This window comes from Paramormyrops kingsleyae, chromosome 6 (assembly GCF_048594095.1).
Source record: "Paramormyrops kingsleyae isolate MSU_618 chromosome 6, PKINGS_0.4, whole genome shotgun sequence".
NCBI lineage: Eukaryota > Metazoa > Chordata > Actinopteri > Osteoglossiformes > Mormyridae > Paramormyrops > Paramormyrops kingsleyae.
This window is the reverse complement of record NC_132802.1, coordinates 24,082,205-24,199,666: the sequence shown is the minus strand read 5'-3', so window position 1 is coordinate 24,199,666 and position 117,462 is coordinate 24,082,205. Positions and strand designations below refer to the sequence as shown.

Here is a 117,462-nt window from a genome sequence, read left to right as displayed (position 1 = left end):
CAGCTTCTTTTCACACTCACCGAAACAAGATGACCATAAAGCTTTTTGCAAAAAAAAATTATCGCTAATGAAATAAATGGAACTTACTGTTTCCTGAGTGCTAGATATTTAACCAAAACTTTGCAGATTAGATTTCTTGTGCAAAATAACAACTCTCTTCCTCCTTCATCAGCCTTCATTTTTCCAGGTCTATGTTGGTTATTAGAGCCGTGATCCTCACACTTACTGCAAATGCTGCAGCAAAGAGGTTACAGACACCTGTAGAACATTCACATGGATTTTTTGCCAATATGTAAGATCGATATATTTTTATGATTCTTCTTTATATTTTATGTCTTTTATGTGTCATCTGTGCATGAAGATATTTTCAGCAACTGTGAATTTTAGTTATTCTATTTATTTAGGTTTTTGTATGACCTAACAAACGTTTCTCATCTCTATGGCCATGAATCAGACACTTTTTCCTGTGTGGTATGTTATGATTTTCCTGTAGCCTCCTGTGGGGGTTCCACCCCGTTTCACATGTTTTCTTTTGTATTAATTTTGTTTTGCTTTTTGTGCTGATCAACTCAAACAGCACTGATGAGAAAGGTCAGAGGGATTTGTGCTCCCCAGCAAATGGAAAATTAGATCTGACTGTGTATTGGAGCCTTTTGCAGCTACATTTGTTGACCTGTGTCTCACAGGCACACTTTACTGGGAGTTACAGACAGGAAGATCCACTAACCATTTAGGTCAAAGGTAACTGAAACAGCCCTTGTTGGCTTCTAACAACTGGGAATAGCATGTTTAAAGAAAGCAGCACGTGTGCCTGACTTAACACAAAAGAGCAACATAGAGTCATTTTTAAAAAATTATTATGGGAAATTATGAATGTCATGTGCTTAACTGTCATTTTGGTTTTGACAGTAAAATATGTTTTGCAATTTTGGTATTTACCGTAAAATTTTCATCTATTTCAAAGGTTCCTTATGTAGAAAGAATATCCACCATTTTTACAAATGTAATGTGGGGTCGCTTGAACAATAATTTTACAACTAATGTTTTCATAATATTACACTATAACAATTATGAGTTTGTTGACTGTCTTTTGAGCTTCAACAGTAAGCACTTTTTAACTAAATGTTAAGAATGAAAATACATTTTTGGATTTAGTTTCTCTTAAAATAATGATTCAACTGTCACCCAAGAAACATTTTTATCATTACATAAAATTTTATTTTAACATAACATTATTGACAAATATACAGGATACAAAAATAGAGTATGTTCTGAAGCAGTGTTTTAATGGAAAAGACATAAATAATTAGCTGTAGTGGTCGGTTAGATGTACCCAATTATGTCATTACATATGATTGGCTGTCGACTACCAGTCTTCATGAGAGCGGTGAATTGGTGAAAGTCCCTTCCTGTCTCATTTAAGCCTGTGTGGGACTGGTGAAAGAAAGGAACTTGCGCCTGGAACCCAACGGGGCAAGAGAGACGTTTCGGTGCTGCAGCAGATCTGCTGAGCCGAGTTGAATTCGCCAATCTCCCCCGACTCTCCAAGTTTTTTGACACTCCAGCTAATTTCCGCCGCATGTTGACCAGAAGGTCTTTGCCAAGCCTTTGTCCAAGCTTGGGCTTGAGATCTGCTGGGTCAGGGCAATCTGGTAGGTCCATCCAGTTCTCTATGAGGTCCGCAAAACTGTTGTCCCCTAGTACTAGAGGCTGCCGGTTACGACCACGGGTCAGAAGAGATGTTGTCCAGTCTGCAGGGTCACTGGCCTCAAAGGATGTCCAGCGCTCCAGACAGGCATCTGAGGTGGATTTGGGCCGCGCACGACTGCTGGCGGCCCTGTTGGTCCGGTGATTTCGGCACCGGCGTAACACCACCCCATCGTCCTGCCAAGATGCCTCAGAATACCCTGAATCCACGTCCAGGCTCCTTTCGCTGCTGCGGGAAATCAGCGCCAGCCGGCTGCCCCTCTCCTCCCTCTCCTCCTGGGGACCAGCCAGACAGCAGGCAGAATCGTAAGCACTGGCATCACTGGCATCTGAGATTCGGTGGCTCGTCGGTCGCTCCCACTGCAATGTCCCCTGCTGGCAGGAATGTGACACTGCAAAGGAGTGGTTGGCTGGCGCACACCCACTGCGCACTTGCTTTAGGTCCTGCAGTGACCTCATCATGTACTGCATCTGCTCCCGAAAGCAGTCACCAGTGTTCCGTAAGCACAGCTGTGGGACCAAAACAAAGAGTGAGCAGGTTACATACAGGCAGACATAGAACGCAGTGCTTTATTTTTTCTTGACTAAAAACCAACATGCCTCCTCAGCCTGCATCACTCTGTAGCTTAGTGAAGAAATGCTTCACAAAGAATTGGACAATGAAACACAGTCAAAGGTTCTCTATTGTAATTTCTGTTTTGCAGCTTTAAAAAAGCAACATAATGCAGATTCCTCTCTGGACTCCTTCCTCCTAGATGATAACTGTTTTAGTTCCTTGCCAAATTCTCTTCCTGGATAAGCCCGTCCAACATGCATGGGCTTGCACGAGAATTGTATAGACCTTTCCTGACAGCACCCTCTGTTCTTCAGAAAGGTGTGTCTTACAGCAGATACCGTAGCCCCTGGGCCCTTCTGCTTCACAGAGGCCTGAAGGGGATGATGTTCCTTTCACCTTTATCTCAAGAACTACACTGTTGCCTTTGGCTGGAATCTTCAGCAATGTCACTCCTCTCATCACACAAAACTGTTTCCCATATTAGGGTGAGTATTGTTAAAATGAGAGACTTTCTGAAAATTTGCTTTCTGGAAAAATCATCTCAGTGTCTTGAATCCCAACTTGATACCATTCTAAATACATCGATGCCTCTTGAACACTACATATAAGAGAAAACAAAGTATTACTAAACACATATATTAATTGCAAAGTTTAATTGTCTCATTTTGCCAGGTGTCCCATTTTCACAATACTCACCCCAACTCTACACTCATCAAATATAACTGTAAGGTTTCACAATCGTCACATGTAGTGAGATGTTTATATATTTAGATACATGAATATGAATTGTGGGAACAGGATGCCTATTAGAAAAAAGGAAACCCTAAGGAACTGGTGCAGTGACACCTGAAAGAGCATGAGAAGGCATTTCCTTTGCTCTAACATACCGGAAAGCCAACTGATTCATGCAGATTTTCAAAAATGAACAATGGGAGTCTGAACTCAAAGAATCTGGTCTAAAACAAAGAACGTAAGAAAAGGTAGATGCCTTAATGCCCAAAAGGCACACAAAGAATCTCAGTTTTAAATAACACCTCATGCTGTTTTCACAGGAAGGTATTCAAAGCTACTGTCAATTTTCTTTCTTTTTTAATCTTCCAGAGTCGATAATAATTTGGGATATGTAATATAGAGTAACACAGTACGAATACTTTGAATTAAATATAGAGGGAATATTATGTCCTACCCAGGAAGTCCCATTTTTAAGCTAAGCGTGATTAAACATGCCCCTTGGGTTTAGGGCTGTGCAACACTTCGAGGAAACATCAACCACAAAACAAAATGTTGTAATATATAAATTAATTTTAATAAATTATAGTTTTGTGATGCTTGTTCGCGCAAAACAAGAATTCTTAACATGCCTTGACCCTTCTCCCTTCTCCCACAACTGTGGATCTGAGTGACACAACTGCAGCTGTGAAAACTCCACCATTTGGCTTCAGAAAGGGTGCCTTTGATAGACAGAAGGATGGGATCACCATTTGGGCCTTTACCAGGAAACATTCATTCTCAGATTAAAACTATGGCTTCTACAATACAACGGTTTCGGTGTAACTTATTCTTGGGACCCCTATTCAAGTTCTTCTCATGAACAAGTGGTTAATTCACAGCCATAGATTCAGGAAGCCCATTGGCTGCCTTGTGATTTCAAAGGCAACTAGTAACATTATGGAGATCAAGAATTCTTTGAACTTTATGTGATTCAATTATTGCTCGGATTCTAGTTTTAACTAGAGAACAATGTTTCAAACCTGGCCAATTTACCTTGATTGTGTAAACGTATATAAAATTATACACTTTTATATAAATCTTCAGATATAACATTCTATTGTTTATTCACAATCATTCCTTGTCTGCAAGGATTATATAAATAAAATGCATGTACATATATACTAAACAAAATGCACTAACGCATATTTACCCTTTTTGCATCAAACTCCGCAATAAGCTGAGGGCCATATGTTTTAAGTAACAAACAATGCGACAATTTGCCTAAACTTTAGGAAACTAAAATTTACAATGCTTTGTAATGTCTAAATAAAGATATCTAACTATAAGAAAATATATTTAAATATATTCAAGATGAGAAATACAGTCACACTGTATGGACATTTATATAATTCCTTGGTAAGACCCCACCTAGAGTATTGTGTGCAGGTTTGGTCACCATACCTTAAGAAGGACATTGCTGCCTTAGAAAAGGTGCAACAGAGGGCTACAAGAATGATTCCTGGTCTTAGAGGAATGTCTTATGAGGAGAGGTTAGCTGAGCTGAATCTGCTTAGCCTTGAGCAAAGGAGACTAAGGGGGGACATGATCCAGGTCTATAAGATTCTAACGGGTCTGAATGCTGTTCAGCCAAATGGCTATTTCAATATTAGTTTAAATACTAGAACTCGTGGCCATAAGTGGAAATTAGCGGGAGAAGATTTTAAAACAAATTTGAGGAAGCAATTCTTTACACAGTGTGTAGTTAGAGTATGGAATAGTCTTCCTGCTAGTGTAGCGGAAGCTAAAACCCTGGGTTCCTTTAAATCAGAGCTAGATAAGATTTTAACAACTCTGAGCTATTAGTTAAGTTCTCCCCAAATGAGCTCGATGGGCCGAATGGCCTCCTCTCGTTTGTAAATTTCTTTTGTTCTTATGACAGTTCAGATACCAAACAGCCCAACTACCTGATTTTGGACTGCATAAAACTCACATAATACACGAAAATCAGACAAACTCCATACATACAGTGTGGAAACAGGACTCAAAATCCCCAGGACACAGTACTAACTACCGCACGCCTTGTGGTACAACTATTCATTGGACACAACAGATCACCTTCACTTCATACCGTCCATTAACCGCATTTACTTCATCACCTGTGTGATGAACTCAGGACTGTAGTGTCAGCCGGGGGCTTAAACGGTACCATTTGATTGCACACTAAGCTGTAAGTTCACTTTTTGTTTCTCTTAAAGAGACATCCAACACTTTGAATTACATGTGTTGATATTTGATATTTATTTACTTAGTAAAAACTAAAAAACTTTCAAAAACATTTTGCAGGCGCATACCATTTGATGATTTTCGTAAGATCTAAAGATCTTTTTAGTCTCATTACTTAAAGGGGTATATTTGATAGAATGTCCAACATAATATAACATTTTAAAGCAACGTTAAACATTTTAAATAACTTACCATTTATTCCCTTTGGTACGTTTCTGCCACAACCCGCTTTGTGAAAGAGACAGATGTGAAGATTTAGCGATGTTAAAAAATATTACTTTTCCATAAAAAATACTGCATTCTTAGTAATATCTATTTCCGACAGACACTTTCTTCGCACAATGTCAACTTTCCAGTGAAAACAATAAATCTTTGGGCGTTGACCTGTTTCTTTTTGCAGCTTCTCTTCCTCCGGTGTTTTACATGCATTTGTAATTGCATGCAGTAGTCCACCGCACTTTTGTACGCGGGCCCTCGTTCCCAGATGCGGGGAGCGGCCTCGCAGCGTCACGCAGCGAGCCTATAGGAGGCCCCTGAAATCTGAGACTACAGAAATCTGTCTACAGTCCACCTCTCATCACAAAAACAGAAGAGTCGTCTGCGGGAAGTACCGCTGCAAATGAGGAAAGTCACCTGTAGTTCCAAGATTGTCCTGCGAGAAGTTGGTGGAAACATTGATAAGTTCCGTATTACTCTCTTTAATAATGTTTAATGTATCACAACACATCCAGGTAAACCGTCTTGGGACAACTCTGTTGTCAAAGGCGCTATATAAAATATTGAATTGAACTGAAAAAGTAAATGTTTAAAAACAAAAAAAGGATTGACTATCAGTATTTATTGGTATAAAATTATGTTTGTGAATGGCACTTGTATAGAGGAATATCCACTGTCTTTTCATGTATCATAAGTAGGTTAATTGTCCAAACCTTATATATGTATGTATGTAAGATATGTTTAATATTAATAAACTAGTTCGATTAGTCAGAAATCTGTGACAGGTCAAAATGTTGCCGGTTCGAATCCCACAGGCTAATATTTTCACTTTTCAAATGTGATTAGTAGATATTTGCAATATTGCTTTTTATGTCATACCATGCGATGGAGTTTAATTTATTACTAAACACATATATTAATTGTCGCTCCTCTCACCACACAAAACTGTTTCCCATATTAGGGTACGAGTATCATTAAAATGGGACACTTTCTGAAAATTTGCTTTCTGGAAAAATCATCTCAATGTCTTAAATCCCAACTTGATACCATTCTAAATACATCAATGCCTCTTGAACACTACATATAAGAGAAAACAAAGAATTACTAAACACGTATATTAATTGCAAAGTTTAATTGACCCATTTTGCCAGGCGTCACATTTTCACAATACTCACCCCAACTGTTCATTTGCATACAGCTTCTTTAGTTGTCTGCATGGATTAGTAATTAGTCAACACAAAAGGATTTAAAAGGTTTATTGTCATTTGTACTGCTACAAGTATTGAGCGCAGCGACATGCTTATTGCGTGTTTGCTGCAGACAGACACAGGATAAGGAGACATAGCATTAGCACTTAGGTAGGATAAATATAATTTTAAAATGAATATATATGTGTGCATGGGCGAGTATTTTAGCCTCGATGAGTCGATGGCAATCTTCCTTAAGGTAAACTTGACCTAGCCCCTGATCTTCTCAACAGCTAGAAACGGTCGTGTGTGTGTGTGTGTATGTGTGTGTGTATATATATATATATATATATATATATATATATATATATATATATATATATATATATATATATAGAGAGAGAGAGAGAGAGAGAGAGAGAGAGAGAGAGAGCTATCTGACAGGATGAAAATGGAATGGATAGGTACAATATAGTGCAAAGCCAGAAATACGGACTATGCCCCTGGAAATGCAGACGACGGAATGGCGAGAAGACTTACAAAATTAAGCGAATTAACATACAACACAGTCGTTGCAATACCGCCCCCTTTTGATGGTTAAGGAATATGAGGGACAGCTGGCCGCACCGGTTCAACTCTTCACTCTATTGTTGCTTTTTCAATGCCATCGTGCGGTGGAAGCCAGTTTATATGTGAACAATGGCAATAAAGTTTTCGAATCTAAGTGTTTGGATTTCTATACATTCACAGGATTCCTGCATTATTTCTTACTTTAAAAAACAAATACGCTAATGACCAGTCGTCGTGCAAAGTTTACCTCTGACAATACAACTGCTTTGTTAAATGTTTATCAGAAGACAAGGTGATAGACGAAATGGCTGATGATTTGTTTGTGATTTGTTTTATTCAAAATAAATTTTATAGCTAAAGTGTGGGCAGATGACAACTGAAACAAAATCAAGCCGTGCATTAAATGTACGCATTCAAGTTAAGGGTGACTATATGACTATCGCTGTTAATTGTATGAGTACAACGATTTTATGCTTCCAGTTCTGTAATGTATGCGAGGTTACATTAACATAACTACTATAACTGACGTAATAAACATATTATTTTTTGGAAGGCATTTATTCCTATCCCTGCAGTAATTTTGCCTGGTACTCATAAATATAGTTTAACAAAGGTGAAAATTTAAATACCCAGCTGTAAAAATAAAGCCTAAAAATCGGCCTTCAGAAAGATTAAATGATCCGCGCAACTGCCCATTCCTAAGTAAATTGTTTTTTTTAATGTGAATTATGCAAGCTGTCAGCGTGTAATAACCAAAATAAAAAGGCTATGCAAAATGTAACATATAACACTATGGGGTATGTTTAAACTTTTACAACCAGTATGGCCTTCCACATTACCATGAACTTAGTAAGCAGCTGGATGGATGGAATTATGACATTTTGCCTTACCCTTGTCTGTAAAATGCCATTGTGCCGATTGCACCACAAATACAAGCATTTGCTAATGAGCTTTCTAGATTTAAACCATCCGTGAGCTAAATACTCTGATAATAATTTTGCTCTCACGCATTGTAAATATATGTTTTATACAGCACCAGTCAAAAGTGTGGACAGAGTGTTAATCATTTTATAGTGAAAGGCCTGGAGGCAACGAAGAAATACATATATCACATGCTGCAACAACCCAGAGAAGTGCTTAAAAATCTCAAAATTTTCTCAAATTTTAGACTCTTCAAAATAATCCCCTTTTGCTTCAATGACAGCATTGCTGACTCTTGCCTTCTTTCAACCAGCTTCCAGATGTAGCCACCAGGAGCTTCTCCAACAGTCCTGAAGGAGTTGTCACAAGTTCTGGGCCCACATTGGCTACTTACTTACTCTTCTATCCAATTCACACCAAACCAGCTCTATAGCATTTAGGTCAAGGGATTGTGGGTCATCTGTCACAGCACTCCAGCTCTCTCCCTGTTCACAAGATATAACAGTACATTCATAACCTCTAGATGGCCTTAGGGACATTATCTTGCTGAAAACAAATGATTTTCAGTAGGTCCGTCTAGATATTTTACTGGTACTGTATAACTGTGATACAGATTTTAAATATTTGTGTTAATATATCCATGTAAAATTTATCAAAGGGTGGAATTTTTCAGTCCAATGGCACAATAGAAAGTTTAAATGTCAGTATCAGTGTTCCTGAGTTTTAATAGCCTTAGGTACGCTTTGCTTACACTTGATATATGCTGAGCATATTGAATCCATCCATCCATCCATACATACATTCATCAGCCACACATTTATCCTGTTTAATGTCATGGGTATGTGTTGTCTAGTGAAATAAAATTTGACTCTGCAAGTTTGTTTTATGCTGTGGTGGTTCCACCAGGTTCACGTTTCACTTTACTGACTGGCTAGTTATGAAAGCCGTAATTACCTAGCTCAGTCAGCAGGTGGTGTAATAGAATACTAATATCGCAGACGTTCATGACTTTAGGTGTTGATAATAAATGATTTTCTTCACTGACGTGTGAAGAAAAACCTCCACAAACTAAAAAAAAATAAAAAATCAAGATCCGTTAACCTTATCAGTCTGATCTTGAAGGTCAACAGCATAGTCACATAGTCATAGTTCATTCATTCATTCGTTTTTCATAACCACTTGTCCTATCCAGAGCTGTGGGAGTGCAAAAATAACAGGTGCAAGGCAGGGAATAACCCAGGACTGGGCACCAACCCATCACAGGACATCACATTATTCACTCACTCATTCACACCTGCAGACAACTCCAAAGGCACAAAGTTAAATAACAAAATAATTTACATAATCAGGCTCAAAAGGTACATTTGCTCAAATGCAGCATCATCATTTAGAAATAAGCTAAACAAGTACTGAAGACTGATGAACGGAATAAAAGACATTTTTCTCAAGTGTTACAGTGAAAATTACACTTAAATAAAATTGAAAGGTCTTTATTTTTCCTGTATCACTTCATACCACTTTAAAATACTACTAATTTTAAAGGGTAATAACTGAATATTATCCCTGCTCAAACTGCACTAAGCTTTTACACAAATGTGGCCACAAAACTGTCAATGATATTTATGATGTTATGGTTGACCATAAGAATTTTAGCTGCTAGCCAGCTTGGCTAGTTCAGTACAAAAAGTGTCACACATACAATTTTTTTTATTAGCCAGTGACTAGTGTTCAGTTTTTTTGTATTTGCCCTCTAAATTACTCTCAACAGGTAAGTAGACAAACTTTGCTTTGGTTGGAAATGAAATGCAGAAGGTATTGGAAAAGACAAAACTTTATGTGGGTCCTCTAACCTCTCTGGGTGGCTTAGGATGTCAAGCAGCAATAATGTTTTTCAACTCCACATCACTTCTTTTAGTAACACTTCACTGTTGGGCAGAAGTACTAAACAAACTACTGCAGGAAAATATCAAATCTTACATGGGTCCCCTGTATGTTTGTTTGCATTTATTGTGTAGCAGCTGCTTTACCCAGAGCATCAGGTGGTCTGGAGCAATTGGAGGCTAAGGGCTTTGGTCAAACATTCAACAGTGAAATCACTTTGCTGACTCTGGGATTTGAACAAACAACCCTCCTATCACTGGCACACTGCCCCATTAATATTTTAGCCCAGTATAAGTGGTTTGTAAGATAGTGGATGGGATGTGGTGACAGTAGAGACCAGCTCTGGAAGTTGTTGGACTGCAAAAGGAAGCCCACGTGAAGACCGGGACAATAACTACAGGCAGAACTGGGTTTCGGGACTCAAACCTACAATGCTGGAGGTTAATGTGTGTGGGGAACAAAGGCTAGCCTGCTTGGTCCAGTCCCACAGGAGAGCTACTGTAGCACAAATTGCTGAAAAAGTTATGATAGAAAGGTGTCAGAACACACAGCGCATTGTAGCCGCAGACTGGTCCGAATGCCCATACAAAAGTGCCTACAGTGGGCACATCAAAGTCAGAACTGGAACACGGAGCAATGGAAGTAAGTGGCCTGGTTTGAAGAGTCATCATGTGGATGGGCAGTGCATGTGCGTCATTTACCTGTGGAAGAGATGGCACCAGGATGCACTATGGGAAGAAGGCAAGCCGACAGAGGCAGTGTGATGCTCTGGGAAACATTCCACCAGGAAGCCTTGGGTCCTGGCATTCATGTTGAGGTTGCTTTGACACGTACCACCTACCTAAACACTGACGCCGACCAAGTACATCCTGTCATGGCAACGGTATTCTCTAGTGGCTGTGATCCCTTTCAGCAGGACAACGCGCCCTGCCGCATTGCAAGAATGGTTCAGGAATAGATTAATGAACATGAAAAAGAGTTCAAGGTGTTGAGTTGGCCTCCAAATTCTCCAGATCTCAGACTGATCAAGCATCTGTGGGATGTGCTGGACAAACAAGTCCGAACCATGGAGGCTCCATCTCACAGCTTACAGGACTGAAAGGATCTGCTGCTAATGTCTTGGTGCCAGATACCACAGGGCATCTTCAGTGGTTTATGGAGTCCATGCCTGGACCGGTCATAGCTGTGTTGGGGGCATGAGGGGGACCTACAAAATATTAGGCAAGAGTCTTCTAATGTTATGGTTGATCGGTCTATATAGCATAAAATACTCAAATCTAGCAAGTTCACATTTTAAGAAGTTCTTCTTTCTCCATCTTTATCAAAGCAACCCCTGCATTTTAACACTTTATTTTATAGCAGCCATGCAAGCCATAAGAATGAGTATTTACTGAGCAAGGAGTGCTGAAGACCAGAATGATTATTATGGTATTTCTCAGATTTATAAGTCCCTATCCAGCTAAAGATGTGAAGTAATGAAGCATGGTCACTTATTGCGGTCTTCACTGTGAGAACAGACTTAGCTGCAAAGTGTTATATACTGCACTATATGAACATCTTTGTCCAAACATTAATCTCTCTTCCACTTCCAGTTCCTTTTTCTGTCCAATACTCTTTTTGACAAATTCCCATTCATAGTGCTGCCTTAAAGAAATTGGTAGCATAAAATTAGGAAAAATATAATTTAAACCAAGAAGGAGGGGTACGTCAACTATAACAAATGTTTATGAAGTTAATGTAGAATAATGATGTCATTCACAGGATTCCTGTATTATTAAAGGTGGATGCTGGCGTCATGCTGTGTAAAGACAGTACAGAAACTCAAATCTGGACCCTATTTTTGTGCCCATAAGCAAGTCGTACAGCCAGAACAAGCATAATGTTTAGTTGTATGAGTGGGTAACTACAATAAGCTAAGTCAAATGTCAAAATACCACTTAAAACGGTAAAGTAGTAAAGTCAAACCCAGGAGAGTTGGTATACTATTACAAAATGTGATGAAAACTGTGATATCCATAATGCACTATGATCGATTACGAGTTAGCCATTCTTGAAATTAAAATAGTACTCAACTAATACTCCCCTTATCAAAATAAAATCAGCTGCAATAAATAGTACTGATCTTATTTTAATTACGCAATAGTGCATGCCAACCCAAGGCAGAGCGTTTTGGGCAGTCCCTAAATATCATTTCTTGTCAAATGACGTTAAAAAAAATAATAATAAAAAGATATATATATATATATATATATATATATATATATATATATATATATATATATATATATATATATATATATATATATATATATATATGTATATATATGTATATATATATATGTATATATATGTATATATATATATATATATATGTATATATATATATATATATATATATATATATATGTATGTATATATATATATATATATATATGTATGTATATATATATATATATATATGTATATATATATATGTGTGTGTGTGTGTGTGTGTATAAATACTGTATATATATATATATATATATATATATATAATTTAAATAACCAAACAAGACCTCGCTAGTGACACAGCTTTATTTAAATTAAAATCATTAACTTTTACCAAAAGACACTTTTGTTAGATTGTGTCTCTTAATTACTATTTTAGCATGTTTTTTTCAGTCATGTGAAGAACACAGAAGATAGAAATGGACCGAATGTGAATTAAGACGACAACTACTGATATAAAGCTAAGATGTAAACAGATCAAAGACGACGGCTGAAGGTGAATTAAGTCAACTCTACTCATAAAACAAACCTATGTAAAATGTAAACAGAAGGCACAAAACATACTGCCAAAGACATTATATTGAACAATAAAAAGGAAAATTAGGTACACATATATTTTAAATATCTGTTAAAATCTCTTTTCCCTGGTGCGAAGATTCTTTTTGTAGTTTTATTATTTTTCTGGAGGAATGTTACATTTTGTGCCATTACAGAGTTAATACAGTCAGCTATCATTAGACATGCAGTACAATATGCAGTTCAGCTAACAATCTGGACTTTGTGTAAACAATATAAAGCACTTTATTTTTATTTATCTAATTTTAATGGATGCCCACAGTTGTCTTAAAAATAAATTTTATGCAATTAGATTTTTCATAAATTTCGATCTTGAAGTAAAGCAAATGCATTTATATATATAAAAAGTACTTTTTGCCTCTGTTAATTAAAAAAAAAAAAAAAAAACCACTGAACTGCTGCAGTATGGACCAAGACGGAAAAAAAAATTGTCAATAATAATATGAATCCCCATTAAAATTAAATATTCAACATATAAAGGAAAAAAAAAAAGACAACACGGGAAGAGAAAAATGCAATATTTGGGGAATCAGTGATTGTTGACATCTGACAATGCTTTCAGGTGCTCAGTCTGTTTTATTAAAATGAAAAAAAGAAAAAAAATTAAAAAGCACGTGAACATAGGAATCGTCGTTGACCAGTGCAGTCATGGTGTGTCGGATCTCCCTTCTGCTCGTATGAAATGTGTCCTAGGAGAGAGAGAGAGAGAGAGAAATTGAATATCCGGTAAGAGCATATTAATCTAACTCCCATGACTCTGCAATGAGCAGTATTCATTATACTCGGTTAACCTCTCCATTAACCTGAAGGCAGGTTAGTGCGTAATTGGTGTGTATAAATTTGCACTCAGCCTTTCAACTTAATGGACAACGGTAACTGACCACTGCACCAGGTAAACAATCATGGTCATACCCAATATACATTTGTGGAAATGTTTCCCTAGTTGAGTGTGGACACCTGTCTTTTTATGGTCAGTCTGATATTGATTTTTGTTGGAGTTATGATATGCATAAAAATCCACAAATATTTCTTTAGTTAAGATTAAGTCTTCAAGTAGATTAAAAACAGTGTAATCACACCAGAGGCGTGTTTTGGTGTATGGAGTAACACATCCTCTGTGACGTGGTTTTGTTACAAAGGAGCATCCTGCTGAAGATGATGCAGAAAGTTAGGCAGCCAGCTGTCCCTAATCAGGAATAAATAAGATGGCTATTGTTGTGGCAAGTAAAGTTGTGCAAGCATTCGGACAGGAAAATCGAATGTATGTATGAATGTAATTTAGCTAAGCTATATTTCATATTACTTTAAGGTACATGTATGTGTATGTGTATGTGTGTGTGTGTGTGTGTATGTGTATGTGTGTGTGTGTGTGTGTGTATGTGTATGTGTGTGTGTGTGTGTGTGTGTGTGTGTGGTGTCCAAGGCTATTTGTGTTCCTCTTAGTTTAGTCCTTCTGTTGTAAATGCTGAAGAGTGTTTCCTGAAATGCAATGGAGCTTGTGGCATAGTGCATTTTAGTTTAGCAATTTGACATTTTTAAACATTTTAATTAATGATATTAGTACATAAACTATACACCAAAGGGATTTACCAAAAGCTCCTTCCGGTTTCTTTCGAAGACATTTTGTGGTTTAGTGCGAGTGTGCCGGCTTGCACAAGCACCTGGTCTATACTCACTTTAGAAGAGGCCACAGTCCTTCAGGTTGTTCTTGATGATCACATCAGTAACGGCATCAAAGACAAACTGCACATTCTTGGTGTCAGTAGCGCAGGTGAAGTGAGTGTAGATCTCCTTGGTGTCCTTCTTCTTGTTTAGGTCCTCAAACTTGGTCTGGATATAGCTGGCAGCTTCGTCGTATTTGTTGGCCCCTAGAAGACAGGAATAAACACGTTGGATGAAAAATGATCCGAACAGCACATAGAAACACAAATCATGGCAAATTTTCATTCAATAAATTTAGGTATGAATTATATTACAAACACGAGACCTGAACCTTTGATTTTCTATCTGAAACAAATTGGTAATATCCAAAAACATTCAAGACAAATGCAAGACAGCTACGTGGGACTTTGTTCAGCCCAAAGTGCCTGAAATTAAACGAGTCTTGTGCAATTAGACGTTTAGGGAGGTGTCGCTGTCCTCTACACATTCAGCATGTGAAGCTAATCTGTCATCTGTTTCTTAATTAAGCAAATTAAGAAACGATTGCTCAGAGTACATATTACACTACATCATTGTATAAGTTTGCAAATACCATGCTGGTAATATTTGTGTTTGATGAGAAAGTACTGGACAGTACAAATTGAATGTGTTTTATAAACAAAGTCTTTTTTGCGTATCTAATAAGATAATGCTTCTACGAATGAAGCTGCAAATGCAAACGAAATGACTTGGATTTCTCCTCCAGTACCTGGGTACTCTGGGAAGCAGATGGTCAGTGGGCTACGGGTGATCTTTTCCTCAAATAGGTCCTTCTTGTTGAGGAAGAGGATGATGGATGTCTCTGTGAACCATTTGTTGTTGCAGATGCTGTCAAAGAGTTTCATGCTCTCGTGCATGCGGTTCTAGATTGAGGGAGTGGGGGGAGGTGAAGATATATTAAAGATAAACAAACATAATGGCCTGAATGAAGGTATTTCCACATTTCACCATTAGTAGGCACTATTCATTTATATAGAACACATACAGTACAAACAAAATTTCCAGTGAAGATGTTTTAGGAGAGTTTTTTTATAAAATGACTGCTTGCTAATATGTATTATCTGACTACAGAGAAAAATAAGCTTACATCTGAGTAAATAAGCATTTAGTCATCTTTGAAATATTCTTGTAATTTTACACTTGGAAATGGCAAGCTGTGCTAACAGTGGATGAGTCATATATTAATATTTCCACTCCAGTTATTAAGTCAAACAAACCCAGTGTGATTAAAGAGAGGTTGCAGTTATTTCACTGCGGAGAATCTGCATATTACATTTAAAGCAGAAGTAGGAGTCATTTATGACAGTCAAAATGGTGGGAAAGTTCTGTACAGGGTGGTAGGAATGTAATTATTTAGTGTAGATAGAAAAAGGTCTGGCAGTTATTACCATCTCCTCATCCTCAGCAAGAACCAGGTCATAAGCACTGAGGGCCACACAGAAAATGATGGCTGTCACTCCCTCGAAGCAGTGGATCCACTTCTTCCTCTCAGAGCGCTGGCCACCCACATCAAACATCCTGTAAGAACGGGGCATCAGGGATGGGAGGAAGCGCTTTTCTCAATACTGAGGTGATTTTATGACTTTTTTTTAGTTGGCACATTTTAGCATCCTGCTTCTTTTTGCTCTCCTGGAAGAACAATTTTGAGTTTTGGTAGAACTTCAGTGTTGCATGTGCAGCCACAAGAGAAAATATTTGTCTGTGCCAAGAGACAGGGTACCAGCAAGTTCTTCTGCAGTACCTTTTGCGCAAGAACCAGAAATCTGTTGTTTTGCTTTGCTTAGAACAGCATCAACAGGAACAATAAAGCAGAAAGATAAAGCATTCATCAAACAGGCTAATAAAAACTCAGTAGAACAGAAGAAAGTTATGTGTTATATCGAGAAGGTAGGTAGGCAGACTTTAACAAGCATATCTTTTTTGCAAGCAATTTGTGGATGTGTGTGTTGCTTTTTCTGCTAGAGTGTAACCCAAACAGAAAACACCGCAAGGGGAAAAAATGCACACATAAAATGAGAGGGGAAGACTGAAAGCAAGGGGTGGAGGAAAGGAAGATTGAGGTTGAGCCACATTCAACAGACACTTGCGTATTAAAATTTCATGAGGACGCTCAGAGATTGAAGCAGAACAAACAGATCCATTATAGATCCTCAGCTGTGACAGAAGCCCATTGCAGGAAAGCCAGTGCAGTTACAGGATGCTGGGATGCTAAAAAGGAGCCGCTCACATATTGTCCAAAAATAGGACTTCTTCCAGAGGATAATACAGGAGACACCTGCCAGCGTGCCTTTCAATGTCTTGGATGAAGCTTATCTCCCTCTGAAGAAAACCTCCTGGTGAAATTGATGTTACCCAGAGCAGTAAATGCTGCCAGCACCCTGGTTCCACTTCAGTGTTACTTAATTCTTTTTTATTCAGATCGCCATTACACTTCAACTGGACATGGCAGACCCAAGACATTAAGACCCAGAAAATCTCAACTCGACAGGCAATTTGAAAATGTCCAAAATAATAATATACCTACAATCCAGTCTCTCACTGCTGGCCACCGACCAGTCATCTCAATGTAAGTGCAGCACTGCCAACACGGACCTTGTCATGGTTTAATGGTTGTGTTACCGTTGTCATGGTTACAGTTGGACAGTAAGAAGCATGAAAATGCGGAAAGACGGTTTTGACGTCGAATGCTTCTGTATTATTTATATATTTAAAGCGACAGACATCTGGTATAAAGGGAATAAACAATCTGTGTCACAGAGGAATATTGTTCAGAGTTGCCCTTGTACCACGGTTTGCATGTGCCAAGCAGATAAAATGCCAGTGTGCATGTCTGGCATTAGTCAGAGTAGGGAATGCTGCCCCAATGCCACGCTCCATACGTCGCCTGATACAGTGGCTTTTACAGCCCTCTGCCATTCACTGGAAACCCAAACTGCAAATCACTGGTAACATACTCGTTTCCAAACATTCCAAAGTAAAGCCTATGATATAATTGGACAAAAAAGAAGCCCCACTGTTCAAATTCCCAAACTATTCATTGCATCTGTCAGGATCCTTCTTAGACACATTACCATTCAGTTTCCTTCAATCCAAAATGAAGAATCGACAAATTCAAGGGGGCAGCGTAAAAGGACGACGACAAGTGGGGCGTGAAATGGAAATGGAGTCGCCAGGCTTGTTGACAGCTACTTCAATTTACCCGCTGCAGCAGGTAAATGAGAAACGACTTGTGTTTCCTTGTCAGATGAAATCAGGACAAAAAGTGACTGTTTATGCAAACAAGTAAGGCAGATGGATAACCACACATAGACAGCCTGTCGGTAAAGTGGCTCCAAGGTTTTTTTGAGCAAATAAAATACCCTCCATACAAACAAGCATGCAACACATCGCTTCTAATGAATGATACAGTAGCTTCAGCCTCTGGAACTAATGTCTGCAGAGAAAGACACATTCCAATAGATTTGGTTTGTTAGAATAAATCCGCATCTTTCCCAATGAATTGTCTCAAGGCTGACGAATTGTTGTTGAAAGTGATTCACACTGACAAAACAAAGGACTTTTTTGGAGTAATTTTCTTCTTTCTGTCTGGATGGATGGATTTGTGTGTGATCCCAGGAAAATGTTCAAACTTGTCTCCATTGACAGTTGCTGCATTCATGGGGTTTGGTGGAGCCAAACATAATAATAACACAATATTAATGTTATATGCCAATGATGACAAATTTCTTGGCTCTCAAACTTATCTATTTTATTGATCGATTGAAAAGAGAACGGCATATTCTGCACTAATCACATCTGGAAATCTTTGAAGGAACAAGGCTTTAATTAGTTTGCCGAGATTCTAATTACAAAATGGTAAGGAAAGCTATAAGATGGTATTATAATAGTTTAAACTTCAAAAAACTCCACAGTGGAGTCTTAAGAAAATCTGACAGGTACTCATGCAGATCACTGCTGCAGATCACCTCATGGTCCACAGTTCAATAACCCTTCCAGATGAAAATAGGAGTTCAGCTGCAGGTGTTTGTCTGCTACCTATGAGCAGCTGTATGACATCTGGACTAGTTGCCCCTTTGAGTCACATTGTGGAAAACTGAAAAACTAAGGCTGGGATTAAGATGGAAGGATCAGTGCTGATAAAACACCCCCCGAGTGAACGATAAATGGTGGATGGCAGAAAAGATTAGGAACACGGCCTTGACTGTGCATCAGACATGCACAAACATGCAGAGCGAGTGAGTGATGTCTAGAGACTGAGGGAGACGGTAAACTGGCCGACTCACTTGAAGTGCAGATCTTTGAAGGTGAAGTGGGTCTCCACAATGCCAGTAGTCTTAACTCTTGTCCGAAGCACATCCTGCTGCGTGGGGATGTAGTCCGGCCTGGCTATCCGCTCCAGGTCATTCAAGTAGCTGGTGAGGAAGAAAGATGTAACAAGAACATTATCACCCGATATACAAGGCTTACACGCAAGTCCAACGACACGTTTTCGGCCAAAAGACGCAGCTACATCTGACTGACTGACAGGTGTGATGGCATAGTCACCTCGACAGGGGTGCCCATCACAGTGCCCCTAGAGAGCACTGGCCCAGGTGCACTGCGGGAGCAATGTTAACTGCACAGATGGCAACCAACGAGGAGGAGCAGCCAGTGCTGGGAGACACACACATGCCACAATAAAGGGAGAGCGAGGAGCAGAGGCAGTACAGAGTCACAAGCTTCTCCCACAGTCTGCAGAGGATGACCACCAACTTCTGACAGACACCCTTGGTGCTTCTTGAAAGCCCCCTATGGACCCGCCATGATGCTCCTGCCTGGAGTAGCTGTCCTTCCCACCCCCCGCTTGTTTTGGGCTGGAACTGCAATCTCCATGTGGATCAGACCCATTCCTCAAGCCCCAAGAAAGCAGCTGCTCAGGGGTTTTCAGTCAGCCCTCCATCTCTCAGCCCGCAACAGAGAGAGTCATTCCTCTTCTGGTGTGAAGATAGAGTAAATAAATGGTCGGTGATCAGTGATTCAATTAAACAATTATATCTGAAGAGTAAGATATAAAACACTGATTGGGGAATTCACTTTAACAAGTAGAGCATTGTGCTAATAATGCAAAGGTTGTGGGTTCAAATCCCAGGGAATGCACATAAACTGTAGCCCTTCCCCGAACTGTAAGTTGCTTTGCAGAAAAGCATCAGGGAAATTAGTAATAATTGCCGATACAACTACAAGTTCAAAATTCAGTAAAACACACACACAAACTTTTTATATATATGTTTATATGTATGTGTGTGTATATATATATATATATATATATATATACATATACATATACATATATATATACATATACATATACATATACATATATATACATATACACATATATATATATATATATATATATATATATACATATATATATATATATACATACACACACACACACACACACATATATATATATATATATATATATATATATGACTAAGGTACATTGTAAAATAATTGCCACGGGTAGAGTCATTAACAAAGGTTAATGCAGTTTTATATTTTTCCATTGGTATATTCTATTCTCCCAAAAAAACATTTCTTTAAATGGATAATCAACAGTTTATTTGTCTCGCCAATGTTCAGAAATAAATACCACAGCAGGCTAGCCAAAGACATAATTATTAGCATGTGAGTGATTGTTAAACAGCTGCTGGCAGCCCATAGTTTTTTCACTGCACCCAGAGTGATAGTGAGCTGGAATCTGGCCTCTGGTTAGACAGTTAGAGCGGTTAGACATCGAAGGGCAAGTCGACATCCTCTTCAGCTCCAGCTGTCAGGGTGCCTAATGGCCCAATTGGAGGGAGGATTAAAAAGTTCTGATTAAACTTTAAAAAAGCATAATCTGCTTTATTTGTGAAACTATATTATCCAGCTGCAGGCCCATCAATTCTGAAGCACCCATTGTAGCTCAGAGGCAGAGTATTTATTAAGCAAAACCCAAGAAAAATGAAGGCAACTGGCACAGTTATTAGCTCCCAGCTTTGAACAGATTTCTGGGTTTCAGTGAAAAATGGCCATAGAGGGAGACATAACTTCAGCCAGGAACTCTGTTTTTTCTGTCCCCATTTACATTACAAGAGGTTGTTGCATCTCTGTAAGCACATTTTCCACTGAGCTGCCTGAAAAGGCCGACTGCCTGCAGCATCCTGCCCCAATCCTCACTGAGCTGCCACATCTATATATGACACAGTCAACCACAAGACACAAAGCATCTCTGCGTTTGCCTCAGAGAAGATCCTCGGTCAACAAAAAGCCCCTGTTTTGTCCAGTTCGTGATCGATCATCTAAAGCTTGTGTAAATTCAACCAACATTCTGTGTTTACTGTTGCAGTTTCAGACACCAATATCTGGAAGAGGCCATGGGACAGAAGCAGATATGTAAACAAAAATTTGATTTATTTCTTATTCATTATCAGACAATACAAGATGTATTCTCATGAAGCTATTAACCAGAGAATCCATATGCTGTCCAAATACACTGATTCCTAGGATGTAAACAGACTGATTAACTTTTCCATTGACTGACTAGCAGTGCCCAACAGGACAGCATATCTCCTGTCAAAAGGAATACATGATTGTGCTCATAGGGATTGGAAAGATAACCCTCTTGATGTCAATTCATTTGATTTACCCATGGAGAGGACTAGTCAGCCATTTGTGCAATGAAATGCCAATATCATTCACCAAGCGCCAACAGCAAAAGACGAATGATTAGCGCTTAACACTTCCACTCACTATGCAGCGGAGTCATTGAGCTGGTACTCTCTGGAGCGCGTGAAGCATTTCTGTACCCCACTGTCTGCCCACAGACGGCGGATCACGTTGGACAGGTCATCCGGAAGCAGCCCCTGCTCTTCAGCTGTAGCGGACAGGGCGAACAGCTGGCGGGCATCATCCTGTAGTGAGAGAGAATCAGGGCGGCCGTAGAGCAGGTCAGAGCTTCAAACTCCACATAAAAACCCCATAAACAAGGCCAGTGAGCAACAGAATCACGGCACAGGCAAAGTCAAACATGAATAACTGCAGGTGAACATATCTTATTGTGGTAGTGCGACAGGCGAACGCAAGTTACACAGAGGAGAGTTTTCCAAAGGTACAATTTTAAATATATATCTGTGCTCATTCATTCACAACAAAACATTCTATGACTAAAGGTATGTGAGGTCCAAGCATGTCAAGCAAGTAAATAGTCAAAAAATTGTGTTTAAATCTACCTGTTTTTCATCTCCTTAAATGAGCCCCTGCTTGCATATATTTTGAAATTAAACTATACAACTTCAAATGGTTGAACACATTCAAATATACGAGATTACATATTGTGTGCTTCCATAACATAGGGGATTAAAATTTATATTACCCCATAAAAAGTCATTGAAATTTCTTATTTAATTTGTACAAAGAAATCTTAAATATATTTAACAGATTTTTAAATATACAGCAGAAGTATCCTAGTGCAGAATAGAGGAAGAAAATCTTGAAAACAATATAAAGAATGAAAACCCAATCTGGTTCTTCTTTCCAAACAGCTTAATATTTTATAATATAACTGCCTCTGCTGTGCAAAGACACAAGTATGTGGCAGTGAAGTGGAGAGGACTCAGCAGAAATTAACTCTCCTCGGGGTAACGATGGCTTATCAGACACAAGAACAATTGACGAGGCTTTAAGGAAATTGCAGGGGGTCTGACAAAGAGCTTATCACTGGGACACTGGTGAATTTCCAGGCTGCCAGTGTCGCAGGACCAGGTGGCCATGCCATCTTGGCGCTCCTATTCCACTTTAATGCACCGTGAAAAAAAAATCAAACGTCATTCTTCGGAAGAAATTATTCAGTGGAGGTCAGATGTCCCAAGCTCAGGACTTTTTGTGCTAAGACTCGATGCCAGGGTACTATGAGACAAACCCTTCTGTTTTCCTGGCTAGCAGAGCCAGTAACCATCGCAGGAGCCAGAACTGCCACAGGCGGGGGGGGGGGGGGGGCAGAGAGGGGTGGCGAGGCCTGGCACGAGCCGCGGCGTGAGGAGCCATGCGGGGCTGACATATGGCAGCCCCAGATAACCCAATTGCTAGTTAGTGTCATGGCGCCTTGACCACCACTGTATGAAACACATCAATCCTCTGCAGAGTGACCAGGCTCCTTCTGGAAACACTGCTGGGATGGGGCTGCTTCCATGTTGCATAACAGCCACACCGTTCAACATCAGGTCCCTTGACCAGGCTGTAAGGTGTTTAAACAGGAGAACATCTACCACAACCCCCTAATCACAGTCACAAGACACATTAACAGCGGTAAAGGACGGTGCTGTTAAAGTCTGTGACCTGCCTTCTCTGCCACAAACATTATGTCAATAACAGCCCAGTAGTGATAATTAAGAACTAACAATGAAATGTAGCATCATCATATACCTTATGCAGGAACCAATAAGAGTATGCCAAACAGAATAAGCAAATCCTCACACTTGGAATATCATGTTACAATGTTACAATTTAATTATCGTGGTGATAATCTGATCTCAAACCACTTGAGTGACAGGCAATGCCGGGATTGTGCAGCCATCTTAAATCACAGACCAGCTTAATAGTGCACAGACAGATTATGTTCCGTTTTGTTTACCTCAGGGGTCGGAAGATGGAGATGGGAATAACCTGAGCTAACCAAGTTCCAGTACATCAAGTTGGAAAGCCCTATAGCAATACCAGTTCTAGTCATGTTCTTTGTTAGCCAATGTTTGCAATAACAGTTATTGATGATGCATTACATGGTAATTTGCACCAACAAACACCGCAGCACCACGTCCACAGATAGCGGTCGGACAGTACTGTGTGTATGACCAATTTAATGACACATCGAAAAAAAAAAGACATATGTACTAATAAACAGCATAAAATTACAGCTTTAACTTCTGTTGACGATGGAATCAGCCATCTTGAATTCTGAGTTTAGGGGTGCAGAGGTGAAAATTGGAATCCCGACTTCAGGAGGTGTTCCAATTGAAATCTCCAACTAGGAGATTCCGACTTTCCAGTTCAAATGGAGTGCACCATTACTACACATCTACAAATGGAAGTCAAAGCTACAGGGTGATGAAACCTGTTTGTATACAAGGTAATAGCTGAGAGACACAAAGGCAGATAACAATAAAAAAGCAGCCCTGAATGTTCTGCCGGCGTGATGGAAAAGCTGCTGCAAGCATCTCAGACCCAATTCTCAAAGCTGCAGGGCATCAGAGGTAGCAGCTGCTTGGAGGTAAATAAGCAGATAACCGCCAGACATCTGAAATGATTAACTAATGTTATACAGCCAGTGCAGCCAGAAGCCAGCCCACCACAAACACAGAAGTGCTTGTTGAAGATCATTTCTTTTAAGGATTTTCACTTCTTGGGAGGTTTTAGCATGCATCTGTGCAACCAACTTTTTTCCCTGTGGCAAACTAAAACAGGAAGTGAAAATAAAACAGTGCAAGCAGCTAGACGAATTCTTGGTTCCATCACTTCTTCATTTAGGGCGATGAGGCAATAACCAAGAGCAGAACAACAAAACCTGCCACCATTGACTGCGTTTAAGTTTATTTAAATAAATAAATAAATAAAAACACACTTTACTTCTATAACACCTGAGAAAAAAAAATTGAGAAAGGTTGCCTAGTTTATCATTTACACTGGGCATGGATTCAAGATTCTGCCAAAGAAATCTCTGTGAAATGTGTTCTGCCAGCTGGAAAAGAATAAAATAATTCTATCAATCATATCAGAGGTGTGTATGGTGCCTTAGTCTATCTGCGTGCATCTTAAATTCTTACAATCTCAAAGGCATTATATAGATACGCACACACACAAACAAATTCTAATCCTCCAAAATTAATAATAGTAAAATACTATCGGCAGCAATGCTCTCAGCTACTTCTATATCTTGTGACAGACATTTATACAAATAAATGAATACAAACTGCTGGGTTGAACAAGGTTAAGTTCAGGAGAATAAATTGATAAACTAAAAAAAAAATGTATAATGACATCTGGATATTCTAAATACTGCATTACGAAGGTAATTAAATGGCGTGGGGGCAGATGAATGAAGCTGGCTTTGGCACTCGTGTTGTCCCCCAGTAGCACGGTGAGTAGTTCCCCAATCTCTAGGGGTAATTACTGCTCTGTACTTCCATTGCATGATGCACACTTAAGAAATACAGGCCCCGCCCCCCAGCTTAAGTCAACATGGCTGCCTCCAGTAATCTTTCATTTGGAACCAGGTTCAGGGTAGGGGGGGGGGGCTGCAACTTTGATTCTATTAAATAAGTTAGGGAACATGTGCAATTTAATGATGAAATTCTTTAAAATATATATATATATATATATATATATATATATATATATATATATATGAGAAACTGAATTAAAATATACTACACTTGCATTTAAGTCATTTATAAATTGAAGCATTAGGTAAATGTAGCAGAGCAGTTCATACTTAATGTGCATTATATTGCATTTGACTTTATTCTTACCGCAGACCAGTTTGCAACAGGGGAATCTATGTCAATAATCTAGTGCACGCTGATCAGTTCATTGATATCACCTCTGGCCATCACAAAAGCACATACCGCCCGGGTAGGCTCCCCATATTCAATCTTCAGGTTGGTCATGGCCTTGATGATGGCCATGATGGACTGGATGGTGTTGCTGTACACCACTGCTCGGTACTGTTTGCACTCATCTTCTGAGTATCCATCTTCATGGATGATCCTTGAAGGGGAGAAGAAACACAAACATTACATGCACCTACCTGACAGTAGAGCACAATTAAAACCCGGACTAAAGTTTCGAGTCTATTGACGACCAGAAATACGGAACTCTAACCAGAGCAGTCGCAGGTCTTTCAGCTAGACTGGTCCTGGCAAGTACGATAGCAAGATTCAGGCTAACACATAAGAGTTGGCAGTACAGATAAGAGTTGGCAGTACCGAGCAGACCACTGATAGAGCCAGCTGGAGTCATTGGAAAATGGTGTGTAAGACGACAATCTCCCAAGAGTGCAGAGAGACGGGCATTCCGGTGAGCAACCGCATCTCTCAATATGGTTCAACAGTGAAATGAGGCGTGGGATGGTCTCATCCGAAGCTGATTAAAACAAATGAGGCAACTGAGTCAGATCGTGTGGACAAGGTACAAAGGACTTTATAAATCTGCTTTGTAATTCTAAAACCTTGCAAGTCATTCTGGAAATTGACTACAATTAATTTCAATGCGGTCACCCTGATATCCTGTAACCACAGGCAAGCTTCTTTGCATACCTACATTTTTTAAAACATAATGTAACAGCAGCTGAGGCCATGAGACAAATCTGAGCCTCATACTATACAGCATAATTTTACAACAATCTGGACATTTTTGGTTCATATTATAGAGATGAGTACAATGCTTCATTATGAACCATTGACATTATACTGCTGTGTCATTGCTGAATTTCTGCTTGACTGTCAGTTTATTGAGCTTTTCCATTAAGGGACATTTTTTGGTTACTTAACAGAAACTGCAGTGTAAAGAAACCTACACAGCATTTTTGCATTAATTACAGCAGCACATTTATACTGAAGCAAATTAGGTTAAATACCTTTATCAAGCGTACAAAAGTAGGTCAATCCCCAGGGACTTTGACCCGTGTTCAAATCATTAATAATTCATTCTGCCTTTAAGGAATGTTGATATTTATATTTTACCATATAACACTCGTGACCGTGTGTGTGTATGCGTGTGTGCGTGCACACAGTGTACGGTGCCAGATCAATGCCACAATATCATATGCTCTGTACTAAAAAGATGCAGCTCAGGAACAAGTGGTTCGTGTGACATCACACAGAAAAGCATGACTGACTGGACAACATAATCAAATGCATTAAAAACCACCGCATTTCGTTCACATGCAGCAGCTGAGAGGTATTTGGCAGCTGCGAAGAGGAGGAGGGCTTTACAGCTGCCTGAGTAGGGCTCTGGATTGTGAATGCTGATGTCTGAGTGAGCCAGGGCATCCCATAGAGAGCCACCAGCCAGGAATGCTACAGTCTTAGCGCAATGGACCCTGCAATTCTGGAGTAAGGGTAAAGACAGTCCATTCCGCTACAATCCGTGATATCACATCGCAGACATGTTCTAACACGATTGATATATTAGTTCCCAAGTCCAATACAAGGCAGAATTACATTTGTATGTGCTTGATATTCAGCTGGAGAGAAAAACACCATGCGAACCTCAACGAAATATGGTCTTGGCGGGAAACCCTAATAGCACACAAAAACAGCTATCCAAGTGAACGATAGCGATGTCCGATTACATAAGAACATAAGATTTGTCAAGTCCTTCTTTTGAACTGGTTCTTTTTGATGAATAGGCCAAACCGATTTCCAAATGTAAAAGAATTCAGATTCTCAGATTCTAAAAATATGGCAAATCATCGTACAAAAACTCACAGCAACCTTTTAAAAATTGCATACCCTAACCCGATGTATTTGTGCTGTGTGGGTACCCGGCTGCATGGTGCCCCTCTGCATACCCTAACCCGCTGTATTTGTGCAGTGTGCGTACCCGGCCGCATGGCGCCCCTCTGCATACCGTAACCCGCTGTATTTGTGCTGTGTGCGTACCCGGCCGCATGGCGCCCCTCTGCATACCCTAACCCGCTGTATTTGTGCTGTGTGCGTACCCGGCCGCATGGCGCCCCACTGCATACCCTAACCCGCTGTATTTGTGCTGTGTGCGTACCCGGCCGCATGGCGCCCCTCTGCATACCGTAACCCGCTGTATTTGTGCTGTGTGCGTACCCGGCCGCATGGCGCCCCTCTGCATACCGTAACCCGCTGTATTTGTGCTGTGTGCGTACCCGGCCGCATGGCGCCCCTCTGCATACCCTAACCCGCTGTATTTGTGCTGTGTGCGTACCCGGCCGCATGGCGCCCCACTGCATACCCTAACCCGCTGTATTTGTGCTGTGTGCGTACCCGGCCGCATGGCGCCCCTCTGCATACCGTAACCCGCTGTATTTGTGCTGTGTGCGTACCCGGCCGCATGGCGCCCCTCTGCATACCGTAACCCGCTGTATTTGTGCTGTGTGCGTACCCGGCCGCATGGCGCCCCTCTGCATACCCTAACCCGCTGTATTTGTGCTGTGTGCGTACCCGGCCGCATGGCGCCCCTCTGCATACCCTAACCCGCTGTATTTGTGCTGTGTGCGTACCCGGCCGCATGGCGCCCCTCTGCATACCCTAACCCGCTGTATTTGTGCTGTGTGCGTACCCGGCCGCATGGCGCCCCTCTGCATACCGTAACCCGCTGTATTTGTGCTGTGTGCGTACCCGGCCGCATGGCGCCCCTCTGCATACCCTAACCCGCTGTATTTGTGCTGTGTGCGTACCCGGCCGCATGGCGCCCCTCTGCATACCCTAACCCGCTGTATTTGTGCTGTGTGCGTACCCGGCCGCATGGCGCCCCTCTGCATACCCTAACCCGCTGTATTTGTGCTGTGTGCGTACCCGGCCGCATGGCGCCCCTCTGCATACCCTAACCCGCTGTATTTGTGCTGTTTGCGTACCCGGCCGCATGGTGCCCCTCTGCATACCCTAACCCGCTGTATTTGTGCTGTGTGCGTACCCGGCCGCATGCTGCCCCTCTGCATACCCTAACCCGATGTATTTGTGCTGTGTGTGTACCCGTGAGACGCACAAGACCCACAGGAGATGTTTATGATATAATTTATTCATATATTGTTATTATTTATTTAAAATGCATATAATTACATTAGTGACCAGTGGTACCATTGTGTATTTAATTCATTTTGTTTGGTGTAAGTTATTTAGCTATTATTTTGGAGTTGCATTCCCATAACCCTATTTTTCCCACTGGATATGTGTATTTTAGTATGCGATTTTACTGAACGTGCGTTTTTTCAGAAATTCATTACTCACATTGTAGCAGGACTGATTGTATTCGAAAGATAAAAGCAAGAGTGTAGCTGTCCTTATGTGACTGCTTGTGTGTCAGGCTGCTTGGAGATAAGCAGTTGATATTTATAGACTGCATAAGCCACAATCCCATGAGCAAACAGAAGAGACTGATAAAATACATGAGGAATATATATGACTCTTTCAGGTGAGCAGCTTGGGAGGGGAGGCGGGGTCAAACTTACTTCATCTGTTTCACAATGGTGCTCTTTCCTGACTCACCAGCACCTGTAAGAAAAACACAACACAAAAATTACTCAACAAAAAACTTGTATGAATGTTTTTGCAAACCTCTAAGAAAGGCTTTGGAGATATTGCAATGCATGATTTAAGGTTCCCCTCAAAATCCCACGGCAGTAAAATGTCACTGTAGGTCACTACTCCAAAATTCACAATTTACACCAGGGTGTGAGCAGTTAAGACTAACAGTGGCAAAACCACACAGCCTCACTGTTTACCATTACTGAGGATTCAAACCATTCATTTTAAGCAAGTGCCATTATTACTTATTCCTTACAAATGTAGTGCTGCTTGGTCAGACGATGTTGTGAACAGTGCAGTATAACTGCAAATGTCTTCTGAAAATACAAACTCAGCATGGAAACAAAAACCCAAGGCATTTTAAATGTCTAGGAAATGGGAGATGTTCCAGGAAAGTCACTACCTGTTCAAGGAGCACAAAGTTCATGCATTGACTGCAGTTGCAGATGATAACCACAACTGCACCCCAACCCACACAACCCCCATTATCATCATTAATCACTAAAACGAACAGTACTCGAGAACAATGTTTCCTAGTCCGATCCTTGGGGACTCCCAGCCGGTCCAGGTTTTTGCTCCCTCCCAGCTCCCAGTAAAACGTGGACTATCTGGAGCTCCCTGAGGACTGGATTCCAAAACACTGCTCCAGAATTCTAGAATAAAAGCCTATTTCTGGTTTAACCTTACTCTAACTTAACTGATTCCATTCCATCTGAACTGACAACCATTTTACTGCAGTAGGGGTAGCAGGGTGAGTAAGTCCAGCAGGCCCCAAGACAAGCAGCAGCAGGGGGCTTTGGTGGCTACCCAAGACATTCAAGTACCACCCCCCCCCCCCCACCTCACCCCCACCTGCTTATTCCAGCCTCATGCCATTGTTCTGCACGGTCATATGCTCCAAGGCCAACCAGACAGTAAGTGTCACCTCTGGTCAGCCAGCCATGGAAGTGACAGCTCAATATGGACCAGCAACACTCCCAAAGTCCTCAATGAAAACACTCAGACGTAATCTTCACCCAGTTAGCCCTCTATCCGTGGGGACCATCCCAGTACGCTTGTACCAGCCAGGCACTGTAGACAAATGACCTTTCAGAATAAAACATCAGTGATATGCTGTAGACCATGTCAGATTCAGATTTATATACAATCCTGTTCATGCTCTGGGAAGAGGGGGGGGGCGCAAATTTATACAAGATTTACATGGTGTGAAGTGAGACATTGGCATTCATGAAAAATCAGTTTGTCTGTTGTTAGTGGCAATTGGCTACTTGTCTGTACAAGCGTACGGGCAAATACATTTGCTGCTGGAAGCATACAGATGAGAAAGCAGAAAGGAAAAAGCCAGCCTGGGGAAATGTAGGTCTCACCGCAACATCAGGGTGCCCCACACCAGAGAGAAATCAGGAGATTTATGCAGGTCTATCCTCCCCCATGCATGATTGGTGAGAACTTTAAAACTGAAAATTCCTAAAAATGTCAAATAAGAAGCATTTTAATCTCCCAGGATCTTTCGGAAATCTGTGTGTCTGCAATGCGATTTGTGATCTGTATGCCTAACAACCAATTTGCAGAAGGATTTCACAGTGATGCTGAAATAAACAGTGCATATCCTATGTTAAAGTGCCTCTTTATAAGCTATTGTAGCGCAGGCTTTGTATCAGGGACCTGAAGGGGCGGCACTCTGACAGGCACAGCATCTGTTTGCTGCAGTGCTGCATTTATTAATACCTCAGCTTCAGCCTTGGGGCACATGGCTCTGACTTTCCTCCCTACACTGTGAATGCAGTCACCACCACCGTAGGGCACGGATTAAAAACAACAGCACATAGCACACAGCACACACACAGCACACACACACACACACACACACACACACACACACACACACACACACACACACACACACAGAGGTTTGTAAATATATCTTTGTGGAGTCTCTCCATTCATTTCTATGGGGAAAACTCTAATCCCAACATGACGACCTTAACCCCTACCCAGCCCTAACCTTACCCATAAGTAACCAAACAAAATACGAGACCATTTTTACTTTTTGATTGCATACACAGATCTTTATGGGGACATGAAATAACAGGTTTTTGTCACATTGCGGGGGACATTTGGTTCCCACAATGTAATATAAACCTAATCCACCACCCCCCCCCACACACACACACACACACAAAACCTAATGAGGGGATTAGGCCAGTTATCCCAGAAAGACTGTTACTGCACCAAAGGCAGCACAGATTGCATTTCACAACAAACTGGGGTACAAATCTATAGGTTGTGAGCTCCTACACGTTCCCATAATTATAATTATTTGCACTCCAGCAGAGTCAACAACAATCTAGGCATTCGCCATGACAGTGTTCCTCTGATACGGGCTGAAAACTGAACAGGATCTTCCATCCAGACTGGCAGTCACATTGGATTCTATGTACTAAGCACTGGCAAATCCACAGAGTAGAATATCCTTTCCTCCCAAGTTTCCATTCGGTCTCCATGGGAGGCTAGTGACACAGCACTACTGTATAACTGCAAATAACACAACTTGGAAGACAGAGTGTACTACAGGACTGCTTGGGGCTCACATCTTGCTCCAGTTTTTAGTAATTCCCCAAAAAATAAATCAATAAACTCATAAATATGCATTTTTGGACTTTGTACAAGCTTGGACAAACTTTGTAGCATGGAAACACTACATTCTATTGAGAAAAAAGTCTGTTGTTTCATTTTGCTTAACAAAAACACTATGCAATGTACAACAAGCAGAATGTGATGGCGGTGGTGGTGGTGGTGGGGGGGCGGGGCTTAATCAGGTAACAATCCTGTGTGACTCGTTGTTGGTTCTGAGCTGACTGAATACATCCTTCATGACCCCACAGCAAAGAACGTCCAGCTTCCGGCTTGACTGTGGACCCATCCATTCTGTCATAGGTTAGGCCTGTATAATGGCATGAGTCAGATCGGTAAGAAAACTCTTATGCGGATGTGTGGCTATTAATTGCATTTTTTAAAATGCAAAAATAATAAAAGATCCGGCAGACATGGGAGGTACAGGAGAAGAGGCTTAGAATTTTACCAGTGCTGTGTGTTTATATGCATCCCAAAGTATGACAGTGACCATGTAAGAATCCAAACAAATATCAATTCACTAAACAACAACAAATGCTGACTGACTGCTGGGTATTTGATGATAAACAGCCATTATACAGATCTCCTCCCCAAAAACAATATTGCATTTTTCAAATAAATGTCTACCAGTGGTCAGTGAGATACAACATTTAACTATATTCTGACTAATACCCTAATGCTACAGAGATCTTGCCTGCGGTAATGTTTGCAATAAGTGACAAAGTTGATACGCATTTAGGGAGCTGGATGCTGCACAATCAGCTGGACATCTTCTGGTCAACCTCAGAAGGTGTCAGAATAAGTCACGCAATATGTAGAAACTGCATAACAAAAGCTACACACTCGTGCAATGGAAAGGAGTGTCATTAAGTGACCCTGAAGATCCTGTGTACAAACTCCGGCACAGGGAATCTGGCACGTAGCATTTCTGCTGGGAATAACATATATGCTCAGCAAAATAAAGCAGAACCCACAAGATATACGGAGGATTGTATCAGCATGACAGGCTGACAGACCCTATCAAACGACACCAGAGCAACATCTAGAAATCTTAATAGGCTTCTTCTTTTCCATTTTTTCCCAACAGTATCTGGAGGAACAGGATGGACTTCACCCTGTTCTCACCATCACTGCTGGACCACAGTGATCCCAAACTACAGCAGTTTTGGCAACACAGCCCACATTCAGTTTAGTTTACCTTTCCCCCCCCCCTTCATCTGAATGTGAAAATTAAAAAGGGTAAAAGCATAAATCTTTGTCTGTTCATCACAGTAACCTCAGTCTAATTAGCGGATGGATACGCCAAGACAAGAAACAAGTTATTTTTGTGACAGCAATGAGCAAGTGGGGATACACACGAGTGCTGATCTTAGAAAACAGAGTGACTGTGAGCAGTGCAGAGCGGCCCTTCTTTCCTGGACGCTCTGCCTTAGCGACTCGCAGAGCTGAATCGCAGCTGCAGTGAGGGTCTGGGCAGGGAAGAACAAAACCCCATAACCATGAAACTTTTTATTGCTCCAACACAAGTCCCAAAGAAAATGTGTGGAAATTGTTCAGAAGTAGATTTTTTTTCCCTCCTTCTGGCAAACAGTGATATACTGTAGCTATAAACTACATTCCTACCCCCATTACTATTACTGGGAAATGCATCAGTTGGTTAGCAGTTTTTACAAATGTAAAATGATTGGCTTAATATTGTGGTTTAATATTTCACATAGAGCAGAGTTGCAGACTCCTGGGGGGAGTGAGGGGACTCTGCTTCCCTTTGAAACTATGGAGCTCATCCTGCTAAGCAGCTAATAAGCCTATTTTGACTATGGAGCATGCATTCTTTTAGCACGATTCTTCACCTTAAGCTGACTGTCCTAGTAATGTTGCTGAAACTGATGCAGCCCAGGTGCTTACTGATAAATGTTCTTCTGATACCAATCCCATGAAATGAATGCAAATGGAAAAACACGCAAGTGTAAAGTTCAACAGCTAAGCCTCTGCGCCTGTGATCGGAAGGTCGCTGGTTTGAGCCCCAGCCCTGGCAGAATAGCCACCCCTTCATTGGATCTTTGAGCAAGGCCCTTAAACCACCCCCCCCCCCCCCCCCCCCCCGAAATGCCCCTAAGGTGACAGGGTAAGTGGCCTGATTCTGACCCTCAGCTATGTGTGTATGTCTCAGCAAAGACGAGCAGGATGGGATATGTGAGAAGAGGCATTCCTATGTACCTGTACCCATGCTTTGTACAAGTGGCAAATGAAGGATCACTTTACTTCATAACTATGAGAGAAGATTCTCATCAATTCATCTACTGATATAGAATATGCTGAGGTCCCAGTTATATAAATGTCAGAAATAGAAGTGTATGTGGATTGATTCTCAGAAAACATTGGCAAATGATTCAAGCTACAAAATGAGTCTGCCCCCCCACTCCACCCATCATTAAGTACTTGCTCTATACACATCAAATAAACAAACAAAAAAGGTAATCTAAAGATTTGTACCTTGTGAATATATACGTGGAAGAGTTCTGAATCATATATCTCTATCCCAGTTATCACTGTTGGCATTTGAATTCTATGGAAACGTTGAAAGCTAACTGCAAAAACTGAATGTGTTTCCTTATCTATAGTGATACACTGCAAGTTTTCTGTGCAGTGCCAGAATTTGGGTCAGTGTCCAAAATACACTCAGTTTTTAAAAAAAATCTAAACTGAAAAGAAAAAAAATCATGTTCACTGTGTATATATGGATCTCAATGGAGTTCTGAACAGACTTCTGGCTAAAAAGCAAACTTGGCTCCATCAGCGCCATCAATTAATGAAATAAGAGTGACAGCAGGGAAAGAGGGACATTAGATAGCTCTCCAACGCAACAGAAAAAGAGTTTATCAAACATTTTTGCCATCATTGCCATTACAGTTTAAAAGGAAAACATGAGACAGATATAGCAATTATGAACTAACACTCAATATGAAAACCACTACACTGATGCATAACGGTCCTTTAACATTAGGCATGTAATGATACAGCACAACATGATTAATGGCAGTGCGAATTAATTACCTTCTGAATCAGAGAAATAAAATACAAAATTCGAAATGACAAATTATTGTTAGGAAAAATTAATTAATTCCAAAAATATCATGGGAAGACTGAATCGTGAACCCAATATTGGGAATCACACCGAATCATGAGGAATTAAACTAGCTGACTACAAGCTGAAGAGTCTTTATTCATCTTCAGTTTCAGTGTGGAAATAAAACCATTGATTAATCACTGTTCTGGGAGAGAATAAAGAATGTGTCTGCATGTTTATGTGTGCTGAGGCTGAGCTCCTCAACAACTTCTCATGACCTTCATCGAAAACAGGAGACCACAGGTGAACAAAACACAGAATTCTCAATAGGGACATATGGTGGGAGAAAAAAAAAAAAATACTACCTGGGGACAAGCAGTTCTCTAAGGTGAAAGGTTCACTATTAACTAATTCCCAGAAAGCTTTCAAATTGATCCCTTCAGGGAAGTGCAAAATAACAATTTGTTTATCTAGAGTTGAAAGAGTTTATTTTCCAGGTGTTTATGAAATACTCTGAAATCACCATGCTTTTCCTAGTTTTAACAGAAAGGATATTTTTAGATTTCAGTGATCTTGTACAAAAGCAGAAGCAAAGAAATAAATAAGAACTAAGCTCATCAATACAGGATAACTAGTAAACTCTGTTAGTAACCTTCCAACTGCTTAGACTTGAGTGCCACAGCTCCCAGAACTACTACAACGCTAGATTAATCAGATGGTGGTGACGCACCCATCTTGGCTCAGTCACATTTTCAGCCCTGCTAGTAAGCAGGACCATGTCAGCATGGTTACGGCTCGAGTACAGCGTGGAAAAGCGGCAGTTCGTAGAACGGGTCAGGTATGATATGGTTCTTGGTGGCAACGGAAAAGCGTCATTATCGTCTCCCCTCTTTAGATTATCTAACAGGTGAAATTATGTCTCGCGGAAGTTATACTAAAATAAAATGAAATAAAATAAAAACAAATAAATAAATTAAAATGATTGGTTCAAGGAGATAAGTCACATTGTAAAGGAAGTGGGTCCAAGCAAGTAGAGGAGGTGGGACCAATCAATCAGATGTTTTGGTCCCGCCTCCTCTAGCTGCTTGGACCCACCTCCTCTGCAACCTGATTCGTTATAGCTCTCAACCAATCATTGGATCATTGGCTCTGAACCAACCATTCCTTCTGCACTCAGAACATTTTTGTGCAAGTAAAACCCCTACGAGTGAAACACATTCCATCTGATTTGCAATCTCGCCTCATCTTTCTTTCAATCATTCTGTTTTTCTATTTTATGTATCTTAGACTCTAGTTAGATATTTAAAGTACTATAAAGATGATCACTACAGAATCTCATAGTGAACCAGGATTGTACCCCTAGACTTTGAGGGAGCAGATACACGTGATCTTTGATTCTGACAAAAAGAATGTGGAGTCCTTGCCCACCCATCTTGCTTGGCAATTTTGGAATCCACCAAGTAGCTTCTGCTACAACCACTGACAATAACTAGGCCTTTTGATGAACTGTCTCCCCTGCTCTAAGTTGTATATGCAAAAGTGACCTGGTACACTTTGTAACATTATTTATGCCAAAAGCATGGGAACACATGGCTCTCTCACCCAATTCATGTTATATATAGAGTGGGCCATTCACACTTAAGGCACAAAAGGAACAAAGACCTTTTCCTTTTCCTTCCTTCATTTATTCTCTCTCACTAGTCAAACTATGGGCTGTAGCCCACCTCTCGTTCCATTCCTGCACACAGCACTTTGGATCACGGTACCGTCTCACTTATCTTCAGTGAAACAGACCCTCATCGCTACCCAAGAAATCCATGTCATCCATTTGCCCCATAAGGCAGTTTGTGGAGGGGAAGACAATGGCGGCCATTGGTCAACTGCCACAAAGAGCGTACTGTGAACTGCACTGGCTGAGGGGACAGACTCTCTCTGTTTACTGTCATTTTGGGCACAACAATAACATCTAAACTAGGTCCAGAATTGCTTTCTGGCAATTAGCAAAACAGTACCTCCCTTATTCACTGTTAATCTCTTAGACCAGGGTGAGAGCAAGAAAGTGCAGAGAGGGAAGAGAAAGTGTAGGGGGACAGGGGTTAGAGAAATTAAATATTTTTCTGTGCCATGGTAACTAGCCAAATTCTCCATACCACCCCACCCTTCAGTTATATCGCATGCTATGATGAAGTCTACACTACACTCGCACACACACACACTTGTGCACACACACATGCACACACACACACACACACACACACTTACACACACGCACTAAAGCGCTTTTGCCTCAAACCGCTAAGCTCCACAGTATTTCACCCTTATGCCTGTTACATCAACAAAGCAGCCTTTTGTAGATCCACTCTAATTAGATGCATTCAGGGGCACTGTTGCAATTTCCTTCAATTTCCCTTAATAATGGGACAAACTCCTTTTACTTGCCTGATGTGTGATGAGTTTGAGAGAATTGATCCAAACAGTGCAGTCATGCTCATAATGTTCCCAAGGAGCTTTAAGAGATTATTACTCATTGCTACTTCACTGGGTTGATTGAGATGTGAGATGCCAACTTTAAGGTCATGGTTGCTGCTTAAACCATGACAGAAACTCAGCTACTGCACCCTTGGGCGAAGCATTTAAACTGGGTTATTCCAGGAAAATATAAAATAAAAAATGTAAAAATACAAAAAAATATGCTGCTTTGCAATACAGAACCATTAGTTCTGCTCAGTAAAATGTGTTCCCTTGTTGTAATTTATGAAAAAGAATTAAAGACTTTGTCAAGCCACGTGACTTACAAGCATGCCTGACATTCATTTAAATACCAACAATGGATCACGCTGGCCCGCTGACACAGTTTCTTCAAACAACAATATCTCTTGCATTCGTGTCATCTGGTGACAATAATGGCTAGCCTGTGACAGTGACGGACGGGGCTCACAGCACGTACGCCCTCGTAAAGCCCAAAGTAATTCCATGCTTCTGTTTTCTCATTTGACAGTAAAGGCAGATGATGTTGCAGCCACTGAAAGTGATACCACACAAAGATGTCGCGTTATACTACATTTTACAGCAGAGAAAGTGCAATGCAGTGGTTAAGTTGGTTAAGACTCTGTACTTTGAATAAAAAAAAATAGGCATTCAAATCCCAGTAGGACCTGCCATCTTGGAATACAGCACAGACTAACCAAGGTAAAATAAGGTAAAAACAATTATAAGGTCATCTCGCTATTCAATGAGACTACACCATTTCCTCACAAAATAGTTGGCTAATATCCCAACGACAGCACTTTGCACAGGATGCAGGTGACATAAAAAAAGACTGTATATGTATCCCACACACAAATATACAAGGCAGTCAAATAAGAATATAGCATTTCCTCACTCCCTTATAACAAAAATACTCAACACCTGACCGTCAGGGCACCAGACAAAGGAGGTGGTGATCAGGAAACAAAGTTCTGAAGTTAATGACCATGTATAGTAATGTCACAAGTATTTATGAGAGCAAAAAAAAAAAGCAGCTTCCAGTCATCCTGTTAAACAAAGATTCCTGCAGCTGCAGGATGATCATTTCTTTCAAACCACAATGACATGGAAGGTTCCCAGACATTTTTCTTTCCTCAAAGCGGATGCCGTACTCCCCACATTCTTATTACACATTCGCAAAAAGCAAACTAACTTAATATGACCCAATTTTGACTTATCACACATACTGCATGTCGGTCGATAAATTCTGATGCAAAGCCGCTACGCTGGCAATGAGTTACCTATAAGATAAGCATGAAATAACCAGCCACTTTAAGGCTGACTGCAGGTAAGCAGGGAGAATTCTGGGAAGATATTTCACAGCATATCCCTGCCAGGACCGGAGGCTGACAGCGGCTTTAAAAAGGCAACGTAATAAAATGTATGACCGCCAGCGGCAAAATTTCCTTCACCTGCTCCCTCCAGAAAAAGGAACATTGTTACGGTGATATTAAAAAATGACAGGTGCCACTGTGTTTCAGAAACCATATATGACACTGAAAATGTTTCATACACTGCCAGTAAGTACTCAACCAGTGTACCCAGCTATATGAATGGGTAGAATTATGCAAGCAGTCATCCATCCACCAGTCACTTATTATGGACAGGATCATAAGCAGCTTGGAGCAGATCCCAAGCAACACAAGGTAGAAGGTAGGGAAATACCTCAAACACCATTTTGTCGCAGGGAACACACAACTCATATGCTGGGACGAATTTAGTCAGCCAACACAGGCTGAATTTGCAATCTTTACACATACATACAGAATATTCTGTAGGATTTAACCCGTATTCCTGCATTTGTGATACGGCAATGCTACCCACCGAGTCACTGTCTCTCCCACCTAAAACTGCGCAATTATAGTATGATAGTTACATTAATACTGTTTGCTTACCAGCTAAACCAAGCTAACAGCTGTTTAACGTAATTGGTTACATTTACATTTTCAACAACAAAATGGATGATCCTGCAATTACGAAAGATTATGGTTTCGAAAAATCATTAATTAGATCTTTAATCACCCTTGAAAAGACTTCATCAATATGGATTTAATTTAGGCCCTGCAAAATGAAGCAATGCCAAGTGCCTCAGCTGACATCTCAGCAGTCTCTGCTCTCAAACATCTACTCAATTTGTCTAAAATCAGAGCACCAAAAGTTGTGTGTCCCTGCTGCCTTCCTCGCGTTATGTTTCTGAAAACCAGCTTTAATCATGCCATTTGTCTCGATGTGGGTGTGGCTCCTTTCAGGAAAAATTTTGATTTGATTAAGTAAGCGCCACTTTGGCAAGTTATTAAAAAGGATGACAGTTCTCTGGCCATTCTTGAATGCTCTCAAGATGACCTGGTTTTGCCACAGGCCTGATCTGGAGTAATTCAGCAGATGCAGTGGGAAAAGGCACAAAGAGTGGATGTGTGCGTGTATATGACACAGCCAAGGAAAAGCTTTTATTTTGCCTCAATTTATCTGCTATTTACCGACTATTTTAACAACTAGAAGTTCAAATGACAATAACAGATGGCCGCTAGGAAGAAAGAAAAAAAAAACAGAACAGAAACTAGACTTGCAGAGTCGAAAAATACGCTCCTGAAAATCACCTTACAGATGATTGCCCTGGGGAGAGGAATCTACCTTGTTAATAGGTTCATTATGCAATGATCTTATCTCAGGAGAGAGTTGGGAGCACAGAGTGTGGTCTCCTGAGCCAGATCGGCAGTCACAGTGTGGGGCTCGGAAAAAGAATCTGCCCTCCCAGAAGATCTTCTGCTCCCTGTGGCCTCCAGGCTCCAGTTCTGGGCCGTCCCCGTCTTGCCGTGCTGGGAGCCAGTTAGCGCAATTAACAGCCACTGTTTCTCTAGGGCATGCAGCGGAAGGAATAGTGCAGTTCAACAAAGCCATCAGGCACCTGCCTCTGCCTACTGGTGCATGTGGCCCGCTGGGGAAGGAATGGCTGCATCGCTGTGCAGATTGCCAACACTTCTTCAACAAAGGAGCCCAGACGAAACAGACAAATTTTATCCTCAGCATTTGTCAGCAAGCAATGCAATCATGCTGCCCATATTCATACTTCACGGGAGTAAAAACTGAGGGCGTATTCACAACAATGGTCTGTTGCTCCGATTCAAATGAGCTTATGTGTTAGTAAATTGGAAGCGTTTTGGTTTGTTTTCACACAGAGAAAAATCCAAGCGAATCAAAATGCACCACTACTAACCATGTGAGAACGTTCACACCGCTTATTGGTCAGATGTGTCTGTGGCATGAGCAACAAAGTAAATATAGGAAGAACACTGTGGTAATTATCTGGGCAATATACCAGGCTACATCACACCAGGAGAATGATGAAATACACTTTGAGGGCATGTCTTGAAGATGGTGTACTGACTCAGATTTTGTGAAGATGTGCTGCCTTCAGATGACCGAGCAAAAGATGGATCCCTAATACCGAGCATGTCCGAAATGCTGGCGGGATCAGGTCGAGGTCAAATCGCGTACCCACCACAAACAGACCGCCCTAGAGCACATTTGGGACAGGACCAGACCACCACTTGTGTCTTGTGCGGTTGTCTTGATCAGCAACAGAGTTTGTTTACGGTGTTCACACCTGCCAAACAAATGGTATCAAGGGGGAAAACCAGAGTCCGATTTATCAGGAGTAAATACGACAAAATGTAACATAAATAATTCTACACTTAAATACAGGCTGATTTTCATAAGAAAAATCAGTACAATTGCAAATGCTCTTAGGGCTTCAGATAAAAGCTGAACCAGAGGTTTTACATAATGAGTCCTTGTTTTATACCCTAGTGCTCAAAAGTTTTCGAACTCGACGGTGTTTATGGAGTCGCCATGTCACAGGATGCTGACAGTGCCCTCAATTATTCAACTTACAATGAATATGCTTTTGGGCTTATATTTATAGCGAAACAATAAAGTACAACACCAACACAAAACACAAACACACACACACACACAAATGCTGATTATTTACTAAAATATTATATATGCAAACTGATGTGTTCAGATGCTTAATCTATTTTTATTAAGTACAAAAAAGCTTGGACATTAATGGAAAATGTTATGCTTAAAAACAAGAATAACATGGAAGTTAGCTAAATACCCTTCATTACCAACAAAGACTTTGACTTTTTAATACTTACCAATGGATCCAAATCTGAAACTTGCAGGTTGTCTTATAAATAGACTTTACAGAAGATTTCACTTTTGTGGCAATTCATCAGTACAAGATGCCACATATTTTTGATCAAGCATTGTAGTCTGAAGACTTTATGCAGGAAACTAAAACTGTCCTGACATTCCATAAAGCAAATGAATAAAACACTTACTAACTCCTAGAACAAAATCACTTGTATGGGCTTCCTATAGTCTGTCTCTATATCAAAAAAGGAAACAGATAATAGGTCCTAGCAAACACATAAAGGAGAAGAATGGAAAACGAAGTGACATCATCACTCTTTTCCCCCCAATGCATAACACTGTCAGCTACATTACATTATATTATATTACATTATATTATGCGCTACATACTCCTATGCCACTCCATCGTTCTTCCATGTTCAGTGTTGTTCTATAGTGCAATATATTTTTTTGTACATAGCAGATATATATTTTGTATATCCCTGTATATAGTATAGTATAGTATAGTATAGTATAGTATAGTACTATATCTAATCTTTTTCTACAGTTTTTTCTAGCAATATTTAATTGGAGAAATTACAATAAGCATTTCACTGCAGGTTGTACTATGTATGATGATGCTCGTGACAAATAAAATTTGAATCAGAATTTGAATAATGTCTGAACCAAAGGATAGAAGTTGAAGGAAACTGAACTCTAAAATCAAACACAGAGTCAGTACAATTTCCAAGGAGGGCTAACTTTCATACAAAATTAATACCTCCCATAGAAGCCTCACTACTAAAACAGTTGAGTAACCAGTAAGTGCCTGAAAGGGAAGGAGACATAGCTACACAGAGAGTAATGACACTAGGCCATCCTTACCATGCCTGAGCATGTTTGGCCCCCAAAGTCCAGTTTGTTTGACTAGTGCGATCGCTTGGCACCGTGCCCATGCACAGTACGTTGAACCGTGCCCAGACCTGCTAGAAGAGGCGGACCAGAGCATGGTTCAGTAGAAGTGTGATTGGCTAACTGAGCCTTAGCACAGAACACGGACATGACATCACTGGTGTGACTGGCACATGCATGCATACATGTAAACTACACGCAAACAGTACCTTAAAGGAATGGACTAGGTAGGCTGTACACATCATATACATATATATACATGTATATACAAATACATATATATACACATATATATATACATATATATATATAGTCACATCAAGATGTTATTTTCTACATTTTAAAAAGAACCGAATTCACTTAGTTTGAACCGGTCCCTTTGACTAATATTTTTCACCATATTTTAGAAAAAGCCCCAATTTCAATAGCATGTGGGACCTGCCACTCTATTCATTTTTTCCAAGACGGAACTTCAGTTCAGACATATGTTACAGGAGCTAGGATGGGATGTGGAAATTTGACTTTTGAAAGCAACGCCATCTTGCACTGAACTCAAAGTATACAACTTTACAATGTTGCTAAATGGAAAAAGCAATTTTGGTTAATAGTAGCAATACATCTTGCACTGGCAAAGTGCCACTGCATCTTAATTGTTGAGGAAATGCTGATTCTACCAGCCTTAAGAGTGATTGTTTCCTGTACCCCAGCCCAGACCACCCAACGCCTATTGACACTGCAGATATTTGAAAAACGTAATTCCATTACCACTATGAAATCAGACAGACAATCCTCATTTGATTTGAACAGAGACGTAACAATCTATAGCCAAAAAAGAAAGTTAAAAGTACAATGACTGTTAAGCTGTTAAGCTAATACTTTTACCTGAGGCCTCTTAAAATCAGTACCTGCTCATTCCCATTTTATTTACTTGAACAGCTTTATTAACTTTATGAGCCTTTACTTTACTTTATTTTACTTATGAGTCTTGGCATTTGAAACCCAAAGATTGTATGTACTAATCTGTTTTTTAATCATTTCTGCCAAAGGCTTACCTCCACAAATAAATAAATCAAAAACAAACATAACATGCCGATTACATTGTAGTTTTAGTGGCCACAAATAAGACCATTTATATCCAATCCATATAGCCCAGTGATGACCTATACCAGATGATCCCAAATTTTATTTATTCAATGTGCCTGACAAACCAAATGAAAGCTTAAAGATCCCCATTTTCTGCTACATCTTGCCGGATATGTGACGAGCATCAGTCGAACAAGCAGCCGTGTTGGAGCAACAAGCCTTATCCATGGTTATGCAGAGCCACGCTTGATGCACTGAATGTTGTGACACATTACTCCTGTGACATCATTAAAATTATCTGCGATGTGCGTCACAGAAGCCCTTCTGGTGGCTTGCATCAAAGGGAACAGCCTTTGTTCACGCCGTACATCAACCTAATCTTGGCTGCCCAACACTATTTGCGGTTTATGGATTTTTGCTCTCTGGATCACTGTCTGCAAGTACTCACCACCACTGACCAGGACCACCCTACTCACCACCACTGACCAGGACCACCATACTCACCACCACTGACCAGGACCACCCTACAAATGTTGTTTCAGAGACGCTCTAACCCAGTCATCTGGCCATAATGAATTAGCCCTTATCAAAGTCCTCAGATCTTTACCTTGTCCATTTCCTGTTTTCAACACATCAACTATGCATACCAAATGCGAGCTTACAGTCTTATACATCCCACACCTTGACATGTGCCATTGTTAAAAGACAAATCAATGTTTGCTTCACACAGGGGTGGTAAATGTTTTGGGCTCATCTTTCTATGTAAGTGAAGGAAAGGTTACCACTACAGAAGTTCCCAAAAAGATTAAAGCTAGGGTACGAGCAAAGGCTGTTAGCCTGCCAAAGAACCCAGAATAGATGGGACTGACAGAACCAGAATGGCCAAGAGAAACCCCCATGCTGGGCATGGATGTGGAAAAATTGTGTTTTGAAGAAGGCATATCCCAAGCAGATACAGATAAGACATATCAAGAAGTTTATCTGAACTGCTAATCAAAGAGTCAGCTATTAAAGGACAAATCATTCACCCTATTCACCCTAATCCTCTCCCCCAATGCCTTAAATTAGATCCTTTATTTTTAACCTGTATACATGTATGAGTTTGCTTTCGTCTCTGAAAACGAGCACCGCTACAGAATGGATGCCAAGATTTAATTCAACTCCCCCACCCCCAAACCCTCCCCATTCAACAGCTATTACTGTCACCCCCAACGACTACCTATCGCCACCCACCCCCCAGACTTTACGTAGCTCCCACTGTAAAAAAAAAATGTTGGACACTCCTGTTCTAAGAGATAATTCACCATGACGACAACAGCATTCTTGCCCAGAAATCAGCCTACACAGTGAACTAGACATTCATGCACAAAAAAAAAAACTGTGCCAAGCCCATAAACAGGTTAAAGGTCATCCTCCTTTTACTTCTCAGAAGTGCTGAGGCTGCCAGTATTTACAACAGTTAGGACAAGAGCTCGCTACAGCGTCATTATACAGATGGGCTTTAAGATGTCAAATTCTTCTTTACCCGTTTTTTAAATTAAGAGCATACTTAACATAAGAGAGTGGTTAATGTACAGCTGTTGAAAAACGGCAAGTAATTTATCAATCATGGCTTCCTAAACTAATATCAACCTTCCTCACTGGCTCAGCCAAGATCTAAGAGCCACAGAGCCAGCGGAATGGCAAATCCGAGATGTACAGCAACACACTTTCTCCATTTCACCTTGCGACACCCCATATCATGAACACAGGCAAGCATGAGCCTATTCTTCCGGCATGGTGACAGAACACATAACAATCAGCTTTGGCTATCTGTGGGCACACTAAGTGGGATATTTTTAGCCTGCCAGCCACACCTGCGCTTGTTGCCAGTGGCCTGAGTTAGGGGTATGGGGAACCAATTAATCCAAAATACGCTGAACTATCAAGCCTTGATGGACGACCAAGACACACTCAAAAACCGCAGATTACAGTGAACTGAGATTACACGTCCACAAAGCTGCCGGAAAGGAAATAAAAGTTCGAAGAAATGCAGAGTTCATTCAGAGAAAGACAACAATTCAGAGTGAATGACAGACTGGGTGAGGCATGAGTGGCATGAAATCATAAACCATTGTTTATCCTTGGGGAAAAATGAAATTTAATCCTGACATCATCCATTCAACTGTTGGGAGTCAGTGGCTATTGCAAAAAAATAAAATAAATTTCATGAAAAGTTCTGAATATTAAAGACGCTGAGCATACAGCAGGTATAATCACAATTATTTATCAAGCAGATGCATTTGTCCCAAAGGATGTACAAGGGAGGCAGATAATACATTACAGGCATGCAGCTGTCAAGGAGCCAACTTAGGTATAATTTGTTAACATTACAAGATGTCATATCTAAGCACAAAACATAGTTATTCTAGGTCAGGCAGAGACACTGCAATTATTTGTTTAGCAGAAGAAAACTCCCTCCCTTACAGAGTACTCGGTTTCTGCCGGGTTACAGGAAAACTTGTATCCAGTCTTGCCTTCTGCCTTCTTCACATGATGCGAAATGGTTCTGGGTCACAAAAGGCAGAGACCCAAAGAAACAGCTTTCACCTCTAAATGAGCAGCCACAGAACAACAACTTGAATGGAAAAAGAGGCCCAGCTTAAAATCACAGAATATTTCACATACACAGGTCTTTGACAGTCTAATTTTGAAAAAGGAGCTCTTTGCCTATTAATAGTCTTCTAAATTATAACAGGATGATTCCAGTGACCTAAAATTTATAACATCTTTTTCAGGTTCTTTGCTTCACGTTCCTTCCATTTTCCTGTAATCTTTAGGCACCGACAAGCCATTAAGACAATTTCAGAGACAGGCTGACAAGCCGTTTTACCGTGATGTAAGAGGTGATGCGTAAGATGCCTAATTCCAAGCAAACAAGGTAATCAAATGAGAAACACAAGACCCAAGACCTGCCATTTCCAGAAACTGCCACATCAGATAAACCTCTGACCGTAGCAGCTACCATGAAATGGCAGCCATGCCATTTTTAAACAGGACACTATTTAATTTCAAGGTGGTGGTGAGACCAGCGTACAGCAGTGAGCACTGAGGTCCTGTCTAAGCTAGACGCTGACAGCGATAAAAGACTGAACATGAGTACAAGGGGGTCAAAGTGCCACCAATCAGATGATTAAAGCGAGGCAGCGGAGAAGGGCTTAATTACATCTCCTCACTCTCCCTCCATCTCTATAGATTATTCCATTTTTCAGAGGAGAGGCAACTTGTGGATTCACTGGGGCTGCCAGCACAGCAGCTCAGGCAGCCAGCCAATCAAAAGCTACCCTGCTCAAGCCTTTGTGGCACTCTCTCTTACCTCATCACTACACTGCCCAAAGGGTCTCATCTCCTAAAACATATTTTGGCTGTTCTGGCTGAAGACAAATCTGTTGAAATCTGTTGTGACTAATTACTCCAGTTGTCAAAATTTGGTTTCATCATTCTGGTTCTCCTGCATCACAAAGGTAGAGTTCATGCAACGATCACCTGACCTGTGAACATTTTAGTAACACAAAGACATGATTAGATTCAGGGGCTTCACTTACGCAATTCAAATGTACAAAAGAAGACAGCAGTGCAATTTGGGGGATATTCTGGGCCTTTAGAATGTCTTAACCAAACCAGCTGGGATGAGGAACGACATTAAAATGATCCAATCATGTGCATGAGAGCAAACACAAATATATTATCTCCCCTTTCTCACATGTCTAGGGTTCCATGACCCTGAAAACAAAGAATACAGAAGCAGGGATGCAACATTTACTCAAACGTAGAGGAAGCTTGAATACGGAGGCATTCCAAGACTAGCAGTTCTGTTCCCTAAACATATCAAGTAAAATTTACTAACGTATTATGCATTATTAATAATTTGAAAATATTCCATCTCACTGATACACACAGATGATACTATTCAAAACGTCTTCTCTCCATAAGTTGTGTTTCTCAGTTGGGCGAGAGCAATTATCCCAGATGGCAGCGCATAATTACGGAGGGAGAAACTCATAATGGGTGATGAGAATCTGTCCCCTGGCCGCATTACTTCCAGGAGTGACATGCAGTAGATACAGGCCAGGGACTCGAGCCGGACACTTTGTGCTATTATAGCAGCATTCCATTAGGCCCCGTTGTTTCGTAAGCATCAGCCTTACGACGTGCAGTAATGCTGAGCGGTTAAAGGTCAGCGGCTCCGTCCCAAGAAGCATATGACCTGCTGGAAGTAGCTATCGAGTCAAACCGAAGTCACTGCCACCCAAATAGCTCGTTTAGATCCTACACAACTTTTATGTTCTTTCTCACATTTGATTATCCCTCCTTAGAGGCAGTTTTGAAAACGTACCATTTCTAGAGTTGGATTTTATTATTTTAATTGCTCAAATTAGGGCAAAGCTTTACTGACTCTACTAGTGCCTCTGCCTTCCTCACTGTTAGCATAAAGCAGCAAACTGCAGCAAAGGAATGAAAAGCCAGTAGGGGTACAGCTGTGTGTGCGTGTGTGTTTTTCCTAAATATTTGAAAAAATGAGAAACTTTCAGGATAATCTCAATCTTTCAAGCTATTATGCAACACTTGTGGAAGAGAGCATTTATCGCGAGCTACCAACAGGAATCCAGTCGTCCAAAACAAGGGCCATCCAATCAGAGACAGAGACACAGTCTGTCATGGAATAAACAGAATGATTTGCTACATTGATTCCAGGGTTCCTCAAAAGACAGTATAAAAAAGCGTCTTTATATAAACAAACAAATAATGCCACACTACATTACATATCCTTGTGTTGTGTTCTGCTTATCACCAGTCGAAAGTAGCCCATAAAAGAATACCAGTCTATTTTTTCCCCACCAAACTGTGTGCTGAATTTACACATCCTAAAGGGGAATGTAAATCTTATTAGCGGGAAATCAATATATATTGAGTAATCTGGGAGAGGGTTCCGTGGAGTGCTTGACAAATTGCCATGTCATGTGGGAACCTTAAAGAAAAATTTGCCAGCTGTATGGCAGACAGGACAATAACTCCTAGTCATATTGCTATGGCAACCCTTCACTCTCAGAGCACAGGAAATGAAAAGACGACAATCGGAGAGATTGGGTCTGGGGTCTACGAGTAAATTATACACTGAAGCATACAAACACACACACACATACACACACAAAATGTCACTGCATGGTGACCATGGAGTACAGAGGACAAACTGGATTGTAACGGCTGGTCATACTGAAAAATAATTCACACTTGGATTGTACCTAAAGACATTCAGAAATTCTGCAAGTGGCATCTGCCAACAATAATCAATGCATTTAGGTCGGCTTCCCAACACCGTTAAACAAATGACGCTTTGAAAGGATTCCTGCTTAATCTGCTGTATGACACCAGCACTGCTGACCTGTGAGGACAGTGACAGACAGATTTCTATACCGGCTAAATCCCGTTACAGCTTTCATTGCAAAGTATAATTAAAAGTAGGCAAGTACAGTAAAATTATATACTGATAGATTTGTTTTAGTCTAGGGAATTAGGTATCGCTGAATAATTAGAAGAGGAAGATTTAAGTTTACTCTTTCACTGCAATATACAGTGGTGGCAAGTTCTGTGATAAGGCATCAAGTTACCCTATGGCAGGGAGCTTTTCTTACTTAATTGTGAATATGCCATGAAGACATTTGCTTTAATGGATGGTTGGTTTCAGAAACCTTCTCCCTTGAGGTAGACATTTCCTTGTCAGCCCGGTGCTCTGAAAGGGGCAACTGCAAGCCATTTAGTCTCATCTCAGAGCCACACGGAGGCGGCCAGGTGACATCTCCATGGCCTGAATGCAGGACCACAGGCGTAGTAGCTCGCCGGAGATTGACATAGCCGTTAAGCATATTAATAACGACATTAAGTATTCGCGAGTGTCAGCTACTCATCTGTGAGGCGCTTTCATTATCACCTCCTGTTGCCAGAGGAGAACGTGACGAAAGGCTTTTAAATTCTGATAGTTCACATGCGCTCATAAACCTTGCAGTTACTGAGGAATTTAAACGGGAATTTGCAAATAACACAACATCCCAAGTTTGTGTGATTAATGCACACTGTAGAAATCTGAAACAATTTTACTAGCCTACATTTTTAAACACAAAGTAAAGCATTCACGTGCATACAACAGAAGATTGCATCTCAAAATACTAACCATCTCAAACTGTAGCGAGGCAAGGCTGCTATAAGGTTCAAAGCAGTGGCAGGAAAGCTGTGGTTGTCAGGTCACTGGCAGAGTGGAGAACTAAGGCACAGGAAGAACACGGTTTTGCCCCTCCCCCCCCAAATCACCTCTCCATCGAGTTGTTCTCTCCCTTTAGTCATCTCCAGCAGCTAGCTGGACTGACAGCTCTAATAAGATGTCCAAAGCTTACGCTGCATTCAGCAGGATAGAAGGGGGAATTTACGGAAGAAAAGAGGGACCTCTTCCACACCAAAAAGGTCGTCAGCATATGCTGAAGCACAATAGGTCAAAACACCCTGAATCAAAACCAGAGACCAGACAGCAGAGGTTCAGGAAGAGAGGCTTACAGGCTGAATGGAACTGTTGTTGCAATACCAAAAGGGCTTCTCTCAAATTAGGTTTTAAAGTATAAAATCACAGGCTGATCCTGCTATTGCAATATTTCTATAGCACACTGCAGAAGCCTAGCTTTCAGTTTCACGTCCAGTAGAATCACCAATGCAGGCAGGAAATCCACAAAGGAGTCCTGCAAGAACCCCAATCTTCTTTTGATTTCACAGTCACTTTGCTTTTAAATGCAGCTGACCCTGACAGACAGATGTTATATTTGGTTCTTAAACCGAAGCCCGTCGTGTCACGACTGTAACCAAAGGAAAAACAATGCTGGCACAATATTCCTTATGTCATGTAGCATCAAGGGTGGAAGCAGTTCATTGTGTATTTGGCAGATGTGATGGCAAATATCATACACTGAGGAAATGTAGAAGAGGGGAGATATTTATAGGGGAGGTAACAAAGAACTTGAGTTCCTTTGCTGGCACAAAATACATTAGGGACTGGGAATCAGAGGGGAAAAGGAGAGATCACAAAATCTCGATCAGATCGCAAAAGTACTTAAAAAAATTCAGAAAATTGTATTAAACTGACAAAAGAAAAACGTATGTTTTCTAAATAATTTAAATCAAATGAAATTAATCATTGCAACGTTCAGTCCCAATTGATATGAATGATTTCTGAAACATTTGTGCTTACAGGTTTGGTTTAAATCAAACAGCAGCTGTTAATCCCAAAAAAACAGCAAATCCCCCATTAGGCACAGATAAGTTAACATGCCTGGTACATCTGAAACCCGGCCAACTCTAGCTGCAGGCAGAATAGGCGGTTGCCTAAAGCCAGAAAACTGAGGATTTGAGGATGTTGGAAGAGGTGAAATGGTCGTTTTTCTTAGTTGCGGAGCCTCCTAAGTTAAGCTTTGCCTAGGACCTCTGAAAAGGTGAAGCCCTGTTTGAAACCATTAACGGAGCCTATCTAATGGATCTATGTTGCATAGAATATTCCCATTTAACTCAGAGGGGTTTATTATTACTAAAGATTTGCAATAACTGAGATATTTTGCTGCTGCTTCTCTCAAAATGTACACAAGCCATCTAACATGCATTATTAAATTGTTGTTCATCTCTAAATCTCGCTAAACAAAGCACGGCAAGTGATTATATAGCTACAGGATGTCTTCCTAACATCTAGGATAAAAACTAATTACTTTTGCCTTTAATGAAATGAAAGACTTCCTTGTAGGCAAGCAAACTGCAAAAAGGTATCATAAAGCCAGAGATAAGGACTATAAATGCCAGTAGAAACCACTGTAACAGAAGACCTTTAACCAGGATGGTTAGTATCACCGCAGGCTGTTTGAGTCTTTGATAACTAAGGAATATCTATTCTTCTTTCTTTACCCCAAACTTAATTAAATCAGAAGGTCCCAACTATTCCTGTTAGACCCCTAAGCACAGCTCTGACACTGTACAGTGGACTGGGAATAATCTCTTCCCCCTCCCTTTCCAAATAGAGGCAAGCTGCCATTATAGTTTGCTGCATCACGTCATGAAAGCACTAACGTTACGTTATGCAAGTCAACAGTAACAGTAGATGTGTCCCTAGGGGCGGGTGTGGTGCAGATATTGATGTTGCAGACTTCTGCAGACCAGAAGAACTTTCCAATGGCTGATAAAGGGTACATTGTTCTATACAACCGTTTTAGTGCTTGTTTTTATATATCAATTTTTAAATCTGTTTATGTGACTGTTTGCAAACTTGCGTCAAAACAAATCAAATATTTTTGTTACTAGCTAGTAGCAGCATATAAATAAAACTGAGAAACACAGAGCAACATGTCATGTTAGCGATACCCAGAGGCAACGTTTTCAGCCACTTCCGTGATAATATGGGCACTTTGGCTTCAACCTATCTAAGCCATTTCAATAAGCAGCTGCTGAGCAGATAGCGGCTCTCCCTCACTACTGCCCTTGGCTTTGAATCCCAAACAACCTTCATTTAAATTCCAGGCTTGCTCTCCTTCTCCCTCCCCCCTCCCTGAGACAGACAGACACACACACACACACACACACACACACACACACACACACACACACAATGAACTTAGATGAACTTGGATGGGAAAAAAAAAAAACCAAACTGCCGCCTGTCTACCCTTCATAAACATTAAAAGAAGTGATCATCTTCCCAAACCTACTTCAACTTGTTTGTGTTTTGGCAGTAATTATGATCTTGAACACACACCTAGATAGAAAACTTTGCCAACAATAACAGGAAAACTTGTTCCCTTTCCATTCAGACATTTCATCCATAAAATGACCCAAATAACTTGCTAAATAATGACTTCAGCCATTAACTCACTGGAAACTGGAAACTTTTCAGAACGGCTATGCAGTGGGGAGAGACTGGCACCAGAAGCAGAAGACCTCTCCAGTCATCGGTAGGGAGGCTGTAGCACTCAGGCTAGCAGGAGAGACCAACCCATGACCTTGTCTCACCCACACGCATCTCAGCCAGAGCTGGTGAGGCCGCATTCGACTCTTGAGCTCCTTTTCATTAATTCTGCTGATGGCCGGCACCACCAGACTCCTGACTTAATCACCTGACCGGATACTACGGTCACTAGGATACTACTGACACTTTTATCTGGTGCAAGACTTATAGGACAAACAAGCACAACCACCGCAATGCACCAAGCTGTGATCTTTTTTAACTGTAACTCACACACAACACGATGCTATTATACTTAACACTTGAAAAACAAAAACTTCTTTCAAAGGACATGGTAATAAAAAATAAACATCATTTACACATATGATGCATTTCAAAAAAATAACAGGACAGTTGCTACAAATGAATTATCCTTCATAATTGTTCATAGACGTTCAAACTTATCCCAGTGGGGAGTAAATATCTAGCCAACCACCTGCCACTGAATCACATATCACAATCAGGACTGTACAACCAAAAATCCTGTATGTAAACCACACTTCTATTTAAACAGATGCCCATAAAAATTCTTACGAACAGTCTTTTCCTGTGTAAATGGGTGAACATTGTTCGGCCTGAGGTCTGAATGCAACAGAGCTGAGATAAGCATATAAAACAAAACATCAACATAACACAGTGTGAAAGCATGTGTACAGACGCACATAACATCATCAAAAAACTGACATGGGGTAAAGCGTACCAAACCCAAACAATTAACTGGCAGCTCCGTCTTTCGACCTAAACTGATGGCATAAACAGACCGTCATATCAACCTAAGGCAAGGAGACACACAGTTCGTCAGTTGTTGGGGAGGAAATGACAGACTCACACATCCATCCCAAATCGTGGGTGATTATTCTTGGCTATTCCCTTATCCTGGAAACAAATTAATTCCTGCCTGTGAAACTGAAGGCAACCTTAAGAAATAAGGTAGGGTAATATGAGGAGGAGAAAATAAATGGAGAAATGTGAAATAGCGGCTTCCCAAGCGTTGTTGAAGTAGTGTGTCCTATGACTGCCGACACAAACATGCCCCCAGCTCTCCGCTCAGCTGCTCTGCAGACTTGCATAATTCAGCCGGAACCAAAATCCTTACTATTAATACTATTATGATTTAATTAGTGCTTCACTAGTGATTAACAATTGCACCACTTCGCATTTACTGAAGCACTTCAGGTCAAGTGACCTGCTGGAATCTTAACTTACAACCTTTCAAGATCAAGCACAGTTGGGTAATTAAAATAAGACTGCATTTGGGAGAAAGATTAAGGTCCCAGACATAGAACTGAAGTCTTAAAAGAGTTCCTGTCCTCAAATTCTTCAGAGTAACTTCAGAAATAATCCAGTGGTATTAGACAAAAAGAATAAATCAATAAAATACACCTTAATACTACTTCAGCATCTGCATTGAACAATGCATACAAAATCTCACATTTAATTAGGTAGGGATTTGATGCAGGAAAGCAATGTGTCTGTGGCTTTAGTTGCCACATCTGAACCGACTTAATAGAGAAGTAGAGTCCGAGATGCACATTACATCCACATCCCTTTTACGTTCGTGAAGCACACTGTCAAGAATCAGAAGAATCTAGATCGAGAAACTCGATTTGTTTTTCTCTAGTGCAGCAGGTAACAGAGCAGTCAGACATCTGGACCTGGAGGGAAGAGTTGCTTTACTTTTCAATAAAGGGAGTTAAAAAAAAATCCGTATTATATATGCAGAGTTGTACGCATTAAAAGGGTAACAAAACTGTCAAAGTGAAATGCAGAGTGAAATGAACTATAACACATACGACGTATCAAACAAACATGACGGAACTTAACAGAAAGCAATTATAAATGATTATGTCTTTGCGGCTATTAAAATCACATCAAGAAAACAGACAAAAATATTATGTATTATTAGTATGATTTTTTAATGATGCCAAGCCTCAAAGTATGTTCAGCAGAAGTGTATTATATCAATATGCATCTACTGTAACCATGTTCCTACATCACACAAAAATAGAAAGGCAGGAGACAAACTACATAAAAAGAAACAATGCAGTCATCGAGGTCACAAGGTTTATAAATTAATTGTTCTGCAGGAGAGAGAATCATTTTGTGTAAGGGTAGCCAAATGAGTTCTCTCTGGTTTTCCTATCTGATTTATCCCTTTTAATGTAATGCATTATGAATGGCTGCTTATTTTAGAAGACACTAGAAGACAGCATAGAGGTGAAGGGCTTGAAGTTCATGTGCAGATCTGCTGACAACAGTCCCCACAATCCCCAAAAGGAGCAGGCTGGAGCACTCTTCAGATATCTGCTTAAATAGTAATAAGGTTTCTAAAAATAAACAATCCACCAAGATGACAGCTTATAGACATAAGCAACTTGCTCTAACCATATCATCAATAGTGACTTTTACTAAGTAACAACACAGAGCATCTTAAGGCTTGCAGTCTGTGACGGTTCTGTTGTGACAGCTGTTGGTTAATTTTAGGTACAAAGTCACCCCAATGTCCCTCATTTCTTTCCCCCCCCCCCCTTTGTAAGACTACCTCAGTCCAAAGGGGGCTAAGGGCACCTCCAGCTGCCTACTGGTCTCCCTGTGCCAATTTGTCAGGCAGCAGCTCCATGAGATACAATGCCTGGCAACAAAGAAAATTTATGACAAGCAATCCTACCCCTGAATATTCTGATACATCTCTTGATTTGATGATTAGTGTTTCTGGATTGGATTTTCCCTTATATGTTTAGACATTTTTAAAATTCCACTTGCCAAGATTGGAAGCGTCTCAGATGGAAACGCAAACCATCCCCACCCTGCACGCACGAGCTGGACTTTAAACATCGTTCCAGCCAGAAACGATGTCAGGGACGGCTTCTGCTTTATCAGGCAGACAAGCTTCTCTTATTTCACTCCTATTACTTTTCTTAGGAAGTTCTGATCATATTCGCTCATAAACATGATGATTGGAGTGTATTTGGCACTACGCAGCTCAACGAAAGTCTCGTTTCATTCTTAAAAATATGCAGTTACAAAACGAATATATATCCTGAAAAAGTTTGAAGCTAAATTGTTACAAATGAGGAGGAGACATGAGACAGGCGTGGGCCTCTTAACACCTCTGACATCCACCTGCTCTCTGGGGTCTGCTGCCTTACTTTGGGTTATTTGTGCTCACCATCCTCAGCTGGGTGTGGTGTAACATGCTCAAGGGCTGGAAAAAGCGGGTGGGAAAGGTTCCTCACAATACCATTACGGAGATATTACAAAATGAACGCTAAATTCCTTATGGTGCTTTGAATTTGATCACACCGTGGCAATTTTGTTCATCCTGGGTTAGTATTCCAATTATATTTTAAGCACTGATTTATGACATTCTTATTACAAGTAAGAGAGTAAGAGGCAAGCTTCCACACAGCAGTTCTTGTTGCCAAAATCATTTTAAAAAGATTAGGAAACACCAGGAACACATTCCCATCAAAACCACAAAGTGCTGTTTTGCTAAGATGAAATAATACCCAGACTGCACCAGCACCTGAGTTATGCCTGCATGCGAGAAGTTCTTAAAAGGACCAATTAAAAACGCAAAGCGGAGGAGAACAGAAGACACAGATGAACTCTCCAGTATTCAGTTCACTAAGCCCATAAAATGGAGGACTTTGACCTCAGAAAGTTTCTCTTAGATCAAAGTTCATCAATAGAATAAAATCCTGACATGGTTATAAAGAATTCCTAGCTATTTAAACTTGTGATTCTTATATTAATACCTAATTCATGAGAGGACAATATAAATCCTTTAATCAAAATTACCTGCACTCTTTCATCACCTAAATGCTGCATCTGATTAGAGAAAATTCCACCCTTAGCAGATCATTATCATGGTAAATTTGTGAATGAGAACATTTCATGTTTGGTTTCCAATTCTCATTCGATGGCATATGTATGGAATGTAAACAGCTACTAAATTTCAAGCAAAACATTTCCAGGTTAAGCAACTCCTGAATCTGAATTATAGTCAGGGGAAAATAAGTGTGATTTGTCCTTTTTTTCCACTTCATTCTATTCAAGACATTTTTAAACTTCGGTTCTGTTCACACCTGGTATTAACATGCATCCTGGGTGATCCGATCGCAAGTGGACAGTACAAAATACATCCGTTCACACCTGCCATTAACATGCATCTCAACTAACCGCTTGTAATCGGATCTCTTTCCCGCAACTTACTTAAATAAGCACGTAAATCAATTCTGTATGCAGAATCTGTCGAACATGAAAAGGCGAATAAATCAAAAGCTATTTGCACATTTCATAGTAATCAAAACACCTAAAATGTTTGTTTGGTATGCCATAATACTCAAAATGATATAAATATCTATAAATAAATGAATAAATAAATATTTCAATAATTAATCGATCCTTTTATTTTTAAATAATTCTATAAAGGTATATTTCATAATGTTTGTCTTCTATGAATAATATTGAAATCGTATTTTGTAATAACATTGTGATTTTTACTAGTCACTATTTTAAAATATTTCACATAATGCAAATTTAAATTACTTAAATTCAAACAGAACAAAAAAGTTCAACTATCTACGTCATAGACATGCATTGTTATACCGTGTCAACAAAGTACAAATGTACGCTTTATAAAGGTCTTTTGGTACTAAAATATTCCTAGGGCAGGCTAATACTTTTCTGTTCAAGGGTAAGAGATTCAGTCTGTATGCATTATGTTGGTTGTCATACGATAATATTTTGACTTTTAATCATTAACCAATGAAGCTCAAAATTTGTGGAAATTTCAATAAAGAGGTTCATTGTTTTCGTACTCTTATAATATGTTTCTATTGACATACTGATATATCCATTTTCTAGGCTATTGAACACATATTGTTACATACATGCTTTAATTTTACGTTAATGTAATTATTACCAATACGGGTCACCAATACTAATAAAGCTTTGACATAAATAAGGAAGCTTCATCAAAGTGCATTAAATGTGATCTGTGCCATTTCCAAAATATCTTTAACAAATGACTTTACACAATTTATTTTTCCCTAATTTGTACGGATTATTACTAATGCACACTTTTGACAAGGTTTCCACGAGAATGGGTCGCGATATTAAACCAACTCCCCAGTAGCTTCAAACTTTTGGTTTTGTAGGGAAAAAGATGCGTTATTGTTCCTGATGCAGTTTAGTACACAGCTGCCCACTCTGCACTGACAGACGTCCTGACTTAAATCATGTGTTAAATACCGCTCACATGTTTAATGAGTACATACGCACGTACGCATGTCCACGCGAGGACGTCAGCTGAGTAGGCGGTCCTTCAATGCGGCCTGGGACACATTTGCATTCACACTGCTATAAGAATGCGTCCCAGACCACCTCCAAATGTGGTTTGAGTGATCCAATCTCAATGCTTCCCCAGTCCGATTTGGGTGTGTTCACACCTGTAATTAGCGCTGTCCGCTTGTGATAGGATCGCCTAGGATGCATGTTAATACCAGGCCATAGACAGAATATTCAGTTACATATCTCTGTATTTGAATACTTGAAATGTTAATGACATGAAGGCAGAGAGTGAGAGAGAGATGCATGTTACCGTGTACAGTTGTGTTACGTCCTCTTTCCAGAAACTGAAATCACAGCCCCCCACCCACCCACCTATATTTTACAAAGAGGGAGTGTGCCCCTTCTGTGCACAGCTGGTGGTGCTGCTGTTGTCGTTCTCCTCTATCACATCACTGAACCCCTACAGGCCAGAAGCCTGAGTAAACAGCCATGTAACATTTAGCCCAAATGGCGACTCCACCCAACACAGGGGATCAAACCAAAACGTCAGGGGCAAACTTCACGGGGTGGGAAGCATAACAGAAAAATACCTTCTGTCCAGAAACCTACTTAAATAAAGATCTGAGGGCTGACGTCTCACAGCAGGAAGTCTCACCAAGGAAAATACAGGCTCCACACCCACCCTCCCCCTAAAAAAACTGAATAAAACCTCAATAAAAACAAGAATTTCCAGCAGGTTCCTAGAGAAGGCAATGCGAATAGGAAATAGCAGAGCTGCCTAAAAAAGCCTTTAATAGAGAAGTCAGAGTGAAAGGGTACTTAAGTGTTAAATGGCTCTACACATCAATTCATTTCAAACCCCTTTAATGCCCAAAAAGAGCATATTACAATGTGCCAAATAGGATATGATTACCAACAGTAATAGCAACATTCTCCTGCACAAATATCGTTTTCATTTTACCAAGTCACACGACAAGTCCCTAATGATCTCTGACCCCCAGAAGCGACGTATGCATAGCAGGATGGAGGCTTGCTGGAGACTTGTTGATCTCAGCAACAACTGTCGCAGTCAAGGGGCTATTATGTACCAAACGCTGAATCAAGTAACAAACTAATTTCCTGGGCACTCTTTTGCTGAATGTGATTCCTGACAAGTTAAGGCCTTTAGTGACGTTCACCTTGGGTGTTTTTAAGTGCAAGATTAGATTTTGGTGGCTTCCACCCAGCGTCGAGTTACACAGCACCACAGGATGGGTGTTCAGCCTCCCCAACTCTGGCAGCCAGAGGTTAACATTCATCTCTGCAGATCAGCAAAAAGAGGAAGTCAGGCGGGTGATGCAGGAAAAGACGTTACTTCCGCAGATGTTTCATAAGACTGTTTAAAATGGGTGCAAATGGGGGGGGTGGGTGTCAAAGGAGAATGTAAGCAGAGATTCAAGGCACTTAAGAGAACTCAGAAATGGCTGCATTTACCACTGGGCAAGACTCTTCTAACAGATCATTTAGTATAAAAGCAGAATGTCATGCTAAATAATATTACAAACATCATATAGGCAGTAAACCCCAATCTAGTGCTTGCTCAACACTCACAGTAGGTGCCAAATTATTGTTCTACTGTATTTCCATTCAAATCAATTCAAGCAGTGGGTGGGGGGGGGAGCAGACACTGTACTGTGCTTCACTGTTGCTGCACTCAAGTAATTTCCATGGGCACAAAGATCATCATCTAAGACAGAGAATTTTCAAACTTTATTAAACCAAGGACCTCCCCCCCCCCCAAATGAATAGTGACCAGAGACAGCCTAACTACCACCGATTCATGGTCACAAAAGTACCCCTGTGGAACATTAACATTAGTTTTTCTTTTTACAATGTGCCAATTCATAAAACATTTCTGCAAACCGCCATAACTGTGCCACGATGGGCTGGGGGGATACAAATCCCAATGTGAAAACCTCTGATCTAGGAGACATTGATCTTCTATGGGGTGTGATGCAATGCCTTCTGGAAAAGTATTGTTTAATCATCTGCTTATTGGAAGGTAAATAAAGATTTTAACACCATATTTTTAAACACCAGTCGACCGCTACAAAGCAGATTATCATATAACTGAAGAAAAATATTCTCACAGGTTTTCATCGATTTCTTGGGGATGAGACAGCTTGAATCTTTCACCGTAATAAATGTTTTGCTCGCATAGATATATTATAAAAGGGAATGAGCTGCCCCTAGACTGAACCCTGGTAATGTTTATGACCATGTAGCATGCATAAAAAAATGCTTATCCACGTATATAATTCTGAAATTTACAAAGGCATATAAGAAGCATTATAAAATTTGAACAGATGCTGACCAATTCACTTCTATTTGGGAATTATTAGTGAGTAAATACCCATAACTAAACTAAATCTTCATTAATAGTCATGGCACAGACTGGTTGCAGTCTTCTCTTGAACGGAGCCAGCAAAGCACCCCAGACTGCCTCTGTGCTTAATGCAGGGTGACTAACAAAATCGCACTTAACACGGCATGGTGCTGAGCTCATGTCTTTGTGGCCGGGATTCAGAAGCAGGCCGACGGTCTTTAGCCGAGTGCACGCTGCAGCTCCCCAGGGGGGCACACTCTTTTCACCCCACGCTTCCAAGTGAACAGCGCCCCCCCCCCCCCCCACACTCCCACTCACCCACCGAGGATCTGGTTACTGTGCCATCCTCACTCATAACAGACGTATGGGCTTTGGTACACGATGCACCTTACTGCGATGTGAGAGCATGAGCACTCGAGTAAAGGCCGTCTCGTGGCTGACATGGAGGGCAGTTATACGAGAAGGCGGAAAAAGAAAAATACGGACATTAAAAGCAGCAATAATGAGAGATTCAGTTCATCCAACTCCTTACTGCATGACAGACAAAAGTCCATACCAACTAGGGCTGGGATACTCCTATTACAAGGCATTGGAATTTTTAAAACAGATTTATCTTTTGAAGAAATTTCAATATTAAAACTACAATTATACTACAAATTCAGTCCATCATCACAAAACAGCGCAAGGCAGTTGTCTGCAATCACCATGAAAAGTGAAATCTGCAAAGTTAGCCTACTACTGTCTTAAGTAAGGAAAATGAGGAGACCGTGACAACACATTTTTATTTAGCTACACACAGGACAGAAACGGCAACAGCAACAACAAAAAAAGTCGCCTAAATTTTGAAGTGAAGAGTGAAATTAAACTATCAAATGATTGCCAGACAGATGACAGAGTTGCATCCATGAAATTGCTAAAAATTAAACAAACGATATCGTGCCATCCAAAGCTGCCTTTGGATTAGGCTACAACTAACTATGACTGGGCAGTATTTAATTTTTCATAGCATCAAATGCCATGCCTTATACCATGGTATATGGTAATTAGACTATTTTCCAAAGCAATGGTATTTATTCACTGAACCAGGGGGGGAACCCATAATAAAAACCCCAAAACGATTTCCAGACTGCATTTTTCAGGTTTTTGGGAGTCACTGTATTCATTATTCTTTTGATTCACACATTATTATTTCACCAGTCTCCCTGCTGGTTAGTTTCAGCCATTTTGGCTAGCTCAATTAATTTACAGAAGTCTGCACCTAGTGACAGTTATGATACTCAACGTTAAGGGACAAGGGCAATTAAGCAAAACAAAAGTGAGGAAACGCGTGTTAGATGACTTCATGGTCGTCTACATCAGGGGTGTCAGACCCCAGTCCTGGGGGGCCGCAGCCCTGTGCAGCTTAGTTCTTTCCCTGTTCCACCACAAATGATTTAGCTTATGAGCTGTGTGGTAATTAGTACAAGGAGTTGAATCAGGTGTGTTAAATGAAGGTAAACCAAGAACTGCACAGGGCTCCGGCCCCCCAGGACTGCAGTTTGACACCCCTGGTCTACATCTTCAAAAATTCATATTTGCACTTGTGTACTTTTGCAGTTTGCACTTTTTCTTTAGTATCTGAATGTGTTTTGGTCTTTTTCGTTTAGTGTTTGTGTCTTGTGTTGCTGGAGGACTCGCAGACTAGGAATTTAATTGTCTCTAGCACAAGTGACAAACTTGAAACTGAAAAATTCAAATTTATATTTATGCTGTCAAACACGTAAATATTTTTAAAATTAAAAATTTAATAGAATAATCAACAACCTCCCAGCCCTAATACCAAATCTCCCTTTTCCATCATGTTCTTCTTTCAGGAAGCCTCAAAACAACACAGAGCCCCTCCCTTGCACACATAAGCCATCCCCAACAGTTCAGCATTATTCAGCACAATCAAATTGTCTCCTTCCCTCCTTCCGGAAGCCAAATCTTGCATAACAGGAATTTTAAGGAATAAGGCAGTTTCCTGCCGGAAAAGAAATGTACTTCATATATATATACACATATATATATATACACACACACGTGTGTGTGTGTGTGTGTGTGTGTGTGTGTGTGTGTGTGTGTGTGTGTGTATGTATGTATGTATGTATGTATGTATGTATGTATGTATATATATATATACATACACACACACACACATACATACATACATACATACATACACACACACACACACACACACACACACACTAGGGGTGGCACGGTTCACAAAACCCACGGTTCGGTTTGTATCACGGTTTTAGGGTCACGGTTTTCGGTTCTGCACGGTTCTTGTTATTTTTTCTTTTAATCTTTAACACTCCAGAAATGTACTTCAGCATATGATATATAGCTTAATTATCCACAATTTAGGATATTTATATTATATATATATATATATATATATATATATATATATATATATATATAACGTGGAAAAAATTGGTATTAATTATATTGAATGTTCTTGAGTAATCGATAAAATCAGTTTCTGTGTATGTACAAGACATCAATCTGTAATAGTGCAAAATATGTCCAGTTGATATGTCTAGTATGATCATCTGGCAATAGCCTGTAGGTCTGTGTGGTCAGACACTGTGCAATAAACAGAATTTTTAGGAACATGGCAAATGTTCACATTGCAGCATGGAAGCAGGCTCACTGTTACAACGCTGACCGGGGAAGCAGAGGCGAGAAGACCTAGGATCGGTGGAATGCGGGGTTTCATGAGCAAAAGGAACACAGACGAGCGGTAAAGCAGAATTACAATATAATGATCGGACTGGAGAAAGAAACGGAAACGCGGACTAAATACAATGGAGTAATGACAAATTTGACAACAATCAGGAACAGCTGGTAAACACGGGGAATCCACACAGGGTTAACGAGGGGGCGTGGCACACGGAAAGAGCGGACGATCGAGGCTTTGTCACACATAACTTAATTTTCTTTAACGAAGTGCCTAACCGCACATTAAATAAAGTCACACAACAAAGGCGCACAACAGTGTTCAGATGTTGTGCTATCGGTTGGCTGAAATTTAAACGTTTTCTTCAGAGACAGGGTGGTAACGCCGAAAACACGAGCTAAACGCAGCAAACGAAAGGCTACCGGAAATTACTTAGCTGGCTGAACTTTTACCGGAACTACGTCTCAGCGCTCTGTGCAAAACCCATAGCCTATTCTTTCGCGCGAAAGGGAAACACACTGACGTCACATACGGGGCACGAGGCTACATTGCGCATGTCATGAACCGTCGAACCGTGCGACGCATGCATGCTCCGAACCGAGACAAGCGAACCGAACGGTTCGGTTTTTTTTCATGAACCGTGCCATCCCTAATATACACACACACACACACATATATACACACACATACATATATATACATATATACATACATACAGACATATATACATACATATACAAATATATACAAATATACATACACATACACATACACACATATACACACACACATATACACACATACACATACATACATACATACATACATACACACATATCAGCATCAATTTAGCATTCACAAGCAATACTGAATCTCTTACTCTGCAGTTCAGTTGGTAAAAGCCTGCTTCTGTGATCTAAATAAAAGGAATGCATGAAAATGTAATAATGAGTGAGACAGAAGGAAATAAATAGAAGCACTCTGGACAATGAGATGCTCTCTGTCAGCATGTTGAAATTAGATAAACATGAATTATGGTAAGATAATATCAATTTTATTCGTAAGTGCGCTCAATGACTAATATCATTTAGGACTGAAATCCTGCCAGGCTAGAGGTTTATGGCTTATGGCATTTTTGTACTTTTTCCAACACTTTTGCTTTAAGGGATTACTGCAACATCAAAGAAAGATATTTTGAATTGGCAGCATAAAAGAAACAAACACTGCCATTTACGGTCAAAATGTAATAGGACAACAAAAATAAATTGTGTATGTTTCACAGATCCGGAGGTAAAACCAGCAATGCGGAAGTCAGTACTTCCGAATGTCATCTTTAGTGTCCATAGCTATTCCATACATCTTAAATTTAACCTCCAGCATAACCAATTCAGCTATTTATACGCCTGATTATATGCTAGTCAGTTCAAACCCTTGGTGAAATTAACAAAAGGATTTGGTATTTAAAAATAGGTCCAAGGTCTGACTGCCAGCTGCTGTACACTGCTTGCATTAAATATGTAAATATTACAAAAGCCATTATTGTATTTTTATGGCTTAATGCCACCTACAAAAGACAAACAGCAAACAATTTAGCAGTGCTTATCAAGTGATGCTCGGATGCAGCCCAACTTTGCTTGGAAAGCAGTCCACCATGACTGCAGACAGGGAACAAAATTTGACATTTAGGAAAGCACTCCTCCCTCTTCTGTGCTAGAAATTCATCCTCAAGGGGACAAAGCACCGTGATGTCATGTTATGAGATGTCTGCATATCAGCACCGTGCGTGAAACTTACGATATGGCCACGTGGCAAACTCCAAAGCGCTTTTAGTTTCAGAAACTCATAGGTTACATCAAGACACTTTAGATGGTCAAACGCATGTGAGAGCAGGCCATACCTTTTCACAATAACACAGTTCACATGAACTTCACTTTACTATTGTTCATGTTCTGACCAGAAAGTCATCAAAAGAAAAAAAATCACCCCAGGTAAAGCCCACCACAACATATATACCCAGCATTTGTTTGGGGGGTGGGTCGCGGATCCTGGGTCACACAAGCAGAATGCTCATTTGAGATGAACACATTGCATCACACTGAATACAGTGAGACTTGTTCTGTCTTTTTTTCATCATGGGCACCTCCTTGGTTTCATGTGTTGCCCTGAAGTCCAAATACAAGTTACTCTAAGTATCCAAGAGCACCATCTAGTGGGGTCAGAAAATACAGCAAATGGTTCACGAAGCAACCATTTTGTCCATCACTACTCCCGACGGCAACAAATTAACGAGATAAAAAGGGTTCGATTGAAGTAGTTACTAGGCAATTCTCGTGAGACTCATGAGACCCATAGGACATATTTATGATATAAGATCCACTAATTTATTAATTAATGCATATAATTACATTATTGGCCACTGGCATTACTATTTATTTGATTAATTTAGTTTGGTGTAAGCTACCAAGTTATGAAGTCGCATTCCCCAGAACGTGATATTAGCGAAACTGAGGTTTCTCAGGACATGCAGTCATGTTATAGCAGGACTGCCTATACTTCATTTTCCAGCCATAACATCATATTCTGCTGCTCATGTAACACTGCTGCACAACAGATCTCATTTTCAGTTTTAGCCACTTCTTTCAAAATGATACCAAGAAATTAACAACTCATTACCATTCTTGTGTCCATTAAAATCTAGCCAATATCAATATTTTAATTAGAAAATTAAATGCGTCTTGCCACAAGTCCATTATGCATGATAAATGTGAATTCACATAATGCTTATCGATGGCTAGAACTGCGATTAATCTACACATTAACACTGGCTACAGAATCAGCAAGGTCACGGAGTGTTAAGTGCGATCTGAGAAGAACATGGGAAATGGGGGAGGAATCAGTATACTCAAATAGATGATATTGAAGGTTCATAATAACAATGCAATATTTTATCACTATAATGCCCAGCCCTATTACATACACACACACACACACACACACACACACATATACACTGTATGTAAACACATACATCATAATACTAATGGCTTCACATCAGTCTCTGAAAACCTGTTCAAAACATACAAGCTGACATAACATTTCCAAGAACAGATCATGAACAGTACACAGATCAGTTGAAAACCTAGTCCTACAATCACTCTCAAAAATTGTAGATCTGAAGCTGATCTGAATTGAGGAAACACTTTTTTTTTTATTATCAAAACCATCACAAAAGAGGTCTTAACTATTTGACTGAAAACCCCAACAATAGGCGAAGCTATGTACGAAGCCCAAGACAACTGCAAGTATCTGTCTAATTTACAACCCAGTTACATTTCCGCCTCTTGCGGAAGTGTTTAAGGTGGCATATGTATTACAAAAACCATGAGCACATAGAGATGAGCAGAGGTTTATTGCACACACTTAAAAGTAAAGCAATTCACTCCACTTCCTGTTGTTGATGAGGTAGATATTTGCTAAGGTGTTAGAAAAACCTCGTATCATAAAGTAACAAAGCATGTTTTTTGGAGAGTGACAAAAAAAAAAAAAAAACTTCTTTAGTGGGTGTGAATGGAGGGCAACTCCCTTTGAAACTCTGAGGACAAAGAGACCTCACTTGCAGCAAACAGATGTGCAAAAACAGTTAAGGCCATTAGGAAATTGTCAACACACACTCCAAAGGAGTGCACCACCAAAGGCAGGAGTTTCACACGATAACCAGCAACCATTCAATAACTAACGAAATGGTAACATTTCCCACAAATCTTTCATGAGTCTGCTGGGTGAAGCGAGTTACCAATAACTCAGTAGTTCTAAACAAGAAAGGAAAAAAAATGTAAGCAGTGAGATCAATAACAGGTAGCCTTACACTTACTTGATACTGATATTGAGAAAGGTCCATTCTGCTGAGCTAAATTTAGTATAAGGAGAAGGCTAACAATAGGTTCTCTACATAAAATACATTAGCTATCACACCATGCACTTACATTGGCTAGGACCCAAAAATGCTACAAAACTTGTGCCACTATCAAAGATGATTATGCGAGATTGTGAGACCACAAAGTGGTAGAATTCTGGTTTGGTTTTTTTATTTTAAATGAAGAAACAATGATTAAGATAGCTTTCTGCTATATTAAAACATTTAAACTAATTTAATTCTGATTATTATGAAATTAACCAGGGCTGTGGAGTCGGTAGATAAATGCTCCGACTCCTCAGTTTCTAAATCTTCCGACTCCGACTGCTCTGTATGTATATACTATGCTAATGTATTTTCTACATCCATTGAAGGAAAGGAAGGCACCATACATGTCATTTCACCACAGAACTACTGGCTAGGAAGCCAACACTCTACTATAATGCCAGATTAAAGACAAACACAATGAAAACAAGGTTTCAAGGGTAGCGCATAGCGAAGGGGAGCCGACGGAGCTGAGAACACACCAGATGATTTTTCAGGCGTTTGACGCGTGATGACTCGTTGAACGGCTGAAAAATCGGCAGTGGATCTGTAAATGTATGGGGGGCTTTAGGCTAGGTTCACAGTTCCCTGTAACAGTGGAACACGACACAATGGAAAGCGGTGCCGCACCTTACCTGTGCATTACATCCCATATAGTGACGCATACAGTCAATGAAAAGCATGCTTCATGGTTACTTGACATGTTCGTTTTGTGGTAACATTATGCACTGCATGCATTGGGCTTTATTCTTACAGCAGAGAAGTAGTTCATTATGACTGTTTGTGAATTGGGACATTTCAACTTACTTTTTTAATTCCCATTTAAATTTAGTAGGAGTCGGAGTCAGTTAACTTTTTGCCGACTCCAGGTACCCAAAATTGTCTCCGACTCCGACTCCTCGACTCCACAGCCCTGAAATTAACAGCCCTTTATTTCACAAATGCTTTATACTCACTATTCTTACATTTTACTCAGACACTAACTAGTCTCCCTATCTACTTCCCCTAGTTTTTTTTGTACTGTCTTTTTTTGTACTTTCTTTTTTCATTATTGCTGCCGTTTCTCAAAGAATTTCCCCATTGTGGTATTAATAAAGTCTAATCTAATCTAATCTAATCTAGTTCTCACCTTCAACCCTCAACTTTCCCCAAGTCACAAAAAAAAAGTTTTGCAGAACTACCTTACCGTGACTCAGACCAGACAGCACCTATACCCCAACACAGACTTGCAGTCATGCTTTGCTGTCACATCCGAAAACAGACTTGTTGAGGCTGTAGCCAGTGCCACTAATCCGTTTGATCTCTGCAATGCCTCCGATCCATTTCCATCTGCAATGCACCGTAATCAATGTGCTTCCAGCTCTGGAGAGAAAGATGCTTTATTGCCACCTTTCAACCACTATGAAATTTGACCATATCTGATCTTTTCTGTATCGCCAACTCTGAAATGGATAAAGATCAGAGACTGCATTGGTGTTAAGCTTGTGTGTATCTCTGTTTGACTCAGGACAGAAGTTTCAGCTGGGCAGAATTAGTTGGAATTCATGTCCTATTGCTGATGTCATAGCAATAAGTAGGAGTGTAAATCACTGCCCGCAAGGCGATTTGATTGGATTACGATTGAGGGGAGGATTCATCGCATCAGAAAATTCATTCATTTCTATCACGATAACATTTAATTACCCAACTATTTGGTTAATTTAATCTAAATTAAATTAAAATCTTTTTGAACTACAATGAAAAAAAATATCACAAATATTACCCTTAATTACACACTATCAATGGAATACAATGCTATTATTTACAGGGAGAACACGCCAGTGTAGTGTGCCAAAAGGTCAACTACTGACCCATACACAAAAAAAGAGAAAACTTTGCTTGATTGAGGGTGGGGTGGGGGGTTGACAGTAGTGAAACTTGCCAAGCTTGCCAGCGCATATTAGCAGAATAACATTACCTCATTTTTATAGTGCAGAAAACAAAACATGAATATGCAGGCCAGATTTAATAATGAATTATAAATGTCGTGGACCGGTACTTTCAGACCTCTTCTAATTTGTAAACGAGCTGAAAAAATCTCTCATCCTTCACTGCAGCAAATGGCCAATGCAATCATCTCTCTTATTTTAGTAATTGTGCCTTCAGCTCTTGTGCTGTTAACTTTGAACATTGATAGTTTAAATATTGGCTGGCAATATCAGCCAAGATTGACACATCGGACCTATGCAATATCTTGATTTTTAGCAAGTATTGGCCAAAACCCATATGGTAACCAATATGCAATAATATGCAAATGTTATCCATTTCAAAACCTCTGCTTAAGGCATTAAGTCATTTGGGGCAACCATCCAACATACCCAGGCATTTTTTGACTCAACCACTATTCCACCATGAATGACTAATTAATACCTCATTGCCTTTTTAAAAACTAAATCAATTCATTAGGTGAGCTGGATGTGAAATGTAACAATGTACATGGAATGCTTGAGGTGCCCCTGAGGAGAGGTTTAGGAACTGAAGCCATGTTATTTGCCAGCTAGTTGCCACCTCAGAGCCTTGACCATTGCTACCATATCTAACAAAAAGAATGACTTTTTTACACTACAAAAGTGGCATTTCCGAAAGGCATTATAGAGCAAAGATTAACTCAACCATCACGAGGTGCTCTGTGCGACAAACCCGGGGCAGATTTCCCAAAAGCACGGCAGTATAAAAATCATCAGGCGGCACTTCCTTTGCAAATATTAATAACCCCCATCATCCCGCATTTTGGAAATTCACACGCCATCGCTTTTACTCCGCATGTCCACCTGCAGCACATGGTAGTAGAAACAGTTATTTTTAAGGAGAATTTTGCCCAGCAAAAATCGATTGACGTTATAGGTCGATGCAGCCGAATAGCCAACTTAATAATCAGTTCATCACGATGCATCTTTATACACCTGGTACTAAGGCAAGGGGTTAAAATACAAACATCTGCAAACAAACAAATTCCATTCTTTCTAGATACGAAAGGTTTGACTAATATTTGAAGAGACCACATAAAAGACTAAAATTTTGAATCAAGATTTAACACTCAGTTGTTTCTCACTCAAGTTATACAATAAGTCATTTTCTAACAGTATCAACGTCAAATAAAATTTTCCCCTAATTTTGAAATCATTAACTAAATGACTACTTCTTTTCTCCACATTTCAGCTGAAGTATATTTTAATCTGGCTAGTGAATGGTTGCTGATCTTCTATTATGTAAACCCACTGTTGGCTTCCTGTCTGATTTTACCTATTGTTTTCAGCCTGGTCCTCATCTATGGAAATGCAATGCTATTCATTATTTGGAGCATAGGGGCTAATTTGTTCCTATTGGCAGAAATCAAGAGAACAGTATTCTGGGTAGTATTACGTGTGCTTCCTGTTCTGTACTTTGTGACACACGATGTATGGAAAAAAGACATATTACCCTTTTTCAGACTGCAGGAAAATGGATTACAGTTATTCAGAACGCTGGGTTTCATGTTTTCAGTTGGATCCTAAGTCACCCTGAACATCTTTTCAATACGGTGAGCAAAAGCCATTGTCAAAATCTGGGAGAATGGACCCCCCATCTAGGCCTATATAACAGAATTAGTAAAAATGGATATAATATGTCTTAAGCAAACAATACCATACAGAAGTGAAAGCAAACACCAAAATACATAACACAGTGCAAATCAAATACTTCATTTCCCACAGTTGAGTAGAAAAAAAAGCATGCAGTACATTCGCCAATACTCTGCATACTATGCGCAGAAAGTAAATAAGTCAGATGTATTATTTACATTCTCGAAAGTGGAATTGGGAATGTAGTCATTCTGGTACAAACAGCAACAGCTGAGTAACTAAAGTCAAAAATCCAAGGCTGCATGCTGTTTCTAAACCGAGTTTTATGTTAATTATGTATTTTAAGCAAAATACCATCCTACCAACAGAAACTAAATTTCCCCAAAAATGACAGGTTTTCCTTAAATTATTCTGAGAGCTCAAAAGACCCATGACGCCACACAGACCCCGGAACAGCTTAAGGCAGAAACAACTAAATATTCAGCATATTAAAAAAAAATGTCTCCGTTCATCGGGCTGTCAATTCGCCAGACTGACACTTTAAGAATTAAAGGCCTGTAAAAAAAGGACCAACACATTTATAGCTGTTATTGATGATCCAGGCAGGAAAATAAGTCATGCAAGCACAGAAACTGGGGCCGTGCATCACAATCAAGCCCCTGCTCTGTGAATCAATTAGGCTTCGCGTCCTTGTCATGCCTCCGCACTGACACTTAAGTAAACGATGTAATCTGCTTCTGTCCCGTCGTTCAAAATTGATTTCATGTAAATGGTCAGTGTCGTGGATTGTAATCCGATTCCCGAACATGTTTACACACGACTGGTTGTAAATTACACGGCATAATTATGGCACATACGGAACCAGGCCATATGTTTTGTATTTGCAAGCCAAACATTTATTTTTGCTTACAATTACAGCTTGGTGAACAACAAATTTAAAGGCTACTTCAGGGTACTGCTATAGTGTGAGGAGTGCATGGTCAAAAAACAGAAAAGGATCGCGTATGTTTGACTAAAAGGTTAAAGTCAGTGTTTTTACTGAATATATATTTTTACCCCGAAACGAAAGCGAATGACCGAATAACTGAGTCACACAGAAAATAACAGCGTCGTATAAAAATATCGCCCAGTGTGATCGTCCTGTTTATTACCACACGCCTTATTAATGGGCAGCAAAGCTTTTCCTTTAGCCAGCTGCAGCAATTAGCGTAGTTTAACAAACTGTGTCTGTTTCTTTTAACTTCAAAGACATTGAAGAATCATCGCTGCCACATAAGCAGGGTCTCTGATACTTGTTTGCTTCAGGATATTGTAGATCTGGCAGTGCATCAGTATAGTGAATGAATGACTGAATTAATGGATCTGATACAACAGTTTATAAAGCCATAAATGACAGCCGAGGTCTAGAGGAGGGAAACAAAACCATTTTCGCGTAAATAGCAAGTCATAGCCCAAAGTCAGCTATTCGATGCGGTACAGAAAATTTAAATTAATAAAACTGACTTTAATATACATTAAAAAAAATCCATACCTAGTAGGAGCAATTTCACTTCCCTAGCCGCTTTTTCTCCGTCTTCACGAAGATTTTTGTCAATTATTTTTGATCTCTCGGCGGCCGCTTTATCTTCGGCGCTTACAGTACAGCCCATGGTTCCGAGAAAAGCCACGAAGACCTAAAGTTGTGCTCTCAAAATATTTCGAATTAAAATGCACTTTTGTCTTTGCTGTTTTCGGGGGCAGCTGCTGTCCTCAGTCCACCAGTCTTCCGTAATGGATGAGAAAATCCGTTTATTTGTAAATAATACAAAGACAATTTCCTTGTTGCATCAAGGTGGATAAAAACGTAGGTCTTGCAAAATCCTTAAAAGTATCTTCAACCTTCTTTAAATCGGCCTGTTTTACACGCTAAATTAATCGACCTTCAGGTGGAGAACAAATATATTTCTAATTGATTCAAACTTTAACGATATGGCCAAAACGTGATCGCGAACCGCTAAGTAGCACTTCACTAGTTTACTCTGACCTGGGAATAATTATCACTTCTTTCGAAGTATCGCCCAGACCCAGAAAAGTTGCCCGGGCAAAGGCTCCTTGAGAGAATTTCTACGTGCATGCAGATATACGAACAGGAAGATCAGCGATGGAGCTACAACGGCACGTCGATCCCAGCCGCAGAAACAGCGCTTAGTGGCCGAATGAGACACCAGAGAGCAAAGGCAATCGGTCCGATTTACTGTTAACCTGCCTCCTCCACAGATCTATTTCCTCCAGATTTTCCTAATCAGAACTCTTCTATATTGGTATCGAGCTTCGTCGTCTCCAACTTTTCTTCTCCTCTTGCTCCGATTGATTTCGTTATGATTAGTTTTTTTTTTTTTGCTTTATTTGTCGCCACACCCGTTAACAAGTTCCTCTTTTTCCCCCAGTCAACCAAAAGCTAAGAATTCGTAAGCAACCCGCACATCGAGCAGCCGCTAGTCAACCACGCCGCCCACCTCGTTTGCATTATGGGAAATGGAGTCTTAAATATAATTTTTTAAAAATCAAGCAATGGATAGTGTACTTTTCCGGATTGCCGTTAATTAATTATCGATCTATGGATTTTCTTTCTATAAATCCAGGAGAAATATATTTAAATTAGCGAATGGTAACTACGCATGTAATAAGCATTAAACATCCCAAATCCGATTTAAGATTTAAAATATTATGTATTTGCATATAATGTTTTATTGACATCTTTAATAGTAATATGCCGAAAATTTCTCAGAAATTAAAGCCATACTGAAAAGATGCATTTTTGTAAAGACGGGGGGATTGGTTACGTATTTAGCAGGAACTGAGGAAATATGAAACGTAACATAAATGTGTACTTTGTAGCCGAAAAGGCAGTAGAAGGTGTGAGCGAATATCGCAAAACACTCGTGAAGACCTACACAGAATTTCGACTATGATGACTATGGAAATCGCTGGGAACTTTCATTTGGTGACATTCCATAGCCTATTTTATATGGATACGTCCAGCTATTTCCACGCTCTCGACTGATATACTATTTAGGATTCACCTAACAAATACAACGGGAGCATATATGCAAAACAAGTTTGTGTGTAGCCCAATCGCTGGTTCTAGACAGACAGTGGGCAGGGGGTACTGAAGGTGAACCGTAGTAGATTTGATATAAAACATATAATTACCCCGTAGACTATCTCGTTTAATAACTGGAGTGCCTCGCATTCGATGGGCTGTTTGGAGTGTCCATTTAACCCATTAATTAAGTCCCATATAAAATTTGTTGCTGCGTTAGGCTGTACACCTTGAATTATGACATTCACAAATGTATCTAATATGAACGGATGTCATTTGGCGGTTGAATGAACATGTTTGGTATTTCTTTGTGGAGGGTTTACTCCTGCCTTGTGGCCCATGCTGCCTGGGCTAGGATCCAGCAATAGCGCGACACATAAGTAGCAAGAAGACGAATGCATGGATGTTTAAAATGATTATCTGGTCTTCTGTTCTGAATAAAATTGCGCCATCTTGTGTCGTACGTTTTCAGGAACAGCCAAGGATAACAGAGTTTGAATAGACCGACCATCCATTCATCCATCAATGTTCCAAACGTTTATTACAGCCTGGATTCTATATGGCAGGAAGAACAGAGAAGAAGGCAGTTGGATACTTTGGATGCCAGTAGTTTGAGTAGATATAACAGCAGGATATTTATTTTTTAAGACGAATTGTAAATATGCATGTAATTTTGACCTTTACAGTCAAAAAAAGCTCCCAGGATGAATTTGAGAGTTCTTGTGTGAAGTGATAAAAAATACAAATGACAAAGATATGTAATATCTGACTGCCTTCACCAAGTCTAGTGTGAAATATAATTTATTCCATGAAATAATAGGCAAGACGAAAATGAAACACATTTACAAATGATTACATTTGTTTTTATTGTCAAACTAAAACTTTTTACTATTTACACTATACAAGCTGGATATGCATCAATGAATATAAATGGTTTACTTTTATATACATCGTATATAAATGTTGCCTAATATACCAAGAAATGGCAAAAATCATACATTTATTTTATTACCACTCATTTTATGATCAAGAAAACAGCCATTGCCAAAGAAAAGTTATTTATAAGTAACATGGGACATTAGCATGTTTTAAAGTCTTGTATTATTATTAACAGGTATCCAGTTTCTAGTGTCCAGTCAATTAGAATAGAATAGAATAGAATAGAATAGAATAGAATAGAATAGTTTCCTCACAGCTTCTAGGGATGGTGCTCAAATGCTAGAGTGAGAACTTTGGGCCGTACTGCATATAGTAGAAGTTTATTATTGTATACAAAACCACTGTGTATAATAATAATAGGGATATGGCATTTTGACAGTTCTTCCTCTTTCTTAAAATCACTGCTCACAGAACTTGGTAGAATCAGATGAATAAATAAAGTTTTTTGTTATTTATAAATATCCACAAATAACTGAGAAAATATGTTTTAGGGCAAATGTGTGATTTTAAGTGGGACCTGTAAGGTGAAATCTAAAATCATTGTGAATAGTATTACTATGTACTTTCATAATATGGGTGTCTCTCGTTAATACCGCTACATGAGTAGCATGATAGGCAGAAGTGATACATTTCTGCTGTGACCTTTCAAAATTCCGCTCTAACCCAGAATCTACCATTTGACTAAAGAAGGAAATAAAATATAAAATTTATTAGTCCTGAGCCAAACTTTTGGACAGGCAGCCGATACAAATAGGTCTTCATCTGTTTTAGATATGCAATCCCGATAGGTCAGGGTCACAAAGATGCCCCAAGCTGTCATTACGGATGAAGCACAAAAGAAACACGCTACAAATTTTTTGTGAACTTAAAAACAGAATTATCGGTGCTCTGTAGTCAGCATAAATAAGTGGAAGCATAAGCCAGACACAACAACCTCAAATAGCTCACTAAAATGTGCAGATGCGCGCTTTTTCAAGAAAGAGGAACGTTTTGCAGTAATAAACCTGTACAGATGGAAACATACACAAAAGCCAATCAATTAAGTTCAATTATTGAACACAAAAGAGGAAGGGACTTCCATTTAATTGTCGAAAAAAAAATTCAATAAAATAATGAAATACAAAACAGCACTTTTTATTACACAGCTCTAAGACTAGAAATCAGTTTATAGACTCACAAGCAAAGCCTAAATAGTAGATAAAGCAATAGCATCTATACTTTATACATGAACCTTGTGATTTCATACATTTTTTTCAGTCTCCCAATTTTTCATGTGCCCAACCAAAGAAGCTTATAAATTAATATGTTACTGGTTTATGGTAGTTCAACTACTGTCAAAATAATTTACTCTGACCATATAAATGCAAGTACTTGGATGCTGTCGTATTAGGGACTTTCTATAGTGTTCATATATGATTACATAAGTGGGTTACTAAACAACACTTAATCATATAACTGCAGAAACTAGGATACAAATAAACCCTGTTTCATTATCATATATAACTTTTATCCTTGACCCTACATTCCTCAACTGTTGATATGCAGCAGTCATTCATTCCACTGCTGTATTGTGTTGTTTTGAGTGAAGGATATTTTCAGTAAGTCCCATTCAATAGCGGTTTACCGGGTGGGAAAAAAGCCAAAATGGAAATTCAGTTCTTATTACAAGGAATTTGGACTTGTGAAGATTATTTTCCAGACTTGAAATGGAACACAATTATGTTTCATAATTGAAAATGATTTAATAATAAAACATTTCTGAAAGTATTACAGCGATTATATTTGTTGTCTAAATTCAGACCAGGTTACTGGTGAAATGGTTTGTTTCAACAAACAAAATGTTTTTATGTATAGATGATAAAAGAGTAATGGTGTATGCAGACCACAGCTAGGTAGTGGTTATATTTATATGTGTTCAAAAATGCAAATAATTTTCCGCTTATTTTTACACAGTTTGCAGAAGGATCACAACAATCCTTCTAATGAACGTCTTTACAAAGCAAAGTATTTTTCACCCATTTACCTTAGGTCAGCCTGCTGCTGCTAGATTTTTCATAATCATTTCCTTTGTTTTCATTTGTCATCACTGCTTGCCTGTCGCTTCCTTTACCCGGTTGAACTTATGCTTATTATTATATAACATACTGCTGGGTAACAGACAATGGAGCAGGTACCTGCGCTCCATAGCTATGAGGATGCACCAATAGTTTAGGTAATCTGACAAACAAAATTAATCAACAGTCATCAAAGGAGCTATTTGCTGAATAAGTTAAATCTTAGGTTGCTTTATCTATTGATTATGTCTCAAGTGAACAGATGTATAAATTATTGACTGTTATATTAAATGCCTTGAATATAATTTAAAAAGCTGGAAACACTTTACTTGAGGGGGCACAAATAACTTAGTTACTCAGTTACTACTCAAGAACTAATCATGAAATATGAACACATGGTTTATTAATGATGAAGTAAGGATTTACTACTACGTTATTTGTGCCCCCACATAAAATGTTACCAAAAAGTTTAATTCATCCATGTTTTTGTTGAGATCCACATGCAAGCTAGCAAAGTTCAGCTGGTTAGATGTTACTTATGCATGTATGTACTCTGTCCATTTTATAGAGATATAGTGAATGTCAGTGTCATAGACTCCTAACTCTCAGAGCCACATACCACCACTTCACTGGCCCTTTTCACTTTTACCTTGATTTCTAGAGAATTTATATTATCTTTTATCTAACTTGCCCACTACACTAACCCTGGTGCATAGACACCATCTTATTTTTACTTTGATATCTTTTGTTTTTCCCAACAAGAAGCAGGTTATTCTTCAAATTTCAATAACTGTCTTTTGGTCTTAAGTGCTTCTCTATTAAACAGTCAAGTGGAAATTTTTAAAGATGAATGACCTACGAGCTTATTTCTTCAGTTCGGTGTTGTTGAACTGCTCAAAGAGAAACATGCCTTTAAAAAAGGATCAAAATCCTGCCAGACTGGAAACAGTTATATGCCATTTAACGAGTCACCTGCATCCCACTCAGTCACACTAAAAACACACTCTACTCACTCAAAAACAGTGGTTTCCAACCTTGGGTTTATGACCCCAGGGGGTCCGCAGAGCCCTTGTACGAGGTCTGCTGCCCCCCCTCCAGTCCGGAGTTCAGTCATTTAGTCACAAATGCCTTAATGCTAGGGGGTCCTTGCCCTTGTCTCTTTGGGTGTCCCCGGTTAAATAAGAGTTGAAAACCTCGACTCTAAAATACCAATCATGCTGCAATGTCCTCTTTCGTGTTACCTCCTGCCGTCAGAATACTGTAATTACGCGCATAATGAAATACAGCCATCTCACCACTGCCATATTTGGTTGAAGCCGTGTTGCATCACTCCGAATATTTATCCAAGAGGGAGAGTCAAAAAGTGTATGAGAGCACCAGGCCCAGCCTGAGCTTGGAGCAGCAGCCCTGTGGACCGAGGGCGGCCAGCAGCTGCAGACCTGCTGCAATATCCCTTCTCTCCAGTGACTTCCATTCCACACTATTGCACACTACAATTCTCAAGTCCTAATTACAACATAGCATGTCATTATAGCTTTAATATACAAAATACTACATATCTTTCCTCTTATAAGTATGCTCCAGCATTTCAAAACCCATTAGCCTCCATCTGTGTTTTTGTACAGTACAATCTATCGTTTATAAGGTCCTGGGATGGTAGGTGAGGAAAAGATGCGTGTGTGCATATGTGCGTATGCATATCCGTGGGTTTCTGCGAGCCAGCTTCAGTCTGAACTATATTTCTTAATAATGTTTATAATGCTCTTTAAAATAAACCAATTAAAAAACACAAAGTCTAAGGGGTTAGATAAGTGCTATTTCGTGAACAGCAAAAACAACAAAAGCTGCCAGAGCCCTTCTTCACTGGCCAAGCGGTGCTTCATAGCAGCCTGGCCGGCATTTGGAGGGAATAGTGCTTCTTTGAAATAAACGAAAAGCAACTGAAAAATATGTTGACCATCGCACTGTGTGTCCGCCCTCATAAACACATGCAAACATACGCACACGCACATACATGGAGGCGGAACCTAATGGCCACGGCTGGCATTGCTGCTCCCTGTTGTCCAGTCGATGATGATGAAGCTCAAGCTCATTATCATGAAGAGGAATCCAAGAGTAGCGAAGCAGGCAGCCTGGAGAGAAGTAGCAAGATAAGGGGCAAAGAAGCCAGATTGATTCTTCAAACTAAGTCTAATGTGGATATTTTCACTACCCTGAATAGCAAAGTCTGAGATCATATTTAGAGAGACTGCATAGCTCCAAAGAGTACACAGACTTAAAGACGCACAGTGTGACATGAGGAGAGATAGTAGCAGACGCTCACCATAATTTTGGGGGTAGAGCGCATTGGCTCTTCATCCTTGGGCACGATGCGGATGTAGAAGATTGCGGGGAAGATGAAGATGAGGCATGGAGCAGATGTGGCACCTGAAGATGGTGGACAAACAGATGCGGTCACTGAGATGTTAATGCAGTATGCAGTATGCTCGGTATAGTCACTGAATGTCCTGCTGGAAAAGGGACTTAGTGTTTACTTGAAAAGTGGAAGGTTTTTGTTGATGTATAAGTACAAGGGTCAATTTCCTGGATGACAATTACAAACAAACAACCCACAGAGGACAGTAAACTGGGACAACAGGCCCAGACACGTATGCTATCTCACAGGCACCCTGGATTCGAAGCAACAACATCTATCCAGCAAATTCTCTCCTCCCCAATCCACCATACAGCTTCCCGGTATGTTTGCAGAACGTGAGGTGATGTTTACAAGTAGTGCAAATTATTGACTCATGTCTGCCACGTTATCTGTCTGTTAGCAAGAACTGGTTAAACAAATGGTCTTTTTCCATTAATGGGACAAGGCCAGTTCAAGTGTGGCACCACGAAAACAAGGGTGAAGGTAACTGAAAAGAAAAAAAACATTCAACGTGGTCTCTAAAAATCCTGAGGAACTTTGGGAGGCTGTTAAATTATTATTAATTCCAGATAAGAAAGTATTACACAGACTGTTATTACTGGAATAAATACATCATTTATTGTACCACCAGAATAAAGAAATTGAAATGTAATATCCTGCAGAGAATATGCCTAAAATTACTATGACATATAGTATGTCTAAGTCTAAGAAAATGATGTTTAAATTATCTTCATATTGGTACAAAACTGTGATATTATGTCTCTCAAGGTGTGTCAGCTTAGCCATTTCAAAACCTCAGCAACCGTCCAATATACCCAAGTATTTTTTGACTCAACCCCTAGTGCACCTTGTATGGCTAATACACACCTCACTGAGTTATTCAATTAATTTATTAATCAACTGAGCTGGTGGTGAAATTTAACGTACACATGGAATGGCCGGGGTGCCCCTGAGGAGAGGTTTGGGAGCTGAAGCAGTTTTCTTCTGTCCATCCAGCAAGTTAGCTGTAACGTTTGAGAGTTGGGGTACTGTGTCTTTGAGAAATGACTTTGCAATGTCTTGCTTTGTATAGATATTTTATATAAATAAAACATACAATGAGATCCCAGGGGGTTATTCCACAAAGCAGGACATCTCAGTTAGCTGGGTTAACTTGAGCTAGAAGTCATGATTGTCCAATAAGACTTAAAGTTAGGAGCATTCCTATTGGACAGTCATTACTTCTGTAAGATATATGGATATTAGTAATAATACAAATGTTAATGGTTATTCAGTGAGTATCACTGCTGCCGCACACGTCCAGGTTGGGGATTTCAGTCCCACCTCTGCTAATTTTGTATGGAGTCTGCATGTTCTCCCCATAACGTGTGAGTTTTCTACAGGGTAAACAGTGTCTGTAATTTGATAACATTTAGTGAAAATGTGTGTCGGTGCCCTGCCATGGTCCAGCATGCCATCCGGGTTCGGCCCTGTGCTGCCTGGGAGATGCAGCGGGAAGTTGGATGAATGGACAAATACTCATACTTGTAAGTCAGTTTAAAGAGGGTATGTATGTGTGTATATGTTATACTGAATAATAGAATTTATATCAATAAAAAAACTTTCATTATGTTTATCTAATTCAAAGGACTTTGATGCAGTAAGTGGGAACTAAACACATGTAAGACACTCTTGGAAAAACCTCCATAAGGGCTGACAGTAGTGCAGAAATATGGGCAAGCGCTGCTCTGGTAATGAAGGCACTCACCTATGATGCCAAAAATGCCCAGGATGTCAGGAGCAAAGATGACCAGCATGTTGATGCAGGTGAGTAAGATGACAGCAATGGAAATGTGCCTTAGCCAATTAAAGTCCTTGTTGGGGAACAGCATTTCCTGGATGGCCCGTCGCACCTGGGGGGGGGGAGGAGGTGGATGAAAAATGGAAATGGTAGCCCTTATCATCACATTTTAATGCCCAGTCAGAACATTATTCTGCTCCAAAGTAGAGTTAAACTGCTTAATGCCGATTGAGAAAGAGAGAATATTTAAACCCATCTAAGGGCAAGTTACTAACACCACACTGACAGGTGATAAATCAGAGTGGAGGATCAAAGGGCAGATGAGAGCGCAGAGTTCAGTGGGAACTCAGAGGGAACGGGCCACTCACAGGGAAGAGCACAATGGGCACGGTGAGCGTGACTGCGGTGAGCACGGCCACACGCACACACAGGATCAGGGTGTCATAGGGGTCGATCCTGCTGTAGGTATGCAGCAGCTCCGCCTCCACTTTGTCTGGGGGGAGAGAAGGAGTGAGATGCTCCGACATAGACACATGCTGGAAGAACGAGTGTCTCTGCGTAAACGGTAGCATGGGCAGCCTTCAGGCCTGTCGACTCTGGACATTCTCATGATTCAGTGCAATTAAGGACACAAAAACAAACTTCTTCTATTTACATTTCCTGTTTTGTGAATCAGATATATCCACCCTATTACAGCAGAAGGACACACGAGTGGAAATCACTTGTAATACCATACAATGATCTACAGGGGGCATCATTACATAACTTTCCCCTTCATGTTTGAGTGACCTAAAAGACGTTTCATTAAACCGTTGGTAATATTATACAGTCTTTCATACAGACAGCTACCCAGATCATGTTTCTTTTTTATAAGACATAATCCTGAGAATACAAATCAAGAAGCAGAGAATGTCCAAAACATCCACATGCAGAGAACAGGAGGTGTGAAAAGCATTTAGTGACTCTGGCAGCCTCACCATAGAAGGTCAGGTATCCAAACAGAGCAGCAAGGAAGTACATAGTGTACATGATCAGAATGGAGACGTTGGAGACATGCTGCATCTTTCTCTTGGAAGGGCTGAAATAGATGATCACCATCAATACACCGCACTCTTAGCCTTCATCACTCCCAGCACACGTTTGGATTTATAGTTTTTTACAAGTTTGGAATACATATAAGCATAGGTTCGCAGGCCATTTTTAGTACCGGAATGTGTTACATCCGGCGCCTGGGCAGCATATATATGCAAGAAGAATCACACGTACTTGCGCAGCTCAGTATAGATGGGCAGCACCTCTGGGTGGCAGACGAAAGCGAAGGCCAGGATTGGGATAGTGTACGCTGTCTAATAAAAGAGGGGAAAAAGCAGCATCAGGAGTCCAGTCAACCACCCATAACGTACAATCAACCAATACACACGGGAGTTACAGACCACTTTGCCCTCCAAGGAACAGTCATCATTTTATTCTTATACCGAAACTGTTGTAGGTGGTATTGTTGCTTTCTGTTTATGTATTTTGTGTACCTGTTTACTATGCAGTCTGTAGCTACAAACAATCTCCTCTGGGACAATAAAAGCATTCTGATTCCGAACAACAAAAGATCCAGCAGTTAATTAATACAGTATGTCACAGACTAGCGGCTGGCAGAGTTGTGACAAGGGACCAAGAACATTTTTCAAAGGCGTTCGTATATTTCTAAGAACCAATATAATTATTGTTCAGAATATGGCATTTTCTGCGACTCTTTGTGCACGTGGAATCTGAACAATGAAAAAGGAGGACAGAGAAAGAACTGGTACCTTCACATTTTGTGGCTGCAAAGACTTTTAGGAAGACTCCAGATAACTGACCTAACTGAGCTATTTTGGACATTCAACAAAGTTGAAAGTAAACCAGGAACAGGATGACCAGCAACATAATCAATGGACTCAGTGATCACAACAATGAACATGCCTTCAGGAAGCCTACAGACTTGGACAGGAGGTAGAATGTTCTGGAGGAATGCTGTCTGCATATTCAGCAGGGCCTGACATTGGCTTGATAATAATAATAATACAAAATTACAATATTATTTTAAGCATGAATTTTTAGTACTAGATTTATCGACAAGAATTATAATGGTAGCCCTAGTGGGTGGATTAAACTTTGCTAAAAAAATCCAAAGCGCTCTACAATCTATACATTAGAACAAGAAATCTTAAAGTCTAGAGGTGATGGGTAAAAATGTGGATAGAACCAGTTGAGCAGCACTGAATGCATCTGTACTTTGCACTACCTGTGAATTGACAGTGAACATGCGAGGGCCGCAGTGGGAGTCATCTTCGACGTGGCCGAGGCGATAGCCGACAGAAGCCTCAGAGCTATTGGAATGAAGGAGCACTACCGTGCTGTTGGTTGAGTAGTCGTCAAAGGGACAAGGAATCTGAAACTTTTTGTAGATGACCTACAGAACAAAAAATGGGGTGGATCATATAGCCTAAAATAATGCATGCACCCCCCACATCCCTTTATTCCAATGAATAAAATAAGTATATAGACCATATTTTTGTTTAGAAAGCTTCCCAAGGTATCAATATGGTTATAATCATGTGTGCTCATGTGATAACTTACCGAGATGAGGAAGAATACCATACAAGTGAGGGAGAACCCGCTGGTGTAGCCCAAATAGCCTGAATGTTAAAACATCACAGGGAAGTTATTCAGTATTAGGCTAGTAACCCTCTTCATCTAAGGCAAGTGAAACAAATGCAGCCACACAACACTGTAACTAATAGTAGTATTTTACTTTCTAAGAACACTGAAAAATGTCTACAAACATTCTACAAACACCCTAACATCTCTTGCAGTTGAACTGTGTGGCTCTGAGTGTTCTTGTTTTTTCACTTTGACAATTGTCAAGTGACAAGGAATGTAATTGTGAAGACTTTCTGCAGAACTACTGTCAGTGGCAATGTATCAGAGAAGAGCTTCCTGTCAATAATTTACTATTTAACTATCACAGCTTTAGGTCTGAAGGAACAATTAATAACATAATAATAATATTTATTTAATATTAATATATTTCATATTAATATATTTAACAACAAACATTAAACAATGTAATAGTAATGAAATTTCTGTGTTTCAAATACTGAGACCAAAAGTTCTAGGTATCCCTGACACCTAGAAACATCTTTAGGAATACTACAAGAAGAAAAATATCTGCGTGTTGTGCAGGCAAGTCTGGTCACAGTGACTAACTTTAGGAAAAAACTTCTAGAACGTTTGCATTGTTCCTGGAATTTTGGCACAAATCTGGTGGAGCAGGAGAGACAGTAGAAAATACTCATTAAGGCCACTGAATAGTGAGTATGATGATTGTACTCTCATTAAATAGGCATGTAATAGAGAATGGCCAGCAAAGACCCCAATAGTGTGGCAGATTGCATATACTAGACCTGCACATATTATTTGGCATGTATATGAGTGGCATGACAACAGCTGCACAGAGACAGGACAACTGACCCCAAGAATTACCAAACAAGTTCAAGTGTCAGGTTACCAAAATTCTTTTGGATAAAAGAGAGCAACAGGAGAAAACTCCTTGAGATTAACCTGCTTGCAGGCATGCCAAGGAGAGACTTTTAGTTGACCAGTTCTTTCTGCCTCATAGTACCTGACTATTGGTGTCAGCCATTTTCTCTACATTCGGGGTGCTTGCATAACTGCGCACTGCATCTGCCTTAAGGGGTTTGACAGAACTAGCAGACAGCAGTATGTATATGGGGAAATGGCAATTGAGTCTCTGTGATGTTGCTTTAAATCCTCACTTAACAAAAGAAGAAAAACCCCAAATCCACTGGGACCAACAAGAAATATAATCAGAGTAATATGTATAAGCTGAATATGCCATCAAAGAATATTAAAACCAATTAAAAGCATAGAAATGTTATATTATCATGTTTTTTTGTGGGTGATCGAATATATGGTTGAAAATGTATATATCTAATTATTTGTAAACTCCTAAAGCATTAAGAGGAAAGAATATATATATTTAATTCTTATGATAATATGAGCAAAAGTTTCAAACTTGCCACAAGTCTCACTTAGGGGACAAAATTCCTGGATGCTGCCAGCACTCCACAATAATGAACACTGTAACGAGGAATGAGGAAACGGTACGGAAATGAGAGAGCAACTTACCCAGCTGCTTCATCAGGGCCAGGGGCAGAATGATGCTGGCTGACACCATAACCACAAGGTAATTACCATTCAGGTACCACTCTCTGAAACAGAGAAACAGTAAAAGGAAGCCATGATGAGTAATTTTACTTTCTGTTTTACGCAGGTGGTGTGTAGACAGGAAGTTGACAGCATCGAAATCCCAGATCAGTGATTGTTACTTGAGAACAGCTACTGCAATTTGTAGTTTTTTCGTCCCATAGAGAATAGTGGCTATAACAGATGTCATTTAGAAGCATGTTTAGATAGTATGAATAATTATCTCGCATAACCTCTGCGATAAATGTGTCACTTTGAAGGAGTAGCAAGAGGCAACAATTCTGGCTGGCTGGTTTCCACACGCTTGTTGTGATTTTGACTGCCAAGGCTTATAAACCACAGTACACCCCTCAATCTCACCCTCTTAAGCCACGTGAAGAGAGCATGACAAACCACAGGAGGTAGCAACAGAACATGTAAAGAGCATGACTGGGTGACAGGGCGCTAATTTTAGACTAGCTCGCTGCGTCTGGCTCTCGCAGACAGGCACACCGGCAGCAGAAAGCACACAGGGCAATGCTGCCTGGCTATATCAGGCCAGCCATAAGAGGAAAAGTATTTGTCACAGCAAAATACCAAATGCATTTAAAGTTATATACACATGTATAAGTTGACCTTTTCTAAACAACTGGAATGTTTTACTACTCTGGATGGTGTTGTTCCCAGTATTTATTTCTACTCAAATCATTCTTATTCAGATCCAATTCATTGACCACTCCACAAGACATGCTGCTTTCACAAAATAAAACGTTTGGCTGACAACCAACTTCCGCTGCGCATTTAACAAAGAAAATGTGATCTTTTGCCAATAAATGCATCACCAGGACAAATCTTACTCATATATGGCCACGAAAAATCTTATTAATTTCCTCAGTCATTACTTTTAACCTGCTAAGCTTCAATAAGCTTATTAACGTGTCAACAAAAGCACCTGGGTAGTTAACATAATAAGAAAAGAAATGCATGAATATGTTTCCTGGCTGATTATCAACTATTGGTTTTATATTAGAAGGTTGTAAAAAGCATGTGTAAGACAGAGGATGCATGACGATGGCATGTCCCCTTCATCCACCTAATGTCAATTATTAATGATATAAAGCAGTATTTTGTTCTGACCTGAGCCGAGACCAAACTCATAGACTTCGCTGCCCTTCCTTAGCTCATTTTGTTCATCCCCCTGAGCTGAAGAAATCCCCATTGGATGGATCTGTGCACCAGTTTGACCAAAGTGAGGCCTACAATGTGCTTTTGAGGAATATCATCACATTGAGTGAAGGATTCAGCCTTTGCCTCCTGTATTATTAGGACTCTCTCCCTAAAACTGGAATTCAGACAAAAATCCAGTGCAATCTGCATTGCCTGAAATGTTATTAAATGCAGTATATGTTCACCAAACACACACCATAGAAATATTTATGAACAAATGTTAAGTTTTGGAGTGGAGGCTCTGAGGCTAGGGATCTGTGCCAGCAACTGGAAGGTTGTGGGTTCGAATCCCGTGAATGCCAGGAGTAATTCTACTCCATTGGGCCCGTGAGCAAGGCCTTTAACCTGCAATTGCTTCATCCTGGGTATGATGTTAATCTACATCCAGCCCTATAAGAAGGTCCTCCAATTTACAGGGAATAACTTGGGGGTGGGTGGCAGGATTGGCACTCCAGCCACTGGAAAAAACACACTGGTCCATTTGAACTGGTGTGGTGCTGAAGTATCGCCTGCACTCCGGTTCTCATCCCTGAGATGGTTTGTCATGTGATGGGTGCAGAAATACACTGTGTCAGTGCATGCTCCTTACCTTAGCAGGAATGGAATTTAGGGATCACAAAATTCCCTGTTACCCTAAAAATATTTGATTTATATAAGGCACTAGACAGTCATTAACTCCTTCCTTTCTCTATTTATTGTGGGGGCAGGTTCGGCTGTAATTGCCACGCGACTTGAAAGACACTAAACATAAGGAGGCTTAGTCCCACACAGCTGGGTCACACATAATTGACCTTTCTTTGCATTTGACTCAGAAGAGAAGAAAGGTATAATTTTACAGTCAAAGAGGGAAAAGTTCAGTGGTCCTTCCCCATTTCTCTGTGTAGCTCTATCTTTCTGCTGGTCATACTGCTGCCATTGTCTCGCCCCACAAAGCCATCCCTCTCAAAACGCGATGCACAAGGTTCATAAGGCTTACATTCAGGTAACTGCAGCAGACTGAAAGCCTCTAATCGCCAGATAGGTCACACCCCATAAATGCCTGCAGAACTTTATTTTAAGTTAAAAAAACAAACAAACAAAAAAAAAAAAACAGAAAATTCAAACCTGCAATTCTATGCAAATGTCTTAGGAATTCAACAAAATTAATGTTTATAAGATCTTCATGTTGGTGTAAAATCACAATATCATGCTATAGTGTGTCAGCTTTCAAAATGTTGCTTAAAGTCAGGCCAGCACTAGCAGCAACCATCCAACACACCTATTTATTTTTTCACTCGACCACTTGGCCATCTTGTTAGGCTAAACAATACATTTACATTTACAATACCTCATTGAGTTATCTGGCACATATAATTAATCAATTAATTGAGCTGGTGGCTAACTTTAAGGAATACATAGAATGGCTTGGGTACCCCTGAGGAGAGTTTTGGCAAATTAGGTATCAGAAATGTTATGAAAATGAGGACTTTGGTTCCAGCCAAATTAATGTTATCATAAATTTTTGCCAAATACACAAAGGGAACACAAACATATTATTAGAATTTACATTATATAAAAAAATATGTGCACATTTAAACATAAAGCATAAAATATCCTGGGAGAAAAACAAAAAAAAATTCTTTGCTAAAACTGTAACATTCATAGTAAATTTTGGTCACTGTCATTTTCAGCAGATGGGTGGTTTTTCCTTCATGCATTCCATTCTGAGACATGCAAGCTACAGATCAGGGATACACAGTCAGATACTTCACAAGCCAAAGTTATTTGAGAACTTTGTCACCGTTTGTTTGGCGTTTTTGGACAGTTGCCAATTGAGTTACGGGCATTTTTTTTTTTAATTATGAAAAATTAAAATGTAATTTTTGCTGCAGAAAATTCTCAAAGATATAATTACAAACCTGTGTGTGTGTGTGTGTGTGTGTGTGTGCGCGCGTGTGTGTTTGTGAAAAAATTGCCTGGAAAACTGGCTGAATTTGAGGCTGATTCAGCATGCCATTGCTCAGCACTCTGAACCGGACTTGGCCTAGATTTAGAGGGGGGGGCGGAACCCTCGCCTGGGGATGGAAAAGCCGCGTTACAGATTTGAGCCACTGACCATAACAGCACCATAGCTTTGAATGGCTGTCAACAAAACCATGCGTGTGGGTTGGATAGCAGTGGAGCTATGCCAGCCATTCCTGTTATCCGCAGGCAAGCTCGACCAATCACACTCACGGACTTCCACCTCACCCCCAGATTCACCTCCGGACACTGGCCAAGGACACCGGCCCCCATGACACTGCCATGCACGACTGGCTGTCCGAGTGTCACAGGGCCAGATACTGGGATTAGTAGTTTATAAGAATAAACTGAATTTTCACATGACAAATAACGGATAAGTAAACTACAGTTTTCATCAGTATGTGTGTAAATTGTGTTCATTTTACACCAGGAACTTTTCACAATACTGGAGTAATATATAGGAGCAAAAGATACAAATCGATTCCTCCTTTATTATCTAAAAACTGGTCAATGACACGTGCAACCAACCCTATATGGGTGATAAAGCCATCAATGACTATGATAGATGTCGGGACTGTAGCCTATGCATTCACGGCTGCCACAACTCCACTTGCCCAAGTGAGTCTCTCAACACTAAGTAGGGAACATGACTCTACCAAAGGACAGTATGTTCAGCGGAGGTGGAGGCCCACCGCTGGGTGTAACTCTTACACTTATCTGGAATCCAACTCAGCTTCTGTTCCAACTAGGCTTCTAGGGCAGAGAAATTCAGGACTTTGGTCCACAGTAATTTTGCCAATTGAATGGGAATACTGATACTCACTCCGTTGATGGGTCTGCTTTCAGGAAAGCCTGGATAACAAGGGGAAACTCTGACTTCACAATATACAGGTAGCTGGACATGGCTGTGTAAGAATGAAAGGCAAGAGAACAGTAATAATTTCAGTGAAAAACAGTAGCAATATTGGAGAAAAAAATCAATTACACAGTTACAACACATTCAGGACAAATTAAGCTCAAACAGGTTTGATAAATCTCTTTAAAAATCTCTTTTAAAAAATGACAATATAGATATATATAGATAATAAACATATAGATATATACACACTCATACATATATACATACATACATACATACATACATACATACATACATACATTTTGTAACTTCTACAAATACAATACCTTACATTTCCCTGGTACATTTGTTAATGATAGCAAGTAATATACACATTCTCTCTCTCTTTAAGGAGCAATGGATCATTACTATACTTATTTTTAAACTGTAACAGTGTGAAAGTGTGATTTTGCTGATTGTCAAGCAACAGAAATATAGCAAGTGTCGACTCGTGCTGAAGCGACAGACTCACACCTCCAATGTTTTGCAGAGTAATGGCGATACCAGCGGCCATCTTGCCGGGAGTACCAAAGGCACGGAAACCGAGCTGCTCATAGGCCCGGATGCCTAGGAGACGAACACCAAGCATCACCGGGCAACATCTTACCTACCAACTCTGTCCTACATACAACCATGCTTTCCTTCGAGATCTGTTCTTTATGTAGACATAAAGGCAAGAGAGCTTACCCACAATTCCAGATGCTTTAAGCATCAAATGAATGGAATAGGAAGACAGGGCAGCAACAGCACTTAGGAGGAAGCTGCAAGCGGATCAGAAATATTTTTAAGGATTACAAGGTTTGGCAACAAGTGCGGCTTTGAAATGTGCTTTATAAACAAATTTGACTTGACTTATTCATTCTTTTTTCACCATCCGCTTATGCTATACAGGGTTCTGGATATCTCGGAAGCTACGGGTGCAAGGGATGACTAAATTAGATAATGAAAAATGAGTCACGTGATACAACATTAAATAAATAAAACTACAGAACACGTAGAAATATGTGCTTTTCAAGTGCATTACTACTAGAAAAAGGAGATCAGGTGATCAAATAACAGCCCCTATCTTTAACAGGACCTGTGGCATAACTAACTACTCTTATTGTATAATTAACTACACTTCATTGTGCTTGTGCTTGTATGTGAAGACCTTCCAATCATGGGTCCTGACCCCCAGCATCCTACACCGCCCTCTGTAACATTATTATGTTTGGTACAAGGGTCTGCTGCATAGGTGGGTGTGGACAGGCTGCAAGGATGAGATCGTTCTTTTATATGTGGGTGGGACAGAGACGGCTATTGCCAATGGTCAATGGTTACTTACTGGGTGAGGTGAACTAACTCAAGCAGCGGTTATGCAACAAAGAACCTCGCCCCTGACCACACCCACTATCCCCCCACCCGCAGTCGGCCCAGAAGGCGGCGATGAACATTCCCGAAGCCCGTGATGTATATGGTTACAGCCAAGGTCGCATCTATTTCAGCGTTCCCCTCCATGTACGCCCTCACAACCTGCTCAAGCGATTGCTAATGTCATGTATCCTAACTGCAGCTGCATCTAAAAACAGAGGCTATGATTTCACAATTTATTTTGCATATATAGCATTTCCAAAAGCTTTAAGTGGTTAATATGCAGTTATATTACTAATTTATCCAGCTATTAACACTTCCCAAAATGAAAATTTCTGATAAATACTAAGCACAGCATGGTCACATTAAACAGACACCAAGTCAAATTATTGTAACAAAATCGAGAAAAAAAAGTGATGGGTTTATCCGAAACTGGAGACACCCTAAGCTGTAAAATTGAAATTAATAAAATTTACATGTTTAAATTACACCAAAATCATTCATAGTTTAAATATAGCAGTGTAAGATACACTGGAGATGGATTCTAAGAGAGGACTTATTTAATATCTTCATTAATTGCAGGTCATACCGTGGAGTATACATTAACAACTCACAGAAGTTGCTCTGAATAAACTTTTAATTTCATTTAATTTCAAATGTTTAGTAAGAAGGTGTAAGAACACTACACAGAGAATACTGCACATTATAAGGGCAAAACATTTTTTTTATCGTTTGACAGTTACTTTAGCTGTCTGTGTGTATCTCTTATGCTTCTGAAAAAATTAGCTACATTTATGGCGTCTTTTTCCAGCAAAGTGTACCATGGAATAAATGGAAAAAAAATCAGAACACCCAGACTGTCATCAATGCAAACATGCAGATACAAACAAATTAGTGAAATAAATTCTTTGACTCACATGAAAAGGAGGATGCCAGTGTTGGCCATAGCATACGCCAATCCCAGAATGCCACTCCCCATTATGGCGTTCCCCAGGTTAAACACCGACATGCCGAAAGAGGTCTTTCCCTCAAACTGTCAAAAACATACAAAGGGCTGTTGGAAATGTATTTCTCAGCAAAACTTTCACGTTTGTTCCTTCCAAGAGTTTTTCCACACTTAATTTAGCGATAAAGATTAAATGATAAAAAAGTAAACAGGAAAAAGATCAGGATGGTACGCAGTGGTTATTAGAGGCTAACAGGGGCGTAGGACTCACATCGGTGAAGCGTGTGGGCTTCTTTCCCTCAGGACAAGGCAGGAACTCCTCACTTTCTGCCAAATTCCCTTCACCATCCTCATATCTGAAACAGGTCACAGAAATAGCCTGGTCACAACCTGGTGGAAATACAATTTTGATAACAACAAGTGTGCTGTAGTTTGAAAAATGACGCGTATTAAAAAGGGATGACTGGTGTGATAAGGTGCGGGATTATACACAACATTTTCACACATGTATTGTTAATTTATAATAACGTTATATGGTAAACCGGAAATGTGATTTCATTTCCTTATCAAAACCTCCTTCGCATCCAAGCTCAGTTTTAATGTAGTGGAAAGAAAGATAACCTCTCATTCAATAACTGAAAATAATCTAAATACACACTTCAGCTACCATTATGGGATGAATGAAAGCCCAGTCATCAGATTTACTTGCATTATGAAGATTCAGAAAATAATTCTGACATGCAGCGCCTTTTAAATGTATGACGGCATTATTTGAACATTAAAAGGTCAGATCTGTGAGCAAATAGTTATCAACAGAACAGTAAATATATGACAGTAAATAACAAAAAAGTGCAACACAGTTAGCGTGAGCACAGAAGCTTAGAAAAAATCAAATCAGAAATATAAGAGACATTCTGTGTAATGTCAAAATAGTCCGTTATACCCAAAAGCATGGTTCAAGAACGGCAGGTATTTATTAACCAGGGAAAAATCCATATTTCAGCCACAGAAAAGCTTGGAAAACACATCAGCATAACGTCAACTAGCAAGATAACAAATTGTTAGGCTGAACATGATGTCATGCTGGTCAATGGTTATGTCCATATTTAAAAGAGTTTCTCCTGCTGCTAAGGTCCAATATTCCGGTATTAATTTTCACCAGGTACTTAATAAATTATTAAATTTAATTATGATTAAAAGAATAGTATTCTACATTTTCTCTAAAGAATCACAAATTATCACAATTAACTGAATTATTATTATTATTATTGCTGCTGTTGTTGATGATGATATTATTATTGTTAAGAACCAATCAGATTTTGATGTTAAAGATATATCACAGACACAACTTAAAGACATGCGTAATTAAACATAACTACTTAAAAAATTTAGATATAAGGTGCCACCATCAATTGTTGACAGAAGGGACATCTGACAACGATAAATGTCAGCGTGACTGAAATGAAACTTGTATGCAGGACAGTCTAACAAGATTGTAGTGTTACAAAGTTGTAATGTTACACAGGATCAAATGCTCACTGATCATCCTCTAGGAGCGTCTTCATTGGCATGCCCATGTCCTCTCCCAGGTCATTCTTGCCATTGGTCAGAATGCTCATCTCGGATTGGGCAGGTTCCATGATGTCACTCTGTATATCCTACGTATGAGGTGCTCACTGTTTCCTGAGGTTTCTGGCAGTGAACAGAGTATTGTTAGAAGACTAATATAATACATATTCAGAAAAAAAGCCGCAAGAGTTTTCCACCAAGGCGTATTTGTGCATAGCCAGTGCTACGTGGCCTTATTTACAAATACAGTAAGCATTATTCCATTGTCAGTGAGACGAGTTCATTGGCTAAGTTGAGTTTTAGGGAGTTTCATGCCCTAAATTACCCCTATTGAGAACACAGATAGCTGCCACACAATGTGACACTGAGACAGAGAACGGCAGAGAACAACCTTTATGTTCTTCCTCTCTCACAATGATTTTGTTTTCTACGGCACTATGGTGCAGATTTCAGTGCTAAGCAGCATAGTTGGTCCAGGATATCAGTAATTTTTCATTGCATGAAGTTGGATTTTAGGCAGTGTGACCCTAAATCAGTTGGTACTGGTCCTTTTGCATAATCTCCTTTGGCATAATTTTTCTACTAGCTAAGCAGTGAAGTTTCATTGAGTTCCTCTAGAAGTTCTGAAGGATGAAGGTTGGTTCTAATCAGCTTACAATTTGTTGTTCCATATGATCTTTATGTCCATTTCCTGTGTTTAAATCTGACAGTATTTTGCTTAAGACTGTCCCCTCTTAGTTCAGTGCTCAAAAAGTCAATACATATCATCCCTCTAAAATGGATAATGCAGTTATGGAATCATTGGATAGTATAATTTCAAGTAGTTTTCAAATATCCTGAGCCATGAAATGACAGTGAATGTAGTGCCATATTTGAATACAAATCTTCTATACCACTTGTCATGCATTCCACTTTTCATTTAATGAAGCCTCATAATAAAAACATTCAAAATACTCAATTTTTGGTTAATGATTTTGTAAAGAACTTCACACAGTAAAATGAAACCAGTGGTATTTACTGCTGAACCCCTCAACTCTATCCACTGTGTTCCACCCCTTGCTGGGCTCATTTCAAATTTCTGTCAGCACTGTAAAAATAATCTGCCTATAATTTTAAATCAGTGCTGCAATATCTAGCTGGGGGGCTTCAAAGAGATGACGGAATTGGACCAACAAGGCAAAAATAATCATTACTGTTTTGCACCAAAAATGTCTTTATCTTCTTGTCCAGACTGACAGATGTTCCCCCCATTAGACACTGGCCCTAGGATTCCTAGCAATGGGCACAGTCAAGGTACATGTGATGGTGACAAATGGATTCCAAGATGGGTAAGCTTGCAAGAGGTGAGGAATATGAGAAAGGAATCTCTGTCCACTGTCAAATGAAACACATCATTTATAAACCCAAACAATGATATTTGACAGATAAAATAATTCCTCAAAGATACATATTTATAGATGAATAAAACACCTGTTCTAATAGTAAATTCAGTCATTCAGTGTTCTAGTCCCAGGTGACATGTGTCATTCTGTATTTTGTCCCAGGTGACATGTGTCATTCTGTATTTTGTCCCAGGTGACATGGTGGCTCAGCAGGTAGTGTTTTGATTTACACATGACTGGTGACAACTGGTGACACTATTCTGCCCTTGACACATTACTGCGTAAAAGGCTTCCCAGCCTTCCAGAGAAAACTTTGTGTTTCTCAAGCTCTGGGTCACTGCAGCTGTACAGCTAGATAAGCCATTGTTCAGAAAGGACACATGGAAAGATGGAAAGATATGGGCATTCATGCGAGTCCATTAATGAGTCTGCCTAAAAATAAACTCTGGAAGGACTACGCTGCAGTTTCTGATGTACGTGTTACAAAGTCCAGGCAACAAAAACAACGAAGCCTGCACCCAACTAAAACTTTTCACTTCACACATTAAGGATGTCTTTCATCTGCTGTTGGAGAGATGGATTTCCAAGGAAATAAAGCCCCTCTCCAAAATGCGTGTGTGTGTGTGTATATATATATATTGTCATGCGTTCCACTTTTCATTTAATAAAGCCTCATAATAAAAACATTCAAAATACTCAATTTTTGGTTAATGATTTAATTATATATATATATATACACACACACACACACACACATAGAAGCCTGTATTATATTTAATCAAAATTGTTTGGATGTTTTTATCAGTGCATCTGGGTTATACCTTTACAAATAATCAGATTCAACATATTGATAGTTTGCTTTAATGATGCCACAGATGCCACTGAGATTGAAAAAACCATGACCCAGTTATACTGTAGCTGATTGCAATGTAGTTGTAATGAAATGTTGAACTTTGCTAATAAATCATTAACTTGGCCTATTTTTCCACATTTGAATACAGGGCTTTCATGTTTATTTTACTGTGTACATCTTTTATTCCAGAGTATAAATGTCAAATGTTCAGCTAATAATGTCCAACATAAGAAGTAATGGAGTATTTGTGAGTATTTTAAAGATGATTTTCATGTTTTAAAAAAGGGAATGAGTCCTAAAAACACGGAAAGAGCATCAGAGGAATAAAAAGTTCGTTATTTTTCAAACAGTGGTGTGCTTATTTGGTCAATAATTAAAACAAATAATAATTGACCATAGTCCACAGTCCATAATACATCCACTTAAGATCAACTGATTAGTTCAATTAGAGAGATGTTAGATCAAAAGTGAGGTACAGCAGTGATGCTTTTCTAGAACTGGTACCTTGGTTACCTGAGCGATATCACAGAGAGCCTATTTTAGCATTTTTGTAAGCACTGTCTTTACACACTGCCAATCAGTTCAAATACACTGGATTGTACATGCTGGCTGGTGAACTGTTCATGAGATAAAGTCACCGAGTGGTTGCCGTAAAAAGACCAAGCACCCAATACCACGCACGATGACAATTGCTGGTGAGGGCATGGAAATTCAAACACGTCTAGAGGTTTTCCACTGGCCTCATCAGCCGTACAGTGAAGATAAGAAGGGGCTCTGCTTACTTTTGGAGTAGTTTATATAGCGGATGGAGAGGGAAAAGTGTTTTTTGTTTTTATCAGGATGTTACTTTAGCCACAGTAATTTTTACAAGCATTTTATTAATGCTGGATGTGGGGTGGGATGGTTACCATAGGGTTATACTGCCAGCAAGTTCACCTTCAAGGACTTCCACAAATTCTAATGAGTTTCTATTATGATTCTTTTTTGCTTCTATAATGAGAAGATGGAAAATCGCTTTTTTGTATTTTCAAAAAGGTCTTTAAGTCTTTTCTAGGTACAGAAAATTGCCTTTCTTTCAAAACACCTCTATTAATAATGCATGTTAACATGGAATATTACATTGTGCTTATAACTTCAGTCAGATATGGGCTAATTCACTTCCATGGCATGAAGCAGATGGGTCACAACAAAACTTTAGATGACTGAAATTTCAAAGCCATTTTAAACAGAAACTTTTCAAAATCCAAGCATCAGTAGCGCATATCAAAAAACTTTTTAAAAAATTACAGTTTTGCCATTCCATGAGTTGCAATGCCATAACGGGACAGTATTCCTAATCTTGCTTTGGAATTCCATCTAGACCGCGCCATTCTCTCAGATGGCAGTCCTTAGCATTTGAGAAAACAGAGTTATTACTACAATGGTGTTGAGATTAACTGTTCAATAGTTTTTTCCCAATTTGACTACAGTGCTTGACATCCTATGCTGCAATCATATCAAAAAGTAAGAGCGAAAAACAAAAATAGTCCTCCACTTAAAAGTTTTATAGTTTATAGTTAAAAGTAATATTGGGTCAGTCAGTAGCTGAATTGTTAATGAATCAGATTTGTTTAAGAAATCACCTTGCTTTTTTTGAGTGAGATACTGATATGGATGTAAAGTAACTTTACATTAAAGTATTAAAGCACTTAATGGAACCTTACAGTAGATTTTGCTAATGTTGTAGTCAAGACCGCCTAAACCGAGACCAAGACATGGCCGAGACCGGAGGGTATCAAGACCAAGACACTGCCGAGACTTGAGGGTACCAAGACCAAGACCAAGTCCAAGACCAAGACCAAGACACACTAAGGCGAGACCAAGACCAAGACTGGTCGAGACCAAGACCAAGACCGAAAACAGACTAGGGCTAGAATCGACATCACATTACCCAGATCAACTGTAGAGAAAAAAGGCATTGCTGTAAAGTGTCATTACTCGTTAAATCAAATTCATGTTATCTTTTCAATTATATTGTCCGTATGTCCATATGTCTCTCATAATCTCCCAGATTTGTCATAGTTACGAGACCTGATAGAAAATAATATTCTCAGCAATCCTCTCCTATAACCATTTTATCAGACCTCGTCAAGGGAAAGAGATAGGATGTACCAGAAAGATGTTCATATTAAGTCTCTTATACCAGGGACAGAGGCCTCGGGTAAGCTATGAATACAGCTATGTAATGATCCTTTGCTTTGAATTGAAGAGAATGAGCCTCCAGATTGACTTGCACCTCCAAGACCATGCTTTCTAATCAATGTAAAATACCTAATTTATTTGAATTATAACTATGCTATAGACTTCGCGGACATTTTCGGACATTTTTTTGCCGATGTATGATACGATGTGTATGATGTGTGTGGACTGTGAAGCACTGGCAGTGTCCGTGGAGAAAATGTATAAAATGTAAAGTTTTTGAAATGGATGCATCTGACTGGTTGCATTTGAATTGAGGCGCGTAATAAATAATGATACTGTTCTGTGAGGATGTGCAGTTTTCTCTTTTTTTCCCCATCTCATCGAGACCGCTATGTCCGAGACCAAGACAAGACCGAGAGCAAATAGAGTCGAGACCAAGACAAGACCGAGACCAAATAGATTCGAGACCAAGACAAGACCGAGACCACAAAAAATTGCTCTCGAGACCGGTCTCGAGACCAAGACCGGTCTCGAGAACTACAACACTAGATTTTGCATTAAGCTAGAATGATATTCAGTCCAAATTTAAATAAAAAAAATCTGAATATCACCAGTACACAGGGAAGCTTACTTTCATCTGGCCCTTTTTATATATTAACTTTGAGACACTAAACACTTTTAAAGTAGCTTGCATTATTAGAAAATTCCACAAACAGAGAGCAGATGGATGGATGGATGGATGGATGGATGGATGGATGGATGGATCAATCGATAGAATATGAAGGTGATTTTCCCAAGTACACTTTTTTCACATCATTGTGGTTCTTTAAGATGTTCTCCTCTGGACCTGTCGACTTTAATAATTAGTATTAACTAGAAAAGTTAATTTTCCAAATTTTGGTGACTTGTCTCAACACAGGTTCACTGGATCTGTATCTGTTCTTTGATGTGCTGACTAAGACTAGGGCTCAATGACACATATTAATTCCCCCATCATAAATTTTGCCAATTGGGTGGGTTTATCCATGATAAATTTTGCTGAACTATAATACAACACTATTATTATTATTATTATTATTATTATTATTATTATTATTATTATTATTATTAAAAGACCCTGATGCTTTAGTGAAATTCCCCACAAAGTTTGCCAACCTGCTACCACACTAACCTGCTACTGATAAAATCTGCTGAGGGGTGCTAGCGTCTAAAAAAAATATGCAAACTATATTTTAGAATATTCAGAAAATCATCTGGCATGACAGAGTTTAAATACCACTGACCATGTTCTGCTTCTTCCTCTTCTTTTTCTCCTCACCTCTATAATGTTCCTAGGAAGTTTGCATTCTTTGCAACAAAAAAAAAGGAATACATTTAGATAGCAAATGGCTGGGTTGACAAGATGGCTACTGCAATCTTCCTTTCTGCTCTCTGCTGCCACCTAGTGCTGCTGCTTCAATTTTGGAGTGATTTGTGGAGAAGGGTCCAGTGGGAGAAAAGAGTCTCACTCATCAAGGCTCTAGGGGGGTAGCTCTCTGTGTGTGGCATGTTGTACATCATTCTCACAGTAGGTGGTTGCAGTGTGCAAATTGGTGTCTCATGGTAATAATGGAGAAGAGGCAAATGGTGGGAATTGTAGTGGTAATTGTAGAAGGATATGCAGAGGAAATCGGGAAACTTCAGAAGCCTTAGGTATGTTTCGCTATTTCCATTACATTATTTATAATCTAAATAATCTAATGTGGAAATTAGAGCCCTCAAATAACAAATAAAGTAAATATAAATAATATCAAATAGAGTTATCCCATTCACAAGGTAAAGCATGCTGTCTAAATCAAACTTAAAATGCTGCAAATAAGCAGCATTGCTTCAATTGTGAGTTTTGTCCCAAAATCTGAAGAGATCCACATCATAACCCATACAATGTGTTTACAAAGGCTGAAAAAGATCCTTCAAATATTTTTGGGTTATCGTACTCACAAGATTTGCCAGGTTTGGAAAAGACCTGACAAATGATTTTTGAGTTATCATGCTAACAAGATCAAGGGTCCAAAGCTGCCCTTCCTTCTGTTGACACTGCAATGTTGCTGCAATTTTGACCACTTCTTCACCTTCACCCAGATAATGTGTTAGCAAATTTTGAGAAAGTTACTTAAATTTTTTAGAGTTACTTAAAATACTGCCATCAAATACTTTTAGAGTTACAGTTCACATGACCAAGTGTATTTTGCTGCATCTATTTCCTTCCTTTACTACTTATTACCACATAGCACTTCTTCTTAATTCTTTAGTCCCCTACCCCCACAGATATTCAACCTACTGCTGCATACCCTCTCAAGCAGTCCTGCCATGTTTCTTATTCATGCCCGGGAACAAGATCATCGCCAACCCGTCCCTACTATTTTGTTGGCCATAAAAATTGCAATAGTGACACACCTGTGGTTAATCATGAGCTTCCTTTATCTAGTCTTTTAACATGTAAATCTCAACTAATACTTGATATCAACAGAAACTCAACAAGGCTGGTATACATGATCCATACTGATGACATCTTTTCATACCTCTGCAGTATTGCACCGTGGGCAACATCTGAAGTACTATGACACTGTCAAATATCTAGTTCACACCATGTCTCAATACAGGCATGAGCAGTTTAAAGCTTATAAAAGTTTAGAAGCATACAATTATTTTCTGGCTGATCATGTACACGGCACTAGTGTATGGGAAATTCCCAGAAATTATATCATATTGAAGAAATTATAATATCATATTGAAGATAAGACTTTTATCCTTATCTTATTAATGCTGCAATGTCTAATGACAGACAGTACATCAAACAATTGTGTGTAAATCAATTTGGACCCTAGGGCTGGGCAGTATGGTGAAATATTTTATCATCATTTTTTTTATATCAATTGAAATCAATAATTATCACAATATTATTCATCATTTCTCTACTTCAATGCTCCATTTTTACTTCCTTAAAATTGCCAGTAAAAAGGTCAGAAATTTAACTAGAGACTGAAATTTAATTTTAATAAATAATACAAAAACCACACATAAATCATACATACAAATAATACACGAATGTGTGTATTCAGTAGGCTGCCAATTCTCCTGTCTGATCCACTTTCCGGGTCTGCTAGAAATCTATGAAATGTTAAATCAGGTGTATCACCTCTCCAACATCTCAGGCATATTTAACTAAAATTTGCTTGAAAACTCAATACATCATTGCTGCTTTTTCTGCATTGTAAAATGTTGCTTTTGGAAAGACAGTGAGTTTATTTGACCAGTGCTAAAAGAGCAGACCAAACCATTTTTGCAGTATAGGGAGGGAAAGTAAAATTATCTTTGACACTATGTCAAGAAAAATTAGGAAGATAAACAAACAAGAAGCTTATGTGATTCACAAATACAATATAAAGTTTTCACAAATGTGAATTTTGGACAAATTATTCCAGCAGATTATTTAAAGGTCAGAGGGCCCTTTTGTGACCCCCTTGACCCAGGGCCCAGGGACTGACCCAGTAAACCCCCCTTCCTCCCCCGCCCTGCTCTCTAGCGCTACACAGTGCAATGCTCTCAGTAAATTTGGGCCACCCAGGGGGTCAGTGGGGTTCCCTCTGTAAATTTTACATGATGCTGAAAAAGCCACTTACATCCTCATAAGCGGGACACTTTCAAATGTTTTGGCAAAAGGGCCAGGTACTCAGGCACCCTCAGCCAATGAGAAAGTGCTCATTGCTTCTGGCGTACCCCGAAACATGATTTTGTGTACCCCTGGGAAACACTGACTTATAACATTCACAATGTCAAATGATGTCTGCAGTCACCCTTCCTTTTTCTGCCACTATGCGGTGTTGTTTCAGTTTTGGGGAGATTTGTGTTAAAAATTGATCAGTTCCAGGGCTTCATCCCCACAATGTCTCTGTGAAGTCTGAATAAATCCTTCAAATACTTTTCGAGCTATTGCGCTAACAACATCTAGTATCAAAACTGCTAATTTCTTTGCTATCATTATGCTGCGCTGCTTCAGTTTTGGGGCAGACTGTCTCGAAATTTGATCAATTTCAATTTGGCCCCCCATTGAAAAAGATCCATCAAATACTTTTTGAGTTATCATATTAGCGGGCTCAAGTGTCTGTGGTGGTAGACTGGTCCCAAAACTCCCTGGGGAATACAATAAGGGCCTCAAAGGTCAGCATCTTTTGGCTGAAGTTTAAAGGTCCTGAAATAACATGGAAATAACAACCAGTCTAATCTTAGATATCCTCAAAAGGCATGTTTAAGCAACATGGAATTTTCACAGTTGAATGGCTTAGCTCATCCATACCACCAGATGTCTGGAAGACTCAGATATAGTCTGAGTGGAAATTCTGAAGGGCACTTTAAAACATTGGCATCATTCAATTAAAGTGATTCACACAGAAATTATTATGACATTACCTCCAGTGGTGATGAACAGCTGTTACAAGCCAGTGGAACCACGAACAACCAACCAAAAAATTCTCTTATGCCTCCAACTGTTTATTTTTATAATATACAAAAATATATCTGAAATTTCAATAATGTACTGCACAATGGAAAGAAATGTAGATTTACTTATAATTTATTCAAAGGTATAACTCAATCACAATAACTAATCTACAAGATATTGTAAGAAGCATTAATTAACACAGATGAACATTATATTTACTAATATTAAGGTATTTGTTTCTAGCTAACATTTAACTCATTTTTTACGCAATGGACAAATGTCTCATTTTCCATGCTTAAATGCAAGTACATTAACTTTAAAACATTAAAACCCTAAGTTTTCTGTTCAAGAACTTGTAGTTGAAATGAAGAAAACAAAAAATATCTGGAATGAAAACTTCTTACTTGAATATCTTTAAATCTTACAGTATTCCGTGTAAACAGTATACCTAGGATAACATTTTCATTTTGTTTCTATTAGTCTTCATTATCAATATCAAATTGACAATATGCCCCAAAGCATCTGGAGTGCAGAGAAAATGAAGATGAGTTGACAATAAAACAGTTTATTCGTTCATCTTGTATATCGCTTGTCCTGTATTATGGTCGTGGAGGTGCGGAGCCTGTCTCGAGGACAATGAGCTCAAGGCAGGGGTTAACGAAAGACGTGACACCAACGCATTGCAAACGATACATTCATTTACAGACAAACAAATATTATTTGAAATAATCCGAATAGGGCAGTTCCTATCAATTACATATATACACTTAAGTTGAATGTTTTTGGACTGTGGTCAGAAACCGGAGGAACTTGCGTAAACCCACGTCCACATGGACGGAAAATACTAACTGCGCAACACAAAGAGGGTGGACGTCTACAAGACTAACCACTGCACCGCCGGGATAGGCCTGCACATGCAACGGCCATGTCGGGAGAACAGCGACAGAATATTTTATAAACTGACATAGGACACAAAACTAAAATATTTTTGAGCAACCAAAAACAAATCGTAAGAAATTTAACAAAATAAGCTGGGAGAATGAGAAAAGCGAATAAGAACTGTGTGCTGAAGCAGCATTTCTTTCTTAGCCGGATAACTTATCAGATTTAAGGTGGTCTGGACTAAACGTAAGTGAACGATGACAAAGTATAATTAAACTGTGGCACCTTAAATCCGACAAGTTGTCTGACTAAGAAGGAAATTCAGCTTTCTGACACTGCAAGTGATACGCTTTGTGTCGGTAACTCCAGGTAAGACCAACACATTAGATAGACTCCCACTCCTTAGTTTTTATATACCGCAATATATATCACAATCAATTATAACGTTAACTTTCTCCAATATCGTTCACAAAATTAAATGACACAACCGTTATATATAATGCGTTTTATTACCTTGTAAATAGTCTGCAGCGTTTGCAGACTACCCCAACTTTGTTAATGTAGCAAGTTCATAATGGAATAACACATATTTGCCGTAAGATTTCTTACGTCAGCGTGAGTCTGAAACCGTGAGTGTCACGCCAGATGCGTGAGAGCTGGCAACCCTGTACATAGGTTATTAATATATAATTCATATTTTGTTATTCTGCGTCGATTACCTTGAGGTACAGGAATCGTAGAATAAAGTAAGCTAAATTTAAATCAAGAGGTTTTAATCATGCTTTGTACTCACGCAAGAAATCTTACGGCAAACCGATATTAGGCTATTCTATTATAATCCTAAAATTAGCTACATCAAAAGCGTTGGGGGTAATCTGCAAAACATACAGACTATTTACAAGGTAATAAAACTCTTACATGCATGTAAATGCGTGTGCAGACTTGTCTGGAATTCAAAATCTCACGCCAGCCAGCTGACCAAAGTCAGCAATGTTTATATTTATCTGCTAACGGTTAGTTCCTTAATGTCTTCTTCTAATTTGTTGTTCCATTGCAGTCGTGCTGTTGTGATAGTTCTGCGACGACTGCATTTTCATACACTTTCAATGCGACGTGCTCCCATACAACTGAGGCCTTCGCTCTTTATTTGGACCCTCGTCCGTCCGCCATATTGCCGACTAATGGAAAAGGCCATTTCTAACCCTAGATTTTTAAGAAATGGTCATCGAAACTGTTCTAATGTTAATGTATTATTAATCGGTAACAGCACCAATCATTATATTTCTTCTCTAATCAAGAAAATGTTGATTACTGTCCAGTGCAGGGAAAATTCAGCATGGTTGTAAGTACTGACTCTAGAATGACATGAAAAACAATCTAAAAAACAAACTGTCACATGCAAATCATGTCTTTTTCTACAGAGCCGATCAAATAGACTGGATAATAACACTTAGACTGCTACGTTATATGTGCTATTTCAAGCCTTAGCCTGACAAAACTGGACAGCTGAAACTCAAACCCAGCCAGTGAATTATGGGCCAACTATATCTGAGCCAAAATGCAGAATAAAGCTATAATGCAGCATGTCAAAGAGCGATATGAGTAACTTTCCTCTAAAAGGAAACTATGGAATCACAAAGTTAAATGTCTTATACACAAAACTGCACTTATATTTCTTAACCATTTTCTGGCCGTTTTAAATTCGACTAGATTAAGTTATTTCTTCCTATTTATTGCATTGCAACTGCAGTCTAGAATTGTGTCGAAGTACACGTTTTAATGTAATGCGACAACGCGAAACAAAAAAAATAATGATAACTGATCATTGAAATTGATCGTTTTTGTGGATCTTGAATGTTGTATTTGAACGGCCCCTATTTCCTTGGGGTGTCTTCAGTGTTTTAGCCCTCGGTTTCGGACTGAACGCCTTGGCTGTGGTATGTGGGGGAGGCGCAATTTCTGGATAGCGAAATCACATAAGCAGTTTAAAGTATTCACGTGTTTGCAAATGAATAAATGCAGTAAACATAAATCGGACACTGAATGGAAAATGACGTTGGATATAAATAAACTCGCAATATTGTATTAGATTACTTAAAATGTGCAAAAACACAGTAGGTCAGGTCTTTACGGCGAGCTCGGATGTTACTTTATTTGTTATAATAAAGAAAAAAAAAACAAATTACCGAGACAGAGGACATGATAAATTACAGAATCACGTTACATTTGAACGTTCTTCAAACTTCCCGATCAATTTCAAAACATAATCTAGATTTTACAACAGAAGCTAGTATCACAAGTTATGGACATATTTTTGAGATCGGAGTTTCAGAGCATCGTGTATGCATTTTAGAATTACAGGTCGCAAACTTTCACAATGGCAACATGTTCAAAGCGCTTTCTTCCCATATAAAATCCCGACTGGCTGAACACGTAAATGGCAGCGTTTGAATTGCCGAGAGAATAGACTGACGGGCCACATGGCCCAGACATCTCTGCTTGTCTGGAAAAAAATCTATTTAGTTAAAAAAAATCTCTAATCGCGGTCAACCCGTTTCGTCTACACAGAAGCAAGAGCAGTATCTTGAAACAGCCTTACAAATAACACAACAAACACTTTCCCCATATTAGAACTTCTTTGGCACAAATCATTTTCTTGTTGCTCTATTTTTCAAAGGAAAAAAACACTTTGTACAGATATAAACCTGCAAAACATTCGCATTTACTCACTGAAATTACATATCGTTAAAATCATAATTATTGAGGAACTTACCACTTGCGAGTCACTTAATTTTGATCAACTCCTAGATTTACGTGGTACTTCCCTGCTTTTTCTATACCACCTTTTCTTTTCCGCTGTTTCTGGATTATTTTCTTTAATTCTGCTTGGGAAAAAACGAATCTTGTGTGATTAAAAACAGCCCTTAACGATAACTCTCGATTTGTGTTCTGGAGGTTAAACAGAATTTTCAAGGGGTCTGTAGTTGTAGGACGATGGGGGTCGTTCTAGCACCGCCCCCCTCCCGAGCCCTCCAATGGGAGTGTATTAGTGATCTAAGGCACACCTTCCAGGCAGCAACATGTGCAAGAGGTACCACGTTTAGTGATGTTCCATTAGATCTTTTAAATGGTTTCATTTTGTATAACGTGAAACCAAATTTTAAATCTCACAAAGGGAAATTTCAGTGTTACAGTAGCAATAACAGACAGGATCAGACAATACACACAACATGAGCACAGTATGAAAGGACATAAATATATAAATTTGAACAATGTACTATATACAAACAACCAAATGATACATGTAGTCTAAGACTACTGTGTAAAGTGATAGAAGATACTCTACAAAATAGTTTTGCTAAGTACATATTTAAATAAGATTCTATGGGTACCCAGGCATGAATATTGAAGTAAATTGTTTTCCAGCTGCCAATGAACTGCTACAGCAATTTAACACATTCCTTTAGAATCAACTACAGGCTTGCTTGATATACTGTCCACTGAATGTGTTCATCCAGTGACTAAAACTCGAATGGAATCTGAACATAGCATTCAGGGCTTCTCACAGAAAATCCCAATCGATGCGTTGCAAGGTGCAGACAGGTATTACACGGATTCACATGGATTCCATCTTGATATGAAATGGTGGTAGAGGACAAAACAGTCTATCTACAATACTAAGAAGCTTACAAAGTTTATCTCCAAACAAGAGAAGGATACAAAGAAGCAGACTTGTGTAAGTCATGTTGGCCATAGATTTCCTGGAGCATAGTAGCATAGCTTTTGTTTGACTAGAGATAGGTAAGGAATATGCACTGATTACAGGGTGTTGCTGCAACCACAACACAACAAACCACCTCAGAGATGAGAACCTGAGTTTAATTCTTAGTAGTTGGTAAAGGGGAAAAAATATTGGATTGGTATCGGTATCAGTATTGGAAGATTAAAAAAATTTTAATAAAAAAAATGATATTATGCCTTCTGTAATCTCATCACATCCCAACTACTATGGATCTGGTACTTCTTTTCATTTATAATACACTATATGGACAAAAGTATTGTAACACCTGATCATTACACCCACAGGAACCTTTATGACAGCCCATTCATAGGCATCAATATGGAGTTGGTTCTCCCTTTGCAGCTATAACAGCTGCCCCTCTTCTGGGAAGGCTTTCCACAAGATTTTGGAGTGTGTCTGCAGAAATGTTTGTCCATTCATCCAGAAGAGCATTTGTGAGCTCTGGCACTGATGTTGGACTTGCAAGGCTGGCTCACCATCTCCGTTCTAGTTCATCCCAGAGGTATTTGATGGTGTTGAGGTTAAGTTGTTGGCCAGTCAAGTTCTTCCACAGCAAACTCATCCATGTATTTTTGGACCTTGCTTTGTCCATTGGGGCACAGTTATGCTGAAACCAAGGAGGGCTTTCCCCAGACTGTTCCCACAAATTTGGAAGCATAGAATTGCCCAAAATGTCTTGATATGCATACCAAAATATTTTGGACATTTCTGTTTCCAACTTTGTGGGAAAAATGTAACACTGTAATACAAAGTTGTATTATATGAACTGGTCAAAAATACCACTTAGAGCAGATTAATATTTACTTATGAGGGACAAATAGCTGATATTATGCTCAAGTAAAATAATGTCTGTCTCTCTGACTGTAAAGTCAGTAAAGGTTAAACTGAATAAAATAACAAACATTTTAGTTGATTTACATAAAGTGTCCCTCTGTCCCTAAAGAACCATGAGAGTGGAAGAGAAGGACCCAAGAACGTGTGCAGGGTGTGTCCCTGGAAAGCGTCCTGTGCTGTTGAGGATGTGCCCCAGGTCTCCTGTGACCATGCTCTGGATAAATGAATGGATGTGAGAGACCTACAGCCAGTCCACGTTTTTGCTCTCTCCAAGCTCCCTCCTAGACAGTCCACAAAATGTGGACTGTCTGTGGGTCCCCAAGGACTGAATTGGGAAACACCGCATTAAATGATTAGAATAGAGCTTCATTCATTCATCTAAAACAAAGAAGAATTTTTGCCTTGGTAATGTTATTTTAAATGGTACAATGGTTTTGCAATATTTTACAATTAAACTTGATTACCCTGCTCAGCAGCGTGTGGCTCAGTGGGCTAAGCCTGTATGCTTGTAATCATAAGGTCACCAGTTCAAACCCAGCCTCCGCTGGTCTGTGGGTCCTTGAGCAAGGCCCTTATCTCCCAGCTCCCTGAAGGCTGCTACAACTTGCAACTGGACAAATTACTCTACAAAGAGGAGCAGGAGTAAAATTCATTAAAAAATGCTGATTACTGACAATAATGGTTTGATAGTTTTTGTTTATTTTTAGAATAAATTTGCTGTGTGGCTAGGATTAATTTTGACTTGCATATTATCTGACTCGTAATTAATTTTTGCTACTTGACTTTCTTGGCATCTTCATGCTGAAGAAATCAGTCTTTGGCTGATCCATGAGACCCATCTGCACAGTCAGAGAAGGTCACTGTGTAGAAAGGAACATTGAATGCTTTTTATAGTGGTCTGGTTTAGTGCCCTTGGTGACATAGAAGTAAACAGAAGGGAGTTGCACTAGTGTAGAAGTTAAACTATCCCAAACGCTGCCTGCACATTCACAGAAGTAATTATTCTAATGTTTCTGACATTTCAAGAAGAGCTCCAAATAGAATATCTTTGATCGAACCCTGGGGACCACATGCAGTATATAGGAAAAAGGTGAAATTCTCTTCAATTTTGCTATCGAAACACAGGATATCTCTGTTTTTAATTCATATCAAGATAGTTACATGACATCAACAAAGTTTGCTTAGATCCTTGTCATATTTGGTGCTGTTTTTGGAGTTATACAGCTCTGGTCAACATTATTGGCGCCCCTGAATTTTTGCTATATCAATAAAAAGACTTTAAAAAAGAAAAAAATTGTTGCCATTTTAACCAGTTTCCAAAGATTCACAATCAGAGGGAGATCAGGACACGTTGCTGACCAGTTTAAAACAGCCCATTTTACTTTTTCAACAATTCCTCTGTGGTTTTGGATGCATGCTTTGAATCACTGTTCTTCTTGAGGACCTATGATCTTCCAGCCAAACCAAGTTCTCTGACACTGCGTAGCACATTTTGCTCTGCCTTGATAATCCTCTCATCTCATGATTCCTTTAATACATTCAATGATTTCGCTGTTGGGTCCTTGATAAAGGTCCTTAAACACAACTGTTCCAGAGACTGCTTTGTCAGTTGTATGTGGTTTTGGATAAAAACTTTGGGGACACTTATAATACAAGAACAATGTTCAGAATTTTGTCACTGGCAATCTTGGGCTTGTTTCAAACAAAAACACGATTTATTTAAGATCAGATTTTTGCATACAGCTTTACAATTTTTAATGAAGACTTATTCTGAAGAAGCCTTTAGTTCTGGAAGTCACCTAAATTATATATAACAATCTACAATCCATCTTCAGACAACTTTTCCTTAAGGGTTGTGTTTTTACACAATTCAAATATTTATTTATTATTGCGTAACTGATTTCAAAAGATCTGTCTTCACATTGCACTGTTTTTAGCAGATGGGGAATACCTAGCTATTGGGGTTAGTATCTGTCTCTGACTTCTTCGTTTACCTGTCCACTTCCAACATAACCATAGAAATCCTGAAAAAGAAATCTGAATTTTAATGGGCACTTTGATGATAGATAAAAAGCAAGTAAAGAAAAGACTACAGAATGCCCAGGATAGTCCAGTTGGCTTGTGACATTATATGTTTGTCAAGATGTCATCCTAGATAACAGTGTAATAAGGGCACAATGTACTATGTTAGCATTTCTGGAACAAGTTTACCACCAAGTCACAGCTTCAAACAACATCCAGGAAGTGCTTTAGGAACAGCACGTGTTAGCTTTACTTTCTTGACGTTAGAACCCAACTGCCCGGATCACTGCTTTTGTTAGAATCAGTATGCCCCTCATTTCCCCATTCAGGTCATTATTGTAAATTAGTCAATATGTACTTAAAGGTTAAACATTCACAAGAGATGTGAAAGTGATTCAGTATTATGTGTTCTATTAATTCATGAATTATTTTAACAACACGTTGTGAAATCTGTTTTCATTGATTATTTTAAATGACATTTTATTATTCATTATTTTAGTTTGAAATATAAAAAGGATAATAAAAATGCTAAAATAATATAACTTTTTTGACATTTAAAAAGGTATATTTATTTTTTTAAATTAAGGCAACAAACAACTACTTTACTGTACTTATGTGAAATTCCTGGCTTGGTGGTTGTTCTTCCATTCATGACAATTTTTTGTGGAATATCTGTCATAAAATCTCTATATAATAAGCAGCATCATTTGTATTTACTTTAAAAAATATACCACTACAAATCATGGTTACGTCAAGAAGAGATAGATCATATATTATCTTCAGCAGCAACATGGTGGTTCCAAGGTCTGCACTGCTACCTTAAACCTGCACAGTTGTGGCTCCAATGCTCGGAAGGACCCTGCATCACGCTGTTTGGAAGTGGGATGGATATATTTCTAACAATGTATAGTCAGATCATGGATATAAGATATTAAAGACCGTGACATTTGGGATAGAAATCAATGTGCCCCATTAATTTCAATATATTTGATGTGTAACATATTAAAATTGCTTTTAAGATGTCTGAAAAAATCATCAAGTATGGCATTGATCCATTTTTTTAATCAGCATGTTGGTTCACGTGTTATGACCTGTTCTAACCAGGTAACTCGAATCAAAAGGGGGTGGGAGGGCATTGCGATGAGGCTGATGAGGGCAGCAAGGAGACAACATGCTAAGATAAATGTGTTGCTTTTTGCGGAGCAAAGACTATTCAATTCAAAAGTAGAACAGAAGTAGATCTAAACAGAGCATTCTTTAGACATTACATAATTGAATTTAAAAATGAAGTGGATTATTTGATCTACCCAGATCAATATGGTATGTGTATAAAATGATGGTTCTTATTTAGAAACTTGCCCTTATGGGTCTACTGAGCCCCAAAAGAAGGAGTAACATAATAACTGGGAGAGTTGGTATCCTTCTGGGTTCATCATGAGTTTGTAGGGGTGAACCTGGCCACAATGACTGCTATGATCTCTTGCTTGGAAGTGCTTGCAACAATATCCGACCTCCTTTCTTAATGTGATTGGGTATTCGACGGATCGATACGGGTAAATTTCACCAAACCTGTTGTCTAAAGAAGTCACCTAGTGTAATGAATGTGGGGATCTAACTAGAGGGAACAATGGAGATTGGTAATGTAAGATGAACACTAAAAACATGAAGCTTGTAGAGAAAACTTGATAAAGGATACCTTGGAACATTCACTGTATGGAAAAGAAATCTTAATTTACCTTGTAATTCATTTCTAAAATGGAAAATTGATCAGGGTCAAGAAACATAGACCTCGGGGGGGGAACCCAGTTGTGGACAACACAGTTTACAAACTGGCAGACAGGACTGGAATCAACAAGCAGGATTGTGGGTCGGGGTCACAGAGCAACAGGGTCAAGAGCCAGATGGGTCAGTCCTACATGGAGGGCTCAGGACAGGAGGCAGGAAAACTGGGAGAAGCCGTGGAATCAGGGCAGGACAGGAGCACGGTGGGCAGAATGGGTTAGGTCTAGACAGGAGGCAAAGCAAACAAGCTCAGTATGTGGCATTCAGCGTTAACAATACCTCACATCATTTGCCTTCTCAATCCACCAGGTACTGACAGGGCTACGCTGTATCAGACTGGTTTCAGGAGGGACACATGGAATGACAGAAAGATCCGGTAGATGCAGGGCAGCTACTGTACAGGTGAAAGGTCATTGGCCTGACCTCGCAGATGACACAGTATGGGCCAATGTACTTACGAGCCAACTTACAACAACCAGGGAAGTGGAGGAATCTGGTGGGGAGCCAGACATGCTGCCTGGCCTGGAGGGTTGGTCCAGGGTGACAGTGGTGGTCAGACTGCGGTTTCTGCTGGTGGGACCAAACTTAGAGTAGCCGATGGGTTTGCCGCCACACAGTCTGGCTCTGGTGGTACCATTCCTTGACTGATGTGACCACTCTTGGCCGGGTGTCCCAGGGGAACAGGGTTGGTTGGTACCCCAGGACGCACTGGTAGGGTATGACGGTCCAATCCAGCTCGGGATGGGAGTCCCAGGTGTACTCCTCCCAGATCAGGTAGTAGGCCCACTGCAACGGACTGAAGGAATACAGTAGCCTGAGCGTCTTGGTGACTTCCTAGTTTATCTTCTTTGTGACGCAATTCGTCTGAGGATGGTAAATGGAAGACATACTCAGAAAGATGTTAAGACGGGTGCAGAAGGCCCCAAAGACCCTTGCAGTAAATTGTGGCCCCCTGTCCAACACAATGTCCTCAGGTACACTGTAGTACCAGAACACCCAAGTCAGGAGGTCGGCTAGCTTGGAAGTGGTTGGGAGCATGGAGAGGGGTACCAGCTGGCACATTCACAAGAAGCGGTGGTGTTGCCCTGGTACGGGGAGAAGATTAGTGATGAAGTACATGGCCAGGAGCTACCAGCAAAAGTGAGGCATGGGATTTGCTGGAGTACAGAGGCAGGCTTCTGATTGCTGACCTTGTGTTGGGCACAGACCAGACAGGACAACTCCTCCACTTCCCATCTCTAGTCGGGCCACTATTATCCATTTGCTTTCCATCATTTATGCTGTCAAGTCACAAGTCATCAAATTTGTGACTCAAATCAAAGTTGAGTTGTGAGTCATGTAACTTGAGTCCCTACTTACGTTGCAGCGAAAACCCATCACCGTATATTGTTTTCTTTACAGCCAGTGAGAGGTTGAATAGAGAGTGTCTACTCACAGTTGTCCTCACACAGTTTTTATGTCTGTGTACATGCAGGGAGTGATGCATCTTTCCAGCAAACTATCTCAGGAGACCTTACATTCAGCCGATTGAAAATGCAGACAGCAGAGAATTAATATACACTGATATTATAAAATTAACCGTATGGTATCCAGAGGGGCAGCCCTGGCGAAGCCCAACCCACACTGGGAACATGTCCGACTTATTACCAGCAATGCGGACCAAGCTTCCACTCCGAATCATCCACAATAGTGGACCCCGGACCCCATACTCCCGAAGCACCCCCCACAGAGCACCTCGGGGAACCCGGTCATAAGCCTTTTCCAAGTCCACAAAACACATGTAGACTGGATAGGCAAACTCCCAGGCCCCCTCCAGTACCCTTGCGAGGGTATAAAGCTGGTCCAGTGTTCCACGGCCAGGACGAAAACCGCATTGTTCCTCCTGAATCCGAGATTCGACTATGGATCTCACCCTCCTCTCCAGTACCCCGGAATAGACTTTCTCAGGAAGACTAAGAAGTGTGATCCCCCTGTAGTTGGAATGCACCCTCCGGTCCCCTTTCTTAAATAAGGGGACCACCACCCCGGTCTGCCAATCCAGCGGCACCGTCCCTGACCTCCACGCTCTGTTGAGAAGGCGTGTCAGCCACGACAGCCGCACAACATCCAGGCCCGGCCACCATGTAGCTCTTTAACCACCCTGGCCACCTCAGCACCAGTGATGGGCAAGTCCACCCCAGTCCCTTCGGGCCCCGTGCCCTCAGATGTCTCGAAGGCAGTGTGCACAGATGTTCTGATACAGGGTTGAGGAGGTCCTCCAAGTGTTCCTTCCACTTCCGGATGCCTTCCACTTACAATGATCCATTGTATTTATCTGAAAATTTTTAATATAATAGACTTTATGGCAGTCCGTTTGTAAGTACAAGCTGTCCGTAAGTTGTATGTTCCTAACCTTAGGGCTTGCCTGTGCTTTGTGTGTTGTCTGCTGTCTATATGCACTGTCCTGCAGCACTGTTCATTTCTATTATTTATATTCTCATATGTATCTTTTCACCCCCCTGCCCCAGTAATTATTATTTGTTACACATGGTTACTTTATTGCCCAGGGTTTAATTGTTCAGATATTCTTTGTTCTAGCTATTTCATGCTCAGCGCTGAAAGCCAAAGAACACTGTAGTATGTTCATTAGATGTCAGGCATGCTTAGTGAATGCTGACTGATGAACATCATTCTCTCGAGGAAAGTTAAAGGATACATCAGCTTCTATCACTGCACTGTCACTTGATCATGAAAACTTCACAGTATTTGTAATTAATACTGTATGTCACTGACACCTCCAAGATGGAGAACAGAACTCTTCATTCATAGCCTCAGATGCATATGTTAATATTCCTGCTGATGCCTTGTCAAATGCCTATAGTGACATAATTTATGGATGGACATAAAATTGTACTTAACTTCAGTGAAGAGACAATTGTCAAATGCCAGTAAACTGACCCTAGTATCAACCATGTCATCCAATTTGTTGGAAGCAAGTACAGTACACCCAAGTATATAGTACAGATTTCCCTAATGTAAAGTAAGAACTAATCTGGAAATGAAAAATGGTCTCATTCACCGGAAGCAGCTGTCCATGTTCATACATCTGCTTTTATGATGTTTGGTTCTATTGATTTTCAGTTAATGGGCCGGGCTCATTACATCTCCCATTCAATCAATGGCCCCAAGGCCTTGTGGTCACCTGCTTGCTTGTACTTTTCCTGTTCACCAAGCATTTTGGACAGAAACCTGTCAGGCAGTGTGGGTGGGATACTTTGATTAAGGGGATTTTGCACCAGTATCTTAAAGTAATAAAACCTGTTTGTCAAATATCTGTCTTTCCGTGATAATGGCCAATGAAAATTGCGTGAATAGATTTGCTATCCTTGAAAACTGAGAGCTGAAATATCAAGACATTCTGGTCTTTAAAAACTATTTTGCAAGAAGTGTGATAGACCATGCAACCATTAATCTGAATGTCAGCTCCATAGACAGATATTTTGGGGGATATTTCTGGTACATTGTGGGATTTCTGACAATAATCACAGTGATTAAAATGGGGGTATCAAATTCCAGACCATCAAAGAGCTCCATGCCAAAGTAGTATGATCAAATGTGTAATTTTACATGGTTTACATGGTTTCCTTTTAGGCCCCCCGCCTCTGAGAACTACTCCAAGAGTAATCACAGCAATGGTTTACAGAGTGATTTATAGAAGGGGCTTGATTCACAGAGGAAGCCAGGTCACTGGAAAAAGGTTAAAACACCTGCTCTATAAATCAATAAAATGTTTTGTGACGCTCAGTGAGAGAACGGAACAGTTTTTTTTTAAAGAAAATCTGTAGATCGCAAAATCCGTCGTTACTTAATAGTTAACATGATATGGTGATTACCGTCCAGCATACCCCCACCATGTGCCCCCTGGGATTTACTCCAGGCCCCCAGCCCCACAACCCTGACCGGGATATGCTGTTAGAAGACGGATGGACAGATAGACTGATACTGAAGTCATCTTTTACTTAACAGTTACTTAACAAGATACGGTAATTACTGTCTAGCATAACTCCAACTTATAGGCTCCAGTGACCAGGATAAGCAGTTGAAACTCAGTACAGTGTCATCTTTGGTACTCTTAAGTACCAATTGAGGAAGAGTCACTACGATGATTTTTACTATGAAAATAGAACTTGAATAAACATAACTCCAGTAGCCAATAATTTGTGCCTTGACTGATTTGTGTGCATACAGTATGTGATTGTTTACCCAAAGTGTATATTGACAAAGTGTATCCCTGTATGCCAGGCCAATTTGTCTAATATCACCAGACTCTTGATTGTCACTTTCACTTTCATTATTATCATCATCATCATGAATATCACCCTCTTCCTCTGGCTGCGGTATGTTTCTTTGCTGCCACAGGTTGTGCATAAGTGCACAAATAATCATCCTACTTGCTCTATCTGGACTAAGTTGGGTTTCACCATGTAGGACATGTAGGAAAGCAACGTTTTATCTGCCCGTTTCCACCACACTGCACGTCTTCTTGCGTGCTCTGAAGCAAACACCATCGTAGTGTCGCGGAACCAGGGAAGAGGCAGACCCCGTAATGCAGGAGAAGGTTTTATTGCAGGTAAAGCTGGCTGCAACCAAAGCCAAAGGAGAAATCCAAAAGGGTAGTCGGGTAGAGCGCGGGAGGTCCGAAACCAAAGAGATCAGTCCTATGGGTAATGACGGGACGAGGAGACGATGGGATGGAACAGAGGATGCAGGCAGACCGGAAAGGCAAGGCAGGCAGGGCAGGCAGGAACAGGCAGGGAGGCAGGGCAGGCGAGACAGCAGGGCACGGCAAGGCAGGCAGGGCAATCGGGGAAGACATGAGACAAAGAAACGCTCAGTAATGTTCTGTAGCATGGCAACAATACTTCGCAACATCAGGTAGTTTGCTTTCGCTTTAAGTAGCGGCGTGGTAATGTGGCTATTGCTAGCCACTGTGCTGCCCTGCCCCTGTGGGCGTGACAACCATACAAACTTTGCAAGCTTAAAAAAGATTACCAAGACCCAGTGCAGTTTCACTGTACATGAGGTTTTTTTTATTTTTTTATAATTTTAAAGTTTTTACTGATGCAGTAAGCATTTACATCAACAAATACATTAAAAATGTTTTTAAAAAGGTATGTTTTTATGAATTATTTGAAAAATAATTTACGTTTAGTTTGATAGTAAAATGGCATGTTTTGTTAGATTATTAATGTAATCTTCAGATCGAAAGCAACATGTTATTTAGATTATAACAGTGTACTTAGCTTGATAAGAATTGTTTCACTGGCATGTTTTTTTAGATTAAAGATATATATTTAGCTACACTGCAACATGTTTTATTGATTATCACTATATATTTAGCTTGGTAAAAACACTTTTGCTTAACCAACATGATTTATATAATTATTTCTGTGATAAATTGATAATACTATGGGTTTATGTATTTAATTGCATAACTAATTATATTAGGCCTACACATAATCCAAATTTTTAGGCACAGACTGAAGCAGTAACTATAAATACTAAAATGATGAACAGTTGTATATGGAGAATTGTTATATAACAGTTAGTAAGAAGAGTACATGCAGTTAACAGGGGTCCCCTGTCAATACACTGCACAGCAATCCATGGCACTTCTAGCAGTGAGCAATATTATGTAATTTGCTGCCTATTGACATGCTACAGTTGTTGTTTCAGCTATGCTTGGTATGGTACATTAAAAAAATCTCACTGTTTGGGAATTTACCACTAGTATACCAGATGAACAGGTATACCGCCCAGCACCAAGTTAAGTAACTGAGTTGTGTGATAATATAGTCAACATTATGTGTACTTTGGCCTACCTGTCGTAATGTAAATGTGGTCCTGGTTGTGAGCTGAGGTAATGTGTGAGTAGCCATGTCTGATATGGATATCCACTGTCTCCCACTTAGTGACATCCAGCTGGAATGTGATACCTTTCAAACAGCTGTCCCAGGCCACTCTCCATTAAGATGCATAAGTCGTGGGTAGATCCTTGCTACTTTGCAACAATGTCCAGAATAATAAATGCAGCATCAAATACGGTCTGCGGGCTGATGGTGTGTTTTTTTTTCCTGTTAGTCAACATGTCCTCATCTTGAGATGGTGCAATAATTCTTACATGTGTTCTGTTTATAGCACCAATCACACTGGGTAGACCTGCAACTGATATGAAGCTGATTTTATTTCTCTGTACTTAGCCAATGTCTAAAGGGAAACATATGAATTACCCTATCATGTGGGGTCTACATAGTGAATTTGTTGTTTGGTGGATAGATCAGCTTGGGAGATCCCCAGGTTGTCTGTATTGCAAAATTGAATTTTCCCTGTTGCCATTGAGTTTTCAAACACTTAATTTCTGCACTGATTGGGTTGTTTCGGTTTATTGGAGATGTTGTTGCCGCCCTCACAGGCTTCACAACAGTCATTATTCCCTGGTGATTGAGGCAGTACCATTTAAGTAATTCAGCATTGTTTAATGCA

At 39.8% G+C, this 117,462-nt stretch overlaps 3 protein-coding genes across 4 annotated transcripts; all 3 read right to left on the bottom strand.

The window, feature by feature from the left end:
- Nucleotides 1–1,193: 1,193 nt before the first annotated feature.
- On the bottom strand, nucleotides 1,194–5,716 carry LOC111840530 (PAK4-inhibitor inka2-like). The gene is made up of 2 exons (XM_023805461.2): nucleotides 5,450–5,716; nucleotides 1,194–2,217 (listed from the first exon to the last, which is right to left on the bottom strand). Exons 1-2 carry the CDS (start codon nucleotides 5,450–5,452, stop codon nucleotides 1,324–1,326), a joined length of 897 nt encoding a protein of 298 aa, XP_023661229.1. The 5' UTR covers nucleotides 5,453–5,716; the 3' UTR covers nucleotides 1,194–1,323.
- Nucleotides 5,717–12,592: 6,876 nt separating this feature from the next.
- Nucleotides 12,593–72,713, bottom strand: gnai2b (guanine nucleotide binding protein (G protein), alpha inhibiting activity polypeptide 2b). Its single transcript, XM_023805510.2, has 9 exons — nucleotides 71,750–72,713; nucleotides 28,799–28,841; nucleotides 25,224–25,365; nucleotides 21,358–21,518; nucleotides 18,861–18,989; nucleotides 15,966–16,095; nucleotides 15,287–15,440; nucleotides 14,553–14,744; nucleotides 12,593–13,565 (listed from the first exon to the last, which is right to left on the bottom strand). The coding sequence occupies exons 1-8, from the start codon at nucleotides 71,865–71,867 to the stop codon at nucleotides 14,554–14,556; spliced, it is 1,068 nt and encodes a 355-aa protein (XP_023661278.1). The 5' UTR covers nucleotides 71,868–72,713; the 3' UTR covers nucleotides 12,593–13,565; nucleotide 14,553.
- Nucleotides 72,714–74,147: 1,434 nt separating this feature from the next.
- On the bottom strand, nucleotides 74,148–105,481 carry slc38a3b (solute carrier family 38 member 3b). 2 transcript variants are annotated; one of them, XM_023805525.2, is made up of 17 exons: nucleotides 105,274–105,481; nucleotides 98,422–98,485; nucleotides 92,693–92,845; nucleotides 91,425–91,509; nucleotides 91,125–91,240; nucleotides 89,545–89,618; nucleotides 89,332–89,424; nucleotides 88,783–88,864; nucleotides 84,675–84,757; nucleotides 83,103–83,161; nucleotides 82,768–82,935; nucleotides 81,756–81,835; nucleotides 81,467–81,567; nucleotides 80,858–80,982; nucleotides 80,457–80,601; nucleotides 78,617–78,720; nucleotides 74,148–78,425 (listed from the first exon to the last, which is right to left on the bottom strand). In XM_023805525.2, the coding sequence occupies exons 3-17, from the start codon at nucleotides 92,791–92,793 to the stop codon at nucleotides 78,321–78,323; spliced, it is 1,521 nt and encodes a 506-aa protein (XP_023661293.1). In that variant the 5' UTR covers nucleotides 92,794–92,845; nucleotides 98,422–98,485; nucleotides 105,274–105,481; the 3' UTR covers nucleotides 74,148–78,320. The 2 variants fall into 2 exon arrangements, with proteins under 2 accessions (XP_023661293.1, XP_023661292.1); XM_023805524.2 differs by lacking the exon at nucleotides 98,422–98,485.
- Between the last annotated feature and the right edge of the window lie 11,981 nt (nucleotides 105,482–117,462).

Excerpts from the sequence above, each read along its gene's own strand:
- gnai2b (XM_023805510.2), bottom strand. The coding sequence starts at position 71,867 with ATGGGCTGTACTGTAAGCGCCGAAGATAAAGCGGCCGCCGAGAGATCA. Across the intron at positions 18,990-21,357 it reads CTCAATGACTCCGCTGCATA|CTACTTGAATGACCTGGAGC; the intron begins GTGAGTGGAAGT and ends CTTCCTCACCAG. Across the intron at positions 15,441-15,965 it reads TTGCTGAGGATGAGGAGATG|AACCGCATGCACGAGAGCAT; the intron begins GTAATAACTGCC and ends CCCTCAATCTAG.
- slc38a3b (XM_023805525.2), bottom strand. The coding sequence starts at position 92,793 with ATGGAACCTGCCCAATCCGAGATGAGCATTCTGACCAATGGCAAGAAT. Across the intron at positions 78,721-80,456 it reads GGGCATTTTTGGCATCATAG|GTGCCACATCTGCTCCATGC; the intron begins GTGAGTGCCTTC and ends CACCATCTTCAG. Across the intron at positions 78,426-78,616 it reads GCTCTACCCCCAAAATTATG|GCTGCCTGCTTCGCTACTCT; the intron begins GTGAGCGTCTGC and ends ACTTCTCTCCAG.